This window comes from Benincasa hispida, chromosome 12 (assembly GCF_027475165.1).
Source record: "Benincasa hispida cultivar pf3 chromosome 12, pf3_genome.v1.1, whole genome shotgun sequence".
Classification (NCBI taxonomy): Eukaryota; Viridiplantae; Streptophyta; class Magnoliopsida; order Cucurbitales; family Cucurbitaceae; genus Benincasa; species Benincasa hispida.
The window spans coordinates 35,803,118-35,943,512 of record NC_143489.1 but is presented as its reverse complement, the minus strand read 5'-3'; the positions used below and the strand labels follow the sequence as shown (position 1 = coordinate 35,943,512).

Sequence of the window (140,395 nt, the reverse complement as noted above, 5' to 3'; positions counted from 1 at the left end):
GGGAGGGAGATACAATTTCAAATTTTAGGTAAATATTATATATAAATGTATTTAACAATTTTCTTTTTTAGTTTAATTTTACATTATTTTATGGGGAAAATGTTAATGAATACAATTTTTTTCCTAATAGCCCTCCATTTTGAAACTTGTGGAAAAACTACATTCGATAAAAACATACATTTCCGGCAAATTCAATATATCTTCTGCAAATAAGAAAATAGAGAGAGTTCATGTTAGTTCTTTTTCAAAATCCTAGTGGTGATTCAATTACTATATTCAATTAATAAAGATACATTCGTGAACTCTGATTATATTTTTAAAAATTAATGAAATAGAATATTCATAAAATTTATTTCTTGGTGTTATCTGTGTATTGTTTTAAAAAAAATTATCATGTAAGTTATGAGTTTTATTTTGAGTTAACTATGATAAATTGTTAAAATAGGTTGTTTGTCCAAATTTGTTAAGTCATAATTGTAAAGGGTAGAGTCTTCTTTAAGATAAATGGTTAAAATGGGTTGTTTGTCAAATTTGTTCATTCATTTAGTTAATTATTGTGCATGTCTTTTTTTAAAAAGGTTTTCAACCAAAATTTTTCAGAAGTATTAAGTATAGTGAAAACATAATTTTATGAAATAAAAAATGTATCATTAAAAAAAATTAAGACAAGCTTCGGTGTAATTATGGAAGGATTTTAATCACGTTATAATATGAAAATTACATTTAAAAGTCTTAAATTAAACATTAAATTAATTTGAGTTTAAAGTTCAAGACAAATGTATTATTATCATATATATCCCTAATGTTTTATTTTGATCTATTCTCAAATTTACTCTAATAATAAGAGTTGTGCTATTTTTGTACGAGAAAAATAAATCCTACTAACAAAACCGATAATCATCAAAATTTAGGTTTCAAGTATTCCAAATTTCCTAAAAAAACGTGCAAATCATTTTATATTGTTGTAAATTAACCTAAAATAAGATATATGTAGTTTGGACCATTAATTATTTTATTATTTCTAATTCATTATTTAAACTTAATCTATATTCATTTATTATTAAAAATTCACCAAAAGAGGTGATGTTCTAAAGATTGTTAGCCATGTTTCATGGTTAGTATATATTAGGAGCATGTTCGATAGTGATTTTGAAATTGTTAAACTTACTTTTGTCAAGTTCAAAATTACTTTGAAACGCATTTTTAACAATTCAAAATTCATTTATATTTAATATTACACTATTAAATGTAATTTTCATATCATAAAAATTAGTTTTGAACAAGTAAAAGTAAATTTAGGATTTATTTTGAAATTCTCTTACAAAAAGAGTTATTTTGAAATTTTCAAATGTGATTCTAGCCATTTCAGAATCATTGAAATTTTCAAAATCATGTATTGAATCAAGACGAATATTATGATCTCAAACTACATAATTTCCCTTTGTATATATTTTTTAAGGTAGAGACAGTTTTAGAGCATGTTTGGATTTATCAAAAAAAATAATTTTTATTTAAATTCTTTGGATAAATGTGGTCTATAATAAACTTTAAAAGTGTTCTAAAAGTTATTTTGAGTAGTTGTCAAACACTTCAACTTTTTTCAAAATGAAACACTTCAATTTTTTTCAAAATCACTTGTTTTCTAAATTAAATACTTGAAAAGTTAAATCAAACACACTTTTAATCTTTAGTTCAACCACTAAAGTATCATTACAAATTAACCTCCATGCTCTTTCTTTAAGATCTCTTATACCATTCCTACATGAAACCACAAAAAATTGTCTGAAAAGAAAAGTTTGAGATAGAAAAAATAGGTAATAAATGCTTTTTTTTTTCCATGACTACCTATTCAAATTATTTTTATCATATTTAAAATCGTATGAAAGATTTATATCTATTATATATATTCTATATATACTAACTAATAGGGGTCATAGAGGAAATTTTAAATTTTCCCTTTCGCCCTTTTAATAGATAACTATAAGGATATCTTAGGTAATTTTATATTTAAAATCATTAAATAAACTTTTTTTCCCTCTATTTTTGAGCCTCACATATAAATGGGAAAAAATAAAAACCTATGAAACACAGACACAGATACGGCTACACGATACGGATACGATTGGATACAGCGATTCATCAATTTCTAAAAAATAAAGATACAGATACGTTTAAGGTTGCGTCATTTTTTTATATATTTTTTTAAATATATATATATATATATTTCTAAAAAATAAGGATACTGAAACGTTGAAGATACATTTTTTTTTTCTTTTAAAAAATATAGGATATAGATAAATTTAGCATACAAGTTAATAACAATAGCACAAAATGAATACAAACACTGAAATACAATACAAAAAAAGCAACATCCAAGATGTTGAAGTACAATAGTTAATAAAATACAATAGAAAAGTGACTTATATTGCAAAGAAGAAGAAGAAGATTAGAGGGAAAAGTATGAAGATAAATGAAGAACTTATTGTTGAAAATATCCAAATGGTTTATATTTTGGTGGACTTCATAGGGACTCAAATGTGAAGATGAAGATTAGATGATTATAGTCTAGGGTTTGGTCCGTTATTTTTATTTTTATTTTTTTAGTTTTGGACTCGAGTAGCGAGCTTGTCAAATAGGTTGCCTAATTTTAGATTGGAAAAGATTAGATGAGTTACTTGTCTTTTTTCTTTAAAAAAAAGTATACATAGAAATAAATACGTCAAATCGCGTGTCAGATACGTATCTAGAAAGTATCCGAAAGTACAGATACGTCAAATCACGTGTCAGATACGTATCTGGGAAGTATAGTATCGGTATCTGATATTGATTCTTTACCTCACATGAAATATATGTGCTTCATAGATAAAAACAATCATTCTTCCCCATATATTTGAAGTGTTACACATAAAAAGAAAATATATATATATATATATATTAAAAAAAAAAAAAAAAAAAAAAAAACCTCACAATTTGCCCTATTTTTGGCATTCATACATTAAAAGAAAAAAATATAATTCAAATGTTAAGAAATCAAATTTTATTTCTAACTAAAAGAAAACTCATTTTATCTCTAATTAATCTCGACCTTACCGTGGATTTTCAAAACGGAAGGGAGAAAAAAGAAATAAATACATGTATAATTTTATCTAATCATTTCGATTTCAAAATTTTTGTTTTATCTAATTTACATTAAATTTTTAAATAATCTCATTATATTATATTCAAGTCAAATGAGAAATGTTTTTTTTAAAAGAAAAAACATCATTCACATTCAAATGAAATATATCTAAATTATTTGTGTAAATTCGAATTAGAATGTTAAATCTAAATTTTCTCTATAAATAATTGAGTTAAACATTTAGTCTCCATCAAATATCTCTCTTTTTCTTTTTCATTTTGATTTTAATTTTGTTAATCAGCTCTTCTTTTTTTTTCTTTTTTCTTTTTTTTTTTTTTGAGCATTCAAATATTTTAAAAAAAGAATATAGCATTGTGCTTTTTTCCTTATTATTTAACATTCTAACTGCTTATCAACCCTAGGCATCACCTACAATTTTTCTACTTCAACTATCTCTTCTTTTTTCAACATTTTTTCATGAACTAAGTATCACACCTCCAATTTTTATTTGTTTAAGTTATGTTATCTTTTTCAATTTCTTTTTCTTATCATTTAACGTGAATTGTGATTTTTTTAAAACTTTGAATAGTCTCTTTTTTTAATTAAGAGATATTTCTCTTTTCTAAAGAAAGTTAAACAAAAACTATAACTATATTAAAAAAAAGGTTTTCATTTCTAATAAAAGTGATTAGGTTTTATTTTAAAGTTTTCTTATTATAAATCAAAGTATTAATAGTTGGTTTGTTCTCTTTGCTGAATGAGAAATTTTGGACTAATCACAAATTGTCACGTCGTTTACCAAATTAATTACAAAATTATAAATCATCAAATTTGAGACTATTAAAGGTTGACTTGACATGTGTCCTAAATTGAGGTCAAGACATAAGTTGGCAAATCCTGATGACGCCACATGTTTTCATCATGACTGTTGGATTGAATAAAGTAATTTGGTTAAATTTGATATCATTATTTGGGCCCAATTGAGTAAAAAAAAAAAAATAAGCTTAATTTGACCCAAATGTCAAATAAGACCCAAGTCCAATTAGTTGGGCCCAAGGGCCAGGTCCATGGACCATCCAAGCCTAAGCCCATAAAGCCCACCTGAGAACTCTATAAATAAAGGAGTTCTCTTCATTTGTGGGGAGTCAGTAATTCTCCACTCTAGAGAGCCTAAAGAAAATTCTCTACAATCAGAAGACTCTTTGACTCCTGAAGACTGAATACAAAGATTCTTCCAGGACTTCAAACTTCAAGAACACTACACGCTCCGCTTCCTCAAGTTAAGCATATGCATTCAACTAAAAGAGATTCAGAGGATCAAGTACTAGAGATTGAACCACATCGCATTAAATCAACACAAAAATAAATTCAACTCCACGAAATAAATTTCTCAAGATATCTCGTGTGAATAAATTGGCACGTCCGGCGAGACCTCTCTACCTCTTATCTCTCTCTCAATGTTCAAACAAATCAATGATACCAAAGAAAGTTGCATCCAAGATAATTGATACAAGCAACTCCTACACGGGACCTATCACCCACATTCGTTCAAAGGAGGTTATGCAGAAGCAGGAGCAAGAGCAAGGTTTCGTCGTCGCATATAACATCTTGAAACAGATGACAGAATCCCCTAACGGCGAGATTGTCTCAAGGAAAATCCTTTGTTTGACAACTCTACTTCTGTCTCAAGCAAGACAAAGAGGGAATCACACCCAGATGTAATGTCTGTCATGATGGCAGATGTAACAGTCGAGGCAGCCATGGCAGGGATGGAAAGAAAGATAAATTTCCTGATGAAAGATGTAGAGAAGCGAGATCACAAAATCATTGCCTTAAAAGAATAGATGCAAGTTCGTGAAACCGTCGAGTCAAGCCAAACTCCTGTTGTCAAAGCCAATGACAAAGGAAAGACCGTGTTGTAGGAAAATATGTCGCAGTAATCAACTTCTATTACCTCATTATCGGTCCACAACTATAGGATATGATCACAAACTCCATCACAGCTCAGTATGGAGGCCCTTCTTAGACTTCTTTTATGTGCTCCAAGTCGTACACTAAGAGAATTGACAACTTGAGGATGTCTGGTGGGTACCAACCCCCAAACTTCAAATAATTCGATGGAAAGGACAACCTGAACAAACACATTGCCCACTTTATTAAAATATGTGAGAACTCGGGAACTAGAAGAGATCTTCTAGTCAAATAGTTTGTCCGAACTCTAAAGGAATTCGCTTTTAACTAGTACACTAATCTAGAGCTCAAAGTGATCGACAGTTAGGAGCATCTTAAAAGAGAGTTCCTGAATTGCTTTTACAGCATTAGGCGTACTGTTAGCATGATGAAGTTGACGAACACCAAGAAGTGAAAGGGAGAGCTAGTCATCGACTATATCAACTAATAAAAAGCACTAAGTCTTTACTGCAAAGACAGACTCACTGAATTGTCCGTTGTGGAGATATGCACCTAAGACATACACTTGAGACTCATCTACATTCTACAGGGGATAAAACCCAGAACATTTGAAGAGTTGGCGACTCGCACTCACGATATGGAGTTGAGCATCACCAGGACAATAACTAAGGATTTCCTAGTTCCTAAAGTGAAGAAAGATAAGAAGGAAGTAAAAGGCACCGAAAAGTTTGTGAAGAGTGTCACAAAGGAATCAATGGTCGTTAATACGACCTTTTTGAAATTTTCCTCCAAAGGAAAGGAGAACAAATTTGAGAAGAGGGATGACAGAGGTGAAAGGCGTCGCTTAACTTTGAAAGAAAGGAAGGAGAAGTTTTATCTATTTCCTAATTTTGATGTTGCAGATATGCTTGAGCAGCTGTTGGAAAGGAAACTTATTTAGCTGGCGGAATGCAAACGACCGGAATAAGCAGGAAAAGTTGACTGGAATCCAGTCAAAAGTTGCTTTATATTAAAGGGGTTGATTCTAAGGTTAGCTCGTGAGAAGAAGATTGAGCTAGATCTGGATGAAGTAACCTAAGCAAATCAAGCTAAGGTCATAGTGACTCCAAGTATTCCAACATCAAGTACGCTTTATGATGAAAGAGAAAGCTTGGTTCAGTTTGGGACCCTCGAACCTATAGTTATTCGATTTCAGCAAGCAATCCCAATGATAGATTCTAACAACAAAGATGATAATGTTGATGATGATGACAACGAGAGATGGATCCTTATAACTCGCCGAAAGAAAAGGAAGTCGAGTTCTACCTAGAAAGAGTCGTGCCCCTATCGAAGGTATAGAAAAGAGAAAAAAAACTCAGAGAAAGAAGAGGGAAACGAAGGCTTAGAAGCCTAAGCTTGTTGAGGAGAAAGATGAGGACTTTTCTCGACCTAGACGACAAGTGATAGCAGATTTCTTTCCAGAGAACTTCTATAACGACTATTCAAAGAAAGCACTAGAAGTCGTAGTGTGTCATGTTGTCAGTACGGTAGAAATTAAGAATACTCCTCTGAGTTCTTGGAGATGGTAGAAGAACTAAAAGATTTACCATCTTTCAATGTAAATGACTTGTTGTCACTTCCTCCAGTAACTAAGATGGTTCTCATCGACGCATTGATAGGTTAAAATGCATCTAGTGCCCTGACCTCTATGATGCGCACATGCGCCTCTTACTGTAAGTCTTTAAGCTTCTCAGAAGAAGATCTGCTATTAGGATCAAAACTTCATAATAGGCATTTATGTCTTAGGATATGTTCGAGAACAAAGGGTTGGTCGAATTCTCATCAATAATGGATCAACCATCAATATAATGTCTAAGTCAACTATGATGCAATTAGGCATCTTGATGGAAGAATTATCAAACAACAAGCTAGTAATTTAATGCTTCAATCAAGGCAACTAAAGGGCAGTAGGCATGATATGCTTAAAACTTATCATTAGAAACGTAAAGGCTCATACATTATGCCATGTCATAGATTCGAAGACCACATATAAGTTATTGTTGGGTCGTTCCTGGATTCACAGAAATGGAGTGATATCTTCAACACTGCACCAACGTTTCAACTTTTACCAAGATGTCATTAAGAAAGTTGAAGTAGACTCCAATCCATTCTCAGAAGTTGAATCTCATTTTGCAGACGCGAAGTTTTACTTCAAGAATGATGGCATCAACAAAGCAATGCCTATGGAGACCCCTTTGATAGCAGATGGAGATGAACCCAAGCTAGGATCACAAGCAAATGAAAGGAAACAAACAAGCAACAGGGAAACTATCTCTAACTCTATAGAGTGTGGCATCCACTAGCACAAAAAATATTACAATATTAAAATATGAAGATGAAAAATTTTCGAGCCCTAAAATCTCGCGTTATGTTCATTTTCGAGCCCTAAAATCTCGCGTTATGTTCCTTTGTCGAGACGTCGATAAAGGGAGTCGTCGTTTGTGGAAGGCTCGAAGAGGCTGAGGTCGGTAATATCGAAATCTTAAAAGAAAATTTTGTTGCACCACTCACAAAGATAATGCAACAAAAGATCCACAAACCAAAGGTAGATTTGACAAAAGTAAACCTATCTGAAAAATGGAGGAAAGATGGGTTCGAATCTAAGGCTTACAAGCTGCTAGTAAAAGCAGGTTATGATTTTGCAACTCATACTAAGCTCAAGAGCTTGAAGATCTATGAGCAGCCTGAGCTTTCTCCGGCCCAGAAGAGGCCTTTCCAGGAAGGGCATACTATACCTGAAGGAACTCGTTTACAAGGAGATCCACAAGCAGAAGCGGATCGTCCAAATTCCATTTAGATTCAAAACAAACATTTACAGTAAACATAGAGATTATGCATCTTAATAAAGATTACAGCATGCTTTTGAACAAGAAAAAGGGTTCAAGTGATTATACCTTTGAAGAACACTCCTTGTACAATCTCTCAAATTATCACGAACTCCTCGAACAATCACGAACCCTTCGAACAGCAACAAAACTCAAACCAAAAGGGGAAGACACTACCACTCGGTATCCTCGGTATTCTCAGGGTGAGAACTCAGAAGTGGTGGGCTCTTACTATTTTGGTTAGGAGGGAGTTTTTGAGTTTGGAGGAGGAATACGATTGAGGAAGCTCTCTATTGTATAGCTAGATCTTCAATCGTGTAGTGTAAAGAGTCCTATCATATAGGTTCTGCAAATCGTATAATGTTGTTATGGAAAAAAAATAATATCTTATTTATTCCATTTGCCATAAAAAACCAACTAACCTCCCACTAAGGTGGTTAGAGAGAAAAAGGGATTAATTATCCAAATAATTAATAATATAAATGAAGGATTGAAATATCATGCAACGGAAGACTACATAATCAATAAGCACTTAAACTACATTTAATTTGAGTTTTAAGCATGTTGTTCATATGATATTCATAAGAGGGTTTGTAACATATATTACCTTTGAAGATTTTTCCACGAATTTAGCTGAAAAATATCAAGATAAAGCTTGAATCACCGAGAGGACTACCACTGAGATCTTCTTTATTATGCTCAAGCCAGAATGTGTGGCGGAATCACTTGAACAAGTTGAATTGATGAAGAACAAGAGTAGGGTTTTCAGGTTAGCAATTCATAAAATTTATTTCAGCAATCTAGCTGATCTTCATGCATGGAGCTTCAATATATAGGTAAAAATCATGCAAATGTATAGGGTTGCATGTTGGGCAGCTCCAGCTTGAAGACTAGAAATATATGTTTGGTAATTCTCCATCAAACATGTTAGTGGGTTTTTCCTAAAATTGGAAAAACCCATTAACCTAAAAGAATGTAAAAAAAATCATTGTATTTAAGTTAATTCAAAATAATTAATTTATATAAAACTAATTTTTAAATTAATTTTTAATTAAACTTTTTAATGAAAATAATATTAATTTAATATCTAAATATTAAATTAGTAAAATATCAATATCACCAATAAATAAATTTTATATTTAAATATTAATTAATTTTCTAATTTTATTTAATTTCAACTAAATTAAACATTTTTAATTGTATTACATACAATCAATCGAAAACCCTAAAACTAAATTTGGACATTTCAAATTCTTAACCCGAATTTCATACATCAATACTCAATTTTTTATTCCAATTTAATGAGCTAGAAGAGGGACCTAATGGACCTATAGATCATGAGCTCCAACGATCTGTAATTAATTCGTTAATACTCTTTAATCGAATTAATTACTATTCGTTAACCATCAAGATACACTACTATAGCTCGATAGTTGCACTCTTCTCACTGTAGATATATTTATGTCCATATAAACCATAATCAATAAATCGATCCTTCACAGGTTGTTCGTAATTACAGCTAGGTCAAAATTATCGTTTTACCCCTGTAAATACATCTTGTTCCTTAAGTTCCCACTAACCCTCTAATGAATAATTCGATTCATAATACTACTTGTGAATCATGTCCTTTCTCTATCATGAGAAGATGGGACCCTGATTGTCCAAGACCTAGAATCAGTACTTAAGTGAACAACCTTTCTACTAACCCTAAAATGGGTAGGAGTGAATTTCATCTTACAAGACTATGTCTTCAGCTATTCATCCGGTCTTATCCCTAAAATTGAAGGCTTATTGAGTAGTGTTGTTGAACTACTCTCACCCATGCAGATCAAAGGATAATCATGAATAAAGAGGAGTTCATAGCTAACTCAGGATTAAGATCGAGTTATCCTAGGTTACTTAAGTATGAAATAGTCAGTTTTAACAATAAACGGTCGTTATAAAGAAAAATGACTATTTCGTGGTCCAACCTATTGCAAACTCATTGCATAGGATGCCTCCACTCACATGTCTCTACATGAATGATCTGTGGATCACATCATTTGTATTACCTATACAAAATGGACCGCATCCAATAGTATTACCAGGATGAGATACCCAATTTCATCCATATACTTATAGACCATTTAAGCTATATACTATTAACTTGATCCTGTTTATATCACCACATAAAGTTAAAGTATTCATACTATATGTGTATTAGATTTTCATAATAGGATGCAAAATCAACAATTTTATTGATAAATAGAAGGTTAACACGAACTGCGAGTTCTAGGACATTCCCAACAATAAATAAATATGATAACCAACTTATCATATTATATTTATAATCTATAGTTTTAATATTGCATCATATACAATATAAACTATAATTCTTTTTCTCTATTTTATGGCACTTAATATAAATCATATTGTAACAACCCAAATTTGTACGCATACACTACAGGAAGTTAAATGTCAAATGTTAAGCAGGACGAAATTTTATTTAAGGGGTGGTAAATGTAATACCCTAACCCTAATTTAGAAAGCAGGAAAACAAATAAAATATATAATTAAGAATGAAAAATATATAAATTTAATAGGAAAATCGAGTGGAAATTTAGAATTGGAAAAAATAAGAAATTTATTAATTATCCAAAAATAATGAATAAGGGGGCAGAATCAGGGAGGATTAATTAGAAGTTGGATGCTAGCTAATTCAGGAGACAAAGGGCAGTAGATAACTTTTTGTTTGGGCACTACTCATTGGAAGAATTGGAGGTGAATTAATTTCCCATATACTCTTAAAATTTGATAGAGTTAAAAAGGAGAAGTGGAATCCACAAGCAGTGAAGGCAACCCACGCGTGAAAACTAGCGAGATTGGAGAGAAAATTCGAGAGAGAGAGAGTGAAGAGAGCGAGAGTGGAGACAACGAGCTTGGAGAGAAAATTGGAGAGAGCGAGAGTGGAGAGAACGAGAGCCACGAGAGCAAACCAGCGAGAGCGAGAGTCACGAGAGCTAAACCAGCAAGAAAGCTGGAGAGAGCGAGATTCTGAGAACAGAAAGAGCGAGATTTGGACAGAAGCGTGGATTATGCGTTGAATTTGGCCACGATCTTATAGATTATATATGGAGAACCCTAAAATGGAATACAAACAAAGGTTGATGACGTAAGGGCAAACGTTAGACAAAATTAGGTGTCTTATTAAGAGAAATTCTTAAACCTAAGTAATTTTAAAGAAGCCATTTGTAGGATGAGTTGTCACACAAAGAAGAGCTGGAAACGACTATAAATAGGAGGCTTTAGGCTGGAAGTTAAATGGATTCTCAAACAAAACTCAGTAGTAAAAATCGTGTGAGAAGGGTGAAGTAATTCTGTTAGTTAGAAGGAGAAAACGCGATGGAAGTGCTGCCCAAATTTCCTTCTGATTTAAGAGGGAAAGCTCTACAGATTAAACCATAAGGAATGATAAGGAATAACTAGGATCGCAGTCAAGGTAAGTAGTTTATCTTACCCTCTCTTTAAGTGTTTCATGGTAGTGTACCTTTAATCTGTTGCATAATTATGTTATTGTTATGTTGCATTACATGTTTAAAATACCTTTATCGACAAGGGACTCCATGCATTATGTTTGTTCATAAGATTAAATTTTAATTAGATAAAGGTTATGCTTCTAGGGCTAGTAGGGCATGTATGGTTGCACCCCTCTAGTCCAATCTTACGTTTATGTTAATGGTTAATGTTGGAAGCGACTCTGGCCCTACTAACTGCATCTCCCGCTAATCATCAGATGGGTTAGTTTCCGCCTAAGTCCTCATCTTCCTATCAGGGCAGAGAAATTTACGTTAGAGACATAACCGACCACCACATGTTATTATATGTTTAAGGTCCCAATCATATGTTTTCAGGACATGTTGCACGTGATTGTGCATTTGGTCGCTACCCTATGTGAGAACTACTTACTGGGTATACTATATATTCATCCTATTTTTACAGACTTTGTAGGTAAGGACACAGCGTAGGTGGCAGAACTAGACGTCGCTCAAATGGCCAACCATCAAACTCACTATTATAGGCATATGTATTTTTGTATCACTATGCTAATGTTTTATGGATCCTGGTGTTTTGTAAAATAAACTTTTTATATAGTTTTCTACCTAATTAATAAAATCTTAGATATGTTCTTTTGAGATTTTTGCCAAAACTCATCTCATGATAGAAAAGTCTAAGTATGCATGTCGTAGCGGTCGGACCATAATATGTAAGGATCCGGGCGTTACACATATTTATATTAAATTTAACAACTATGAATCTCATTCATAGAAATTATATTTGAATCATATTTAAATATTTATTCCTCCAATTATCAACAATGTATCAAATATATTATGTCAATTATATCATACATAATTGAATCAATTTAATTATATCATATATAATTAAATTCTCTCTTATTAATTTGAACAATTCAAATTACCCAAAAATTGATTCCCAACTAAATCCTTTTGAGCTACCAAAGGGACCTTATGGACTTGTAGCTTGAAGCTCCAATGGTACGTGAATAATTAATTAGACTCTTTAATTACATTATCCACCATCTGTTAACTGTCAAGCACTCAACTAAATACCGACAGCTGCACTCTTCGCACTACAAATATATTTCTGTGTCCATTGGATATAACAAATCAACAGTACGATGACCCTTCACAAATCGCTCATAAGTATAGTTGGGCCAAATTACCGTTTTGCCTCTATAGTTACATCTAACTCCTTAAGTACAACTAATCCCTCTAATGAACAATAGATCATAGTCCCACTATAACTAAACCTCTCCCAGGCTAGGAGAGGGTGCAACGCCACATTGTTCAAAACCCGAAATCAACTCTTAAGGAAGCAATTCATCTAATTACCCCTGCATCGAGGAAGAAGTGAATTCCATCTTGTGTAGTTGAGTTCCCAGCTCCCCAATCAGACGAATCTCCAAAATGGTAGGCTTATTGAGTCGGCGATCTGGCCACTCTCACCCATACAAATCAAATGATCGCCCTCATAGGCATAAGTTCACAACTCACTCAGGATTAAGGTCATGTTACCTATGGTCATCCTACTGAAATGAAAGTCTCTATTATGAACAGCGTTATATAATGAAACTAAGCATTTCGTTGTCTGGTCTTATAATAACTCCTTTGCATAATATCCCCGCTCGCATGTTTAATACATGAATGATCAGGATCAGATCATTTGTAGCACTTTACAACATTTTTAACATCTACAAAGTGGGTCATACTCATAGTGTCACAAGACTAAGGTACCCAGCCTTATCCATATACTATAGACCATTTAGGTTATCACTTAAACATGATCCGCCTGTATGTCTCCACATACATGTTTAAGTTACAACGATAACCTTGGATGTTAGTTTATTGGTTTGTGGTTAATGCAACTAAAATATCACATATTTCATTGACAAAGTGAATAAAATATCAAATATTATTAGTCACTTACAAGTTTTTTGATACAAGGTTTATAAACTATAGAACCCTATGAGATTTAGGGCATCAACCACAACAATACCTACATCAAAAAAAGGACTTGGATATAAGTCATCATAGCCAATTCGTATAACCAGAAGGTTAAGGGGAAAGGCAGTCGAAAGCAATCATATAACTGCAAAGAAGCTCGATGATGTAAAAGAAAAGGAAAATGATAATCTAAGAACCTCAGCCTTCGATCGCATTAGACCACCTATCGCACGTGCTTTGGTCTTTGAAAGATTAAGTATGATGGCAGAAAAGAAAGGAAGTCAGCGTCTGATGCCTAGCCTTAATCGACGTTCGGCCTTTCAAAGGTTGACCATCCCTTCAGAAATAGAAGAGGTCAGTCTTCAAACGCCATGGGGAATACAGCCATCATCCTTCGAAAGATTAAGCACGGCTACAAAGAAAAATGGGAGGATGCCTCGGGTGTCAATTTTCAATTGTCTCAAACATGAAGTTACTCTGGCAAGAAATGGTCTAAAGGGACAAAAGGAAAAGGAGAAATTCACAGCAATGTTCCTAATGTAACTATAAAGAAGAAGGAACTGATATCTCGCGCATTAATTTGGTGCCTCCTTAAGCATAAAGACAACGAAAGTCAATCAAATGAGAAGTCATCTACTGAAACAAAGGGCGACAGGGAAATTCATAGTGTTGTGCCTTCGACAATGAAAAGAAAGACCTTCCTTCCTCTCAACAAGAGCGAAGGTTCATTAAAGGTAAAAAGTTGTGACGTCATCTTCACTAATTCTAAAAATGAAACCCTAGAATATGAGGAAGGTGAAACTTCATGTCACTACATTTTGGCCATCGAAGACTCGGAAAATGAAATGTCTGAAGGAGATGTGGAGGATGCCCCACAGACACTTGAGGATGGTGGTCAATCCACTATGGATGAACTTAAAGAAGTGAACCTTAATACAGTATAGGAAGAGCGCCCAATTTTCGTTAATGCATATCTCTCTAAGAAGGAGAAGGGTGAATACATGAGTTTACTCACTGAGTACAGGACATATTTGTTTGGTTATACAAAGAGATCTTGGGGCTTGATCCAAAAGTAGCAGTCCATCATCTCGCGATCAAACAAGGGTATCGACTAGTTAAACGAGCTCAACGATGCTTTTGACCTGAGCTTATTCCCCAAATTGAAGTCAAAGTCAATAAGTTGATTGAAGCAAGATTTATCCGCGAGGTCAAATACCCAACATGTATAGCCAACATTGTCCCTGTTAGAAAGAAGAATGGACAACTTCACGACTGCATAGACTTTCATGATCTAAATAACACATGCCCAGAAGATGATTTTCCATTGCCCATCACATAAATCATTGTTGATGTGACTATAGGGCATAAGTCCTTATCCCTTATGGATGGATCGTCTGGATATAACCAAATATGAATGGCTCTCACAGATGAGGAAATGATGGCTTTCCAGACTCTGAAAGGAATATATTGTTACAAGGTGATGCCCTTTGGGTTAAAGAATGTTTGTGCTACATACTAACGTGTCATGCAAAAAATGTTTGATGATATGCTGCACAAACATGTCGAATGCTATGTTGACGATCTCTTGGTCAAGTCCAAGAAAAGACAAGATCACCTAAGGGATTTAAGAGTTTTGTTTGATTGCCTGCAAAAATATCAGCTAAAGATGAACCCTCTCAAGTGCACATTAGGCGTGACCTCAGGAAGGTTTCTCGGTTTTGTTGTGAAACATTGAGGGATCGAGATAGACCAATCCAATATCGATGCTATTCAGAAGAGGCCAAGGCCAAAGAATTTACATGAGTTAAGAAGTCTTCAGGGTTGTCTAGCTTATATTCGAAGGCTTATTTCCAACTTGGCTGATCGATGTCAACCTTTTCAAAGTCAAAGACTAATGAGAAAAGGAGAAAAATTACAGTGGGACAAGGCCTGTCATAATGCTTTTGACAGTATAAAGAAATATCTACTTAATCTATCTTAGGCGCTTCTATAGCAAGCAAGCCATTGGTTTTGTACATCGTTGCACGAGAAAGATCATTAGGGCCATTATTGGCACAGGAAAGGGAGAAAGGAAAGAAACATGCTCTCTATTATCTAAGTATGACGTTTGTCACACCCCGCCCCGAACCCGAACTCCTGAGCCCGAGGAGAGGCATGAGGGACCGCAGATATCACCCTTTTGTGATACCTACTGCCCATCTGAACCTTTTTAATATACTGAGTAAACTTTAAGTCAAGAAGATAACAACAATTGATTTAGTAGGCCAACTTTAAGTCAAGAAGATAACAACAATTGATTTAGTAGGCCCATTTTATTACAACCATGTAATGTTTATACAACTCCAAGACTTAACTACAAAGTTTACAACCACTACTCTTAAAACCCTTCGGAAGTGTAACTGTGGCTTGTGGAAAACATTGAACTTAGTAGCACCCTGGAACTCCTCATCTTTTGCTACCTTGGTAAGGTAGGAATCTTCTTCTTTAGAAGTTTCTTGATCTTCTCGGACTCCTCTTTTGAACCCTAAATTCCAGATTCAACTTAAAACTCAGATTACTCATAGTTCGAATCTTTATCTCGAGATACTTCCTTCTACAAACATGCTCTAAAATGTCTCAGAAAACTTACCTCAAAATATTAACTGAGAACTCTTCGTGGTTTGGCTGGAATCTTCAAAACATCAAGACTGGCCCAGCTTACCCGACAGCTCAACCCTTCTGGGGTTTTCTCATTCTTCAGCCCGATTCCTTTGAGCTTCTTCTCCTGTAGCCCTACCATCAAAACTAGACTCTCATAGCCAGGTGACTTTTGAATCACCTCAATCGCACGAGTATTCTAGGAGATATCCTCGTCCCAAGTTGATGCTATTTCCAGACTTCACTGTCCAACTACGTCTCCTCTTGAAGCTTTATGACCGACGCATGGTTTTGCTACCAACACATGCATTATTTCATCAACGCATAGTTTCCTCACAATCAGCCTTCATACACTCTTCTTATTATCCTTTGAGTTATGATTTGAAGAGAAGTCCTTGGCCCTATTTATAGGCGTCCAAAATCTCTCTAAGGCTGCATCTTCTACTTGGCTGCATGTCCAAGTGTCTTTTCCCCACACTATCAACGCAACTTTCATGCCATCGCAATCTAAGGTGTCTTCCTCTTCCTTAGCCAACACATAATGCTTAAGTTAGCTTGTTTTCTTGTGCATCCACCTCATTTGCTTAAGGCCTAAGATTTCTTCCCAACAAGCCACATGTCCGGATGACGACCTTGAATGCGTCCATCCAATCTCATATGCACCCATCCTACCTCAATGCGTCCATCCAATCTTACCTTGTGCATCCAATTGACGCAACTTGGTCACATATGCTAGATGCTCGTAAGGCTCATCTTTGGCCGCATATCCTTCTCTTTCACATGGCTTACCTTTGCCCTATGCGTTCAACAAGGATAATGACCAACAATCTTCCAATGCATACTATTAGCCTTGTCCTATGTGCCCACATGCCCTTGGATGTCCAACGCATATAGCACATCACCAATGCATAACAACCTTATGTATCGCAAGCCTTAGCAATGCAAGACGTTTCACCATGTGTCCACGATGGCTTGTCTCATCGCCTAGCTCCTCGTCTAGTACTGCTGCCACATAGCTCCATCGCATAGCGTTGCTGCGTAGCACCATCGCATAGTGTTGCCGCATAGCACTAGTCTACTGCACAGCTCTTGCTCATCGTGTAGCGCTAATGCCCATCGTCTAGCGAAGCACAGCTATCGTCTAGCGCACACGCCCATCGGATAGCATTATCGTTTAGTATGACTCTCCGCATCGTCTAGTGTCGCACGATCACATACCGCATCGCTTAGCTCCCCGCATTGCTACACGATCGTCCAGCGCCCGCTAACACGATCGCCTACCTCATCGTGTAGCGCTGCTTACTTACTATACGATCGTCTACCTCATCGTGTAGTGCCATTCCTTTGCTACACGATCGTTCAGCGCCCATGCCCGTGCAAACTTGAGACTGCCGCATGCTTTCTCAAGATATTGGCTACCGCATTCATTTCTCTTGGCCACACTTTGGCTTCCTTCAATGTCTAAAATGAGCAAGGCCAACGCATGGAACAACACTTAGCCAATTTTCTAGCTTCCAACGCATGGCTTATACTTAGCCAATTTTTCCAATTAAGACTTAACTCAAAACTACTCAAGGAAAATCTATTCAACACTTAGAATTTCCTTCTCTCCAACATAGGATTTAACTCATACTTAGTTAACTCCTTTTATCACCTGCTTAAGTAAGAAAAATGGAAATTCGGGTTTCACAACGTTAATTGGAGCTGAAATCAATTACTCTTCTATCAAGAAAACGTGTCTCGCACTCTTCTTCGTTGTCAATAAGCTGAGACACATGCAAGCCTTCACAATTCGCCTAATTGCAAAAGTCAACCCTATCAAGTACATTCTATCTAGGTCGATCATCTCTGAACGCTAGCTAAATGCGCGATCATGCTCCAACAATATGACATTATGTATGTATCACAGAAGGTGGTCAAAGGACAATCATTGGCAAACTTCTTAGTAGATCACCCAGTTCCATTAGATTGGAAGTGATGCGAGGACTTACTTGATGATGAAGTTTTCTTCGTGGAGATCACAGAGCCCTAGACCATGTACTTTGATGGTGCAACACAAAGGAGCGATACGGGGGCAGACATTGTCCTCGTCTCACTTGAGAAACATATGCTACCCTATAGTTTTAGGTAGGGTGAATTATGCTCGAACAATGTCGTTGAATATTAGGCCTTGATAATTGGCCTTCAAATGGCATTAGAAATTCGAGTATCATACATAGAGATTTATGGCGGTTCAAAGTTAGTAATCAACCAGTTCTTAGTCCAGTATAACGTGAAGCATAAAGATTTGAAGCCTTACTTCACTTATGCTAGATAGTTGATGGTTCGACACTATGATGATGGAACTTTAGGGATCAAAGCCCTAGTGCAGCGGAAAATATCAAGACATTTTCTCGAAAATTAATTTAGAAAACTTGAAATACCAGAACACTGGGAAAAGCCAGAAAAACACGAAGATTTAACAAAATTAAACCTATTGTAAAATTCTAAGTTAAGCATGCATTTAAAAATAGGAAATCAATCCTACAGAGAAAATGAAACAAACTTACTTTTGTAGATCACTCAAATGAAAATCGCCAATTCTCCTTGGGATTTCTTGAACACCACCAATATAGAAACTCTTATATTCTCTGAGAATTGAATGGGAAAGGATGGAAGAATTTTGAGAGAGTTTCTTTTATGTATAGAACAATTCTGTGAAGATTCACGCTTTCTTGCAGGTTTTGTACAGAACAATTCTGTATAAGACCAACATATGTTTTGCAGGTTTTGTCAACCAAATTAGGGAAAGAGTGTGGGAAAGTGAGAGAGCCTAGTTTCGGATAACTCTCCTACGTGGGACTTATTTGATTTAATTAATTAAATTAAATTAAATTAATCTAATTTAATTAATGATTTCATTTAAATCATATTTAAATGAAACATCTCTCACATAACCTATAGTTTTCATTCAATTAAATTAAATTAAACTAAATTTATTTAATTCTCCAATTAAATAATTTCGAAATTAAATATCAAATATTTAATTTGGCCTACAATTGAATCATATTCAATTGTATTTCTCTCATAACCTATAGTTTTAATGTGCATCTAATACGCATTAATTTTAACCTATAGTTTTAATATGGATAAAATCAATATTCAATTAATATTTGAACTCCTTCAAATATTTAATTCTCCCATAAATTAATTTTGAATCATATCCAAAATTATATTTATAATATAAAATTTAATTAAAATATAATCTTTATATTATAATGTATCATTATACATTATACTATTTTCCTAAGTGAATCTGAACATTTCTAACTCAATTCAAGACATAATTACCTCAATTCCCTTTACGAGCTAGGAAGGGAACAACACGGACCTACAGATTAAAAGCTCCAATGATATGAGATTAATTGGCTAAACTCATTAACCACATTAATAAAATATTTGTTAACTATGGATACACTTCACTAAAGTTCCACAGCTGCACTCTTCTCACTGCAGATATATTTTTTTGTCTATGGATATAGATCAATAACAGTAAGTTAGTCCTTCATGAGTGTTCGTAACACCAACTAGGTCAGATTACCATTTCACCCCTAGGTTACCTTTGTATCCTTAAGTATCAATGTTCTTTTAGTGAACAACCTATTTATGTCCAACCATTAAATAGAAACCCCTTTCGGGCCAGTGAAAAGGTAGAACCCTTTATTCAAGTCTCAGAGACACCACTTAAGGGAATAATCATCTACTTACCCTAAAGTTGGGAACACTGCAAGAAAATTCATTTTCAGCAACACCTTTTTTTAGTGACAGCAAGAGATGTGCTATTGACAAGAGAATTCTTATAGAATTAAGCATAGCAACAGGAGAAAAAGTTTCCTCATAGTCAACCCCTACTCTCTGGGTATAACCCTTTGCTACGAGCCTAGCTTTGAAGATTTGTACCTTTCTAGCTATATCTCTCTTTCTTTTATAGATCCATTTACACCCTATGGGTTTAACCCCTTCAGGTAGATCTGCAAGTTCTCATATCGAATTGAATTACGTAGACTTTATTTCAAGATCCATGACTTTGACCCATTATGTAATAATCCACCTTGTTTTCCTTGAATAAAACAAAGTAAATAAATTAAGGTAAATTGAAAGAAAAAGAATTAAAGAGGGGAAAATTGAATTAAGGGAAAAGTGAACTTTTTTTAAGGGTAAAATCATCATTTCTGTTACTGGGGTATAGTGTATGCCTTAGTTTATTGTGATTTTGTACTTTATTTGTATTGTACATTAGGCCCCCTAAGCTTTAGGACAAGTGGGAGATTGTTGGGATTGGTGTCTTAAATCTATTATAATCTCGTAGTTTGTAAACTTTGTATAAACATATTGTTGTTAATAAAATAAGTGTTATTTTATAAGCATATATTCAATCCAATAAACTAAGATCCTAGATTATTTTATGTAATTTAAACAAGTAAGTAGAGACATACAAGTGGATCTTGTTTAAATAATAACCTAAACGGTCTATAATAGATGGATAAGGCTGGGTACCTTATTTTGGTGACACTACGGATACGACCCAGTTTGTAGGTGTTACAAGTGTTATATAGTGCTACAAATGATCTGATCCTGATCATTCATGTGGAGACATGTGAGTGGAGGTATCCTATACAAAGAGTTTGTATAAGACCGGACCATGAAATCTTATTATATAATGTCGTTAATAATAGAGACTTACATTTCACTAGGATGACCATAGGTGATATGACCAGAATTCTGAGTGAGTTGTGAACTCTTGCTCATGAAGGCAGTCCTTTTTATATGGGTGAGAGTGGCCAGATTGCCAACTCAATAAAGCCTACCGTTTTGAGATTCGTCTGACTGAGGAGCTAGGAACGCAGCTACACAAGATGAAATTCACTCCTTCCCCGATATTAGGGCAAGTAGATAAATTGCTCCCTTAAGGGCTGATTCTGAGGCATGAAAATAGTGGCCACACCCTCTCCTAACCCGAGAGGGACTTAGTCATAGTTGGACTATGACTTATTGTTCATTAGAAGAATCAGTGGTACTTAAAGAGTTATATGTAACTACATGGGCAAAATGGTAATTTTGGCCCAGCTGTACTTACGAGCAATTTGTGAAAGGTCAACGCACTATTGACTGGTTATATCCAGTGGACACATAAATTTATCTGTAGCGCGAAGAATGCAACTATTAGTCTTTAATGGAATGGTCAGCAGTTAATGGATATTGTGTAATTTAATTAAAGAGTTTAGTTAATTATCCAAATACCCTTGGAACTTCAATCTATAGGTCCATTAGGTCTCCTCTGTAGCTCAACATGGATTTAATTGAGAATTAATTTTGGATTAATCTGAAGTGTTCAAATTAATTAAGGGAATTAATTATATATGATATAATTAATTAAATTATTTATATATGTGATATAATTAATATAAAGTATTTCATACATTATAATATAAGGTAATATGAGAGAAATTTGAATATGCTTCAAATCGAATTATATGAATGAGATTCATGTAATTAAATTTAATATAAGTATGATTTATATTAAATACCATAAATAAATTTAGAGGAATTAAATATTTGATATGATTCAAATATCAATTATATGAATCAATTATATGAATGAGATTCATATAAGTGAATTTAATATAAATGTGATTTATATTGAATATCATGTATTATTGAGAGAAAATAAAACTATAGATTATGTTGTATTTGATACAATATAAAACTATAGACTATATGTTATATTTGATATAACATCAAAATATATTTTATGAATAAATAATATTTTATTAAACAATACATTTTTAATAAATAATTAAAGTCATTTAATGACAATTAATAAGTATCATGAATTTGTGACATGGAAAATTTGTCACAAAAAATTTGCTATTCGGAAAATAGCGTTTTTTTCCCATATAAATGTTATTTTTTTTTATTTTTATAACAGTTTTTTCTCTCTCTTACCTTGATTTTTCATACATATGGAAATCCAAAATTGTTGGAGTGAAAAATGTTCTTTATTGTATAAATGATTGGTAAAAAAGTCAATGTTTCATCATGGTATAAATGGTGAAATTTACCAGTCGTATGGTTGCCACTAGCACGACAACAATGGTTGCATTTTGTGAGACTTCTCCCATCGCCAATTAATAATATCATAAAAGCTTCTCTTCAGTTTCCTTTTTTATTCATCTATCATGCTTTACCTAATACAAAAACTTGATTTTATTACAACGTAAGCTTGATTGTAGATTTCTATGAGTAATAGACTTGTTGTCAAGTACAAGTTCGCAGGACTTGTGGTTGACAGAAGAGTGAAATGAAAAAAAAATTAAAAAAAGTTAAAAGTATGGGAAAATTTTCACACTATCAGCATCTATCAGTGATAGATTTCAATCAATGTCCATCTTTGATAGACTTCTATCAACATCAAAAAGATTAAAATTTTGTTATTTTATGTAAAGATTTTACTATATTTTTCTATTTTTGAAAATCGCCCTTTAGTTTTTGGTTTTTTGTTTATGAAAATTAAACCTTCCTTTGTTATCCACTTTTTACCAATAGTTTAAGAAAACAAGCGAGATTTTGAAAACTAAAAAAATGTAGCTTTTAAAAATTTATTTTTGTTTTTAAAATTTGGCTAAGAATTCAACTATTTACTAAAAAAAAGATGTACATCATTGTAAGAAATAGATAATAAGTAAACTTAATTTTCAAAAACTAAAAATAAAAAATGAAATAGTTACCAAACGGGATCTAAATTAATATGTTGTATGATTGCTTGTCTGATATGTTTTTATGCTTGGTCCAAGAGAGTCTTTGGGCCTGTTATTATTCTTCTTGTACAGTTTATGGGCCGCTTCAATTGGGCTTCGATGTTGCTTGAGTCCATGGAAGGATTTTGGATCACCTCCTTCCTGAAGCCCATATAATCCAGGTCTGCTGAGCTGGAACAATATTGAACAAATTGCATGCATAGCAACATAATAAAATTAAAAAGGTTTTAATTAACTTAGGGTGTATTTTGTTTAATTTTGAAAATAAATTATTTAAGAAAATGAACTATATGGCAATCTCTCAAAATAACTTTTGAAACATTTTAAAGTACATTTAAACAAATTTTATCAAAAGAATTTAAATAAATATGATTTTTTTAAAAAAACACTTTGTTTCTCAATCATTCCAAACAAATCCTTAGGAAGACGTTTGGGGTAAAGAATTGATTATTATAGTCATAGATTATTATAGATGGGTTATAATAGTTTGTGTTTGGGATGTATAGTTTAGGTTACAATAGTATGTGTTTAAAGTGCAAACTATTTTAGGTTAAGAATGAAATAGTAAACACTATAGCAAATAATAAAAAAAATGATTAATATAAAATAATAAAAACTGTAGCAAATGAGAGTTTTGAAATAATGTTCAGTGTAGCTAATTGGGGACTACAAAATAGTATTTACTATAGTAGGATGTGGTTATTATAATCTTATAATAGTCTTTGCCCTAAACGTCTCCTTAGTTACAATCTTAAAAGAAAATTTAAGTTTTCTTCTTTATCATGTAATAGTGTATCTCACAATATTACTTCCCAATTATTTGTATAAATACCATGAGAACATATTGGTTTATAACCTGAACTCATAATTCAGTTTCACCTCAGTCCCCTTCATTTTATTGATAGTCTTTTTTATTATTATTGTTATGGGTGATTTTGAACTGAATGGTCTAATTTATATTTAGAAACGACAAAGTCAAGAAGAAGTGTGAAAAGGGTCGAAAATGGCAACTAAAGCCTAAAATGGGCCTAGGAAAAGAGGGTTGGCCCAAGCCAACAGCCTCAGCCTCGATCAAGGTTGAGGTCGACACTTGCCAAATACCTAACGGGACAAGTTTTATGCATACTCTGGTCCAAAGTAACATTTTAAGTCCAAGATGTACCCTAAGGAAGACGCTCGGCCTCGGCCTAGCCAAACACAAAATTGAACACACCTCTTTGGCTCGAATGGTTATTTAATTATCCTAAGGCGATTCGAAAACCCTAGAAAATACCTCTAGGTAAACTTTCTCTATAAATACATCATTATAACTTCATATGAGGGAAGCTGAGCCCTATTCTCAAACTCTCAAGCTTCCACACTCTTTCACTATCTGACTTAAGCATCGGAGTGTGTGTGGCAAGCACCACACCAGTGTGTAGGTTTTTCTTTTGCAAGCCACGTTATTCTCTCTTTCTGAAAAATTCACTATTGGTGTCACGTGAAGCTCAAATGCGTTTTTTTCTCTCCAAAATTTAGCATCAACAGTTGCCGTCATTTTTAGGGAAGAAAGTGTTCTACTAATAATCTGCATACCTTAACAAAGCATGAGTAAAAGGGACGAGAACAAAACTTGACCCAAGATAACTCAGACCGAGGTCGAGGCGACCAATGCCAAGGTCGAGGAGACCAAATAGAAGCAAATAGCAAAAGTCGAGGCAACCAATGTTGACACCAAGGGGACCGAGTAGAAACGAAGAGCTAAAGCTAGGGCGACCAATGTTGAGGCCAAAAAGACCAAGTTGGAGCGAATAGTAGAAGTAGAGGCTATCGAGTTAAAGGCTTAGGCTCAAAATTGTTAATGGAACGTAAATTTGCGATCAAAATTTCATAGAGGTTAGCCTAGACCGCGCATCAAGATAAAATATTTTTACCATCCATATGAATCCAAACACACCATGCACACCGTGGAAAGTAGACAAGGCCAAGTCTGAGGCTCAGTCTTATTGATGGAAAGCTAAGTTGCTCATTCAAATGCAAACACAAGTTTTAACTACATATTCACATCAAAGTGCTCATGAAGCTAAAAGAAAATGAAGCTCAATCATTTAAAAGTGATTCAAAGTTAAGATAGTCCAAGGTTGAGGTTGAGGTCGAGTCCGATGAGTACCACCAGAGACCAAAAATCAATTAGAACCTCAAAAAATGAGGAGACAACTGAAGACAAACATGTGAAGCTTGATCGAAGGAAAGCCACCAGCTAAGATTGACTAACTCGGTCGAGGTCAAGGCTGACCTTCCAAGGTCGAGGTCGAGTCAACCAACCCTTCCTATAGTACTTTTCTTTTTGTGGTGATTTTTTTTTTTTTTTTTTTTTTTTTTTTTGTAGAATGATTGTTCTTAATTTAGAACATATTGTTTCCATTTAGGAGCAAATTCGTTTTCTTCACAATATCGAACTTCATACCCAATTAAACAGTTTCTTTAAGTAAAATGTTCCTTGAGTAGGAGAATACATAGGGGATATGCTTCTCTATTAAACAAAAAGTAAATTTACTGGGGATATGCTTCCCTATGAAACAAAAAACAGGTGTTACAAGAGATATGTTAGCCTATCAAATAAAAACCAATAGTTACAGGGAATGTACTTCCTTATTGAACAAGATCTTTAAGGAAAGCATCAAATTATTTTCATCAGACACTTCAAATCTGACAAAAAGTTTGAGGCTTCCAAGGCAAATAAGTTAAAATTAACATTACCAAAGAATGATAAATAGAAGTTGAAAGAGTAGGTAAATACTAGCAGCGGAAATGTCGATTTCTCAATTTTGGTTTTACAAAACATCTAACTAAACAATGGACGAAAACTAGGATTCACAAATCTAAATAAACATGCAATTCTTAGAAATTTATAGAGGAAGAAGGGATTATGAGTACTTACCCTTGAAGATCAAAATTTATGTTCCTCTCCACGTCACGAACAAATTGAACTCTTCGAATTTCCCTTCGAACTGATGAACACAACAACACAAAAACTAAAATTCGGACACTACCACGGGGAGTCCTCGATACTCTCAAGGTTGAGAATCGATTGAGAGTTTTGTGGACTTCAGTAATTAATTTTTGGAATGGAGAAGGATAGTTATTCTTGAGAATAATAATTTTTGGACTGAGAATTCTCTGTGTTTTTTTTCAGAGAAATTGCAGGAAGAATAAGATAAATAATCCTCTGCCTCAACCCACGCTAAACGAGAGAGGGGGGGAGTTATCCCATATCTCCCTCCTGATAATTGTATTAATTAAATTAAAAAATAATTTTAATTTTATATATATATATATATATATATATATCATATATTATACCATATATTATATCTAATATAACACATGACCTATAGTTTATATTATATCACATATAATATAACCTATAGTATTTAATATGACTTACATTCATATTAATTTTAAACTATAATTTTAAATATGAATCACATTCATACAATCGACATTTGAATCATATTCAAATATTTATTTCTTTCAAATAAAACTTTATATTAAAATGCATCACATACATTATATTAATTATATAACATATAATTAAGTTTGTATTATAATGTATCATATACATTATATTAATTATATCTTATTTAATTAATTCCCTTAACAATTCAAATTAATCCAAAATTAGTCAAATTCTCATAAACCCCAAATGAGCTAATAAGAAGACTTTATGGACCTATAGATTAAAGCTCCAATGGTACTTGATTAATCAATTAAACTTTTTAATTAAAATAATCAACTTCCATTAACTGTCGGTCACTCTACTAAAGACCGATAGCTACACTCTTTGCACTACAGATATATTTCTGTGTCCATTGGATATAACTAACAATAGTGCTTGACCCTTCACAAATTGCTCATAAGTACAGTTGGATCAAAATTACCATTTTACCCCTGTAGTTATATCTAACTCCTTAAGTACCACTGATCCCTCTAATGAACAATTAGTTATAGTCCAATTTTTTGGAGTTGATGTCTTAAATCTCGTATAGTCCTATAGTTTGTAAACATATGTATGAACAAATACTTGGTACTTTATAATATGAGATATTTTATTCACTTCAGTCTATGAAATATGAGATATTTTAGTTGCATTAACCACAAACCAATAAACTAAGATCCATGGTTATCGTTGTAACTTAAGCATGTATGTGGAGACATACAAGTAGATCATGCTTTAAATGATACCCTAAATGGTATGTAGTATATAGATAAATGAGGGATACCTTATCCTAGTGACACTACGAGTGTGGCCCACTTTATAGGTATTACAAATGTTGTAAAGTGCTATAAATGATCTAATCCCGATCATTCGTGTATTAAACATGCGAGCAGAGATACTCTATACAAAGGAGTTTGTATAAGACTGAACCATGAAATGTTTAGTCTCGTTATATAACGTTGTTCATAATTGAGACTTTCATTTCACTATGATGACCATAGGTAACATGACCTTAATCCTGAGTGAGTTGTGAACTCCTACCTATAAGGGTGGTCCTTTGATTTTCATGGGTGAAAGTGGCTAGATCGCCGACTGAAACCTACTACTTCGAGGATTCGTCTGATTGGGGAGTTAAGAACTCAGCTACACAAGATGGTATTCACTTCTTTCCCGAGGTAGGGGTTGTTGGGGTTGATGCCCTAAAGCCTCGTGTCCTGTAGTTTGTAAACAGTATATACAAACACCTCTGATTGTTAATTATATGATATTTACTTCACATCTTGTTGTTTTGCTCGGTTATTTACCATAAACCAATAAACATAAAATCCCTGGTTATCTGTATGTGACTCAAGCATGTATGTGGTGACATACAAGTGGATCATGTCTTGAGTGATAACCAAAATGGTCTGTAGTATATGGATATAGGAGGGAAACCTCCTGGTAATGCTATGGACATGGCTCGCTTTATGGAATGGTCACAAGTGTTGTGACTTGCCACAGATGGTCTGATCCTGATCATTCGTATTGGAGACATGCAAGTGGGGGCGTCCTATACAAAGAGTTTGTATAATACCTGACCACGAAGTGTTAACGTCTCGTTATATAACATCGTTCATGATAGAGACTTCACTTCACTAGGATGACCATAGGTAACATGACCTTAATCCTGAGTGAGTTGGGAACTCCTGCCATTGAAGGTGGTCCTCTGATTTGTATGGGTGCGAGTGGCCAGGTCGCCGATTCAAACCTACCATTTTTGGGATTCGTCTGATTTGAGAGCTGAGAACTCAGCTACACAAGATGGAATTCACTCATTCCTCGAGGTAGGGGTAAGTAGATAGATGGTTCCCTTAAGGGCTGATTCTAAGGCTTGAACGAGTGTCACCACACACCTTCTCTTGGCCCGAGAGGTGTTAACACATAGTTGGACTATGTTATATTGTTCATTAGAGGAATCAGTGGTATTTAAGGAGTGAGATGTAACTACAGGAGCAAAACGGTAAATTGGCCCAACTGTACTTACGAGCATCTGTAAAGGCCCATCGTACACATGATGGGTTATATCCGATAGACACAAAAATATATTTGTGGTAAGAAGAATTCAGTTGTTGGTCTTTAGTGGAATCACTGACAGTTAACGGATGGTGGATCTCGTGGCTAAAGAGTTTAGTCAACTATTCACATACCGTTGAAGCTTCGAGCCACAAGTCTATTAGGTCACTTGGGTAGCTTGGATAAAGTCGAGAACTAGTGTTTGGGTTAATTGTAAATGTTTAAATTGACAAGAGGAAGTTCAATTTTATATGATATAATTGGACTGGTTAATTATATATTATATAATTGGCTAAATGTATGAGATACATTATTTTGGAGGAAATTAGATATAAATATGATTTATATCAAGTAGAGGAGAAAATAATATAATAGATATATGAGATCAAACTATAGGATATAAATATAATATGATTATATTTATTAATTAAATTAATTGATTAATTATTTGATAATTAACAGATTTATCCACATTCGGACATGGGAAGTGGGGCTGCGATAGTTATGGTAACCAGCGGATTAAAATAATGAAAATCGTTTTCATTTTGATCATTCGTGCATTCGTATTATCGCCCCCCCAAAAGAATCCATGAAAGTGATCGTGAGAGCCTATACGATAGAAACTCGTCCGCTAAACGATCGTCTGCCTCACGTTTTCTCTAAACGATCGTATACGTTTTTCCTAAACGATCGTTCAGTCTTTCATACACGACCGTGTAGCTTTACTATATGATAAGCATGTTCGCTATACGATAGCAGAGTTTCATCTCCCACTTGTTTATCGTCTACACGACACATTCTCCTCTGTCCTCTACCAAACTCACCAAAGCCCACTCTTTGGGTTTTTTACGCCGAGGATACCAAGGTTTCTCTTGTAGTGGTGTCATCCCCACTACAGTGTTTGTGTGCATTCTGATCGTGCTGTTGCAGTTGACATACTCGTCGAGTGCTGGTAGATCCGTTGGAGGTTTCCACTGCTTAGGGTTCAGACGTTCGAAGAGTGTCTTCATCTGATATGAACCTTTTCTATGATTTTTATTGTATTCTGAGCATGTCGATAATTAGATTATATGCATAACTGTATGTGTTGAATGTATGTCGTTTGTGTTTCGGTCACTGTGAAATCGGAGCGATCTAAACCTACTCATGGAACTCTCGATATGAGATTTTTTTAGGAGTAAGTTGATAAATTGCTCCCTTAAGGGTTGATTCCAGGGCTTGGACAATGTGCTGCCACACCTTCTCTTGGCCCGAAAAGGGTTTAGTCATAGTGGGACTATGATCTATTGTTTATTAGATGAATCAATAGTACTTAAGAAGTTAGATGTAACTACAGGGACAAAACGGCTAATTAGCTCATATGTACTTACGAGCGATTTGTGAAGGGTATTTAGAGTCAAACTAAAACCATATTGTTAGTATAAATTTGATTTTTTTTTTTTTTTTTTTTTTTTGGATTCCTTTCTATTTCACTTGTAATTTAAATATATTTATTTCTTCAGTATAAATATTGCATTTTGATTTTTTTTTTTTTTTTAACTTTGGTTTTGATTCTTTTGTATTTTCTTATAATTATTGTTGTTTTTTTTAGTAATGTGAGTTTCTAATTAACAAACTACCCATTTAAATATTTTCACTTTCCAATTTAAATATTTTATAATTATAAAATGCAAAAATAAATAAAACAAAATAAGCATAATTAATACTTTTTCATTTTGAATAACCATAATTAATACATAATTAAATTAAATTTCTATATAAAAATAACTAGCGATATAATATTTTCTATTACCATAGTACCTTTATGCATCCTCGTCTTTTTTAGAAGACAGTGATGCTCCAATTTTTTTTTAACAGATATAATCATCTTTAGGAGTATCTGTGGGTTGGGTTGGGTTCAGTTGAGTATTTTTAGACCCAACTCAATTATTAGGTTGTAAATTTCTTCAATCCAAACAATCCTTATTAAAAAATGAACTCGACCATGAAATATTTTGGTTGTATTGGTTCGGGTTAGTCGTATCATTTGTTTAAAATTTTGTTCTAAAAATAAGTAATATGTAAATATGTAAAAATCTAATTTAATTTTTTTCATATATTGAATTAAGATTAACAACTCAATTTTAATTTATATAATGAAAATTTTCTTTTCAAAGTACTAAGAAACTATTTTTAAGAGTTATTAGAGAATAAATTATTCAAAAAATAATGGAATTAAATAAAACTAAAATCAATATATGTATAAATAATTGTATTATAAGTAACAAAAAAATATATATTTTAGAGATAATAATAAATTCTGGTTGGTTTGGGTTAGTTTAGATTATGTTAGATGAATCCATGAACCAACTCAATCCATACAATTTTCATTTATTTGAACCTAAATCCAACTCAAATAAGTTGATAAGTCAACCAAAACCACACAGGTTGGGTTGGGTTGATTGATTTTTTCATAATTTTTTAAATACTCCTAATCATCTTCGTGTTTAAATTGCTCCGGGTCTTTTTAAAAATGATGGTTAAAACTAAAATATTTCTTATAATAAGTTTCTAAAGAAAACTAGAGAAAAATACATTTTTTGTCCCTGGACTTTAGGCATAGTTTCTATTTGGTCTCTAAGTTTTCAAATTTTACACATTTGGTCCTTAATTTTTTAGTTTTGTTTCAAGTTAGACCCTAAGTTTTAAAATGTTATAGTTTTATCCTTGAGATTTGAGTTTTGTTTCAATTTGGTCATACTTCTTTCAATCATTGGCGTCAATTTATATAATTAATTAAAAATAATTATGAAGTGAAATTATAATTTAACTTTAAAAGTGATAAAACATAATGAAACTTAATTAATTATAATTCATTTAATGATTTTTAATTTATTAACATAAATGAATACTAAAGATGTAAAATGAGTATCTAAGGAATAACTAAGGTTAAAAATGTGAATCCTGTAACATAGGGACCAAATTGAAGCAAGAGTCAAATTTCAAAGGGAAAATTGTAACATTTTGAAACTTAAAAACTAAATATGTAATATTTTAAACCTATGGACTAAATAGAATCTAGACCCAAAACCTAGGGATTGAAAATGTATTTTTCCCAAAAAAAAAACTATATAGTTTTAATACGTTTAGAAAAAAATATTAACAAAATAATTCCAATATTTGCATCTATATTTAGATAATTTGTATATTTATTTTTTATTTTTTATATTTATATAACATTTTAGTGTGTAATATGTTTGTTGAATGAGAAACTTCGACTAATCTCAAGTTGCCACATCATCAAATGAAAGCTCATGTCCATTGTGAAAATTATAAATTGGATCGGGTCGAGTAATAAAAATTGCTCGGGCCCAACCCAATTCAAGCCCATGTTAAAATTTTGGGCCAGATTAAAGACTATACTCAAGTCCAATATTTGGGCCCAACAAACAACTGGACCCAAGCCCATATAAAGTCAATAGGAAACTTCTATGGGGTCGTTTGGATCGTAGATATTATTTCATGGCTGTGGATATCAAATGTTTAAGTTTTAAATGTCTGGAATAGTTAATGTATGTGTTTAGATATGCAGGATAATTAATGTCGGAAAGTTAAATGAATGTGTTTGATTTACCAATTTTGTATATAGAAACCAAAATTAAATAATTATTTGATCAAATGTAAAAAAAAGAATAATAGAGTCATAATTAAATTTAACTATTTGATATATCGTTATATTGATTAATTATTTAATCAATTAAAATATCTTGAAAGGAATATTTTAAAACAATATATAAATTATTTTTATTTAAATTAGTATAAATAATTAAATAAATAGAATTAATAATTAATTATAAAATTTTATAAATTGTTAAGATAACATAAAATATCAATGGTAAATGTATTAGTTGAAATTTATTAAGTTTAAATAACATATTTATATTTTTATAATTAATTAAAATTAATAGTAATAGTTAATTGATATTAATTTATTAATTAATCATGTTATATCCATCTCTTAGATATAAAAATCCGAAAAGTATGGAGGGTATTAAAATATTCATGTCAGATGGGTTTTAAAGTTTCCGGATAATAATATCCTAGATTTTAAAAAGTAAAATCTTGTGAAACAAACACAAATATTAAATGTCAGTCTGAAATCTCATAACAATATTTATGAAACAAACATACTCTATAAGTAGAAGTCTTCCCCCTAATTTTGATAGAGGTTGCAAGAACTGAAGACCAAAACTCTCTGAAGTTCCGAAGATTGAAGCCCTGAATATCTGAAGAATATAGTTTCTCTCAAGCTCTGAAGACTAAAGCACTAAAGCTTTCAAATTCTAAAGATTAAAGCTCTAAAATTTAGAAGATCTTAAGAATATAACTCCTTGCAAACTTTAAAAGATCTAAAGAATACAACTCTTCTCAAACTTTTAAGATCTAAAGGATACAACTCCTGCAAGCTCTGAAGACCTGAAGAATACAATTCCTCTCAGACTTTAAAGATATAAAGAATACAACTTTCCTAAAGCTCCAAAGGTCGATCTAAGCAGATCAACAAGCCAGACACCTGCCCAAACTGATCAACAAGTCCAAAGATCGATCCTCCAAGAAGATCAACAACCCCAAAGGCCGATCATCTAAGAAGATCATCCAGCCCAAAGGCCGACTCTCTAAGAAGATCATCAAGTCCAAAGATCAATCAGGTTAACAAGTTCAAAGATCGATCCTCCAAGAAGATCAAGTCTAAAGGCCAATCATCCAAGAAGATCAACAAGCTAAAAGATTAAAGTTTATTTTTTCGAGAGAAAGAAACAAATAATTATGTATTAGAGATTATACTCACTATACTATACATAAAGTAATACAAATACAAAATTAATATTCTACGAATTAAATTTCTTCGTAAATCTCGTCGGACAATGTTAATAATTTAGTTTTGTCAATTTTGTTTATAATAATTTTAAATATTATTTTGTAAAAGAATTTATTTTATATTGCTTTGATATTTTTATAAATTATTTGGTATTGAATGTATTGGTTTCATTTTTAACTTGAAATATTTGGATTTATTTTAGAAAAGTTATTTTAAAAGATAAACTACTAAAAATATTTACAAGAATAATAAAATATCACAATTTATATGCGATAGACTACGATAAACTACTATCTGTGTATATCATGATACAACTAGACATAGATAGTAGTCTATCGCAATCTATCGCAGATAAATAGTTGAAAATTGCTATATTTGTAAATATTTTTTTGTTCATTTTTCTATATTTGAAAACAAACATTTATTTTAAAATAATAAATATTTTAGTGGACGGCATTTTTTAGTGGATAATATCTTTATAGATCATCAAAAATGGTATTTTAAAAAATTCAATAAAAATGGATTTTTTTTTTTTTTTTTTTAGAGAATGTCAAATGACCCAACAACCCGAACAATCCAGACTACCCAAACCAAATTGTAAGGAGTAATTGGGTTAATTTTAATTTTGTGTTGTGTTGGGCTGAATTTTTTATGTTTTTTCGGGTTGGGTTGGGTTCTGCACTTTTTAAAATTTGGGTTGACCAACCCAACCCGAATTTCCAATATTATTAAAAATATATATTGTTGGGTTGTATGTCCTGTTAAACATGTTCTATTATCAATAAAGATGTTATTGACGTTTATTCAATAAAACTGTTATTGAATATGTGAATTACACTTGTAAAATCTAAACCCAATAAACTAAAGATCCATGACTATTATTTGAATACATGAACTTCATGTGCAAACATAAGAGTGGATCAAGTTCAGTAAATAGCCAAAACGGTCTATAGTATATGAATAAGGTTGGGTATCTTATTCTGGTAACACTATCGGATGTGACCCACTCTGTAATTGTTACAATTTGTTGTAAAGTGCTACAAACGAAGTGATCTTGATTCGTTCATGTATTGACATGAGGAGCGGGTACGTCCTATGCAATGAGTTTGCATAAGATCGGTCTAAGAATTAAGTCACTCTTACTTTATAATGTTGTTTACTGTTTGAAACTGACTATTTCAAAGCGATGGCTTAGGTAACTTGACTTTAATCCTGAGCTAACTATGAACTCCTATTTATTTGGGATTATCATTAGATTTGCATGGGTGAGGGTTGGCTCAAAGATGCCGGCTCAATAAACCTGTCATTTCAAGGGTAAGACCGGGTAGATAGTTGGAGACATAGAGTGCAAGAGGGAATTCACTCCTACCCACTTTTAGGGATAATAAAGAGGTTGTTCTCTTAAGTGCTAACTCTGAATCTTGAACAAGGGGCCTCACTCTCTCATTAGCCCTAGAGGGACTCGATTTAGTGATTGGATCACAACCCAATTGTTCATTATAGGATCAATGGGACATAAGGAGCTAGATGTAATCTTGGGGGTAAAACAGCCTTTGACCCAGCGGTTATTACGAACAATCTATGAAGAGTTGACTTACTAATCATTGTTATATCGAGTGGACATAATATATTTACAGTGAAAGGAGTGCAACTATTGGGTTTTAGTGGAGTGGCCTGATAGTTAACAAATGATGGTTAATTAGGTTAAAGAGTTTAGCCGGTTAATCACACATCGTTAGAGCTCATGATCTGTATGTCCATGAGGTCCCCCTAATGGCTTGTATCGGACTAAACATTAGAACAGTGTGAAGAATGAATTTGAAGTGTTCAAATTCGATTTTTGGAGCAAAGGGTTATATTTAACCTAATGTTTAGTTGTGAATTAAATCTAAAGAGAGAGAAAATAGGAGATATTTGAATAAGATTTAAATATCAAGATTATGAATAGTGATTCATATTGATTGGGATTAGTGTTGGATTTAATATTAAATTAAATTAATTACATTGTTTAATTAATTATTTAATACTAATTTAATTTTAAAAATTGATTATTAGAATTAATTTTGAAATTAAATCGAATTGGTTAAAATTGCATTAAAAGTCAAATTGTTGACTAGGTAAAAAATGCAATGAAAGTCAAATTGATGATTTTTGACTTTGAAGTAAAAAAGTCAAATTTGTTGACTTTAGACTTTGAGTCAAACTTTGACCAAGGATGGAAAAATCCAACATTTGTGAGTGAAAAATGCCAACTTTTGTATGGCTAAGTGTTGTCTTCGTTTGAAGACACTTGTCCCACTAAATCCCACTTTGAGTTAGTTGGTTTTTTAGTGTCAAATTATCATCAAACTCAAAGTTTCGTATTTTGCATGTAATGAACTTTCAAAGAAAGAGTTTCTTGAATTTTAAACCTCTTGGCCATAGTGGATTTTGATGAGATTATGTTATCATCTTCTTTCAAAGACTTAACCTTTTCCTCGTCAAATTAGTCACTCACCTGATTCCACCATCCCGTTCTAAGATTGGAGAATAGTCGGAAAGACTCTCGTGATGGTCTACGAACTGTTCATGAGGAGATTGGAGCTAATTTGAAGACAAAAGTTGTATTCTTTTTCCCCTTTTATTTGTTTCGATTGAATACTTATCCTTTGTGATTAACCTAATTAGAGTACTTTATATTTGTTTTTCTTCTGCTGCGTATGTGTTCACTCCATCATATATATTATAACTTATAAATATTATAACTCATATATATTTTTATGATGTTTGTGTGAAGTTTTTAATAGATATCTTGAATTTTGATATTTAACATTTGAGTTTTATGGAATTTTAATTATTAGTATGTATTGTACATAAATTTAAGTATTTTAAATTAATAAAAAAGATGTAATAACGAAGAAAAGAAAAAGAATAAATAACCCAACAACCCAAACCAACTCAACCTGAATTTCAAGGATTGGGTTGGAGACGTTATTCGGGTCATTTAGGTTGCTAACCCGACCAATATGAATTTTTGAGTTGGTCTAAAAAATTCTCCCAACCCAATCCATATACACCTCTAAGAATGATATTGATTTGTTAAAAATGGTCCATATATATACACAAATTTATTTGTATATATACGTATATGTATATATATATATATATATATATATATATATATTTTAAAGTCTAGGTAAAGGGAATTATATATATATTGAAGCCTAGATAACGAGAATCTTCAATTCTCTGGAATTATAGATACCAAGTAATTGCTTTAAAGAGTTAGTGTTAGTGTGTTTGAAAATGTCCACTCATATAAATAGGTCAATTGTTCAAGACAACACATTAGTGCTATTGTAGATACCATTATATTGCATATATCTTTATAATGAGAATGTTTTATTATTTATACATACCTTAATGTGTACGCACACACATATATACATATATGTACAATGACAATCCCAAAAGTTTGTGAGATAGGGTAAAAGTTGTTTGTTCACGAATACCCTACCTCACAACTTTTTTAACTCAATTTTTAGGCTGGCCATTTGTACTTGCCCTACTCATTGGCAGATTGTATGTGTAAATATATAGAAGCTTCAAAATCTATTTTCAACATCTAACTAAGACTATGTTTGTGCACCCGTAATGAAAATTTGGTTCAATCGTAATGAAAATCAACCGTAATTGAATCAATTTGAAGGGAACGAAATTCCTGTAATCGTGTTTACTACAAACAGATTGTAATTATAATAAGAATTTCATTGGTATATTGTTTACTTTCAATTGGGAACGTAATAAAATACTGATGATTACTATACTGCCCTCTTGTATTTCTAATTGATTAAAATGTGGTAACTAAAGGAAAGTTTGGATTAACTTTCCAAGTGTTTATTAAAAAAAAAAAACATTTACAAACACTTATTTAAACACTTAGAAAGTCAATCAAACACACCCTAAGTTAATATGTTATAAGAATTGAAATACTCATATTATCATTTTTATTTACATATTCAAATTTTATAATTTTGAAACTAATACTTAAATTAATTAAAAGTATACAATTTTAAAAATTAAAATAGTAATTATCTTTTAGGGGTGTTTAAAGCATTGATTTTGGTTGAATTTAGTTGTGTTTTAAAAAAAACTCAATATTTAATCCATCAACTTCACAAGTCAGTGTTAAATATCTCTCCTCCACCAACTTAATCAATGTTTACTACTGAAGTTTGCACATTTATCAGGGAACTCAATTTCACCCTATTTCGCTCTCCCTCCCTCCAGTGTTTCCACAATGACTCCACTTGCCAACCATTTCTGATGATCAAATCTGGTGACAAATCATTTATCGACAACCTACCGTCAGCGACTTCCATTATCTCACTCCGAGAACATTCTTTGACGATCATCTTTGATGGCCAAACTTCAACGGCAATTACCCTCTTCAACTACCTCTGACAATGAACTTCATCGACCACCTCTGACGTCTAACTCCACATAACTACCACTTCTGATGGCCAACTTTGACGATCAAATCAACTACATGATGTATAAATTTGAACATAATTTAATTCATTAAGATACATGTCATTGGTTAAAATATTAGAAGTTCAAATATCACAAATAAAGTGATAGAATTTTTTACGACAAAAAGCACAAAGGTACCCTAAGAATTATAAGCAATAAATATATAATACAATAATTGTTTTTTGTATTTGATCTAATTCAACTTATACGGCTCTGTATTTAAAATTTAAAGTCACAAATCATTAAGGTCGCCCATATTTGCAAAAAGATTGATTTATGCCTTTATAACACTATTTGTTTTATCCTTGTCCTTGTCCATAGTTGACCTTTACATAGATTAACTTATATATATATATATATATATATAAAGAGCCCTCATTGATTAGTTTTTTAAATATATTTTCTTTTAGATTGGACCAAAGCAATGTATATATGACTCATGATAATCTATTTAGAGAATATAAATATACAAATAATCTAAAACTAAGAAAGATATATATTATTTAGGGAGTAATAGATTAAAAAAAGATTACAATATTATGGAATAGTAAAAAAAGGAAAGAGCAAAATATCTTTTTCTACTCCAGCAACAATTGAACAAAAGAAAAAAAAATAATAAATTACATGAACTTAATTAGATTAATCAAATATTGATATTTCTATGCAAGGATTCAGATTAATGAATTTGTTCATTTAGATTGATTATCTCCACGTGGAATAATTCTAAAAAACATAGTTTTGGATATATATATATATTAGATTTTTTTCTCCTTTCTAATTTGCAAATAATACATAACAATATTTTATCTATTAATTCAGACATTTTGAAGAAGATGATTGTAACCTGATTTGTCAGGGTAGAATGGGTCATAAAATAACAACTTCTTAAATATATATACCTCTCTTTTTCATTCACGTGACTTTAAAGTTTAAACCCACTTATCATATTTTAAGGAAAAATAATCAACTCTTCATGTATATATATATATATATATATATATATTGACAAATAGATTATCGAATCAAAGGGTAAAGATTTTCTTCAAAAATGTATATAAATAAAAGAACATAAGAATATTCAAACGTTTTTTAACAAATCAAGATCCATGTGGGGAACATGAATAATGGTGTGGAAGGAGGCAATTGACAAGCAACTTCAATGCTATGTCTTCTTTTTATGAAGATTTGATATGATATTATATACTTTGATTGGGCCCCTTTAAACACCACAATCATGGTGGGGGTGGGGATGAGAGATTTTCATGTTAGGAAGACATGGTTGCAAACTCAACTGTGGCTTTGTTGGAATTTTAAATATATATTAAATAATTAGATTCTTCAAACTAGCCCTTAAAGTCCCTCAAAGGTCCTATTACTATGATTATTTCTCTTTTTTTTAAAAAAAAATATTATATTGATATATATTTATACTATTTAAGAAGATTTTGACTAGCTAAAATATGTTATCATCTACATCATCACCTTCTTTGCACTTCAAAAAAAATCAAATCAAATAGAATAATTATGTTCTATGTGTTTTCAAATATTTGATAAGGTTTGACATAGAAATGGAAAGTCCTTAATGATTGAGGAATTTGAGTGTCATTTGGTTAGTAATTATCTGAAGTCTAAATATATTTTGGTTAAAATTTATTGAATTTTGTATCAAAGACTTGTTCTACTTTTATATTTTTTAATTTAGCCCACATAATATTAAAAAATAAATAGATAGATTTATTATTGTTAACTTTTTCCAAAAAAAAAAAAAAAAAAAAAAAAAAAAAAAAAAAAATGATCTCTCTTATACAAAAATTGAAAATATAATCACGATATCATTTTATTATTTAACCTATCAAAATTAACTTCAAATGTCTAATTTTAAAATTTGAAATTATAAATATTAAATTTGAGTATGAAAATATCATGACTAAAACATAATAAAACTCAGTATATAAACTAAACATGATTTTTTACCTACTTTTTTTTACATATAAAGTTAAATTAATTTTAAAGAAGAGAAAAACTCAATTTTTACTCATCAACTTGGTAAACAAAGTGAGTAATTTTTAATTTTAAACTTTTAGATTTTTCTTATGATGGTAGCAATTTTTGTTATATAATTATTGAGTTTCAAGGATGACTGAAAAATATATGCTCTCACGTATTCTATGGATAGTAAACAAAGGTAAAAAATAATTAGGAATACATGTTTATCTATACATTAGTATGTATGCAATATATATATTATTATAAGTATATTGGTAGATATATACTAATATATTCATAGTATATATTAATTATTGTGTATGATTTAATTATTTTTTTAGCACAATAGAATTAGGGAGATTCGAACTACAAAATTTGTGATCAATAACACTCTCGTATGTCAGTTGAATTATGCTCGCTTTGACGTGTATGGTTTAGTTTAAATATAAATTGCAACAACTTATATCAAAGAATGAACTATATATATATATATATATATATATATATATATATATTTAAAGGCATAAAAATATTGATACAAAAAATATAAATAATATGAAACATTATGTAAAATGGCGGGAGATGGAATATTTGATTGGAGAAAAAAAAATGGAGAAAGTGGTGAAGAAGTTGGGATGGAAAAGATGTTGCTAAAATCATGGATGGGCTAATATTTAAAATTTAAAATAATAGTCTCGATGATAATAAATTTCTAAAATCATGAAGGGAATAAAATTAGAAATGAAATGGAAATAAAATTTTAAATTGCTGCTTTGATCCTGAATATTTATTTTAGTTACCATATAAGAATAACGTTTCATTTGGAAAATAAAAATAAAATGCATCTGTAATCAATTGAAGAGAGATAAACAACACATATAGGTAAAATAGTAAGAAACTACACAAAATAAATGCAACAAATCTACTTTTCAAAAAAAAAACACAATTTATTCGAAAGTGAAAATATTTTTTATCATATCAAAGTTGATGGTACAAAATTATGACAATTTGTTTAAGTACAATAATTGTAAGTAGGGGAGATCAAACCTTCTACGAAGAGAAAAAAAAGTCATGTCAATTACCACTAAGCTCAACTCATTTTGACACAAATTTATGATCATTGAACTATTATCATGTTGAAAATTTGTGAGTTGTGGGGGTTTTATTCCCTTAGTCGGACTTGTAAATTAATTTATTGGACTTCATTTGTGAAAAACCTTAGATTTAATACCCATGCAAATTAAGATTTGTGGTTTTAATACATACTCATTTGAGCATATCATTATACATTATTTAAGACATTTTATCCCATATTAAACAATTGATGAGGATACAACAATGAGAGTTACACTGAAGAGTTCAATAACTAAAATAAATAATTTTTAACTACAATATTAATCTATGAAGTTGATGGATTACATTACGAGTTTGATCTTAAACTTAGTTATATTTAATAAGACGTTGAACTTTAAAACATGTACATGTTGTATCTAAATGATTTTTCAAATTTTTTATGTCCATAAACTTTTAATTTTTGGATCTAATAGATGTGTTATTAATCCGAGTTTTTTTAAAATAATTATACTTTAGTTCAACATAAAATTTAAAAAAATTCAAGAACTATCAAACGTTATTGACTAATAGATGTGTATATATATAGTAAATGAGATGTAGTAAGAGTTTAATGGCAAGATACAAATTGAAAGCTACGACAAATTGTAGTTCGATCATAAATGTTTAAAAAGTAAGTAAGATTGGAGACATCCAAACCTCTAATCTCTCTATGGAAAGTATATATTTTGTTATAGATGAATTTAGACTAAACGAAATAAGTCAAAATTTAAGAAAAGATCATAAAGGAAGATAACTACGAAAAAGTGGACTTGATTTCAAATAAGTCCGTGTGCTAACTAATCATTGATCAAATCAAATTTAATCCTAACTTATTTAGAATTAGGAAAAATTATATCTTAATCCCGAAAGGATTAAGATGAACCATAGGTCAATTCTCTTATAAATACACATATATGAAGTAATTTAATTTTTTTATTTCTTCTTCATTCTATAGTTCTCTATCTATAACTTTGATATTTGAACTTTTTTTAATTTATTTTTCGGGTCCTTTCTCTCAAAATATAGATTCATCGTCGTTGTCACATGAGGTCAGACACGTTTTTTTTTGTCCAAATTTTGACATCTTCGTAGAGACGAAAGTGTTTATCGACTTTTGCAATATAAGGATTTTGCAAAATTCAGAAAATCAAGACTACAATGACATGGTTTATCCCATTAAGGAAGATTTCTGATGACGAAAAAGAAAATATGACATTTTTCTCTCTTTCTCTCTCTTCTTTCACAATGAAGATAGCATACCTCACTGTCTCTCGAACTAGACCCCATGTCACTCACGATTATTCCCTCTCTTTCATGCGATCTCTCTTTCTGTCAGTTGACTGCAATCGCGCTGCCAAACGTTGTTTCCATCCATCGCTTGCCACATACCATCGTGTGTTGCAGCAGTCCAACGAAGATATCAGATCGGACTCTCTCTCTCTCATCATTCTCAACTTTAGCACTTATCTGACGCCTCCAGCAACAGTCCAACAAAGATTCGGTGACCTCTAGAGCAAACAAAGCATCCCATCTCGAAACCTCTCTAATAAATGCACGAAACCCATGTCAAATACCACCGACAAAAGAGTCACCCCTGCGCGAAGATTCCGATGACGATTCCGCTCCAGAAAGTACAATGTGCAGTCATCTTCTCCGACGTCTGTGGCATAAAGAATCCACATAAACCTTCCTCTGACAGGGTGATCGTGACCCACCAATAGCAGTGTTCAACAATTTTGCAATGGTGAGCATAGTATTTTCTTCTCCAACGAAACTTGGTGCAAACATTAGCATGACCCCCTGTCATTCTACAACATCGTATGACGCACAACACCGATGATTGCTCACCCATGAGTTCCACGACAAGGGCAATAAGAAGATGAAACCAATAAGGTAAGGTTCGACGACCGAGTACTTTGATCCCAGTTTCGCATCAATAGAAGCTTGACAACTGAGATCATGTTGATGACATTTGTTCAACCATTGTCACCATGATTCTCTTTATTGTGGATGTGATACCCAACACACTAGCGATGTGACGGCTATGCAACAATTGTCCAACCCAACGTCGAAAACACAAGATTGAAAAAGTCTTCACCAGTGTTACTCAAGCTGTAGTGGGCTGAAAGAATCATCACCGACGAACAATTCAAAAATCCATCATCCTCGAAGTTTAATTTTATTCACGGAATTAACTTATGCTTCCATTACAATTTGAATTGATTGTGCAAGAAACTTAGATGAAGCAATGAAGCAAGATAATTTGAACTTGGGTTATAGCTCAGATGGAGCACCAACCAACTATGATGTAAAGATAAAAAATTTGTCGTCAAGTGAAAGATTTTAAGAGAAAACAAACTATGATCTTGAAAGTTGTAACATGAAAAATCAAAGATTTGAACAATCAAATTGGGAGACCTCACTTATAAACAAGACAATGATCAAAACGTTGTTTGAAGACGATGAAGATTTAAAAAAAATAAAATAAAATAAGCTATAAACTGTCAAATAAACACAATTGGAGAAAATTTTGAAGCCTCAACTTCAAAGATCTCTACCAAAATCGCAAAAGGCAAGATTAGTTTCTCTCACGCCACTTTATATATATATATATATATATATATCTTAAGTTAATGATTAACTTAAGTGTCGTGAAATATTTGCAGAAAAATTGGTTATACCTTGGACAATATGAAACTATTTATATAGTAAATTACTTAGATGTAAGAGATTATATAAAATCTTTTTCAACTCTGGAGATTTAATTATTCACAATAGAGAAAATTGTTATGAAAATCCCAATTAGGACTCAAAACAATTTTTTGAATGAAAATATTTGGTAAAAATTTGTAGGCTAGTGACCCTACAACCAACTAACCAAATTCAAATACCAAAATATGGAGACCACCTCGAGTTGAATTAATGACACATGTCCCAATCCGTTGCAAAATATTGGCAAGTTAACCCCGTTTAAGTGTAAGGGAAGAAAACTAATGAACTAACTAAATACAATGACAATTTGGTCAATATTCCTCATTTGAGCTCTTGGTAAGGGGTTAAACCCAAACCATAAAAAAGCTAAGTTCGTATGTTTATAACGTCACAAAAAAAACAAAAAAATGTAGACATAAATTATGTGTGGCTAGAACCTACTTGAACTTGATAGAGGGTTTGGTTAAACACTCCCAACACAATGTATGATTAGATGACCACCTTAAATCATATAGGGGCTAAGTTCAATTGCTTATACTCGTAGTTAAGGGTGAGTACGACGTAAACCAAACACGTACAAAAGTACAACAGATGCTGTAACACGAATATAGTACTCCCAAATTGGACTCCAACATCCGGTTTAATAACAAACCAAAAGCTTAACCATGAACAACTTTGGAGTAGGGATTAATGTGTAAGGGTGAATTTGGATTCGATGGAATAAGTAGGTAGAATATATATATAGTGTGTATATATATATATATATATATGTGTGTGTATATATATATATATATATATATGTGTGTGTATATATATATATATATATGTATATGTATATATATATATATATATATATATATATGTATATATATATATATAAAAGGGAAAATAATTACAAAATAAAGTCAACCTGGTTTCAAATAAGTCCAAGTGTCAACACATTGATCAAATTAAGTTTAATCTTAACTTGTCTGGGAATAGGAAAAACTATATCCTAATCCCGAAAGGATTAAAATTCCCTTATAAATACATACATCATTATAACTCCATATGAAGTAACTTAAACTTCTAACTTCTTCTCCATTCTATTATTCTCCATTTTCTTTATTTTGCATGTCCCCTCTTCCCCGAATTATAAATTTATTGGTTGTTGTGAATGTTGGGTTGATGCCCTAAATCTCGTAGGGTCTTGCAGTTTGTAATTGTATTGTACAAATATTTTATTTATTTAATAAAAATATGAGATGTTTTATTTGACATTTAGTAGCATTAAACCCACAAACCAATAAGCAAACATCCGAGGTTATCATCTGTAGCTTAAACATGTATGTAGAGACATACAGATGAATCATGTTTAAGTGATAACCTAAATGGTATGTAATAGATGGATAAAGTTGCATACTTTATCCTTGTGACACTACGAATATGGTCCATTTTATAAATGTTACAATTGTTGTAAAGTGCTACACATGATCTGATCCCGTCATTTATGTGGAAACATATGAGTGGGGATATTCTATACAAAGGAGTTTGTTTAAGACCAGACCATGAAATGACTAGTCTCATTATATAACATCGTTTATAATAGAGACTTACATTTCACCAGGATGACCACATGTGACATGACCCAAATCCTAAGTGAGTTGTGAACTCCTGCCTATGAATGCGGTTCTTTGATTTGTATGGGTGAAAATGCCAAATTGTGACTCGATAAGTTTACCATTTTGGGGATTCGTCTTATAGGGAGCTGGGAACACAGCTACGCAAGACGGAATTCACTCATTCCCCGACGTCAAGGTAAGTAGTTAAACTGCTCCCTTAAGGGATGATTTTAGGGCTTGAACAATGTGGCATCACACCCTTCCTGGGCCGAGAGGGGTTTGGTCATGATTAGACTATGATTTATTGTTCATTAGAGGGATCGGTTGCACTAGATGTAACTATATGGGCAAAACAATAGTTTTGGCCTAGCTGTACTTACGAGTAATTTGTGAAAAATCATCCCACTGTTGACTGGTTATATCTAATGGATATAGAAATATATCTATAGTGCAAAGAGTGCAGTTGTCAGTCTTTAGTGGAGTGTCCGACAGTTAATGGATATGGAATAATTTAATTAAATAAGTTTAATTAATTATTCAAATACCATTCGAGCTTTGAGCTATAGGTTCATAAGGTCTCCTCCGTAGCTGGGATTAAATGAGAATCAAAATTGGATTAATTTGAATTGTTGTAATTAATCAAGAGAATTAATTATATGTGATATGATTAATATAATTTAATTATATATGATATAATTAATATAATGTATTTGATACATTATAATGTAAAGTTTATTTGAGAGGAAATAAATATTTGAATATGATTCAAATATTAATTATATTAATTGGATTTATATGATTAGATTTAGTATAAATGAAATTTATATTAAATATCATGCATTAATGAGAGAATTAAAACTATAAAGTATATTGTATTTGTACCGTATAAAAACTATAAGTTAAATTAAATTTATTTTTTATTTTATTTTGTTTTAAATTCAATTAGAGAAATAACTTCCCTCCCTTTAATTCTCTTTAAGAGAACCTGAAGAGTGGGCTTGCAGTTTGTTCACGTTTTTTCTTCAACACAAAATGTCTGTGTATGTGTGGTTGGTTGAAAAAAAAAATCTCCCAAAATTTTTTCTTTGCTCTCATTCTCTTCCTCTCAATCCTTTCCCTCTACCAAAATTCACAAAGTCCATCACTCTTGTCATCCTCATTCCTAAAGAGAATACAGTAGGTTATATGTGATGACCATCGAAGATTGTTCGTGATTTATTCGTGGCCATTTTGCATAGGAGGAATTACATGAGGAAATTGGTTCTTCAAAGGTAAGAGTTTCTAAACTCTAATTTCCTTTTCTATCTTTCTTATTAATGCATGCTATAAATTTTGTATTATGCATAAGTATTCTATAAAATTTGTGTGATTATGTGAAAATAAAATTGGGAGGATCTCCACGTTTTCGCTCAGGATCTTCGTAGGTTCCTTTAGTGACATGAGGTCAGGTGCATTTTTTTCCGTTCAAATTTTGGCATCAACATATCTAAATTAGTTGAACTACATCCTCTTGCTAAAAGTAAACAAAAATATTTTTAAAAAGATAAATACATTCATTGCGCTTAGGTTTTGAGCCTATTTTTCATTTAGTTTCTAGGTTTTAAAATGTCACAGTTTTAGTTCTTAAGTTTTGAATTTAATTTCAATTTAGTCTTTAAATTTTAAAATGTTATAATTTTACCTCCTGAAGTTTGAGTTTTGTTTCAATTTAATTCCTAAGTTCCAAAATATACACTTCTAACCTCAATTTTTAATTAAATACCCATTTTTAGTTTTTAGTGTTTATGTCTATTAATTAATTTAAAAGAATGTAAGAAATATAATTAATTTAATTCCTAAGCTCCAAAATATACACTTCTAACCTCAATTTTTAATTAAATACCCATTTTTAGTTTTTAGTGTTTATGTCTATTAATTAATTTAAAAGAATGTAAGAAATATAATTAATTAAGTTTCATATCCTTTTTCCATCACTTTTAAATTTTCACTTCACAATTATTTTGAATTAAGGTTTAAATACTATTTTGGTCCATGTGGTTTTTGCTTTGATTCATTTTGGTTTTTATATTTTCATATGTTCATTTTGGTTTTTTAAAAAGTGGCATTTTCAAAAGTTCAAGAACCAAAATGAATCAAAGTTGAAAATACATGAACCAAAATGGACATTTTAAAAGTATAAGTATTAAAATGAATAAAAAGCAAAATTATAGAGACCAAATTAATATTTAAACCTTAAATTAATTAACAAACATTAACGTCAAATATTGAAATGAGTATTTATTGAAAATTTTTTTGAAATTTTAGGGATTAAATTGAAATAAAATTCAAAATTTTGGAATTCAAAAACTAAAATTATAAGTATACATTTTAAAAATTATAAACTAAATAGAAATTTATCTTTTTCCCTAAAAAAATAAAAATTGAGATGTCAAAATAGAATGATTAAAAAAAAGGTATTGTATACCACACACAAGAGTCAACCAACAACAACCACCACCCACTACACAGCCTTTAGCCTTTACGAAAAGGTCACAATCACAAACAACAGGGCGCGCCTGCGCCCACGGCTGCTCGAAAATCAACGAACATTTTCAATTCCCAAATCAATTAAAAGTATTGGCCAAGACTCTCTCCCCATCTAAACCAAATCAACCTTCAAGATCCTCTCGATTCCGAATCAAATCTGTCGGATCTCACTTTCCAACTGTTGCATTTCAAGATCTTCCCCCTTTATGGATTCAATCCATAGATATATAACTCCCTCAATCCCTTTTCCTTCTTCAAATTCAAATTCAATCTCCTTCTTCTTTCTTCTCTTCCTCTCCGTTTCGTAGCTATGGTTGTTGCTGTTGAAACCACCCGTTTCCATGTTCTTGCTGTTGATGATAGCTTCATCGATCGAAAATTGATCGAACGCCTCCTCAAGACCTCTTCCTATCACGGTATTTCACCATTTCTTTTCTTTTACTTTCATTATTCGGCTTTCTTCTTCGATTTAGGGCTAATCGACTTTCTTTGATTTCCTGTTTTTAGTTACTGCTGTTGATTCCGGTACTAAGGCCTTGGAATTTCTCGGTCTTGCTGAAGATCATAATCATGATGAAGAAACAAACTCCTCCAAAATCGCTCCCTCAAATCAACATCATCAAGTACGAGCCCTAATTCTCTCTCTGTTTACTCTATTTCTCAGGATTCACTCTTCTTTCTTTCCTTCTCTAACTTGTATCTACTCGATTATATAGGACGTGGATGTAAATTTGATCATCACGGATTACAGTATGCCTGGAATGAGTGGCTACGAACTCCTTAGAAAGATCAAGGTTTGCCCTAATTTCCAATCTCCTCTTTCTCCATTCCGAATCCACTGACAATCAACCACTCATTAATTTGATTCCGTGTAATTTTGCAGGAATCGAAATCATTTAAAGACATACCAGTTGTGATTATGTCATCTGAGAATGTTCCTTCAAGAATCAACAGATGCTTGGAAGAAGGAGCGGAAGAATTCTTCCTCAAACCAGTTCAATTATCTGATGTGAGGAAGTTGAGACCACATTTGATTAAAGAAAAATCCACAAGGAATTGATGATGATGATGATGAAGATGAAGAAATTCTTCAACGACTAATTTTTATTTTTTATTTTAGAAATTCTGTGAAGAATTAGATCCCAAACTGACTTCTATATTTCAATTTCATAACTAAACATAGATTTTTCTTGGGAAACTAACAGAAATGTATAGATCTATTACTGTTCAATTTTGCCTGCTAATTTTAATGGAGTCTTTTTTTATATATATAATTTGATTTTCTATTTTTCACCTTGATGTACTCTTTATTTTAATTTTTGTTGAAGATGAAACCAAAAATTATTAAGAATCATTGTGAGGACAGGGAGAAATAATAAAAAATTTGTTCAAATTAATTCATATAAATCAGTGCATTGATTACATATTGAAAATTTGAAAATAAGTAATCAAAATAAATGGTGATTTTTCTTTGAAATGGGTGATTAATTTTTTAGAAATTTTCACAAATACCAATAAATTTCTATAGCCTCTATCAACCTCCATTAAAGATTAAGTTGTGTTATTTTGTATAAATGTTTTTTCTTATTTTTCTATTTTTGCAAATTCACTTAATTTTTGTTAAGTACAAGCTAATTAATTATTTTAACAATATAAATGGAAGGTAGAATTAAACATATATTTAAGTTAATTCAAATAATTTTGAAAATAAAATTCCTGATTGGTGACCTGTTTCTGAGAATATTTACAAATTTTGTTGTACCCTGAGATTTAAAAAAAATAATAATAATACATAATACTTTTGTTTTTTTTTTTTTTTTTTTTCCTTATTCTTCCATCACATGGAAATAGAATAAATTGTCAATGATGAGTTGTTTTTTTCAAATTCATATGCAATTATTTTATAAAAAGATAATGCATATATTCTTCTCTCTCACTTTTTTCCCCATATTTTCCTTATTTGGTTGGAGAGGTGATTTGATTTTATTAAAAAAATAAGAATCAAATTTGAATGGAGATTTGGAAAGCAGATATGATTCCAAATTTTGTTAAATAATCATAATTTGAATAAAATTCTTGTTTTTGAAAACACAAATTAAAGAAAATTACATTAGATGCCCATTTGAGAAGCTAATTGATAAAGTCCTCTCTCTTTCTTTTTTTTTTTTTTTTTGGACTTGATACTTTATGTCCATTTCTTACATTAAGTTAGAAAATATGTCTACAGTCAACAAATAATTATTACTCACCCTTTTTTTTCTTTTGGGTACAAATTATTGCTCACACTCATGTATATTTACTTATTTACCCTTTCTAGAAAGTTAAGAATATAAAAACAAGTTTAGATGAGAAACGCGAATGCGATTTGTGAATATAAATGTGGGATGAGATGAATTTAGAGGTCTTGTTTTGTTTTAGATTTTTCCTTTTTAGTATGACGAATACGATAAAAGAAGTTTGAATTGTGAAGTATATCGTGTCAGTCATTTACATGCAAGACAACTGTAAACTAAATATCAAACTTCTCAAATAAACTAATAGTTATTAACTCGAAAGAATTCAATGATATAGGATCCATACCTCTAACCTTGATTTATTGTCTAAAAGTGAGGGAGCAATATGAGAGAAAAATAAAAGTTTAGAACTTTATATGAGAGTATCTATAATTTTTGGCCAACAAAAAAAAATCTACCACTAATCTCATCGTGCTAATAATTTATATGAATACACTTGGAAAACAAGAGAAGTGTTTGTTTAGTTTAATAACATTTAGGAGTATAGATTCGAATCTCAAGCTTTTAATCAAATATATTTTACCCGTTGAATTATGCTCAAGTTAGTGAGAGAAACAAAAAATAGACTCAATAAGTGAAAGTAAATAATAAAGAAATTTCATGTTTGTTTGGTAAATCATATCAACTCGCTTTTATTTTCAATAAAATGAAACTCAAAAGATTTGATAAGTGTTATAATTTTCGAAACGCTTTTACTCTCAAATGTAATTTCTACTGAAAACATGCAACCAAGTATTTCTTTATACACGTGTTTAATGAGTTCTTAGACACGTGTCTAGAATAAATTGATGGGACCTCGAAGGAAAATGTTATATAAATTTTTTTTAATCTAATTTTGTGATTTTTTGAGACATGTTTAACAGTTCCAATGGTCAACGAGCATGCATTGAAGTCGAGTTCTTTCTGAAACTTCATTTTCTTTTTTCTTTTTTCTTTTTTTTTTTTTGTTTCTAAATGAGTTTGGACAGATTTAAACTTGCTTTTTGTTAAAATTAGATGATGAGTTTAGTATAAATTTAATCTCAAATTTAAAAAAGCTATATTGGATGATAAATTTGACTAAGCAAATGATACCATGCGTATCTTTAGAGTCATATAACAATCGGATTCAAGGTCAAACAAGCCCAAAGCCCATTTAGTGGTAATTGGGTTCAAAGCCCAATTAGTCTAAAGTCCAAATTAGCCTCGAGCTCATGCCACAAACCCACTAAAGAGGTTGGGCCCAAAGCAAAAATTAGCCCAAGTCAATAATTATAGAGGATGGAAGAGGGGAGATAGGGAATAACAGAATATGAGGTTTCATTTCGGAAAATATAAAAGAAAAAATTAGAAGAATGACAAAATAATTTTTAGGGTTATTAATTAATAAATATTAAATGACCAAAATGCCTATGGACACAAATAACTGATTAATCTGAAAAATAAAGGCTTAAAATCGTAACAAACAAGATTTACTTAGTATTCAAATGGGTTGATATGCCTTATTTTTTAACTTTTCGAATAAAGCCAACCTTTTATTTTTGGTTTTTTGAAAAAAAAAAATGAAAATTTCTTAAAATTTGAAAATACAAACAAAAATATGATTCGAATAACAAAACTTTCTTGCCCCAAAAAAGTCCTAAAGAAAAATGACCAATGAGATTACTAGATAGAAATACTTAGTGTAGAAATTTGGTTGATCTAACAAAGTAGCAACACGACATAACGTAAAAATTGTAGCATAAATTAAGAAAAAGGAAAGGATAATTGACCACAACCAACCTAAAGAAGAGCTTTGGGAGAGTAAGGTATGATCGTATACAAATGTTCATACATAGTAGTAAATATAATATATTGGTATAGAAAAACTGGTTGGATTTAAGGAAGTAGAATGTGACAAAGATGAAGTTGCAAGTAAATAGGATAGGGAAGAAATCGTAAATAATGAGGAGACGGAAGAATAAATACAAGAGGTAGAAGAATAAATTTATAAGGGTAGAGCGATGAAAAAAATTAGAATAATGATTAGACTACAAAATTGAGAAACAAAATGCAAATGGACTAGTCTCACTTCAGCTTGAAGAAGAAAACTTGGATATATTGAAAATAATAAAAACAAAACAAACCAAAACTGTTGGGATTGGTGTCCTAATTCTCCCGGGGTCTTGTAGTTTGTAAACTGTACACATTGTTATGAATAAAATAAGAGTTATTTTATTTAGCATTTACTCGTATACAATAAACAAAGCTCTATGGTTATTGTATGAAATCTCAAGCAGGTATATGAGATATACAAGTGGATCATGCCTTAAGTGATAACCTAAAAAGGTTTGTAGTATATGGATTATAAAGGGATACCTGGTCCTGATGACACTACGGATATGGTTCTTTTTGTAGAGGTTTGCAAGTGTTGCGAACTATTATAGATGGTAGATTCTGACCATTCATGTGGAGACATGTGAGCAGGGATGTCCTGTACAAAGAGTTTGTATGAGACCGGACCACGAGATGACTAGTCTCTTTATATAACACCGTTGATACTTGAGACTTACATCTCACCTAAACGACCATAGGTAACATCTCCTCAATCCTTAGTATTTTAGGAACTTCTGCCTTTGAGGAGCGTCCTCTGATGATTAGTATGGGTGAGAGTGGCCAGATTGTCAACTCAACATGCCTACCTTTTGGGGGTTTTGTCTGATTTTGGAGCTAGAAACTCAGTTACACAAGATGAAATTCACTCATTCCCAAAATAGGGGTAAGTAGATAGATTGCTCCCTAAAGGGCTGATTCCAGGTCTTGAACATAGCGGCCACAACTTCTCTTTGGAAGAGAGAGGACTCGGTCATAGTAGGACTATGACTTATGTTCGTTAGAGAGATCAGTGGTACTTAGGAGTTAGATGTAACTACAGGGACATAATGGTTATTGGTCCAGTTGTATTTACGAGCGATATATGAAGGGTTATCATATTGTTGAATGGTTGATATGGACACAAAATATATTTGTAGTAAGAAGAGTGCAGTTGTCGATCTTTAGTGGAGCGTCTGGCAATTAAAAGATGGTGGATCCCGTGATTAAAGAGTTTAGTCAGTTATTCACGTACCGGTAGAGCTTCAAGCTACAGATCCATAAGGTCCCTTGGTAACTCAATGGATTCAAGTTGAGAATCAGTTATTGATGTTGATTTGAAATGTTCAAATTGACAAGAGAAAATACGATTATATATGATATGATCGGTGTGATGTATGAGATACATCAAATGGAAGATTAATGTAAATGAAATTTACATTAAGTACCATGAAATAAAAAAAGAACTATAGTTTATATGTTTTATGAGATGAAATATTAAAGCTGTAGATTATAAATATAGTATGGTAAGTTGATTATCATATATATTTATAATAATATTGATTATTTGATAATTATATATATTTTTTCTAATAATCAATTGAGTGAGACGTTATTGGCGGTTTCATGGTAACCTTGAGATAAAAGAAAAAATGTTTTCCTAAATTTAGAAGTAGTTGTAAGAGTTGTCATTCTCGGAAATCACTCACGGAAAGGCTATCAAGTGAATATGATTCACTAAACGATAGCTGAAAAGAGACTAGACGATCGTGGAGTGATACTACACAATAGTTCACTCAGTTGGTCATCTTCTAAATGATCGCGGAGCTTTTTCTATACGATAGCTTGCTTTATTATAAACGATTGGGCATTCGTTTATACGATAGATTATTGTCATCTCCCACTTGCTCAATCGTTTACACGATTGTTATTCCTCCGATCTCTTCCTCTAACCAAGTCCACACTTATGGATTTATCACACTGAGAATACCAAGGTAGCCATTGTGGTGTTGTCTAACTTAACTCGACTGAGTCGAGGTTTTGGAGGTCGTTCATTGGGTTCGTGATCTTGGAGATCAGTGTGTTTGACTTTACCGGTTAATCGTGTTGTATTGAGTCGTTGTGTTCGAGCGTTCGTGATTGCTATCTTGGAGACTAGACGAGCATTTGTGATCGAAGGTGTTTGAAGATGAGTCTTCAAAGGTATGATATTCTTTCCCTTGATCTCATTGTAAATCATGCTGTAATTTCATATATTGCATGACCAATTAGTTTCCGTTTGTTGACTGTAATTGTTAGTGTTCAATTTCAAATGGAATTTGAAACGATCATTCCGCTGCTCATGGAATCCTCGTGTTTGATTTCCTTCAAACCATTAAGAAAAAGGATTTAGAATGTCTAAGATAGTATTTGCATAATATATTTAAAATTAAAAGAAAACAAAACAAAAATACGATCTACATATAATTAAATTTAAAGAAACATATTAAAAACAAACAATATCAACAGGGTGTTTGGTACACCAACATGGATTGAGTTGAGTTGGTAAAAATTACCAACTCAGTATTTACCCCCACCAAATTTAAATATTGGTGGAGTTGAGTTCTTTTTGTTTTGTTTTGTTTTTTACCAATACACTTAAACTTAACCCAACTCTCCCATCAACTCACCCAAACTCTCTCATTCCCCTCTAATGTGTTCAATGGTTCTACCCATTAGCCACTGTCGACGACTACTACTATCACACTCTGATGACACCTTCGTCAACCAACTTCGAGCTCTGGCAACCACTTTTGATGAGAACTCTATCGACCAACTCCGATGACCATCTTCACACAAACAACTCCGACGACATACTGATCCAACAACCACCTTTGCTTGCAGATTTCCGATTACCAACTCCGGACTCTGGCAACCACCTTCGACGACAACTTCAACAAATAGCATCTTTGATTATCGGTCCTGATGAACATTACCTTTGTCAACCAACAATAACATTCACCTCAGACAACCAACTTCAACGAAGACCACCTCTAACAAGATCCTTAATGACAACCCTATTTAATCTTGGTGTTTTGATATAATTCATTTCTAATCATTGAAGGTATAATATAGTATGTTTGATTTTAATTTTATTTGCATTTAGCTTTATTCTAATATAATTATAGTTTGTTATCATATTCGTAGAACCTAAATTATTTGCACAATTATTTCAATAATTAGCTCGAGGTTCATTAGTTTTACATTTAGAGTCTACTTTTTATAGTATAAATTTCGTTTAAAAGTTGGGAATAATTTGTGATGTATCGAGTGCTATTTATTTTTATGCGTTTTTCTACATAACATAGACATTTTTGTGGATACTATTATTTCACTTGTAACCGGCAAATTAGGCTTAACCATAAAAACTAACTATAAAAAATGTTTGCAAAAAACGAGCTTGCACAAAAAAAAAAAAAATCATTTCATTGTATTAGTGTAAAATATAAAGAATCAAACATTTACACACACAAAAAAAAAAAAAAAAAAAAAAAAAAACAACAACAACAAAAAAAAAAAACAAAACAAAACAAAACAATTAACCATCAAAATTGAAATTCATATTTCAAAATAGGCAAGAAACAAGATAAAAATTTGTTTTGCTTTGTTTTAATTAACATTATGGTTGAATTAAAATTAATTGAGGGTTAAAAAGTAAGGGTTAAGGATTAGATAAAATGTTCATTTTATTAGGTATAATATAGTATGTTTGATTTTAATTTTATTTGCATTTAGCTTTATTCTAATATAATTGAGTGTTAAGTTATGTGGTGAAAGTATGTTACATTTTTCAATAAGAAAAAACAATTTTCAAGTTTCTTCAATGTTCACGATTGAGTGCTAAGTAGTTGTGAAAAGTTTGCATTTATTTTGAATATGTTTAGTATTTAGGAATGGAAACAAATATATATTTTATGTAATTGAGTGTTCAAAAATTGAAATCATATTTTATGTTTAGTATGTATTTACTTTGTATGTATTCGTTATATATTAAGAGAGAGAAAATAATTAAACATTTTTAGTGTTAAGAGTTTAGGAAAATATGTGTAGTTGGAAATTAAAAAAAAAAAATTGGGAAAAATTCCAAGACAAAATAAATTTTGTTTAAAAAACTGCACCACATACCCAAACTCAACTCAACACACTTTCTGATTCTACTCAACTTAACTCAACACCCCAAATACAGACGTTTCAACTTTACTTAACCCAAAAACTCCAAGCACGAACAATCTAATTCCACATATAATCTAACTTGCTAAACACTCCCTATATGTTTTAAAAAGTAAATAGGAATAAAAATGAAGATACGAAAATTTGAAAATTATATAGTTCTAAAAGGTAAATATGAATGAAATAAAGATATGAAATTTTGAAAAAAAAAATCCGAATATAAAAGATAATAGATTAACAAAGATATGAAATTTTGAAGTTTTTAAACAAGCGGATAGAAAAGATAATAGATTAATAGATTTGTGAAAATTTGAAAATTTTAAACAAACGAATAGAAAATATAATATATTAATAGAGATGTGAAGTTTTGAAAATTTTAAATAAACGATAGAAAAGATGATAGATTAATGAAAATGTGAAATTTTGAAAAGATTGAACAAATGGTAAAAAAGACGATAGATTTATATCTAAAACTAAAAAAAAGTAGGCATATAGTTACAGAATATATGAGATTTACTCTTCAGAGCATTTTTGGATTACCAAAATTTGGCAGCACATGGAAAGGAGGCTCTTTGTCATAAATTTGTAATAAGAAAAATATTACCTAAGAAGAGCTTGGGGATAATGAGATATGAATATATACAAAATGTTAATACATATTAGCAAATACAATGTATTTGCATAAAAATATAGTTTGATCTAATGAAGTAGCAACATGACGAGATGAAGCCACAAGTAAAGAAGATGGGGAGGATGTTATAAATAACGAGGCGAGTAATGAATAGGTCACAAATAAAACTTTGAAGAAAAATAGTCATTGCAAAAGTCGAAGAACAAAACACAAATTGACCGATATTTGATACTTATTTCAACGTGTTTGTTTAAAAATCAACAACAATTGATGAAGAAAAAACAAATTTGTTAATGTTTGATACTTATTTTAGCGCGAAGAAGTTAGATATATTGAAATCATAGTTAGATATATTGAAATCATGACTTTTGAATTAATAGAATCTATTCATTCTTTCTTAGTTATGAGCTAAATTTCTAAGAGATTTGGTCGTGTGATCCTAAGATTTTATGGCTTGCAAATGCTAACTCTTCTTGTTATTGACTCCTACATCTTCTTTGTTGAGTTTAACTTTAATTTATTAAGTTATACCGGTCACTTAATTTAACATACTAGTGGAGTCTTGAGGTTGAGAAGGTTGAGATAAAAACTGATTTAACAAATGAATATGGGACCAAGAGCCTGAAGATAGGAGTAATTAAGGTCTTATTTGGTAACTATTTTGTTTTTTGTTTTTGTTTTTATTTTTTAAAATTAAACATATGGATATTACTCTCACCTTCAAATTTCTTCATTTGTTATCTACTTTTCACCAAAAGTTTAAAAAACCAAGTCAAATTTTGATAACTTAAAAAAGTAGCTTCCAAAAAGTAGTTTTTAGTTTTTAAATTTGGCTAATTCAACTATTATATTCAATAAAGATGCAAATAATCGTAAGAAATGTAAATGAAATAGGCTAAATTTTCAAAAACAAAAATAAAAAACCAAATAGTTACCAAACGAGACCTAAAAAATTGCATGAAAATATTCTAAGGTTTAGCTAACCATAGAGATATAGGATTAGCTAGTTAGGCTCCTAAAGGAACTTGGTATAAGTGTTAGCTTTATGAGCTTCAACCATATCATATGCTTTGATGATAACAAATGTTTATTCACTGCGTTTTAAAGTGTCCATAATAGAACTCGGAGAGATGATTCAAAGTACTTTGAATCACTTGAATTGGACATCAAACGAAGAAGTTGTGATTAAAAGAAGATTTGAAAGAAAAATTCGATGGGGATGATGACGTGGTGGTATGTGTCAAGCGTGAATTAACTCTAAGATGATATGTGGCAAATTACCGAAGAGAGATGAAAAGAAACAAGGAAAAAGAATAAGGTGAGATCATTCACAGCCAAATGAGATTGCAACATGTAACAAAAAGAAAACATGGGAAAGAGATTATTTTCTTCCAAAATCTCATTCTCATATTTTTGCCTTCCTAAATATATTATTATTTATTATCTTTCTCCATTTAATCTCAACCATCCATTTCTTTTCCCTAGATCTAAGGGTCGAAGCTAAATCCTTCAAAATTTACAATCAATCATCATTCATCCTCTTAGCTACCTTCTTGAAAAAAAGAAAGAAAGAAAAAACTAAAAGAAAAATTTCAGCAAACTAATCATCCTTTTTTCATCCCCGAGTACTCAAAAAGCTCATATTTCTCTCATTCTCTTCAATTTTTTACCAGAGTAATTGAAAGAAGATTGTTGGAGTATCATAGAGATAAACTTGTATATTTTAACTATATAGAGATAATCTTTTTTATTTTAGTAGTCTTTTTTACTTTAATTTTTAATTGGGTTTTGTATTAAGATGTGGGTGTAAATTTAGTTGCGAGAAAAAAAAATTGGTTAGATCTTGAAGTAATGAAAAGTATTAAGGTTTCTCTTTAGTCTAAGAGAAAAAATAAGGTGTAGGTTATCTTCTCACCTACAAGTTAACTTTTCTTACTAAAATAATCCAGGAGTCTTGGAGAGTGAATGTAGTGATGTTGCTAAACCAATATAAATCTCGATGTCTTCATTTTCCCAATCTCCTTTTATTTTATGTACTTAACTATTATTTTATGAGAAACTATATGCTTAATAATTTGATATGATTCATTAAATATTGGCTGCATATTGTTTATTTTGGATGGAATTAATTTATTTTCAATTTACAGAGAAAGTTCTAATTTTTTAAGCAACCATATTTACCCTTCTAGTGTTATTATACGATCCCAACGAGACTAAATAGGAGGAGCTTTCTATGCATGTTGAGTCGTCGTCGACCTAGTGCACTAATATAGTCCAAGACATAATTACCTTTTGGTTGAAACTAGACTGTATCCCTCTTTGTCGACTATTGTTTATTGTTCCTATTCAACACTAAAATCAATCATCATTTATTTAACTAGTTAACGTTAGTTTTATTGTTTGCATTGTTTTAACACATCTAAATTAAATCTAGTCTGGTGGGCAACGATACTTAAAATACTCCTGAATTAGTAATTATTAATGATATATGCTTGCAATTAGACCACATCAAAATTGCATATTTATCATTCTCATGAATGTAGTCGATCAGACACATGACAAGATAAAAAAAAAAATACAAAATACAAAAACAAAAATAACAAAAAAAATTAACTAGTGATGGATCCTAGATTTTTGTTTGCAAAGCTTATTGAGGGGATGAAGCATTCTACTTTTGTGCTGTATAGCGACTTTCATAACTAAAATGACTTCGTTTTATACTAATATAAACAATGCATTGACATTATGGGATCCTTAGCTTCCGGACTCATGGAACCATCCAAATTAAATTTAAATAATAATTTTTGCATTTTTTTTTTGGTTCAAAGGAAGTATCAACGAAATTGAAAGTTGATGTTTTTTTTTTTTTTTTTTAAGTTAAAGCTATTTTTTTTTTCCCAATTCGTCTTTATTTTGTTTTTTCAATATTCTCAAGTTGAACTAAAATAAATCGTGGGCTCCCCTAAATGTATTAAAAGGTAACACAAAGACTAAAAAAGAAAAGAGTAAGTATATTGATTTTTTTTCTTTAAAAAAAACCAAAGTGGGACAATGGGGGGTTTATAAATGCAATAGAAAGTGAACGTTATTTTATAATCCATACATATTTGAGGTTTCATAGTGTTGAGCTTCCTAAATTTTGTGATCGAACTATTCAACGATGTAGTGATTGTTATTCTTTTAAACAACAATGTAGATACAATATACCTACAGATGAGTACAAATTGTATCTATACCAAAATACAGTTGTTTTATTATGGAATTCTAAATATTGAGCCACACAAGCACTTTTACTCGATAGATATAGATAGTGTCCAACCCCAAAAAGATTGATGGAGTAAGGGAGCTTCAATGACAAAATGAAGGGAAAAAAGAAAACCCCTAGGGCCTATTTAGATACCATATATTATTTCACGTGTATGAACATCAAATATATAAGATTAAAATGTCTAAGTTTTAAATATTTGAGATGATTAATATTATTTAGATAGACAACACAATCAACATGTACTTTGATGCTACCTGATGCATAAAATTAAATGTACAAAACCAACACATCCATCAACAAACTTCGAGTTGTCCATCAACATACTTCTTCTAAATTGATGTTCAAGTAGAATATGTCGATATCTCAAAATAAATAGCTAAGATAAAAATTGAATGACAATTTTTGGTTAAGAAATTCAGCCGTGTTTTTTTAAACCTAGTTGCAAGATATTGAATACATTTGGGATAAAATTGAGACATCTATGAACAAAATTAGAAAGACCTAGAATGTTAAATGAGATTATTAAATATATTTATTATCATTTAAAATATCAAAGTAGAGATGTTATTGAGGATTGAGATATTTTAAGAAATTTCGAACTTGATTATTTGATTTGATTTATCTATCTTACAATATTTATTAGTGTTGAACTCACTTGCAAGCACCTAATAAGTAGGTAATTATTATGGATTGAATCTATTATCTCTAAACCGACGACAGATATACTTCAACTTTTTTTCTTTTTAAAAAATATGGGATGGAAGAAATAAACATATAACTTTGAATTTAATAGTATAAAATTTATACTAAATGAATTATGCTTATTTTGACATCACATCAAACCCTAGGGGTGAAAATTTTCAAATATTTCACATATCATCTATTACTGCAAAAACACAAATATGGAAACCTACCGCAAAAGAGAACCGTCTACGTTTAAAAATTAATTGGAGCTGAAGTATAAAAGTGACAAAAAGTAAAAAAATAAAATAGAAATAAAAATAAAAAAGGCAATTAATTTCATAGTGGGCTATGGCGGAACGAATTGTTAAAAGAGAGAGCAAATAGGAAATGTGAGAAGAGCCCCCATCACTGTGCTGGGGAGAGAAGAGAAGAGAAGAGACTGAAATAGAAAGGAGCAAGCGAGCAAAGCTAGGTACTGGGTGTTCTCAAACGCCATTGTAGTCCTCGTAAAGGTACACAGCTCTCACTAAAAGCCATAGCTTTCTGTAGCTCCTTCTGTAACTGCTACAAGGTTTTCATTTCGCACCTGGGGGTTTACTTGTAGGGTTTTGAACTCCTTCGAGTTCTTCCATTCAGGTACATTTTCCCTTCTTCGTTTCATTTTCGTTTCTGGGTGTTTGATTTTTGTGGGTGTCAGCGAATTTGGAGCGGAGGAGGGAGAAAAACATGGGGCGATTAAGTTTTCTGTTGGGTCTGTTTTCGTAAACTGGACGAGTCAACTCTTGTTGTATGTGATTATTTGAATTGTTTGTCCCGAGGGGTTTCAGGGTTCATAATGTTGGACAACTCGTTTGCTTTCTTCGTTTTTGTTTTTCTCATTTTTGCTTGGAATTCGAGCTGGGTTTTTGTTTTTCTTACCAAAAAGTAGTTTAAAGATACAATTCTCACATCTTCGAGGGGTTTTGGGTTTATGATTGTTGCTCTTAGTATACTTACCCTGCGCCTTTGCATGTTTATTTCGTTGGTTTTTTGTTGCTTCGAAAGTAGAAGAACAGGAATTGGACTTGACCTTTGGCAAGAGGAAAAGAAAAGGGATAAAATGATTGAAGAAAGAGAGAAAATGGACTTTGTCTCTGTCTGTCTCATTCTTTGTTGGCTTCGTTTGTCTTTTGTATGTAACAATTATAATGCTCAAAGTGTTAGGTTCTTATTCTGCTCATGATTGCTACATTCTTTCAAATGCATGCATGTGTGCAACCACGCATGAAATGAGAGAGACAAACTCTACCAAAGGTTTCTAGTACATTAACAGACAGTATCATTTTAATTTTTGAAATGTCTTTGATTATGAACTCAGCTATAAGTGTCTTAAAGCTTCTTTCATTGGGCTCTTGTTAGTCATTGTGTTTCAATTCACCCTGCACTTCCTGCAGATGCTAAAAACTATGTATCATGACAATGACCGTTCTAACTTTTATTAAAAATTCTCGTTCACAGTACTAATATATGGCATTTTTGTTTCATCGATGTTTTTTTTTTTTCCAGGAAAAAGAAAACAGAAAAGAAAAATAAAAAAACGAAGAAGAAGAAGAAGAAGAAGAAGACCATCTCAGCTTGTATCTATACTGAAAACAAATATGTAGTAACCTTCATTTCTTGTATACATGACTTCCGTTGCTTTTTCTTTAATCTGGTTGCTTTCTTCATTTCTTCTTTCGTTTTACTAGTGTGGATGGACAAATTCTTGCAATTTTTATTCTTTTGATTTCCATTAGGCTGCAACCATTCGGATCTAACATTGTATTTTTTTCCGTTTTGTTTTACTTCGCAGCATTATAAAAAGTTACCGTTAGAGGGATGGAGGAGGCACCCTCTTGCTCATCTATTTTAGATGGGGAAATAGTGGGAATAAGATTTTCATTGGCCAATGGTCAAGAAATTGTAAGTAGAAGCTTAATCTTCATTGACCTTCAAATTGATGCTTAATATTAGTAACATCACTGATATTAAAGGCCGTTTCACTTTAAAAAGAAAAAAAAAAAAATTACCTTCATTGACCTTCAACATGCTTAATATTACAATTTCTTTGCTCCCCCCACCATAATTGCAACATTCTCAGTCTTTGTAGTTGAAAAAACTACAATTGTTGAATAGGTACCACTTGTTCTTCTTCTATCCTTCTGCTAAACCTTTGCATTGAAGATTGCTTCTTTGCTTATAATAATTTAGCTATTCAATTCATCCCCCAAACCTATAGCCTAACTTTGCATTACCATCCAATTAAGTAGCACTTCTTCAGTTTGTTTAGTCCTTGGTGAGGTTCCATATTTCGCTTTGAGCTTCGTTTTTCTGTATGCCCTTGTATTCTTTAATTATTTCTCAATACAGGCAGTTGTTTCGATAAAAAAAAAAAAAAAAATTAAGTAGCACCTCTTCAGTTTGACAACTGACTCTGCACTTTACATTTCCATATCCAATGAAGTAGAACTTTCAGTTCTAGTTAATACATGAAGTAGCACTTTACATTTCTCTTCATGTTTTATTTGCTCGACTTGTATTTAGTTGTGTTTTTAGGTGGTATTTCTATTCTTTAAAGATTTATTGGCTGAAATTTTGTTTGTTCTGACCGTTGGGTAGTTAGCCTATAAATAGGCTTGTATTATGTTATTTTGGTAGAACTTCAATAAAACTTCGGCTTCAAGATTTCTCCAAGAATTGGTCTTCACCCATACCCAGATGCCGAAGCATGTTCTACTTCCCCAAGAACCTTTAGTTGTCGGCGGCTTTCAGTAGAGACTTACCTGGGTGAATTAAACGTAAGTGTTGCGGGAATCCATGAGCAGATGGCTGGAATTCAAACCATGATGGCTAGTATGCAGCGAACAATGGAACTTCTAACAAGGGAGATCCTAAGGCTGCCCAATCCCCAAAATATGTTGTGTTATGAGCAGCAAAAAAGACCCATCCCTCATAATATGTTGGGTTATGGCTCAGATCTTCAAGCGAAGATGATTTCCCACAATTTCATCAAAATTATTTTTAAGATATCCACCTAATCCATTATACCAAGATAATCTCTGCCCATCCAAGAACTACACCAAGAACATAGATATTATGGACAAAATGGTTATGACATCTATCAAGATTGGAATTATGGACAATAATATGAAGGAGGATTTGGAGACAAGATTTAGACTATAAGATGAAAATTGACATACATACAATGGCTGTATGAATATCGAGACATTTCTGGATTGGGTGAAAAATGTAGAAAGTTTTTTCAATTACGTGGGAACACTTGAGGATTGCAAGGTAAAATTAGTTTCTTTTAAACTAAGAAGTGGAGTTTTGACGTGGTAGGATCAACTTCAATCAAATTGAAGATTATATGGGAGGAGACCTATATAGAGTTGGCCAAAAGTGTTGAGGCGAATAAAAAGATGTTTCTTGCCTATTAACCATGAACGCTCCTTTATAATCAATTTCAACATTTTAACCACGATTGAAGATGATGAGGCACATAAACAAAAAAGACTGGACTGGCGAGTTCTTGGGGGAGATTTGGTCCATAGCTAGGTCCCAATGCCTCCCTTTGGATGTAGTTACTGAAGAGTTTTGTAATTTTTCTTTGTTTCTTATTCTTGATAGATGGAGCCCTTTCTTGTAGTTATTTTGTTCGACTTCTTTTGTGATGGGCTGCTCTCTCTCTCCCTCGTCCTTTTTGCATTAATAGATGAGTTTACAAAATTTATCTGCGTCACTTGTCATAGAATAGGTATATTAAGTTTCTCAAAAGAAAATTCCTTATGTAGTGCTTTCCCCCCTTCCCTTTTTCATTAGTATCTGCTGTGTCCATTTATTTATTTATTTTTATTTTTGGTAGTGTATTGCAGCTATCAGTGATTGCCCTATTACCCATGCTAGTCAGCTCTCAAATCCATTTCTTGGTCTGCCAATTGAATTTGGAAAATGTGAATCATGTGGTACTTCTGAACCTGGGAAGTGTGAAGGTATTTTTTATTATCTCTACTTATTGATAAGAGATGGTGCTATTCATGAAGACAACTTGACAGATTTTATTTATCTTCCACTTTTCAGGCCATTTTGGATATATTGAATTACCAATTCCCATTTATCATCCCAATCACATAACTGAATTGAAGAAAATGTTAAGTTTGCTGTGTTTGAAGTGCTTAAAAATGAAAAAAACCAAGGTATGTAGAACTTTCTAACATGGATCTGTACATTCGTTTAATTGAAGATTAGTGCGTACATGTCTAAGTTTTGACTTCGTCTTTGTGCAAACTGATGAGCAGACCAGCTAATGTATTTATATGGCATATGAATATAGTTTAGATCATTTGTTTAATTGGTATGGTAAAAACACAAGCAGTTCGAACCTTATATATACCTGTAGTAAAGAATAAAAGTTCTAAAACTGGACATAAAAGCAACAAGTATTCTAATTAGACTAACATACCTCTTGGTATGAAGTTGAAGAGTTCAACAACTATTGTGGGGTTTATGTTGTTCTATGTAACTATTGTTGTTCGTCGCTGTAGAGATCCATTTATTATGGAGCTTAATAAGGGTTCAAATAGCAAACTGCCTCCAAACCCATGGGATACCCTCTTTAAAACCATTTTTTTTTTGAAATTACAAAAATTTGGAAGTGCCTACTGCTTTTATTTCAATTATGGGCCCATCACTTCTCTCTCCATTTTGCTCAATTGGCATTATAATGTGTCGAAGTCTGTGGTTCAAAAATCTCCCCAACCCCTATGGTACTGAAAAAGAATTATGTTGGGTACTTGGCTCCTACCATTTTTCTCTCCATCTCTTATTTTTTTTATCACGTTTCTTAATGATTTTTTTTTATTACAATTATATAATTTTTTTAATTAAAATGTAGAGTTACTTTATCTTTATGAAAGAAATATTCTTTTCATTTATTTTTTTTTTGAAAAGGATCATTTATTTATGGGCTGTTTTCAAATATAGGAAAATGAACCAAAATATTTTCAAATATATCAAAATTTCATTGTCTATGCGACAAACTGCTATCTATATCTATTTGTGTCATGTTAGACACAGATAGTAGTCTATCACGGTATTTGTGATATTTTGCTATTATTTGTAAGTATTTTCAGTAGTTTTGTCATTTAAAATAATTTTCCTTTATATTTAATTCAATTTAGATTAGTTCAAAATATGTATAGTTTTCTTATTTAGCACCAGAAAAGTATATTTATGACACATTACTCATATTAATATTTTTAAAAGATAACATTGAATTTTAAGTCAAGATATTCAAACGTCAAAATATATTTTATTTTCAAATTAACAATATTCAATGTTTCAAAAATAAATTGCATTTTATTTTGATTCTATTAAAATAAAATGAATAATATTCGATGTAAATTAGATATATTAAAAAGGGTATTTAATTTTCAAAAAAAAAAAAAAAAAAAAAATAATATATATATATATATATATATATATATTTATTGCAAAAAAGAAAAAAAAAAAGAAGAAATATGAGTACTGCATACATGTTCTCGGGAGAGCACTGTGAGTTGACACCTTCCATTGAAAAATCTAGGCTTTGCTCACGTTCATCTACTTTTATTGTGAATCTATTTTGTCTAAACGACTACAGTTTTCTTTGTAATATTTGTTTAAGACCGTGCTTTGTCAGTTATGTTCCTACTTAATCTCTGATATCATGCTTGTACAATGCATTTTATTTGTAATGTTTTTTTTTGAAAAGGAAACAAGTCTCTTATCTATGAATTTTATTTGTAATGAGATTATAGTTTTAGATTTTTAATCTTAAAATATGATCTTCATTTTGATCTGTAAAATTGAATCTTATCTATGAATCTCTAGAGTTAAAGAGTTGAAGAGTTTATAAATTTATTTGAAAAATAAGTAATGATAAAAAGAAATTAATTAAAAGTAAGTTTAAAAAAAGATTGTCAGTATGAATTTTATTATAATTATAATGATATAAAAAGAAATCAAACATAAACAAACTTATAATTCCAATTTGAATATGGTTGGTACAGTTGTTTCATACAGAATTGGACAAAATATAAACTATCAGATTAAAAAAATGGGAACCCTTTTTTTTTTTTTTTTTTTTTTTCATGTTGAAAAATCAGACTAGCCAAACTCAGCCAAACCCATCCATGCACATATGCATCAGAAATTTAACCAACCAAACCTTGCACTCCAAACATAGACTTCAACGTTCCCATGTTTCTGATTGTAGACAACAAAGCCCATGGTAAATCAGATTTCTAGAATTTCTGATTTGGAAGTAGTGCCCAAACAACCCTCGAGTGTTTAGAGGTTGTGATAACCTACAATTTTATCCTAGTGCGAATATCCTTGTTGCTTTCCCACCGTTCAGTTTGACTTCACTGTACTTCATTAACTGGGTTCCCTTATTTCCTGTTCAACTATGGTGGTATGTTCAAGAATGATCATATATATATATATATATATATATTATTTTGGAAAAGGAAACAGTCTCTTCATTAAGATAAAGCTCAAAATACAAGAGGAATGAACAATCAACTAAACTCAAGGATTAGGAAGAGTGATCATATATTTTTACTGCCAATGAACCACTATTTGATGGGTTTTCTCCTCTGAGTTGTCTGTTCTTTAATAATTTTTGCAGTCTCCTTCCAGAAATAATAATTTTGTCATGCCATGCTTTTATTCTTGAATTTTATGCCTGGACTTTTATTGGATATTTGTTTTCTCTCTTCAGTTTCCTTCGAAGAATATTGGTTTTGCAGAAAGATTGTTATCCGCATGTTGTGAGGTAAAGGCACTATTCTCAATTTTATTTCTCTTATTTTCGAAACAAGAAACAATACCATTCATTAATGTAATGAAAAGAAACAGGAAATGCCGTTCTCAAGATATCTTTATCAGCTTTTGACGTCTTTTCTTGTTTTGGTTCTGTTATATGTGTCACTCTAGTATGGGTACTCGCAAGTTTGTTTCATTGTAGCATACTGCCCCTTCCTTTTTGGGTTCTATAGTGATGACTAGTATTTTAGATTTATCAGTACTCGAGGCATGGGAGGAAAGTTTGTTTGCGGCAAGCTTTTTAGTAAGAAACCGAACTTTCATTTGCAAAAAATGAAGGAATGTACTTGAGCATACAAAAAAAAGCTACTAAAAAGAGAAGGCAATTCTCTTTGCTCCTTTTTGGAGGTTGTAACTCTGGAGCATTAGTACATTAATGAGAAGATTTGTTTTTTTTTTTTGTGGTGGTGGTGGGGGGGGGGGGGGGGGGGGGTGTGGTTGTGTTGAAAGAAGAGAGGCGGCAGACTATTGTTGCAGGAAGTTTCTGTAACCAAGAACTTGAACGATGAGAAGGTGGAAAACTATTGTTATCTCGAACAAGTACATTTAATTGAAGGCTTCTCACTAAGTTGAAGAGAGGTCAATTGGATAAGGGCATTTGAATACTTGTGTGGCTGGATTCTGGGTCAAATCCTTGTTTAAAGAGTTGGTTGGTGGTTTTTCATTATTATTATTATTATTTTTTATTTTATCAAGGATTTATATATTTATGTAAATTATTTAAAACATCATAGGTCACAACCTAGAAAGAGTGCCGACATTTGCAAAATGTTTTGCAACTTGTTTATTTTGGAATTTCCTATGTAATGTATCCCCTGTGCTTCGCATTCCTATGGATCGAGTGTTTGATCTTTATCTACGAGTATTTGTAGGCTATCTTGCTCTCATAAGGGAACATCCCCTGATGAAGGGCTAAGGGGTCATAGATTCAATCCATGGTGACCAATTACCTAGAATTTGATATCCTACAAGTTTCCTTGATACTCAAATGTTGTAGGGTCAGGTTGGTTGTCACGTGAGACTATTTGAGATGCATGTAAGTTGGCCCGGACTCTCAGATATATAAAAAGACTATCTTCCTCTCATCTTCAACATATAGGATTCACTTTCACCTGGAATTTTGTTTTATTAACAGGAGCTTTCACCCATAGTCATGATAAGTTCTTTGTATTTGAACTCTGTGAACCGTCTGTGTGACTTCTAGATCAATATCTACGTCACAGATTGCTTACGGTTGGTACGACCTTACTTGAAGAGGATTTGTTCTATATGTTGTACAATTGTGTCCTTTAGTTCTCAAGATTGCTTACTGTTCATATCTCTTGCGATTAATTCTATTTGAAGTAGTCTTTTGTAACCTCGAGTTGTGGGGTTGTCATATGTATCTTTACCCCACACACACACCCCCCAAAAAGAAAGGGCAAGGAAGTTTACCAGTAGGAATTATTTAATGAAAATATATCATTTGTTATGGTTTGTGGTATCTTTATATTTCTCTCTTCATATTTTCTTTTTAATTTTTTTGGAGTCTGTATATCTTTAAGCATTAGTCTGTTTTTCATCTTTTCAATGAAAATTTCTGTCCCTTGTTAAAAAAGAAATGAAATGTCCAACCAGGTCTAGAATTTCTCAGACTGTTCTTGTACTCTAGCCTACGTTATAATTTGATATGTTTATCTGATAATAGCAATTGATTTTAACTGGCTGTTTAAAATTTTAGTTTGATTTCTCTTCATTTCAGCTACTAATCATTTTCATTTTCTTCTTGGCAGGATGCTTCACAAGTTTCTATTCGAGAGGCAAAAAAAGCAGACGGTGCTAGTTACTTGCAACTAAAAGTACCATCTAGGACTTCACTACGAGAAGGATTTTGGGATTTTTTAGAAAGATATGGTTTCCGTTATGGTGATAATCTCACTCGAACCTTGCTCCCTTGCGAGGTTTAATGCTCACTGCCCTCCAATCCTTTTAAGTTCTCTTTCATCTCTTTGTTTGGTAGAGAGTTATTTACCAGTTCTGTTATACGAACCCAGTTTGATTTCCTACAATTCGGAGTTGTGGTTATGTATGGTAGTGTGAACTGATTTTCTTCCGTGTCCATTTAAGTAATTCTTCCTAGGTTGTTGAGTATGTATACACTCGTGTGATTTGTATTTTGTGCTTTCAGTTTCCTCCCAAATGTTGTTGTTGTTGTTGTTGTTTTTTTTTTTTTTTTTTTTTTTTTTTTTTTTTGTTTTTTTGTTTTGTTTTTTTCCCCATATTCTTAAGACTCCCCGACACACACACATGCACACCAAAAAATAGAAAAAAGGAGAAAAGAAATTAACACAGAGTATTCACTTCTCACAGAACTGAGGGTTACAGAAAGTTAGATAAGATACTTACATAAGTATTCTAATTTTAGAAAAACTTTTGACAAGTGGACTTTCTAGACCCCAAGAAATAAGGGAAGTCCCAAATCTTCCTCTGGCTCTAGCCTTGTCAAGAAACCAAGAACAAGATAATTTACTGTAAACTAAAGAACAAGAAACCAAGAATTTACAGAAATTTAAAGGAAAATATAGGATTTTCCAAAGAAACTTAAAAGAAAGAGTAAGAAACATGAGAATAATGCTACATCAATTCCCTCCCTCTTAAAAAATACTCGTCCTTGAGTCAGAAGATATGAGGAAGCACACAAACTTCTGAAGTTGAAATTGGCTTCTTCCTATGGTTTTGGAATACCCCAACTGAAACTGTCTTCTTGAATGTATTAAAACACCTGTAAAGCATACCAATTTGTCTTCCCACATCCTGATGTTCCAAATCCAATAATTGCAAATTAAGCATAGTACTATCATGTAAAAAGTCAGAATTATGTTCTTGAGAGAATTTTCTTGGAGAACCTCCAGATGTTCCAAATTCAACCTTATTGGCTTCAATTGAGTCTTCACCCTTTAGTTTGAGTTCCACAAGCTGTACTTTCTTTCTCCCAAGCATGCTTACATACCTAGCAAAACTTTCGACATTTTTGATCTAATCCAAGAAGGTTAGAATATTCATTTTATCACTGAAATTGGGTATGTGAAGTTTCTTTATGTACTTATTATAAGTTATTCTTTTTTCTTTGTCAAGATTGCTTGCTTTTTCTTCGTTACTCGATGTGAGAGCCCTAGTTAGAGATTAATAGGATTATTAGTAGAATATTAGTATGGTTATTAGCAAGGGGTGTATAAGTAAATAGCTAGTAAGTTTGTTAGGGCTTTTCGTTATAAAGAGAGGGAGTGCGATTGGGAGAAAAGTGTGAATTATTTGAGTAGCAATTTCTAGTGGGGAATTAGGGAGAGAGTAGCCCTCTCGAAAGGTTACAATATATCGTAGTTTCTTCATTGATATTGCAATATAAATCTATCTTCTATAGGGTGTTTGGGCTAAAGAGTTGAGAAATAGGGAGTTGGGAACTAAGGAGTTGTGAACTTCACTTCTTGATTGCCCATGGAGTTTGTGGGTTCCACTACTAAAAAAAATCACTGTTATACCTTCTTAACTCCCGACATTGTGAGCCCCAAGAGTTTACAAGAGTTTACAACTCCTCAGATTTCATAACTCCATGGAGTTCACAACTTCACCCCTTGCCCCAAATGCTCCCTTTGCGTTCTTTGTATTCTTGTTAGGAGCAATCCATCTCACAGTTGGGCTGCCTTGGATATAGTTCTTCTCTCTATTGTTCTTTTGAACAATTGGAGGCCAACTTGAACGTTTATTGGGGTGGCTGTTCGCGTCCTTTCTTGAATTCTTAGAGCATTGTTAGCTCTTTATTGATGTCGTGGGCCTTCTCTATTTTCCCTATTTCACGCTTGATCTTGGTTGATCATCAGTTGTACTATTTGTCGAGTCATTGAGACCATCATTTGATGTATCTCGCCAACAATTTTAGTTTCTGTAAACTATCACAATGCTCTTCAATCGTCTGCAAGCAACTGACCATTGGCTCTTATCTCTAAATGGGGATGGCGCTTCATTCAAGAACCAAATTCCTTTTGGGGACAAATCATTGCTAGTATTGATGGCCGTCGGCCCGTCGAGAGTTTAATTAGCATACACTTTGAAGAAATAATTTGAGCCTTAGAAGTCCTTGGGTGAATATTTCTAAAACTTGGAGGAAAATGCAGGCTTTGGTAGTCTGGGGAATGATGAAAGAATTCATATTTGGACTGATCCTTGGATCAATCATTCTTCTCTCAAGGTGTGCTTTCCTCGTTTATTTGCTCTTTCACTAAATCAAGAAGCTTCGGTTTCCTCTTTCTGGGATTTTTTTGACTTGATCATGGGGTTTCATTTTGGCTTTTATTACGTTCTTGGTTTTTTGGTTTGAAAGGCCTTGGTCTTGATATTCTAGAAGCCTTCTCATGGTTTTATGTGGTTTGCTTGTCTGAATCGGTGCGCCTCAAAGTCTCATCACATTGCCCCCTTTTCCATCATTCTGGCTACTTTGTTCACCTCCTTGTACTTTTGGGATGCTTTTTTTCTTTTATTAGAGTTCTCCTGGTGTTCTTTTTCTTTTCTTCCTTCAGGATTTTTTAAAAGGAAACAAATGACACTTTTCATTGATGAAATAAAAAGGAACTAACGCTCGAAAGTACGAGGACCCCATAGGGGATACAATAATGAAAAATATCGTTTCATTTGTAAACATTAGTCTCTTTTCATTTCATTCTTTTAATTTTTTTTTCATTTTTTTTAAAAGATGAAGAAATAGTGGATTTCTAGAATTTATTAATGATCATCCTGCTTACAAAGTTTCTTTAAATGATGATTCTTGTAAATGGTCCCTTGAACCTTTGGGTTTTCTTTTTCTTTTTTTTTCCCTCTCTTTTCTTTTCTTTCTTTCTTTCTTTTTTCAATCTAGTCTTTGACAGGTTATTTGAAATCTTCTTCTCCTTCGGATAGCTTCCTATTTGTAGCTCTGGGGAAGTCAAGGTGTCCTAAGAGGACTAATATTTGATTTGGATTATGCTTAATGGTAATCTAAATTTAGCAGAAATTTTAACGGCAAAAGTGTCCTAAGCAATGTCTTTGCCCCTCAGTTTGCTTCTTTTATTATAAGGCGGGTGAATCTCTCAATCAAATTTTTTTAATGCCTCTATGCGTTGTCATGTTGGATCAAGCTTCGCAGAATTTTCAGCTTCCAATGGGTGCCAAACACTTTGAAAGCTAATGTTTTACAACTTACGTTGGGTTCTCAATTGGCTCCAAGGTAGAACCTGCTTAGGATTAATGCTATTAAAGCCCTTCTCAGAAACTTTGGTTGGAAAGAAAGAAAGAATATTTCAGAATTCTTCTCTTTCTCAATTTCATTGTTTTGATTCAGCACTTCTCAAAGCTTCTTATTGGTTGTTATCAAAGTTCTTTGGTGGTTTTTCCGTTCAAGATATCTCTCGAAGTTGGGATGGTCTCATTTTTCCCCTTTTTAACAAGTCTTATTTGTCTTGGTTTTCTTTTACCTTACTAGTTTTGTCTGGAGGATTTTATTTTGTTTTTATTTTTATTATTGTGGTGTATTTTGAGTATTAGTTTCTTTTCATTTGTTTAATGAAAAGTGTTGGTCATTTTCAAAAAAGAAAAAAAAACTGGCGATAGATGGTGGAGAGAGGGCAGTGGAATGGTCTGCTTCGTTTCTGCTGCTGGTGGTGTTTTATCCACCAGCCGGAGTGTTTGCTTTTTGGCAGCCATGAGGGTACTTGGACTCTGATACCAATTAATGTAGTAAAAACTACTGTTTGAATCAAACCTCTACATTCTGTAGTTCAATCCTAAATTACAACCTAAGCCCTAGTATTTATAAGGCCATCAATTGGCCAACTAACAGACTACTCTTGAAGATTACCCAACTTTGTCAAAGGGTAAGTGAATGATAACCTATAATATGTAAGATATCGAAAACTTAAAGAAACTTAAAGAAGATGCAAGATCTTTCAAAGAAACTTAAAAGAAAGAGCCAAAAACATGAGAATCATGCTACGTCATATAGGGAAAATGGTTTCCAGATAGAGAGGGCAACTCAAGGACCTTTTTTTGGTGAAGATCCTTGGTGATGTTAGGTGCAAAGATGCAACCTATGCCATCGTGTTCTATAACTAGTGAGGTACTTTGTGGAACAATAATTGCTTGTTAACAGATATCGGATAATCATAAGTTTTATTTTTTATTTTTTTTATTTTTATTAATAAATGGTATACATATGGGCTCTTGGTAGTAGAGTTCAAATCACAAAGACTTCTTTTGTAATTATAGTGTTTCCATGAGTATTAGAAACTGGAAAGCATTACTAACTTTTCTTTGGGAGGGAAGACCCTCGGCTCCCTGACCTGTAGGGTATTCTTTTTGTTTTTTAAGGTTAAAATACCATCATCTCTGAAATTTGGGTTTTGTTCAATTATAGTCCCTGAACTTTCAAATGTGGTTGTGTTTGCTTTCTATTGTCACTGATATGTTAGTAATTGCGGGCTTTGGCACAAATTGACAGGTGAAGGAAATGCTGAAAAAAATTCCCAATGAGACCAGAAAAAAGCTTGCTGGCAGAGGTTATTGTCCTCAGGACGGATATATCTTGCAATATTTACCAGTCCCTCCCAACTGCTTGTCGGTACCAGAAATTTCTGATGGTGTTACTGTCATGTCTTCGGTAAGACCTCAGGCTCACATACGGGGGCAGATTGGCTACAGGAGGATTTCCTTTTCAATTTTTCAAACATGTTGTTGATAGTTCTATTACTAGATCTTTTTAATAATTTACTTTGTGTTGTTACCTAGGATCCAGCTGTTTCAATGCTGAAGAAAATTCTTAAGCAAGTGGAAATCATTAGAGGTTCTAGGTCTGGTGCTCCAAATTTTGAATCCCATGAAGTAGAAGCTAATGACTTGCAATTGGCCGTTGATCAATATCTCCAAGTTAGAGGAACTGTTAAGGCATCTCGTGGCATAGATGCACGATATGGTGTTAATAAAGAGTTAAATGATCCTTCCACTAAAGCATGGCTTGAGAAAATGAGAACTTTGTTTATTCGAAAGGGCTCTGGTTTCTCTTCTCGCAGTGTGATTACTGGAGATGCTTACAAACTAGTTAATGAAATTGGCGTACCTTTTGAAGTAGCACAAAGGATCACATTCGAGGAGAGGGTTAGTGTGCATAACATAAAGTATTTACAGGAACTGGTGGACAAGAAGTTATGTTTAACCTACAGAGATGGTTCTTCTGCCTATTCACTTCGTGAAGGTTCAATGGGCCATACTTATCTGAAACCTGGTCAAATAGTTCATCGGCGGATCATGGATGGAGACATTGTTTTCATCAATCGACCTCCAACTACTCATAAACATTCTTTGCAAGCTCTGAGGGTGTATCTGCACGATGACCACACAGTCAAGATCAACCCTCTAATATGTGGACCCTTGAGTGCAGATTTTGATGGTGATTGTATTCATCTATTTTATCCCCAGTCCATTGCAGCAAAAGCTGAGGTGTTGGGACTTTTCTCTGTGGAAAAACAGCTGCTTAGCTCTCACAGTGGGAATCTGAATTTGCAGTTGGCTAATGATTCATTGTTGTCTCTCAAGATGATGTTCAGGAAATATTTCTTGGACAAAGCTGCTGCACAGCAACTGGCCATGTTTGTTTCTTCGTATCTGCCACCTCCTGCCTTATTGGGAGTTCGTTCTGGAAGTCTTCATTGGACTGCTTTGCAGATACTACAAACTGTGTTGCCTGCATGTTTTGACTGCCATGGGGATAGTTACTTGATAAAGAATAGCGATTTTCTTAAATTTGACTTTGACAGAGATGCTATGCCATCATTAATTAATGAAATTTTGACGTCAATTTTTTTTCAGAAGGGTCCTGAAGAGGTTCTGAGATTTTTTGATTCTTTACAGCCGTTATTGATGGAACATATATTTTCAGAAGGTTTCAGTGTTGGCTTGGATGATTATTCCATGCCCATGGCATTTTTACAAGCTCTTCAAAAGAATATTCAAGTTATATCACCTTTGCTGTATCAGTTAAGGTCAACATTCAACGAGCTGGTGGAGTTGCAGTTAGAGAATCACATTCGAGCAGTTAAAGTTCCATTTACAAACTTTATCTTAAAATTATCTTCATTAGGGAAATTATTTGACTCCAAAAGTGATTCAGCTGTTAACAAGGTGGTTCAACAAATTGGGTTTCTTGGATTGCAGCTTTCTGACAAGGGAAAATTTTATTCCAAGACATTGATCGAGGATGTGGCCTCTCTGTTTCACAATAGATATTCTTCTGATAAAATTGACTATCCTTCTGCTGAATTTGGATTGGTCAAAGGATGTTTTTTCCATGGTTTGGATCCATATGAGGAAATGGTCCATTCAATTTCCACAAGAGAGGTAATGGTTCGTTCATCGAGAGGGCTTACTGAACCTGGAACTCTTTTCAAAAACTTGATGGCCATCCTTCGAGATGTTGTTATTTGTTATGATGGTACTGTGAGGAATGTTTGTAGCAATTCCATCATTCAACTTGAATATGGAATGAAGGCTGGAATGATGAAGCCTTATAGTTTATTTCCTCCTGGTGAACCGGTTGGTGTTCTAGCAGCTACCGCCATGTCGAATCCTGCTTATAAGGCAGTTCTTGATTCTACTCCTAGCAGCAATTCATCATGGGACATGATGAAGGTGATTATCATTTTCTATACGGTCGATTATTATTTTTTTTTGCTCCATTTAAATAAAAATTGAGTTATTTTTGGAGATATATTTTTGTTATTTCAGAAAATGATCCAATGAGTAAATATTATACAAGAGAAAAAAACCAACGAAGGAAACTGATTATAAAAGGAAAGAATAACAAAATGCAATGAAGAGATAAATGACTAAAATTTTAATCAAAATGCAACTATACTATTCTACAGTGTGTTATCTTTTACTGCCCCAAATTTTCATACTATTTGTGTGGTCTCATGAATCAAGTACTTACTGTAGCACTTTTGAATCCTTTACATGCTGTATGGTCGGTGAATTTTTCCATTTCTTGTGGCAGGAGATTCTTCTTTGCAAGGTCAGTTTTAAGAATGAGCCTATTGATCGTCGGGTGATATTATATCTGAATAATTGTGCTTGTGGTAGAAAATATTGCAATGAAAATGCAGCGTATGTGGTTAAGAGTCACCTGAAGAAAGTCACCCTTAAAGATGCGGCAGTGGATTTCATGATCGAGTATGTTCCCCTCTTACACCTTGTTATTCCCATTTTTCCTTAATATATGATTGCATGTTTTCTTTGTTATATTCAGAGCAATTGTATTATATTTCAAAGTAATTGTTTAGCATACCTCAAGGATTAAATATATCTGTCAATACGTTGATATCTACATGGATGTATCCATAGTTGGAGGGTCCGTCATTGATATTAATGGCTAAGTGAAATCTGATATCACTTAAGGGGTTAAGTGATATTCAGGGTTGATCCTTCTCCCTTAAGGATGTCAAATCTTTATGGTTCTTTCTTCTTTTGAGGATTAGGATACTTAGGAAGGTTAGGTTCTTTACTTGGCAGATTCTCCACGGTCTTGCTAACACGTTGGATAGGCTCGTGAGGAAATTCCTTCGCTGGTTGGGACTTTTTGTTGTATTCTTTTTTGGAAGGCGGAGGAATATCTGGACCATTTTTTTGGGGTTGTGATTATGCGAGTTGTGTTTTTCTATGAAGCATAGACATTGACACGTGATATGACATGACACGATATTGACTCGGCGACGTGCCAATTTTAAAAAAAAAAGTAGGACATGACACGTCGGACTTACATTATATTTTCTTTTACAAAAATAAATATATGCTGTGCATATAAAATGTTGTGAAATATTACCTTTAGAAATATCAAAATAACAACCATACAATTCATGAAAAAGACAATAGATAAGATGACCAACGGTCTAATGTCCTAAGTCATAACAATATTCGAGTTCTAATACGTTATTAATTAGTTTAGCACAACAAAACTACAAATTAGAGTCAAACAAGCCTTCTACATATTTCAAATAAAAAGCCTTCGAAAAAAGCTTCAAATTTTTAATTAAAGAAATGTAAAGAAAAAAAAGAAAGATTAGAGAAAATTCAAAAAACAGGAGAGAAAAAAATAAAAACAGAAATAGATTTAGGAAAAGGAAAAAGATCGATTCCTGCGTGGAGGTCTTCAAGTGGCTTTGTTTGAGGAAGGAGGAAAAATTGATGTGGGTGTGAGAGTTCAGTAGTCATACGAAAATTAGGCTAGTCAACCAAAAAAAAGAAAACCCTAACATAGGTTTGAATAATGATGGGTTAGGCTTGAGCTTAAAATTCCCGATTTTAGTTTTTATTTTTTATTTTTTTTTCAGCTTGCTATGTCCTGGAGGTGTCTCCAGTTGTGTCCAACCGTGTTGGAAATAAAAAAAAATATAATAAAAAATTATGACATGTCAGTGTTAGTCATGTGTTTGACACTGACACTTGGTCATTTTAGGAGTGTCCGTGCTTTAGGTGTTTGGGATTCTTTTTTCCAGACGTTTGGGTTGATGCATGCTTGTCACTGGGATGTTAGTGATATGATTGACTTTTGGGAGAAAGGTCGTTTTCTATGGTGTGTTGGGGTGTGTGTGATCTTATAGGTTTTGTGGGGTGAGCGTAATGATAGTGTTTTGGGGAGTTGATAGGGATCCTTCGGAAGTCTGGTCCCTCATTCGTTATCATGTTTCTCGACAGGCTTCAATTTTTAAGACTTTTTGTGACTAATAGCCACTATTTTGCATAGTTGGAGTCCCTTGTAAAAGGAGCACTCTTTTCTATGGGTTATTATTATTATTATTATTTTTTAAATTTTTTAAATTTTTATATTTTAAAAATTTATTATTATTATTTTTTTTATGCCTATGTATTCTTTCATTTTTCTTAATGAGAGTTGTCATCTTCAAGTGATATATCCATATCTTTTATTAATACCATAGAACTTAGAAAATTGTAGTTCATTAATCCCAAGATAAATACTGATGAAAATAATTTTTATAATTTTTTTTAAATTTACAAAAATATCCGTTAGTATTGATATTTTATTGACACATCTATCAATATATTCGTGAAAGTGAAATGTTGATACCAATATTGAAATTGTTGCATGCATGAGTTTTCAACTTCCTACCAGATATTGTTTGTTCAAATTATATTAACACTTAAAGGACTTAAAATGGAAGAAAGTTATTATTCTTGGAAGGAAATTCAGTATGCTTTGGAAGATTATTTCCAATTTCAAAATTCCATTAATCCGTTTATGGATGACAAGGCCTTGATAAAGATTGATGGAGATTTTGCGAACTTCTAATTTAATGGAAAATAGCAGCTCTATGTGACTACAGGTCTACAACAAATTGTATTAATTTTAGGAAAGGTCTGAAAAGCCTGCTTGTGGAATAAGTTGAATTTCTGGGTGTTCGATGAAATTAAAATTTGGTAATGGATCATTTCCGTCTGTGGTATTCTATGTTTTGTAAGTTTCTAGGTGGAGGGTAAGATCTTTTTTTGACTTTTTTTCTGAACTCAACAACTTTAATAACATTGGGTGGAGGAAATTTGGCAATACACTTCTGTTATGTTTTTATCTATCTCTGTCTCTTGCCCCATGTAAAAATTATGAGAGAGAGAGAATGTAGGTCAAGTTTAGCATTATTCATTTGGATGGGAGCCCGAGTCCCTTTATGTAACTGAGCGGGAGGGCTGTTCCTTTTGGGCCTATTTATTTTTATGCCTTTGTATATCCTTTCATCCATCTCAAGAAAGCTTGGTTTCTTATTAGAAAAAAAATGAAGATAATTCAATCATCTATAATGCCTCAAGTAAACATTCCTGCCTGCATGCTCCTGATTTGCAGATATAACAGACAACCGACTCCCTCAGGGCTTGGTCCTGGGCTTGTTGGTCATGTGCATCTTAACAAGGTTCGAGTTTATATTTTCTTTACCACTGTTTTCTCATTGCCGAGTTTTTATTTTTATTTTGTACCTGTTGCTTGGTTAATAGAGTTTTCTTTAATAGATGCTCCTTAAAGAATTGAAGATAGACATGACTGAAGTTTTACGAAGATGCCAAGAGACTATCAGTTCTTTCAGGAAGAAGAAGAAGAAAATTGCTCATGCTTTACGATTCTCTATCAGGTTTGGTTATGTACATATTTAATGTGTATGCCACGTTTAAATTGAAAATTCATTTGATTCAACTTCGGATCCCATGACTCAGTTGAACTGAAGTTCCCAATTTTGTCAAACCAGGCTTTTAAGTGTTCTTGAACAAATTCTTAAACGAATTGCCAACATTTTTTAAAATGATTTATATTTTTATGATGGAGATAGCTTTAAAACCCTGTCCTTTTGGTTTCCCAACTGGAAGACTCCTTTTGCATAGTTCTTTGGGCGTGGGCTGGGAAGCATGGATGGTTACATTTGGACATGCTCCTGTGCCCCCTTTTCTTAAATAACAATTTCGGACACATGATGGTCACACCTCAAAGATATATAAAAAACCCAAACCTTTCAAATCCACAATGACGTTGCAGAGTGGCAATCGGTGGCGACATTGATTAGAATGGTGACAGTGAAGAAAGGGAAATCGAACAATCGTGGGGTGGCTGTTGTGGAGAGAGGAGAGCAAAATCACGGGGTGCGGTGAAAGGAGTAACAGCTTTTAGGGTTAGAGTTTTTTTCCTTCTAAAATGGGCTGGTGTGCCTTCTTTTAATGGGCTGGGCTTTCGTCTAGTGGGCAATAACTTATTGAACTTTATGCAACATTTACAATTTAAACTAAATTCAATTTTAATTAAATTTTCATTCCTTTTTTTTTTTAATTTAAAATTAGTAGTTAATAAAAAAAAACTAAAGTTGGATTTGATATTTTAGTATTATCTATTTTTTTCTTAAATAACGTGTCCCCTTTGTGTCATTGTCCTACATTTTTAGAAATTGGTGTGCTGTTGTGTTTGTGTTCATGTCCCTCTACCCCTGGCCCCGCCTCTAGGCTATTCCCTTACTTCATTCCTGGAGATGTCATGGGCCAAATTTCTCCTTCAGTTGGCTATGGATTTTCTTCTAGACGAAAATTTTATAACATCATGACTTCAAATTCTAGCTTGGGTTTCCTTTCTGGATGTGGTTTGTTAGGTTTTTCAATAATTGTTTGCCTTTTTATGTCTTCTCATCTTTGTATCTCAACAGTTTCTCTTCATATTCTTTTGTTTTTCTCTATTTATCTATTCTCTAGAAGGTTGATGTATTTTTGAGCATTAGTCTCTCTGTTTTTTTTGAGAGGGGTTCGCCAGCCGATGCAGTAGTGCAACGCAAAGGAGACGCCGAAGGCCCCAATAGCAAGTTACTGTGGTGGGCCTTCCCCCTTAAAAAATTAATTTAATATCATGTGGGCCGATGGCCCACGTACCGATGGCCCATGTATTTTTGAACATTAGTCTCTTTAAAATGAACGAGAAGTTGTATTTCCTTTTAAAAACAAAAATTAGTTTTGCAATCCGTTGGATATTTCATGTGCAAAAGAAATAAGGCAGATGAAATTGGATTCTCGTTTGCAACAAAATTTGCTAAGCAGTTGGTGGGTGAGAATTGGATTCTCATTGAACCCTAGAGAGTTGTAGAAGATGGTAAGGGGTGTGCAAGAAATTGCAAAAACTGAGAAACTGAATCAAGCCAGTTTGGATCAGTCTGTAAATCCTTCAGCTTCTCTGTTTATTCAAATAAAACAACTGATTTTTTCACTTTGGTCCGGTCAGTGTTTTAGAAAGCCTTCCTGGGTGCATGCCTAGGCTTCAGATGCAGGTCTGACGTGCTTAGGTGAGGCTCACAAAAAAGGTGCGCCTAGAAAGCGTTCCTAGGTGCGTGCCTAGGTGAGGCTCACAAAAAAGGCGGACCTTTTGTGAAGCCCCAAGGTTTTGGGGTTTTTCATTATTTTTAAAAATAATAATAATTAGGGCTTTTCCTTCTTTAACCAAAAAAATCAAATTTACTAGACCGAAATACAAAACTTCTTGTGTTTAAGGTTATTATTATTATTATTTTTTTATATTTCCACTTCAAATATGCTCTCTTTTCGTTATATAGTACTTTAATATTTAGTGCACCTCATAAAATGAAGCCCGCACTTTTGCTTTGCATCTTACGCTTAAAGCCTAGGAGACTTTGGGTGCGTTTTATTGGACCTTGAGCTTTGGAAAACACTAGGTCCAGCTAAGATGAATTGACCTAAATTGAACCGAAGTGCGCCTCCCTCTACCCAACCACTTGAATATCCTATCCCAGTTTTTCCCTCTGAGGTCCACCAGTCCAAGCCTTTCGCTTTTTTAATTTTACACAAAAGAGAGAAAACAAGAAAGTAAACAGTGAACAAACGATGCCTGATCGCCCTGTCCCTCACTCAAATCTCTCTCACTGGCTTGCTAGTCTCAACCCTCATATCAATCTGATGAATGTGGAAGAAGATGAAGTTTACATCTGAGGTATTCTGTATCGGGCCATGAGAGCAGTACTTGAATTATTTTCAACTTGGGCTGAATGATATATGATAGCTTTTCCCATGGATTTGAGTGAATCCAGTTGCTAGTAAGCATAGTTTGTTTGATCCAAGTAATCTATTATTTTTTGGTGCCTTGTTCGCTTACATCTGAGGTATTCTGTATCGGGCCATGAGAGCAGTACTTGAATTATTTTCAACTTGGGCTGAATGATATATGATAGCTTTTCCCATGGATTTGAGTGAATCCAGTTGCTAGTAAGCATAGTTTGTTTGATCCAAGTAATCTATTATTTTTTGGTGCCTTGTTCGCTTACATCTGAGGTATTCTGTATCGGGCCATGAGAGCAGTACTTGAATTATTTTCAACTTGGGCTGAATGATATATGATAGCTTTTCCCATGGATTTGAGTGAATCCAGTTGCTAGTAAGCATAGTTTGTTTGATCCAAGTAATCTATTATTTTTTGGTGCTTGTTCGCTTCCATGTTTCTTATGGACTTTGATTTCGAAGACCTTTTGTAACTATTCTATAGACATTATTTTACATAGATGAAGTCCTTTTTTGTATAGGGAGCTACTCTTTTTATAGGCTTGTTGTATGTCCTTGTATTCGTTCATTTTTTCTTAAGGAAAGTTGTTTCCATTTTAGTAATCCATTATTCTTTAAATTTCATAGCAAGACCGATTGCAACCTACCATCTCCGTATCATGTGTGAGATTTATGGCTGTTTTAAATATCAATTTTAGTCCAGACTGCAGAGTTATTATTATTATTTTTAAATTTTTTATTTTATGTTTTTTTTTTTTTGCATATTTTCTGTGTACTTTTTAGTAATGATCTTGGTAGACGTTGTCTGTTGGGTTTTAGTGTTCATGTTTCACATACACTCAAAATGATGTGTAGCATATCTAAAAATTAAAGAAGTTAGAAGTATATCTTATTTGTGATGCATTTTGGCAGTGAACAATGCTCTTTCCATCAATGGAATGGAGAAGAGAGCACTGATATGCCATGTCTAATATTCTGGCACGAGACAAGAGATGTTCATTTGGAGAGAACTGCACACATCCTTGCTGACGTAGTCTTTCCCCTGCTTTCAGAAACAATCATCAAAGGTCTATCACTTTCTTTATCCATTATATATTTGTCTATTTGACTGAGGTGCATGTAAATTTTATAATCCTGTATTATATTTTAAAATATGGGTAATTCTAATTCCGCTAGTACACATGGTGAAGCCTAAGAGGATTTTTTTTCAAGAGCCAATGAAAATCAAATCTTTTTTATGAATGGGAAGTCATGGAAGTAAAGGAAGGAATCATCCATGTTGAGAATTAAGAATAAACCAAGTTAGACTAGTATTAAAAAGACGACATATTTCTTAAAGGAAGAAAACTCAAAATATTATCTAATCTATCCCTCAATTCTATCCCTTCCAAAAAAAAACTCGTCCTCAAGTTTATCAAAAAAATGAAGAAATAAGGTCATTTTTTTATGATTTGAAAAGTTGCCCACAGAAAATGTTCCCTTCTTCATCGTCGGAACATTACCGTTAACAAAGTAACCCACAAACCCATCAGAACCTGCGGAATTCCCAATTGAAAAATCCATGTTGCAAATATGGGCTTGGATGTGGCAATGTTATTAAACATGTATGATGTGATGTGTATTATACGAGTAAAAATTGCTCGTATGTCCCACGATTTAACACATGCACATGAATTGGGATTAACCAGTATTGTCAATCTCCAAATGTGTGTATTGTAAGGGACATAATGAAATAGAGCAATCCGTATTAAAATTTTCATAGAGAAAATAAGATTCAAACAAATATTTCACTTTGTTTTCAAGGCACACTCATGTTTGAACAATAAGAAAAATAAGATGAGTATGAAGGGAAGAGAGAAGAACGAGAAAAAAAATGAGTTAGAAGGGAAGAGCAGAATAATAAAAGATGAAGGAAAAAAAAAAGAAAGAAAGAGAAACAAAAAGACAAAGAAAAATATCTTACATGCTCTAGTTGAGCACAGACTAGAAGCCTGGAAGGTGAGTTGGCATGGAATAGATAGAAGAAGAGGAAGTGTTGGATGTAAAGAAGAATAGATGGGATGCCATTTGCTATTTCTAGTAGCATTAAATGATTGCGTGGCACCAAACTACTCTTCCTTCAATGTTATTGCTAATAGAATAACATTGAAAATAGAATTGTTTAATACTTTAATAAGGCTCTTAGTTTTAACATATAGTCAGTTCAACAATGTTTAGTCATTTGTTGGACATCGTCACCCAACGAGAAACAGTGAATCTAATGCCTGATAGTAAGCTTGGTGAGTACTTGAAGAAGCTTTCACCTCCATTGTTTATGATCCAAATTTGAAAAATTCCTTGCTTTTGCACTGTGACGCTTTGGAACCTCGTAGTAACTTCCCCATTCAATGCTATACTAGTCAAAACAGTTTGGGAAATACACATATTTAAGGCCGGTTTAATAACGTTCCCGTTTGCTGTTTCTGTTTCTCATTTTTTAAGAAACTGACTTGTGAAATTGTTTCTTATAAAAAAAAAGAAACTGACTTGTCTGATAACCATTCACATTTTTTATTTCTACAATTTAAGAAATGTTTCTAAAAATTGTGCCAAATTTGAGAAACTACAAACAGTAGTTTCTCATTGTTCCGTTTCTTTTTTATACATAACTGTTTCACAATAGAAATAAAAAACTAGCTCTGGCCTATTGGTAGACAAGTGCACTAGGCACTCTTACTTCAAGATTGTCGGTTCAATTTTCTAGTTAATTTCGGTTTGTTTTTTAATATTTCATTTATATTTATTTCTTTTCTATATTAATTGTGTTGATTATTTCCATTTTTGTGAAATTCTCCATTGTATTTATTATATTATATTTGCTATATTTTATTCTTTCCTTAATTGTAATTGGGTGTTCGGATGTATATTTGTGGACAAGGGAGGATTGGTTACATCACGGGAGAAAAAACAGCCCCTAGCCCAGATGACCTTTAATTCGTCGGGTGGGACACTGAAAACCCCATGGTTATGACTTGGCTCGTAAATTTCATGGTTGAAGACGTCAACTGTAACTCTACTACCAAAGAATTATGGGATACTGTAACTCAGATGTATTCTGATTTGGGCAATCAATCACAAGTGTTTGATTTAAATCTTAAATTGGGTGATATACGACAAGGAGTTAACTTAATTACACAATACTCTCACTCCCTAAAAAGGTGGCAAGACCTTGACCTCTTTGATATGTATGAGTGGAGGTCTACAAAGGACTAAGAGTACTTTAGGAAAACTGTTGAAGATGGTCGTATTTACAAATTCCTTGCTGGCCTCAATGTTGAATTTGGTGAAGTTAGAGGTAGAATACTTGGAAAAACTACTCTTCTAACTATTAATGATGTTTTTTTTTTAAAGTTCACATGGAAGAAAGCCGAAAGAATGTTATGATTGGCAAAAAAACTATTGATTCAATTGAATGCTCTGCGTTGGTGATTGAAAATACTGCAATGAATGCTTTTGATCAATCCAACAAATCACATAATCCTTGTGTCTGGTGTGACTATTGCAATAAACCTCGATATACGCATGAAATTTGTTGGGAACTTCATGGAAAACCTGCAAATTAGAAAAGTTCTAAGTAAGGTGAGAGAAATTCCCATTAGCATACCTCTAATGCTAATGTTGTTGACTCCAACCCGTTTACCAAAGAGCAAATTGATCAAATTCTAAAGTTGCTAAAGACCAATTTATCATCTGGTAATCCTCGTGTATCCTTGGCACAATGAGGTACTTGTCCTCAAGCTCTCTCTTGCCTCAATTCATCTTCGTGGATTATAGATTTTGGAGCCTCTAATCATATGACTAGTTCCTCTTGTTTTTTGAATCATACTCTCTTGTGTATTGCAATGAAAAAATTCGCATTGTCGATGGTAGCTTCACCTCTATTGCAGAAAAAGGAACTATTCTTTGACTACAAAACTTATATTACTTTCTGTCCTTCATGTTCCAAAATTAGCTTGCAATTTGTTATCCAGTAAAATCTCTAAGGGTGCTAACTGTCTTGTTATTTTTATGAAACTCGTTGTATCTTTTAGGATTAGGACTTGGGGGGACGATTGGACGTGCTAGGATGATTGATGGTCTCTATTACTTTGATGAAGTTTCAGCTAGTCATAAAGAAGTCCAGGGCTTAAGTAGTGTCTATTCTCCTTCTGTTAAAGAAACTATAATGCTTTGGCATCGTAGATTAAGACATCCAAATTTCTTCTACTTAAAGTATCCATTTCCCAATTTATTTAAAGGATTTGTTTGTTCAGTTTTTCAATGTGAAAGTTGCTTTCTTGCTAAACATCATCGATCCACTTATTTGCCTAAACCTTACAAGGCTTCATCACCTTTTTCCTTACTTCATACTAATGTTTGGGGTCCACCAGAAGTTTTGACTTATAGTGGTAAGCATTGGTTTGTTACCTTCGTAGATGTTCCCACTCGTTTAACTTGGCTTTATTTGTTAACACAAAAGTCAGAGGTAAAAGAGATCTTTGTTCGATTTTACAATATGATTGGGACTCAATTTCAAACTGAAATTCACATTCTTTACTTTGATAATGACACTGAATATTTTAATGAACAATTAACCAAGTTTTTGCAAGATAAGGCTATTTTTCATCAATTACGTGTTGTGACACGCCTCAGCAGAATGACATTGCTGAGCTAAAAAATCGACACTTGAAGTTGCTCGTGCCCTTATGTTTTCTATGAATGTTCCAAAATATTTTGGGGTGATGCAATCTTTTCAGTTGTTTATCTGATCGATCGAATGTCGTCTTTTGAATTTTAAAACTCATCTGAGTCACTTCAAAGAGTTTTTTTTCCTAATAACCGATTGTTCTCTGATTTACCAATTAAATTATTTGGGTTTACTGCTTATGTTCATACTCCTATCCTTTCTCGAACTAAACTTGATCCTCGAGCCATTAAATGCATTTTGGTAGGCTCTGTCTCTCATAAGAAGTCTTACAAATGTTTTGGTCTTTTGACCCACAAGTATTTTGAGAGTATGGATGTGTCTTTTTTGGAAAATCAACCATTTTTTAGCCTAAATTCTCTTCCAAGGGAGACATCTAACCTTGAAGATAATTTTTGGGACACTTTACCTCTCCTGAACATCAGTGGTCACGAAATTATGAGTTCTAGTTCTTCGATGCCAAGTGTAGAGAGTTTTTCTTTAGGAAGAGACACTAGAAACTGACTCAACTAGTAAAAATCCTGAACTTCAGGTTAAACTTGACTCAAAGAGATCGAGGTCAGACAGTTGACTTATCACAGGACCAATCTAATGCTTTGATGAATGATCCTGAAGATCCAAATATTAGACACTCTACTCCTATTTCTCCTAGTTCTTCATCTTCTCACAATCCTTTAATGTCTTTGATCTTGATATTCCAATTGCCCATAGGAAAGGTACTCGTAAATGTACCAAATATACCATTGCAAACTATCTTTCTTTAAATAGATTGTCTGACTATCATAAAGCCTTCACATTTAAACTAACCTATTTGTTCCAAGGAATATATAGGAGGCCCAAAATGATTTGAATTGGAAATCATGTTAGACCTCCTATCAAGCATGTGTACAAGAGGAATGGCAAAAGAGGAATTACATCAGCTGACTGTTAGGGGAGGACCATGGGTTCTTTTTGGCTGAAAGGGTTGTGGTATTTTGGGGAGGGGTATAAAATCTTTTTGTTGGGATTAGGGTTAGTTATCTTGTCTATTCTTTGAATAGTGTATTTGGAAGAAGAGTTTTCCTCTCTTGGTCGGTATTCTTGCCGGAGGACTACTATTTTGGTTGTTTGTAGCTCACTGAGAGCTTGTTTTCTGTGTTAATATATAAGATGTTAAGGTGTGAACCTTACAAGTGGTATTAGAGCCACCGAAAAACCTGGGGAAGTGGAAGAAAATGATGCAGAAGCAGATGGAGGAACGCTTGAAGGCGACAGAGAACGACATTGGGCTTATCAAGCAGGAACTACAGCCTGCCGCCGGTCTTGGAGAAATCGGTGGAAAAAATCCAAGTTATGTTAACAGAGATGTATGCGAAGCACCAATCCGCCCAGGAAGCGTCGGAGGTGACCGGTACGTCCATGGGAAAAAGGAAAATGAGGCCAGAAGAAGAATAGGAGGGGGTTAGAGAAGATGGAGAAGGGGAATCGGCTCAGAGGAAAGAAAACAGTGAGGGGCCGGAGCAGATTAAGTTAAAAAAACTGGAAATGCCGGTTTTCAATAGAGAAGACCTTGATGGATAGTTCTTTAGGGCAGAGCACTATTTTCAGTTGCATTTGCTGACTGAGAAAGAGAAGCTGAAAATAGCCGTCGTATGGAAGGCAAGGCATTGAACTGGTACTGGTGGGCAGGGAATCGGAGGAAATTTAAATTGTGGAAGGAGCTTAAGGAGGGGATTTTCATACGTTTATGGTCAAGGGAGCGAGGGACACCGTGCACCCGGTTTTTGGCCATCAAACAAGAGGATCGGTTGTGGAGTACCTCCAACGCTTCGAAGAGCTGTCTGCTCCATTGTCATATTTGCCAGAGGAGGTGCTGATCAACATGTTCACAAATGGATTGGATCCATGATCCGTACGGAGGTTTTTGCAATGAGATCTGTGGGCCTGGAGGAGATGATGGATGCGACCCAACTTGTGGAGGATAGGATTGATGTGGCTGGACGACCCAACTTTTGGGGAGCGGTATAAAATCTTTTTTGTTGGGATTAGGGTTAGTTATTGTTAAAAAATAAAGAATAGGTAAGAGAAGAACAACAAGATTACGTGGAAACCCTAGTATAGGGAGAAAAACCACGATAGACACTAATTTTTATTATTTGATTCTAATACACAAAGTACAAGAGAATAGGCCAAATAAATAGACTAGTGGGAAGCCCTAGGGTACACACAATTACTAAAATGGCCCTAGGGTTACAAGCTGCTTTTTCGACACTCCCCCTCAAGTTGGGGTGTAAATATCAATAAGACCCAACTTGCTGACACAGTAATCAAAACTTTGTCTCAGTAATCCTTTTGTGAGCACATCTGCAATTTGCTGATTTGAGGGAACATAAGGAATGCATATACTTCCGTTGTCAAGTCTTTCCTTGATGAAGTGCCGGTTGATCTCAATGTGTTTTGTTCTATCATGCTGAACAGGATTATTTGCAATACTTATTGCTGCCTTATTGTCACAAAACAGTTTCATTAGGAGCTCATTGTCTTGATGAAGATCTGACAACACTTTTATCAACCATATCTCTTCACATATCCCTAAACTCATGGCTTGATACTCAGCTTCTGCACTACTTCTGGCCACAACTCCCTGTTTCTTGCTCCTCTAGGTCACAAGATTACCCCAAACAAATGTGCAATACCCTGATGTTGATTTTCTATCAACAACAGACCCTGCTCAATTAGAATCAGTGTAGGCTTCAATGAAGCGTTTATCAGACTTTTTGAACATTAACCCCTTACCTGGTGTACCTTTCAGATATCAAAGGATGCTTTCAACTGCTATCATGTGTTCTTCACAAGGAGCCTGCATAAACTGACTGACGACACTCACTGCATATGAAATATCAGGTCTTGTATGAGATAAGTATATCAATTTCCCAACTAACCGCTGATACCTTTCTTTATTGACCGGAACATTGTTACTAGTATTTCTGAGCTTTGAATTATATTCAACTGGGGTATCAGCAGGTTTGCACCTAGTCATTTCTGTTTCCATTAGAAGATCAATCGTGTATTTCCGTTGGGACACTGAGATTCCGTCCCTAGACCGGGCTACTTCCATTTCGAGAAAGTATCTTAACTTCCCAAGGTCTTTAATTTTAGACTCTTTAGCCATCTTTGCTTTGAGTTTCACAATTTCAACATCATCATCACCAGAGAGCACAATATCGTCAACGTACACAATGAGAACTGCTACCTTCCCTAAAGTTGACTTCTTTGTAAAAAGTGTATGATCTGAGTGCTCTTGGGTATACTCTTGTTCTTTGACAAAGGTGGCAAATCTGTCAAACCAGGCTCTTGGAGACTGTTTCAACCCATATAGCGACTTTCTCAGTCGGCAGACTCGCTGTTTGAACTGATCTTCAAATCCAGGAGGAGGATTCATGTAGACTTCCTCCTCAAGTTCTCCATTAAGAAAGGCATTCTTTACATCCAGTTGATGCAAAGGCCAATCTTTGTTAACTGCAACTGATAGCAATACTCGGATAGTATTGAGTTTAGCTACGGGAGAGAATGTCTCGGAGTAATCTCCCCCAAAGGTTTGAGTAAACCCTTTGGCAACTAACCTGACTTTGTACCGATCAACAATCCCATCTGACTTGTACTTTATAGTGAAAACCCATTTGCACCCAACTGTCTTGTGTCCTTTAGGTAGGATAACCTAATCCCACGTTCCATTTTTCTCCAGAGCTTTCATCTACTCCATAACAGCAGCCTTCCAAACTTCAGTTCCCATTGCTTCCTGTATGTTACTCGGTATCACCCCTGCATCTAAACTAGTGGTAAAGGCCCTGAATTCAGATGACAGGTTACTGTATGTCATGTAACTATGCATGGGGTACCTTGTACATGACCGAATACCTTTCTTCAGGGCTATTGGAAGATCAAGAGAAGCATCATATTCCTTCAAACTATCAGAATATCCATTGTGATCATTAGTCTCCTCTTCTTGTTTCTCATCTTTAGAAATCATACATTTTTCACTATTATCTTTAGTATCACTCACATTTTCTAGAGCTGTGTATGAATCGTCATTCACTGTTGTCTTCCCATCTGCTATAGTGGTGCTGTCGGCACCTTTCCCTCCTTTTTCCTCTCTGCACTCGTTAGTACAAGTATCAATCTCATTAATTTCAGGAATATATGTACCTGATGTCGGGTTTGACTCATGGATCGGAGCCGGAGATGCAACAGGTGACGCTGCTTCCTTCCTGAGATTCTTCCTATAGTATGTTATCCATGAGACTTGATTGGTAGGAAGGACAGGACCAACATGTTCGGGAATAGGGGCAGACTCCCAAGGGAATTGTATATGTGGACCAGTTAGTCTCTTCACTAGAGGTCTCCCCCTGAAGATGGCTAACAGGGAAGAAGGGTTGATCCTCAAGGAAGGTGATATCCATGGAAACAAAATATTTGCTAGAGGATGGGTGGTAACATTTATACCCGCGTTGATGGAGTGGATACCCAACAAAGACGCACTTTTGAGCACGAGGGATAAATTTTGTGCGGTTTGGACCATAGGAGTGAACAAAGGCAACACAGCCAAAAACTCGAAGTGGTACATCGGAGACTAAATGAGTCGTAGGGTAGGACTCTTTTAAACAGTCTAAGGGGTTTTGAAAATTGAGGACCCGGGAAGGCATTCGGTTGATTAAGTGAGCAGCAGTAAGGATGACATCACCCTATAGGTAAGACGGGAGTGATGTGGATAGCATTAAGGACCTAGCAACTTCCACCAAATGACGATTTTCCCTCTCTGCTACCCCATTTTGTTGGGGAGTGTAGGCACACGAACTCTGATGGATAATCCCTTTGGAAGCAAGAAACTCTTGGAAGGAAGTGTTAAAGAATTCCCGCCTATTGTCACTTCTCAAAATACCAATCCTGGCATTAAATTGTGTTTCCACAGTGGCATAAAATTGCTGGAATACAGATAACACCTTGGACTTATCAGTGAGAAGAAAGACCCAAGTAAGCCGAGTGTGGTCGTCTATAAAAGTGACAAACCAGCGTTTCCCTGTGGAGGTTGTGGTTGGTGAGGGACTCCAAGCATCACTGTGGACTAAGGTGAAGGGTTTGGATGGTTTATAGGGCTAGGAGTGGAAGGAGACACGACTCTGTTTGGCACAAATACACACTTCACACTTTAAAAGAGACACATTAATATTGCGAAATCAATGCGGAAATAAGTGTTTCATGTACTGAATGTTCGGATGCCCTAAGCGGTAATGCCATAACAGAAAATCATTCTCAGAGGTAGAAAAATTTAAGGAGACAAGGCTAGTCCTATAATCATTCCTAGAGGAAACATCATCAGTTAGGAAGTAGAGTCCCCCATCGTTCCGGGCAGTGCCAATTGTCGTCCCCGAGCTTAGATCCTGAAATAAAACAGAGTCGGGTGAAAAAACTGCCTGACAATTCAAATCTCTTGTAATCTTACTGATGGATAATAAATTATATGAAATTTTAGGAACATGCAAAACGTCCCGCAGAACCAAACCCTCAAACGGAGATAAATCCCCTTTTCCTACAACAGGTGCGAACGACCCATCTGTAATCCTAATTCGTTCGTTACTAGCACTTGGATAATATGAGAGAAATTGATCAGAGGTACTAGTAAGATGATTCGTCGCCCCTGAGTCAACAATCCAAGGTTTTTTACCGTTCACACTAACAAGACCAAAAAACTGTATATTTCCTAACTGGACGATAGTACTGATTCCAACTGTACTCAGGCTGGTCGTACTGTCAACTGAAGAAAAACCATGCAGGATATTTGTAGTGGGTAAAATAGGGAAAGAATTTACCGGGTTTTCATCTGGGTATTGAGTCGAGCTACTATGATTGGGCGCGACTGGAAAAAAAGTTCCTACGGACGGCTGGACAGAGGCAGAAGCAGACGTGAAAGCTGGACTCAATCCGCCAGCTGGGTAACTCACAGACGGAGGCTGCTCTGCTGCTCGACTCGGCGCATGGAAAACAGCTTGAACGGTTGACCAGCGCACGGAATCGGCTCGGTAACTCACAGACAGAAGCGGCTCGACGCATGGAATCTGCTGGGTAGGAGATTGAACGATCGGCACGAGCGGCGCGACCGGCGTGGACGAAGGGCTCGACAGCAATCCACCGGCGCGGCTCAGCCCGATCGAGCGTCTCTGATCGACGTTGTTTCTGTCTGGAACGATGTGGACGGTGCGATCGAGAGTTTCTGATCATCGAAGGTAGCTTCAATCTGGAACAAACCAGTCGATCCTCCTTCGTGCAGCGGCTGGAACATCTCTGCAGGGTTAAATCTCTCCTTTACCGGCGGCGACTGGACGTGGGTGGTGGCTGAGATCAGTTGTGGTAGGGCGGCTTGGAGATACTCCTTCATATCCGCCTGAATGGCTGCCTATATGTCAATGCTCGGAGTTCCATCGATGACGGCTAGGGTTTCGTAACTTGGCTCTGATACTATGTTAAAAAATAAAGAGTAGGGAAGAGAAGAACAAGATTACATGGAAACCCTAGTACAGGGAGAAAAACCACGATAGACACTAATTTTTATTATTTGATTGTAATACACAAAGTACAAGAGAATAGGCCAAATAAATAGACTAGTGGGAAGCCCTAGGGTACACACAATTACTAAAATGCCCCTAGGGTTACAAGCTACTTTTTCGATAGTTATCTTGTCTTTTCTTTGAACAGTGTATTTGGAAGAGGAGTTTTCCTCTCTTGGCCAGTATTCTTGTCGGAGGACTGCTATTTTGGTTGTTTGTGGCTCACTGAGAGCTTGTTTTCTGTGTTAGTATATAAGAAGTTAAGGTGTGAACCTTACAAATTAGCAGCAATGGAAGAGATTAATGCATCGAAACAAAATTGCACTGGGACATAGTTGAACTACCAAAAGATAAGAAAACAATGGGATGCAAATGAGTGTTCATTGTAAAATGTAAAGCTGATGGTAATATTGAAAGGTACAAGGCCAGATTGGTTGCCAAGGGGTTCACTCAGACCTATAGAATTGATTATCAAGAAACATTTACTCCAGTTGCTAAAATTAATTCTATCAGAATTCTGTTATCTGTTGCAGTTAATTTTGGTTAACCTCTTTATCAACTTGATGTTAAGAATGCCTTTCTTAATGGGGACCTTGAAGAAGAGGTATTTATGGACTTGCCACCTGGTTTTGAGGTGAATCTTAGGGTTAACAAAGTATACAAGTTAAAGAAATCATTATACGGCCTTAAACAATCTCCTAGAGCATGGTTTGAATGTTTTGGAAAGGCAATCATGAGCTATGAATTCAGTCAAAGCCAAGCTGATCATACTATGTTCTATAGCAAGATGGTTGTTTTGATAGTGTTTGTTGATACTATCATACTTATAGGTAATGATGAGACAGGATTGAATATCTTGAAGAAAAAACTTGCTAGTGATTTCCTAATCAAGGACTTGGGAACCTTAAAATATTTCCTAGGCATGGAGTTCGCCAAGTTTAAAAGTGGTATTCTTGTCAACCAAAGGAAGTATATTCTTGACCTACTGAATGAGCCAGGTTTACTTGGTTGCAAGATAGTAGAAACTCTCATTGAGCAGAATTTAAAATTAGTAGTTGCAACTGAAAAAGAGGTAAAAGAAAAAGAAAAGTATCAGAAACTTGTGGAGAGACTCATATACTTCTCTCACACACGTCTTTACATTGCTTTTGCAGTTAGTATGGTAAGTCAGTTCATGCATGCTCCCAGATTAGTTCAATTTGAAGCCGTTTATAGAATCTTGAGATATTTGAAAGGTACTTCAGGAAAAAGGTATATTATTTAAGAAGCATAACCACCTACATGTTGAGGTTTACATTGATGCTGATTAGGTAGATAGTACGACTGATAGAAGATCCACTTCGGGTTATTGCTCTTTTGTTGGGGGAAATCTAGTTAAATCTAGTACGATTGATAAAAAACAAAGTGTGGTTACTAGAATTAGTGGTAAAGCATAATGTAGGGCGTTAGTCCATGGCATTTGTGAGGTTATATGGATAAAAAGACTATTGGAAGAATTGAAATTCTCTTAGACAATGTCCATACGCATTTATTATGATAACAACTTAGCAATGTCTACTGCCTACAAACCAATCCTTCATGATAGGACGAAACATATTTAAGTTGATAAACACTTCATAAAAGAGAAGATTGATGCAGGAATAATATGCATTTCCTTCCTTCCGACAACAGAGCAAATTGTAGATGTGTTAATTAAAGGTCTTCTAGTGCGGCAATTCAACAAGTTGATTGACAAGCCGACCATGAATGATATTTTCAAACCAGCTTGAGGGGGAGTGTTGAATATTTTTTTTTTTGTGAAATTCTCCATTGTATTATATTTGCTGTAATTTATTCTTTCCTTATTTGTAATTTGGTGTTTCTTCTATTTAAAAAACCCTTTCCTTCCGAGAGAAATAAGAAAAAAAATATTTTGCTATATTTCTTTCCTTATTTTGCATTTATTTATTTTTTCTATTTATATGTTAGTTAAATTTATATTTTAAAATTTTTCAATATGACTCATATTATTTTGATTTTCAAATTTAAAATTTTCAATATGTATATTTAAATATTATTTTGAATTTTAAAATTTTCAATATGCATGTTTATTTATTATTTTATATTTATAGTACATTTGAATCCGGTTAGAATTTACAAAAATTGTGTTCACTAAGGCATTCATTTAGCTTCAAGTTAATAATTTACAACCACGACATTTACATAATATTATAATTGAGTTGGATTTGAGTCGACGTCATTTAAGACAAATGACCGAAGTAAAAAATAATATTCCATTTCAAATTTGAGCAATATTGAAAAAGATAGAAACAATAATCGTATCATTGTTGTTAGTTTTGTATTAATTTTGTGTTAGAAATTATTAGTATTCAATAATATAATTTTTTATAATATTTTAATGCTTGTTATATATATTTTTTATTTTACATAATTAAATTATATTTAAACTATAAGGTAAAGAAAAAAAAGTAAGAAAAAATAATACAAGAAACAAGAAATAGTTAATAAGTTATGAAATAAGATTCTATTCAAGAAACAAGAAACAAAAATAGTTATCAAACATATTCCCATTTCTAGTTTTTAGAAAACAGGAAATGAGAAAATGGGAATATTATCAAACGGCCCTTATAGGCTGAACAGGAACATTTACAAAGAAATAACAAGCCAAATGGTTGAATCCCAAGATCTAAACTTCAGCTCGCATGTTTGTTTGGGCTTCTTTATTTATTATTATTATTATTTTTTTGGTAGGTTTGTGTATTCTTTCTTTTTCTTTCTTGACTAGAGTCCATTTTTTTCATCAACTTTTTTTTCACACGTGAAAAGTAATCTATTTCTCTCCCCTAAATAATTTAACTTCATAGCTTTGCAAGTATTTTTTACGCTCAATTTTGTACTTCGTAAATATTTTTATGCTTTAAAAATTTGAGTCTTTACGTAATTTGTAATGGCTACAAATAATGTTTATTATGTGTAATGAGTTTTGGTTTTTTTTCCTTAATTCCTATTGTCTTTTGGCATATATATATATACGGAAACACAAACCTTTGATACAATCTTCTTCTTTGCACGTTATTGATATCGCCAAGGGTTCTGAAACACAACCTACAATCATTTCATGTTTTTGTACTTTCAATCCTGGTTTAAAGGAATTGTACGCATCTTCATCGTGAGGGTTTTGCAACCCTTTGTCTGGGACTTCTTTCATGTCGTCATAGTTCCCATTGACACTCATATATTCCCCTTTGATTGGATCTTTTTACAAGATATTATCCTCAATTGGAATGCCTTTATATATCCTTTGTAATTTATTTTGAGTGGTTGATCGTTAAATTTTCTTGCTTTCTTTTGTCACTTTCACTTTTTCTCGTTAAATTTTCTTGCTTTCTTTTGTCACTTTCACTTTTTCACTCCCTGTGGAGTTTTTATTTGAGCATTGGTCTCTTTTCATTTTTTAAATGTGAAGTTCGATATCTTGTTTAAAAAAAGGACAATTTATTTGATAATTCCAAGAGAGTGGGGCAATAGTTGAGAAATCTATCCGTCAAGATGGTTCTTATTATGATTTGGGATGTTGAGAATGAAGAAAAAAAAACGCAAAGAAAAGAACTTCTTGCCGTTTTCAAAAAAGAAAAAAAAAAACCTCTAGCCTCTTGGTGACAGATTGAAAATTGATAAACCTTTATTTATTTGTTATTTTGAGCTTGAAATGAGATCTGGAATTAAAGGTAAATGGATGGAATTTTATCAGTCAACAGAAGGGAATTTGATTCCAAATTGTAAAAGAAGTGCTTCTTCTCTAAGCTGGTGGAGTAGCCCTGATTCGTTCTTTTGTGAGCGGTATCCTAATTTATTATTTCTCCCTTTATAGAGCCCATGCTTGGTTTGCAAGAATATCGAGAAGTTTATGGGTAATTTCCTCTGGGAAGGGGTGGACGAGGAAAAAGGGGTGCATTTAGTTAGGTGGGAGGTCCTTGGGAACCCTATGAACGTGGGGGGATAGAAAAGGACAACTTCGGTGGCTAAATGGCGTTGGTGTTTTCCTCTTCAGTCTAGAGCTCTTTGGCACAAGTATGATCCTCATCCTTTTGAGTGACTGTGGAGTGGGTTTAAATGCACTTATCAGAACTTGTCGAAGGAAATTTCTTATGAGCTCGCTTCTTTCTCCCACATGGTCCATTGTGTGCTGGGAGAGGGGAATAATACATATTTTTGGGAAGATCGGTGGTGGAGGATAGACCCCTTTACTCTACAGTTTCCTGTCTAAATCATTTATCTTCCCTTAAGAAGTTGTTTTGTAACTGATTTTCAAGTTTAGTTAGGGAGCTTGATGTTTGGAGTTCCAACCCTTTGGAGGAATACTCCTGTAAGTCATTCTTTCGTTTCTTATTGGACCCTTCCCTTGATAGTGAATTTGTTTTTTCTCCTCTCTAGAGAATTAGGAAGATCCCTAAGAAGCTTAAGTTCTTTGTCTGCCGATTTGAACAAGTTAACACTATGGATTTGCTTTTGAGGAAGTTGCCATCGCTAGTTTCCTCTTTTTATTTTTTTCATTCTCTATTGGAAGACAGAAGAAGACTTGAATCACATTATTTGGAGACATAAGTTTGCGAGATCTATTTGGAATCACATTATTTGGAGACGTAAGTTTGCGAGATCTATTTGGAATTAATTCTTTCAGACGTTCGGCTTCTTGCTAGCCCGTCATAGGGACACTGATATGATCAGATAGTTCTTTTTCCATCCACCTTTTAATTGTTGGGTGAAGGTCTTTTTCGTAGCTTCAACTTTTGTTTGCAAATTCCTCAAGTGTTAGACAAAGATATTAAAAGGTTCTTATGTTCATGGTTAAATTTCTATATGGGTGTATTTGTTGTTTCGTACTTTTTCTTTTTCACCCACTTTTGGATTTTGGAGTTTTTATTTCTTGAACATTTATTCTTTTTCTGAGAACAAGAGCATGAAAACGATTGGACATGGACACTGTGATACATTAATCTCTAAAACGTATGACACAAACACGTTGGGATACTATATATATGTGTGTGCGTGTGTATATATACACATACTTACATATATTTATGTGTATATATACATATATATTAGTACTTCTCGATAGATAAAACACGTTTAAAATCTTAAAAGATATTGAAAGATTTAGTTGGTTATGACTGGAGAAAGAATATACCATCTTAATGCTTTACAATTAATCAATATATAAGGATTTAGTCTATAAGAAAATCTCTATTTTCTCCCCATGATTTTTAGGGCATTGGCCTTGTTTTGGCTACGCATATGGGTTGTAGAGAGGTGATTGATGAGTTACTTCTCCACCCCTCTTTCATGAGACAGGGTGTTTTTTGTGGGAGCTGGGTTGTGTTGTTTTGTGGGGTGTTTGGGGTGATGAAGTTTAATGCTTCGTCATGGACCTCAGTGGCGAAGCTTTTTTGTAATTATTATTTAGGTCAAGGCATTGTGTGTGTTCTTTCTGTGGGTGTTTTTTGTTGTTCGCACTTGTATTCTTTATTTTTTCTCAATGAAGACCTAACTACTACTACTAATAATAATAATAGAGAAACGATTTAATTTAATATCTCAGTGTATATAACTATGAGATCCATGACAAAAAAAAAAGACCAAATTCATAGTTTCACCTATGAAAGTTATCCTTGAGTTACTACTTTACTTGAATAGGATCTATTCTGTATCCTTGAGTCTGAAGTCTAAAAATATTGTTGAGTTCCACAAGACATGTGAGAACAACCAAAGCACCCAGTGATTCAATATTCTAAGTAGGTCCATCTCTTAACTTCTCGACTCCACGAACAAGTGCCAATGCTGCTTCCATTTCGGAACTCAGATTATTGAGAAATGCTCGGTACCTCCTAATTGAATTAACTTCAATCACTAAGGAGATGGAGCTTAACCTCTAAATTTTAAACGTTGAACCAGAAAAGAACAAAATTAATATTCTCGTTACATTAATTCAATGAAGAGGCTTCTTTTCTTTTTTAAGAAAAGAAAAATTAATCTGCATCAAAATATAGAGAGAGTGCATTAAATAGTTTAAATGAGTAAAGTTTATTCATATCTGAATATTTGTAAGTTTGCTTGAAAACCATCCTTTTTTCCGACAACCTTTTTCATCAATTCAATAGGTGACCCTCGGATCAGTTCTGCAAATGTGATCTGGATTAGTCCAGATTCAACCAGCTGGCAAAAAAATCCTTCCAGGTGGCAGGATGGTGAACTAGCGTTGGATGTCTGTCTGGAAAAATCGGCAGTGAAACAAAATGGTGATGCTTGGAGGAATGTGCTGGACTGTTGCCTACCTGTTATTCACTTGATTGATACCAGAAGATCAGTTCCTTATGCCATCAAACAAGTTCAGGATCTGCTTGGCATTTCATGTGCTTTTGATCAAATGATCCAGGTATGATGAATACATGCTCCTTTTTGTCCCAATAAAGTAATTCAATTGAAACCTTTTTCTGTAGTGTAATTTTTGGATCAGCCCAATGAAACTTTCTCAAGGGAGAACGCATTTCTTTGTTCTACTCTAGTACACTCAAGAGAGTATGCCCAAACATAAGAAATTTCTATACCCAAACAATCAATCCCTTTTATGTTATCTCGAGTAGGAAACTGACCAATTTGAAACAACTCATATAGTGATATAGATACTCTCATTATTCCCTTCCATCTACCGAATTATTACCCCAATTTTCTCAGCAACCAAAATAATACCCATAACTTACGTTAAAGTATAATCACTCACAAAATCCCCCAAAGCCCAAAATCAAGATCTCCCATAAAATCTGTGCAAAATGATAAATTACCAAATACAAAAGAGGTGACAAGGGAATATAATCTTTAGGAACCTTCTGCATTGACCCCAACAAATAGGCTACTTTGAAGTGTTGAAGGATCAACAAAATCTGTCTCTATAAATTTTAGTAATGCTTATGTTTTTATTTTTTTATTTCTTTTCCTCCCACTAGTTGTGCTTAAAATTCTAACCCAAATTCTCAAAGGGTCTCCCTTTATGTGTATTAAAGGGGGACACTTTTTTTTATAGAAGTTTTTACTTGAACCTTTGGTCATAAAGGGTGACACATTTTTTTCTATAGGACTTTTTACTTGAACCATTATAACATGACCAAATCAGTTATTGGAAACAAGAGTTTTCAGATACTAGATTGAGTGGTATTTTTTGTTTTTTCTTTCTTTCTTTTTTTTTTTTTTTTTTTTTTTTTTTTTTTTTAGAGAAACAACTTTTAGTTAGAAAAAAATGAAAGCGTATACGGGCATTCAAAAAACGAAGCCCACAAAAAGAGACATTCCTTTACAAGAAGGGACTCTAGCTATGCAAAACAATGCTTATAAAATAGTTACAAAAGGTCATCAAAATCGAAGCCCACAAAGAAACATGATAGCAAACAAGAGACCAAACCTCACGAAGGTCCTTTTCCCACCCTCTAAAAGTCTTATTTTTCTTTGTTTCTTTGTTAATTCAGGGATGATATTGAACCATTTACTTAGGTTGACTATTTTTCTTTCTTTCTCTCTAGATATCATTAAGGAAATGGCATTTGGAAGTTAGACGGGATAGATCTTCCAATTGAAAGATATATACTAAGGTTGTAGGCTTTACATGTATTTTCCAGTGGAAGTCAGCTTTTTTTAATTGTGTATAACTATGGTGCTTGTTTCGTTCTAGCTAAAACTTCCAAAAAATGGTAAATACCTGCATTGTAGGTGACTTGATAATAAATAGGTAAATGACAAATGTCGAAGAAAATGATATATAAGATGGTTTATATGCACAGCGGCTTTCAAAGTCAGTGTCAATGGTTTCAAAAGGTGTTCTTGGAGATCATCTCATTCTGCTGGCAAACAGTATGACATGCACAGGAAATATGATTGGCTTCAATTCAGGTGGATATAAAGCATTATCTCGTGCACTGAACATCCAAGTACCATTTACAGAAGCAACTTTGTTTGTAAGTCCTCTCTCTCTCTTACTCTCTCTGTCTGTATCTCAATACGAGATTGAGCTTTATTTTCCTTTTTTTTATTAATTGTTGATACACTGCCGGTCATATAATCTTGCTCTATGGATTTACAGACACCAAGAAAATGTTTCGAGAGAGCTGCTGAGAAATGTCATAAGGATTCTTTATCAAGCATAGTGGCCTCCTGTTCTTGGGGTAAACATGTTGCTGTTGGTACAGGATCAAGGTTTGACATCCTTTGGGACCAAAAAGAGGTACTGATCAATTATTATTATTATAATTATTGTTTTTGTTCCTTCAAAGATCTTTTTTATGGTTCAACTCATTCACGCACCTTTTCTTCCCTGTTCCAGTTAGGATGCAAACAAGATGATGTTGTGGATGTTTATAACTTTTTACACATGGTGAGAAGTAGTAAATCAGAAGAGCCAACGTCTGCATGCCTAGGTGAAGAGATTGAGGATATAATGGTAGAAGATGAATATGGTGAGTTGACTCTGTCCCCAGAGCCTTTGACTTCTGAGAAGCCAGTTTTTGAAGACAGTGCTGAATTTGAACACTGTTTGGATAATTATCCTGGAGAATCAAAGTGGGAAAAAGCTCCATCTCTTGGGGCTGTTTCCACTGGTGGTGGGCAGTGGGAAAATAATGAAAATGGGAAGGCTACTAACTCGTCCGATGACAATGACTGGTCTGGATGGGGGAGAAAAGCTGAACCTGATGTGGCCAATACAAATGCCCAAGAGAATACTTCAAACTCTGCTTGGGATACTACGCCAAGTTGGGGAAATAAAGCTACTAATACTTCAAACGACAATGACTGGTCAAATTCTGGTACAAAAGAAGTTGAACGGGATTCCTTTACTTCCATGGAGAAAACTCCAAAATCTGGAGGTTGGGATACTGCATCTACTTGGGGGACAAAAACAAAAGATGTAGATGGCTTTAAAGGTGACACAGCGCCAGAAAAATCAAATCTGTGGTCTGGTTTGCAGAACGAGAAAGCTGAAACACAAGATGCCTTCCATAAAAAGGTTGAGATGACCTCTAAATCTAGGGGATGGGAAGATAAGGCTTGGTCAAGAGGAAGTTCTAAAACAGAAGATAATTGGTCTAGTCAGGTGAAGGATAAAGCTGAATCATTCCAGGTTCAGGTGCAAGAAGTTTCTTCCAAAACCAATGGCTGGGGTTCTGCAGGCAGTTGGAGAAAGAATTCTGGAGATGATCATCAATCTGAAGCAGGCTGGAACGATGGCCAGGCATCAATGGACCTAGATAAGGTGTCTGATAGATGGGATAGCAGGGCCACCGACAGGATGGAGAGCCAGCGGACATCTAGTTGGGGTTCTCAAACTGTTTGTGACTCGAAGGATAGCTTTCCATCCAAAGCCGTGGAGCATAGTGATGCAGTTCTCAATCATTCTTGGGATCAACATAAATCACCAGAGGCTTCCCAGGGATTTGGCAATGATGTCTGGGGGCAACAGAAATCACGGGAAGTTATAAAACCTTCACATGTTAACAATGAATCAAATCAACGTGGCTGGGGCTCCCAAATTGAGTCAAACGAAGGATCAGGTCATGGGTTTGATCAAGTTACCAGTGAGCATAAATCTTCTGACACAGGAGGTTGGGACTCTCAGGAGAAGATGGATAAGCCATGGGACAAACAGAAATCTACAGAGGCTTCACAAAGTTGGGGATCTCAGGAGAAGATGGATAAGCCATGGGACACACAGAAATCTACGGAGGCTTCACAAAGTTGGGGATCCCAAAATGACTCACTGGGTTCGTGGGGACAACCCCAGAGGGCAGCTGAAGAATTTAGTCGGGGATCTCAGGATGATTCAAATACACAATTTAGTCAACTGAAACCTCCAGAAACTTCATTAGGTTGGGAACAAAAATCACCGGAAGTTTCTCATGGTTGGGGTTCTCATAAAGAGTCTAGTGAACAGACAAGTTCACATGGATGGGATAAGAAGAATCAAGGGTCAAAAGGTTGGGGTGGAAATGCTGGGGAGTGGAAAAATAGGAAGAACCGTCCTCCGAAATCTCCTGGAGTTTTGAACGATGATTCTAATTTACGCGCAATATTTACTGCATCAGGACAACGGTTGGATATGTTTACAACTGAAGAACAAGATATTCTTGCAGATATTGAACCCATAATGCAATCTATCAGAAAAGTTATGCATCAATCTGGGTACATATTCTCTCTGAATGCTTTTCACTAAGGCACATTGGTTGCATTTAGTAATTTTGTTTTATTATAAATAGTAGATGTAAAGGATGGATCTGCTTATGAATGAACACATTCTTAGTTTGGTTGTAGTGGCCAGAGAAAATGATAGGGCTGAGGCAAAACCTTAGTATTTAATTGGAAATAAGATAAGGGGATTTTCTGATGAACAGTTTTTGTTTGTCCACTTGCTCATAAAGTCTACCAATGTTTTTGTCTCGTGAATAAAACAACTTTGGTGTTTCTTATGTTTTTTTCCTTAACATTGACACTGTGGTCCACCAATATGTAATTGACACTATTTCTTGAACATTTTCATTCTATTTAAATTTTCATTCATGAATATTTTGTGCGAAGGTACAATGATGGGGATCCATTGTCTGCTGAAGATCAGTCCTTCGTACTTCAAAGTGTATTCAACTTCCATCCTGACAAAGCTGCAAAAATGGGCGCTGGAATTGACCACTTCATGGTATATTTCTCAAACTGTTATTATTTTTTGAAGTTTATTATATATATATTTGTCCTCATGTGAAAAAAAAAATCTGAGCTGTAATACTATTGACAGTTGTTACCTTTATGCTGTTCCTTTTGTTTATTCAATCTTTGTCGTATCTCTCTATTTTGTCAATTGTTTGAAGCTTTTTGAATGCAAGGTGAAAGGATATTCTTGGTACTTAACATTTCTAAGCATCTTTTAGGCCAACTTCGTTTATGCAGAGTTTTTTATTTGGATTTCACCATCGTAGTCATTATAGAAGATATTTCTATGATGTTTGGTTCTATTCCACTCACATTCGCCTTTTTGAGATAATGGACGAACCTTTTGGCAAAAATGTTTCTTTCCTATTCTTTGAAGCATTTGATCGGAAATGATTTATAAAATTTTTAGAGGGATTGAGAGGTCTTGGGAGGTTGGTGTGGTCTCTTACTGAAGTTTGCCTCAACTCGAATGATTTGTGTAACTATTCTCTTGGTCTTATAATTTTGAGTCGGAGCTCTTTTTTTATATTGTTAGCACATTAGGTTTTGTTCTGGGCCCTTTTTGTATTCATTCACTTTCTCTTAAAAGCTAAGTTTGTATGCAATCATCATCATCATGTAACTTTTAGATGATGCTTAAACCCTTTCGACCTTGCCATGTGAAGAGTCAAGCAGTACTTCTGTATTTTTAATTTGGCAACTGGATGCTGGCACTGTGGTGGATTTATTTGGAAGTTGATTGCACCTTAATCTTCATTCGTTATGGACCTTCCTACCATTTTCTGCAACGTAATGGACATTTGAGGATATCTTACGTTGTTTAGTGCTTGAACTTGGCAGGTTAGTCGGCACAGCAGTTTTCAGGAAAGCAGGTGTTTTTACGTTGTGACAACCGACGGCCATAAAGAGGACTTTTCATATCGTAAATGCCTTGATAATTTCATCAAAGGCAAGTATCCTGACCTGGCCGAAATGTTTGTGGCCAAGTACTTTAGGAAACCTCGTCCAAATAGAAACCGAGACCGGAACTCTGCATCTGAGGAAAATGAGAATAAAAACATTGGTGGAGAGCTGACTCCAATTCCAGAAGAATCTCAAAATGGCAGTCAATAATAGTGATGGTGTCTTGGCATTTGAATAGCTCAGGAACCAGCCCCTCTTCTATAATAGAGGTAAAAAATGATCACATTGTCTGGTATTTTGCCTTGTACATAGGAGGCATATGATTTTGTATTTTGTGGGGTCAACAAGAGGAAGAAATTTCCAGCTTTGTAGCAAGCCTCAGCTCCTTTTCCCCATATATATAAAAAGCAGTTCTCAGTTCATTGGTGTTTAACTTGTCCTGTTGCATTAGAAGTTGGTTAGGCTGTCTTCTTTTTATTAACTTGCTCTTCCAAAAATCAGTTCATTACTAATTTTCTTAGGCTCCCTCAATCCCAACTTCTCCTAAAGCCTTAAGAATTTGACTAGCAATTGAAAATGGCTCAACTGTTGTACTTGCTATACTGCTGTCTTGTTGCAATCCTTGCCTCCTATGGAAAAGCTTGTTTGTGTATGTTGAAGATTCAATGATTCTGACTCTGCAAAACAGTTGCCATCTGTATTGATAGTGGAAGTCCCACAAGATTTGTACATAGCCTGAAAACAAGATTTTTCTGATCAATTTCAATAGTAGACTAATTTTGAATTGAGCGCACCGATAAATATCTATATTGTTTGGTTTCATTTGTTATTGTCGTTTTAATGGCTGAATGCCAAAAGAAGGTTAAATCACCATCCGTGCTTAGTTTTGATATGAACTTTATAATTCTAAAATTTTCAGTCTGATCTACAATTTCGTTAAACTTTCTGGGCTAAATGTAAAATAGTTATACATCTTAAAGTGAGTTTGGCTTAGTGGTAATTGTCATGACGTGTTACCGTAGAGGTTGGTGATTTGATCCCTCATCCCACGCTCTTACTAAAATAAGATGTAAAATAGTTTTTCGTAGTAGCTAAGAGTTCTTGGATGTTATAGAGGAGTTGGTGTTCACTGTTCAAGAAAATTGTTAGCAGAAGAAAATTAGAAGATTTAGCTATAGGAAATGACATTTGGGGAGATTTTGGACAAATCATAACCGAAACTATAAATCCTAGAGGAAGATCAGAATGAGAACGAAAGTGATTGAGATTCTGAACCTTTTTTTTCTTTTTTTCTTTTTCTTTTTTAAAGTATTATTTGGGTCTATATACTTTCATATTTATTCTATTTTAATTTTGGTACTTTGAAAAGTCCTACTTTGGAAGCGAGAAATATCAAGATATAACATCACGTATCAAGCTTAAGTAGAGAATATTGACTCTTTTAGGGGATGTTTGACAACCAAGGAGAGTTGGGTTGAGATGGTATATGTTTGACGACCAACTTTAAATGTTGGTGGGTTGAGTTGGTTATTTTACCAACTCACACCAACTCTCTCCATTTCTCTCTCCCTCCAATGTTTTTAATGGTTCCACCCATCGGTCTCCTTTGGTGATTACCGCTACCACACTTCGGCGACATACTCTGATGACTACTTTCGGATGACCAACTCCAATGACTAACATTGAGCTCCGACAACTAATTTTGACAACCACCTTGGTATAAAAAAAACTCCGACTTCCACATTCGCACGACCAACTTCGATGAAGAACTCCGGATCCCACCAACCACCTTTGACGATAACTCTAGCGACTAACTCCAATGACTACCTTTGCACAAGCAACTTCGGCAATATATTCTGCCTACCACCTTTATGTGCCCAACTTTGACGACCGTTGATAAAAATAAAACGGTGGGTTTAATTACCCATCATTTTATCACTCTCATTTTCACCCGTTTTCCAATGCGTTTTCATCCCTCTTTCAACTTCCTCAATTACTTTGCCTCTCTTCACATTTACTTCCTTCTCTTATCTTTTGCCGCTTGGTTTGTCTTTCTCATTTTCTCTCCTTTTTCTATCTGGCTCGTATGAGTTTTATTTTTCCTTTTCTTTCTCAATTCCTTCTTTTTTTTAAAAAAAATTTTCTTTCTATAGTTATTCTTTCAGATCTAATTATTCTTCTTCTATTTCATTTTTTTCGTAGATCTAAAAAATATTACATACGATGTCTTATTATTGTTTCACTAAACAAAAGTTCAACAATATGTTTTAAACAACCTTTCCCTTGATATTTTCAAATATTACATAATTCTAATGAAACAGTGGAATAGTGGAATTTAAAATTATGGCTCAAGTTTTCTTTTTTCTTTTAATTTTTTAATTTTTTTTAATTTAAAAAAAATAGTTTGTATATTGATGCAAAATAATAATAAGAAAAATAGACATCATTATTTCTAAAATCATTTCACCGATTTTAGAAAAAGTTAAATCCATAACAAATTGGTCAAAAAAGACTATCTAATAGTTGATTTTATGATTTAAATCGTAAGATTTTGGTTTTTTTTTTAATATTAACATTTAAGTGTTATCCCTTCTATCTAAAACAACGTGAATAGTTTCATTTGATGACATTAATCATTTCAATTTTATATTTTATATTTTTAAATTTTTACAGTAATTAATGATTAAGTTGGGTTTTTGAATAGAATAATCGATTCCATTTGAGTGTTTAAAAAATTGAATTCAAAATTTTGTATTTTGTATATGAATACTTTGCAGAGAATTTGTTATGTTTTGATAATGGAGAATAATTGGAAGTTTTTTTGTTTTTATCTTATAAAAGTTAGAAAAATATGTGTATAGTTGAAAATTAAAATAAAAAATAGCTAAAAAAAAAAAAAGACAAAATCAATTTCATTTACAAAAACAGCATCAGATACTCCAACTCAACTCAACTATATATCCAAACAGAGACAATAATTACCAAAACAACTCAACTTTGCACACCAAACACAGACAATGTAACTCTTAAGATAATTTAACTGTCCAGATAATAATTATCAACTCAACTCAATTCTGCTTTTATCGTGCGTCAAATGACCCCTTAGACACATCCCAACTCCAAAGCAACATAACAGTCAAGAAGAAACTCAAGCAACAACATCATCATTAGGAGAGTGAAAAGCATAAGAATCCAAAATTCAAAGTCAGTGTTAGAAAGAAGAGATTCAACTCTCTTAAGTTTAGCTTGAAGAGTTGGTATGTTGGGCTTTGGAAGATTGAAAATCTACTTGAGAGTCCGAATGAAGATGGTCGAGGCGAGTAAATATTAGATTGAGTCGAGGTTAATTCTTCATGAGGTACGTGGGATTCCATCAAATAGTTGATATGGTTAGCCATGCTCATGGTTGAAGATGGAAAAAGGATGGAGGAAGGAAAGACAAAGTAGACCGTTCAAAGTTAACAAACTAAAATGGTTGACCATGCCTTAGCAAAAGTCGAGGACGATCGAAAAAAATAAAAAAAAATAAATAAAGGGGGTTGAGATTGAGGCCGAGGGAAGAACTTAAAAGATAGAAGATGACGAAATTATGAGGGAAAGCGAGTCCAAGAGAAACTAGTATGTGTTGTTGAGCTAGAGTAGGACCGAAGCAACGAGATTTGTCAAGGCGAAAAACAGAGTCCAGAAAAGAAACTACGTTGGAAGATCTTCTATAGGTACGAGGTACTGCACAAAAAATAGTAAGATTAGAGAATGAGAAATCAAGTTAGGTTGCCAAAGGGAATGATAACAACTTACTGTATTCCCTAAACCCTGTTAGAGCTGCATAATGGGAGCCTTCTGGGCCAAAAGAGAGCCAGTTCCCATGGACCTAAAACTATTTTTTTCTCTAGTTCTTCATAGAGGAGATACCATTTACAACAACTCGAAATGATTTGTGTTGGGAGTAAGTTAAACCAATGCCAGGAAACCCTGGAGGAAAAGTCTGATTGATTTCCATCATAATAATCATCAAAATCGTCAAAGGTACTTAAACAATAGTCATCATCACTAGCCATGGAAAAAGAATTTCAGATAGCAAGATACATAAAAGAAGAAAGTGCAAAGGAAAGAAGACCCACCTTAAGAAAGCAGAACTCGAGAGAAATGAAGAGATAAGAAATGTATGAATGGGGGCTTGGGTGGTAATATAGACAGTTGAAGAAGTGAGGGGTCAACCTTAGGACCGACGCCAAGGATGAGAGTGAAGACGACTTTGTCTCAAGAAAAGGAAATAAGAAGAAAATGTGAGAAAGGAAAGATTAAAGCCGTGAAAAGTGAAGGGATCGAATCCCGCAGTGGAAACGTCTTTTGTGTGAGACCGCCTTGCATTCCATAATTCGATTTTTTCAATAAAAAAAAATCATTATACTAAATGGAATGAATAAACACATAAACTAACATGCTACTAGGGAAAGTGTTAGAAGAGTTCTTACCTTTATAGATTCCCCAAGTGCCACAAACAATCCTCTCTAAGGTTCCAAACGGTCTTGATCACGAACAATTTCTTGAGCGATCTCGAATACTACCACGAGAGTTACCTCGTTATTCTTTTGGATTCCAATAGAAGGATATATGGTATCCAACTATTGGGAGAGGAAGAAGAGAATAAAGTTTTGGAGAGTGGAGCGAATTTATGGCTTAGAAAAAATTCTGCACAATAACACTAAGGAGTTATGTATTGTCAGAGTTTCTCTACAATGGAAATTGTGTATTCAGTGTCCTAAAGGGCCATGGGGAGGTAGGACGAAACATATTTCCCAATATATATTCTTTTTCTATAATTTATTAAATAACATTTACTTAACTAATTAACTTATTTAATTAAATAACACTTATTCAATTAATTAGCCCAATTAAATAACACTTATTTAATTTGCACAATTAAATAACACTGATTTAATTTTGATTTGCACAATAATTAAATAACTACTTATACATTAAATGCAATTTAATATATATATTTAATATCATATACATCCCATGTGTGTGTAAAACCTCTCTATTAATTAATTCTTTGTAAATTTAATTCACTTGAATTAATTAATTTAAATTTTATTTAAATATTACTTTCCAATTTGATTATAGATCATATCCATAACTAATTATATGTTAATCACATTAATAAATAGTTTCCTCAAATTAATTTGAACAATTCAAATTATCCCTTTTAAGTATCCTTTAGTGAGCTAACGAGGGGACCTATATATAAGAAGCTCCAATGATATGAGATTAATTGGTTAAACTCATTAACCAAATTAATCAATATTTGTTAACTGTGGGTAAACTTCACTAAAGACTCGCAGCTGCACTCTTCTCATTACAGATATATTTCTATGTCCATAGATATAGACCAATACCAGCAAGTTAGTCCTTCACGAGTGTTCGTAACTCCAATTGGGTCAAATTATCGTTTTACCCTTGAGTTACTTATGGCTCCTCAAGTATCAGTGCTCATCTAATGAACAACCTGTTAATGGTCTAATCAATAAACAGAAATCCCTCTCGGGCCAATGAGAGGGTAGAACCCTTTGTTGAAGTCTCGGAGACACCACCTAAGGGAACACTCATTTACTTACCCTCAAGGAAGGAAGAAGTAAATTCCATATTGTATTATTATGTTTCCAGCTCCCCACTCAGTCTTGTCCCCAAAATGGTAGGCATATTGGGTCGGCAATCTGGCCACCCTCACCCATGCAAATCAAAAGATGATTCCTCATGAACAGGAGTTCATAATATATTCAAGATTGAGACTAAATCGCCTAGGTCATCCTATTGAAATAGGAACCAAACTAGTCAACGGTGTTACATCTAGTGGTTACTATTTTGCGGTCCAATCTTATGCAAACTCATTGCATAGGATACCTCCACTTGTGTCACATATACGAACACGTTGGATCATTACATTTGTATCAAATACAAAGTGGACCTTATCCATAGTGTTACCGATATAAGGTACCCAGCCTTTCCCTATATTATAAACCTTTTAGGCTGTATCTTGAACATTAATGCCTATATGTCTCCATATACAGTTCAAGACTCATAAGACAGTCTTGGATGTTAGTTTATTAGATTTAGGGTTATTAAGACAAAATAGACAATAATACAAACAATCACATTTATTGAATTAACATCTATAACTCTTTATTGATGATGGTCAATTAATAACATATACTATCTACGAGTTTTAGGACATAAAACCCAACAAAAAATGGGAGAGAAAGTCTATGATATGCTCCCTAGAGCCAAGCAAGATAACACAAGAGTCTAATTTCTAAAGTGATGTGATACGACAATGCTCGAGCATGGAAGGTAAGAGAAGACATGACAAACAGTTCAAGAACATCATGTGGGACAATGCAATAGGTAAAGAGAGGATAGTTCAATTCTAAAGATGCAAATTTGGAGACAACCAAGTTTGGTCGGCCTCGATTCATAGATGATCAGGGAGAGGGTGACATATGGCGCTACAAGAATTAAAAATGAATTTTGTGAATAGTAATAGAAGTGGAAGCAACTTAGTCGACAACGGCAAAATAGTTGTAGCCAGAATGGTAAAGCAACAAGGAATATCGATACAGAGAATGAAAAAAGAAAGAGGGGGAATTGCTTAAAAAAAGGAAAAAGAAAAGAAGAAAAACAAAATGTATGAGAAAAGTTTGTCTTTAATAAATAAAAAAAGTCTAAGAAAATAGTGATGTATGGTTGACCTCAACCCATGGCTGACCAAAGAAGGCCTAGGAATCAATATTAAAAAAGGGCGCTTCAAAGCAGCTAATTCACATAACGGATCGAGACAAGAAGCGACAACATGACGGAAAAAGCGACAGGAAAGAAATGACAGTTAGCAAGCTACAACTAGAAAGAAAAGATTGCTAGGAAGCCAAGATTTAAATGGGTAATATTCTAGGCCAACTCCTGATCCAGGAACAACTCAGGATCAATTGAGCAATAACCTGTTGTCGGGGCCTATTCTGTAGGTGGGCTTGACACGATTTGGCGCATAACTTTTTCATGAGATGGAGAAGCACGTTGGAAAATCGGTTGGACCTCAAAAGGATTTGACTTGATAGGCCCAACAACCACTAACAAGTCCAAATTAAGTTTCACAATAATTGGTGTGGGGTTTGAAGGGGAGATTTTACACCCAAATAGGTTTGGAGAATTAAAATCTGCAACAAAAAGCCTGATAAACCACGAATCCTAACTTGGGAGTGGGGGCTAATATTGTGGGTGGTTTATGGAATCAAGGGTAAAATGACCAATGAACAGTAAATGAAGAAAAGAGCAAGCCCAAAAGAAAGATGGGCCGTGTCGGCCTTGGTTAGCCCATCAATAAGGGCCTAGGGTTGATCAGTCTAACATAACCTTAGCCAAAAAGGGATGGAACCGTAAAAGCGCTAGGTAAGAATGTTGGACTGGTCGACCTCGACCCAAAGAGAATTCAGGAACAGTCGTCCTAGAAACCCTAATTAGATAAGGAATAGAAGAAGGATCGAAGCCTATAAATACATCATTATAACTCGATATGAGGTTACTGAAACTTCCAAGTTCTTCTCAATTTCATAATTCTCTTATTGACTTAGGCATCAGAACCATTTTTCTTTGTTTTGCAAGTCTTTTCTTCCCCAAATTACAAATTTACCATTGATGTCACGTGAAGGTTAGATGCGCTTTTCCTTTTCCAAAATTTGGCATCAACACTTATGATTGTTTTTTGTAGTCATGGAAATCTATTTTTGTAGCAGTGAAGCCTGTAGCACCATTTCATGTGCGTCCAATTTCAACGATCGTAGTTTTCTCCATTTTTCTTGCTAATTATTTTTGCTTTTATTTTCTTGTATACATCGAGGAAAATGTTTAGTTTTAAGATATGGATGATTATTGTATGTTGGTAATTGAGTTATTGAGCACCTACAATTTAGACCTTACTTTTAGGAAGCCATTCATATTCTATCCTAAACTTACAAATTGTATCAATTTTAATCTAAAATTTTTAATTTCATCAATGTAAATCTCAAACTTGGGAGATTGTATCAATTTTAACTATCAACTTTTAATTTCATCAATTTAAACCTCAAACACGAATAACTTATCAATTTACACAATAAAATTCTCTCCCCTCTCTCCACCAAGAGCAAGCCTGAGCCACCATCTAAAGCATGCCCAATATTGTTTAATTTGGAATTCAGACCTTTAGCACTAATTACACTTTCATTTGGAAAAGTAGCAAAACACGAAATTATTTTGAATTATAGTTAAATGTATGAGACGCACGTGTATCCATATTTACTTAATCCGAAAATACCTTTACAACTCATTTAATTGCACTGTAATTAATCCAATAATTTTTTTAATTACACAATTTTGATTCTTTCAGTTTGCTTTTGATGCATTTTCTCTTTCCATACAAATATTTTGGCATTAATTTTGATTTTAGTTTTCAAACCCTCTAAATTCATATCTAAAGAATTTTCTATATTCAAATTTTGAAATCTCATATTATATTACTCTTCATAAATCTTTCTTCTGTTAATGCTAACTAAATCATCAGATTTTTTTTTTTATATCAATATCTTTACTATAATTTTCTTTTAAACAATTTATAAATTGTTTTTATCATTTTGAAGAATGATAGATCTATTTGTTTCTAACCAATTTTTCTTATTTTTAAATTTGGCTTTATCATTATATTTATTATAATTTAGTTTTAAACATGAAATATAATATTTAGTTCATAATTTGTTGTATTTATCAATGAGATCAGCCACATATTTCATTAAAATTTGATTACAAAATGATAGTCAACTCTCAATTAAGTGTCAATGAACTATTTCATTGTTCTTAATCTCTCCTATTGCTATGACTAATCAACGATTGAGGATTTTATTCAATGGTATCTGGGGATGAAAAGAACAACTATCATGACTTCCGAACTATTGAAATTCTTGTCGCTGCAGATTTTTTCAATTTAACCATGTATCGTGATGGTTGCAACAATTCTAACGTTATTAGGATCGTAGAGGACAAATATTCAATTCTAACCATCATCAATTTTCATTCAAATATTCAACATGAATTAACTTCCTGTTTTGATCGATGCAAATGTGTAGGCATAAATCTCAGTTCTTCAAGTTTAGGTTTTTTTTTAGTACAACAATTGTACTAAATGAGATAAGCTCACTTAAGAGTGATTGAACCTCCGACCTCTTGGATCGATGTGCATGCCAATACTATTGAGATAAGCTCACTTAAGAGTTGATGTGTGTGCGCGTGTTATGTTTATGTAAGTTGAAAAAAAAGAGAAAAAAATTGTTATTTTAGTCTAAAAGTGTCCATCCTTCATACATGACAGATATGTGTCCATTATGTGATTTGAAGTATCTTATTATTTTTATTTTTTTTTATATGCGTACCTCGTTCCAGGGATATGGTGAGTCTTTTTTTTTCTCCAAATTTAAGCTCAACTACTTAAAAAAATCAAACCCACAACCTATTTTATTTAAAATTCCACTTAAATTGAGCAATCCAAAACAAAGTAGATTAAAAATTAAATAATAAATACAGAAAAAGGTAACATAAAAAAACCTTAATGGTAATTAAATTATCCTCGTTCTTCTCTTCTCTTTCACTATCTAAATCATGTTTTTTCACACCCCCTTCCCCTTCATCCTTAACTTCATTCTTCAATCTTCATCTCCTACTTCTTCTCTATCGCCTGCTCTAGTCGCTCAACCACTACTCTACGTTACTGGATTTTTTTTCTTACTCTTTTCATGAATCTACTTTAATCTAACTTAAATGAGTATTATAACAATTAATTAAGCATTATCATTAAAAAAAAAAACAATGTATCTTCAATATATCTATATCTTAGTTTTTTAGAAATTGACGTTTCGCCGTATCCTATCGCATTTGTATCATATATTTGTATCCGTGTTTGCTTCTTAAGTTCTAATTAAAGTGTAATTAATAATTCTTCTAAATGAAGGTTTGTAATATCTCATTTGTATGATTAAGGTATTTTGGACTTTTATAATTTTGAATTTATTATTATTGTAATTTTTACGGAAGAAAAATTAGGTTGCTATTTTTTCGAATGAAATATTAAAATTTGTTATTTCTCTTGTTAGTCCTTTTAAATTTGACTTAGTTCAATTGAAAACACATTTTGTATAACGACATCATTTGTGCAATTTTTTGGGCCTTCATTTCTTGGCCTCGGAGTCGGAATTAGTGTGGTCTCTTTGGACTTTTGATAAATATTGTCATAAGTGGGGCTCTTGTCTTAAGGTTATCATTCAAAAGTGAAATAAATTGGGACAATAATGCAACTTTTATAAAATCTACTATAGTTGGTACTTATTAATTAGAAGAAGAAGTAGAAAAATTCATACTTTTTGTTCCATCTTCAAAAGGAAGGCACAATCCCATAGCCAGCATCCGATATCAAGGGGTTGGAGTATTTCCGGTCCAGTTGGACCTCAACATCGGTTCCTTAACGAACCGGCCCTTGATTCCGAGCCAGGTCTCAGCATAGGTCTAAGTTTGGTGCATCCCGGATATTATTTATCTTTATACATCCCATTAAGTTGTCCAATCATAATTTGCTATGTGACGAATTCTTTTTATTTCTTTTTTGAAATACTTTTTTAGTTGTGAGTGATGAGAGGGAAAAATAGAGATGAGTACATCTTAGGATGCACTCAAGTATTACTCGTATCGAATAGTCTTCTCGAACGGACTTCTCTGTCCATTGGACTCAGTTGAGTTGCCGGAATTTGAATCACCGCCGCTGCCGTGTCGGAAAAGAGATCGATTGTCCCTTTTTGTGGCCTCATGTTGGAGATTGATATGTCGCTCATGGTTGTTGTTGTTGAATCTGGCACCACCCCGACCTCCTTTGATGACACTGATATCTGAGATTATAATAACAAAAATAAAGAACATCAACGTTTTATATAAAATTCATAATTCAATTTAATTATTTACCTTAAACTTTTTAATTCTCTTTTAATATGCTATTAGTTGGGGGAAAAAACAAAGAAAAGTTAATTTAAGAAAGAGCACGTATTTCGTATGATCCTTAATAATGAACTTTCTTCTCAATTTGTCCCTAATCCTTATGGCATTGGCTTGAATTATGAAAATATTTGAAAAAAGAAAAGTAAATAAAGAAACAAAGAGACTCATCATAGGGTATGGTGGAACTTGTTTATTAAACTCAGTTTTCAAAAGTCAAAAATCAAAATTATTCCAAAGACTCCTCTTGCATAACTATTTAACTTTCTATTTTTTGTTTTTGAAAATTAAGTCCATAGACATTTTTTTTTATCTCTAAATTTATATATTTGTTATCAACTTTTTACTAATATTTTAAAAAAATTAAGTCAAATTTTGAAAATTTGAAAATTTGCTATTGTATTAAATCATTTGGGATGAACGACTCATTTTCTTAATATAGATATGATTTCTACAATATTCCATCCATTCATGTTTTTGTTTTCGTTTATCATAAGCAACTAAATCTTTAATGGATTGATCAGTCAAACTGGCATGTTCTTTAAATTTTGCATAAGTTAAAGTTCATCTTGTTTAATGTATGTCCATTATATTACTTGAATCTGATTGAGAGATTGAGAGATTTATTTAAATAAGAAATAATAATATGCTTGAGAAAGTAAGTGATTATAGATCTCATTAAACAAGGAAAGAAGTAGCTTTCGAAATAAAGTTAATCCTTGGTCTTAAATTAACTCAAGCATGCATCCTAGAGATAGAGTATTGTGGCTTAAACACACTGTGTCACACCCTTTCCTAAATACCCTCTTAACCTAGAAGGAGATGTGAAGATGGTCAATGTCAACCATCTTATGATACTCGCCATTCACCTGTTCCCTACTTAACCTGTTTAACTTGATAGACAATAATGTATTCTCATATCCTTATCACATTCACATTGCTTTAATGACATTCAAAGACTACTTACAACCCAAACACAATATTTACAAACCAACTTCCAAACTCTACAAGACAAACTCATAAATACAACCATGCTATATATGTACATACTAGACCAAAACCTATAAACATACAAAATCTATATGATGGGGTTTGCCGATAACTTGGAGCAGTGGCAGACAAGTCTTGTATAGACTAGGCCTTGAGAACTCTTTTACTATCGAGGAAAAAACATTTGAAAAGAGTAAGCTGGGATGCGCAGTGAGTGAAAAGTTTTAAAACATTAGTCATGCTTGTAAATATCGACAAATAATAACTTGGAACTAGAAATATATTTCTTTTAAACTAAGAGTTTGCAAACATGCTTAGGAATCATCAAACTTGGCAAAACATGATATCATAATAAAACAAATGAATGCCATCAAATCAATCATTCCCATACTGTTTTGTACCCACAACCTTAGTTGAGGTAGAACAAGCTCAATACACTCAATGTCGATATCCTTAATTAACGTAGAGTAAGCTCGATACAATCAGTGTCGATAACTCTCTTACATGCACGTAGAAATTCCCTATAATGCTAGCACCTTTGCACATGGTCCAAAGTCTATATGTGTACCAAGGTGGTCCCAAAGACTTATAACATACTCATATATTAGACTTTTCAGACAACTTCATCTTCTTGAGCATCGGGAGTCTTAAAAATGGGGTACACAACATAAAGATATTAAAACTATTCTTCTTAAACCTTATGTTGCTATAAACATGAACCATAAAGCATATTTTCCTTCCTTGTAAACATAACATTTTGGCAATGGCTTATCAAAGCTTGACAAGGAAACATGTTTAAGGCAAATAAAACATGCTTTCGTGGATAAATCATACTTTACCTTAAGCATTGGTAAAGCGAACTCACAAAACTCATGATATAGAAATCATACCTTACACGTCTTTGGATAATGAGCTCGCATCATAGAAAAACATGCTGGCTTATTCCTCCAGGCTTATATGCTTCACCTATTTCTGTTTGACATGAAAATAAGATTAATAACCCATGATTACTTCCCAGATAACTATACAACCCAAATAACTTATAACAATCCTTGGCTTCAACCGTAATCCTCTCGGACTTTAATTAACCCCAAAATTCTTTTAGCTTAGGTGAGTGCACTTTTATACCTAAATTACTCAATTATGCCTTAGAATTAGCTAAGACCCAAATTAACCCTTACAAAATCCTTAAACATAATTATGAACAATTTGGGCTTCATTTATTCACATTTGTTAATTAGAGTTTAAACTCATTGTTCCTTAAACTATTTGAAAATATCATAAAATTAGCTTAAAATCTCAAATTCATGCATTTTAGAACTAAAATATATATAAAAAAATATATCAATTGGACCCTAAAGATAATTCATAGACTTGAAATGACTCAAACGAGTACCATTGAGCACCTAAAACACCCATAGGCACAAAGCTGGCAGCACACAAACAACACCAACATGGCTGATGGACTCTACACAACCCACACAAGGCAGCAGGGCAGCAAGTGCTTGGGCATCTAGCTGGGCGTGAGAAGTCCCTCCGCTGATACTCTGTGTTTTCACAGATTTTACACATATATTTCAGCTCCAAATTCATCCATTTCCAACCAAACCCTTCCAAATTTCTTGCATAAAACTCATAAACAACCTCTTAACTAACTAACCTAGGGATTTTAAGCTTTTAAATTTCATAAATAATTCCAAATCAACTCAACAACATGTGGTTCCCCTGTTTCAACGAATTTCTGCACTGCATTCGAATTTCCTTCCAAAAATCAAATCTCCCGATCAAATCTTCGTCTGGCAGCCCTAAGTTTTCTTCTTCACTCAATTTCCTGTGGGTTTATCAAATAAAATCAGAAATGGTAATTTAGGTGAGATGTAAGTCTCTAGTATCAATGACGTTATAGACTCGTCATCTCGTAGTCCGATCTTATACAAATTCTTTGTATAGGACACCCCCACTCACATGGTTAGGATTTACCATTTGTAGTAGTTTACAACACTTGCAAACCTCTACAAAGCGGGTCATATTCGTAGTGTCATCAGGATTAGGTATCCTGTAAAACCTGATATTTCAAGTAAGAGTAAGTAATGTGATGTCTTCTAATGAGCTAAATAAAGTCATGTCTTAGGAAGGGTAGAAGATGTAAGCAAGAAGAAATAGGCTCTTGGGTAGCTAAGTGTAAAAGTAGGACAAAACTCGGCTAGGCTAAGGAAGGTCATGTTTGATGATGGAATGCATAATAAGCATATGAATGAGACCATGCCACCTAATGAGGTATGGTGCTGAAGTAATATTGTGAGTAAAGTTAGCAAAAGGAAATTTGCTAAATCCTAGCCCTTCATCAACAATAGTGGGCCAGGTGGCACAAGGAGAGTTCATGCTGGATTTTTGGCGGTAATATAAGTAAGAGGGTTGAGTTCATTGGGTCGGTTTGGACAAACTACTTAGGTTATTTGTGTAATTCCAGTGGCATTGTGTGTCTATTTTCTGTGGCTGGGCTGTTGGAAGGAAAACTCATCGGAATAAGGCCGGAGGGGCAAAATAAAGACGAAGGGTTCGTTTCTCGGGTGAATCTAGGCCATCATTGAAGAATTGAAGCTCAAGGATGAATTACGAAGCGTTTTGAGCTAAAAATTTGAGAAAATATTTTAATTTAGTTGTAAACAACCTTGTAGAATGAAACTTTTTAAGATGAGGCCTGAAAATCGAGTTATATAATTTTGAAGTTTGAACTGGAAATTGTTGAACGAGCAGACAGCTGCTTGAATTGGGGCCAATGATAAAGTTTTGAATCTCCAGATTAAACGATGAGAAATTTTGAGCTGAAATTTTAAGATAATGTTGCTAACTCAATTCTAAATATGTTTGTAGAAGGAAGTTTTTTCAAAAGAGGGATGGATTTTGAGTTATGAATTTTTAAAATTGTAATAGAGAAGCTGTGCATAAGCAGACAGTTGCTTGGGAAGAACAAGCAAACAACTCATATGGAGAAAGAGGATCTCGCTAATGAAGGAAATCTCGCTAATTTTGTGATGAGGATCTCGCTTTAGAAGGGAATCTCGCTAGAAATTGGGCTAAATCTCGCTGGTAAGGTTAGTATCGCTAGGACGACAATTTGCTACGAAAAGTTTGATCTCGCTCATGAGGGTCTCATTGATCTCGCTTATAAGGAGGATCTCACTCATGAGGATCTCGCTCATGAGGAGGATCTCGCTAGTAAAGCTATCTTTGTTGATTTAGTTCCTTTAGTAAATGAACTATTTGAGGTATTTTGCTAAGAATTCTGAGTAGTTTAACCGGAAATTATGTCCTTTCAGGCCAAAAAGAGCTAGAAGAGGCGTACAACCCATTAGGAGGCCAATGAACTGTGAGTGACTATGTGATGACTTACTGTTTTAATGATTTAGAAACTAGGATTTCTTTAAGATATTTCCCAGGCTAAGTGTTTAAATGGATTGCCAAGCAACATATTTGTGAAACTGTTTCTCATGTTAAGTAAAGCATGTTTTCCATGGAATTGACATGATTTAGATATGTTATCTTGTCCAAATACTATCAGTATGTTTAAGTAACTCCATTTTTATGATGAACCAGTATGATGGATGAACTAGTATGATGATTTGAGCACTAAGCTTTAGTGTTCAACTAAATATTTATGACGTATACTGAAGGACAATGAGAAGGTATCCTTTCAACTAAATATTTATGACTAGTTATATGACGGATACTGAAGGACAATGAGAAGGTATCCTTTCAACTAAATGGTTATGACTAGTTATATGATGGATACTGAAGGACAATGAGAAGGTATCTTAAGGATACTGAAGGACAATGAGAAGGTATTCTAAGGATACTGAAGGGCAATGAGAAGGTATCCTAGTCAAGTACCTAAGGTATGACGGTACTCAGTTATAACCATGTGTACGTAGGTAATACGACGTCGAGGGATTGAGTAAAAGGGTTCTCCCCGACCAAGGTTGACATTGAGGGTTAGATCTAATAGTTCACTCTCAACTAAGGATAAGGGCAGTCATATCTTCTCCTAGGCTAGAAGGATAGTTTAGAATTGCTAATGCTTATGAATGTTTATCAACGCATGATGTTACTAATGTATGCGTTTTCCAAGTATGTTTTCCATATCTAACGCATGTTAATAGTTTTTGCAAGCTAGTTCAACATGATTTAAGTCAACTTATTTTACAAAGTATGAAGCATGTATTAGGGTTAAAGCTAAGGTTGAATGAAGCTTGATGTACTATGTTTTAAATACCTAAGATTGTCAAAGTACATGTGTTGGTATTCCTAAACATAATGAAAAGGGATACTAAAGGTAGGGAAGGTATCCTAAAGAGTTTTCTATGCTATATTCGAGAACTTGATAGTTTAAGTGAGTCGGATATTGAAGGTAAGGAAGGTATTTGAATAAATGTATCTAAGGTGTTGATGGTACATAGAAAACTCCATGTGTTGTAGGTAGTTCTGAATGAGAGGTCGAAGTATGGGTCTCCTAGGCTATATACCAGCAAAGGGAGGTTGAAGTATGGGTCTCTTGGCTGGTAACAGAGTTGGGAGCTAGAGCGATGTATGCTCGTTCTCAACTAAGGAATAATGATGTTTAATGGTGGTTTAAAGATTTTATGTACACGTTTGCTTGGTATACTTTAGTTTCAATATTATGGTTTCAAGCTTTCGATTTTGAGCATGAGATTTATATTTTTATTAAGTCACTCACTAGGCTTCTAGCTCACGTTTTCAAACGTTTTCTTTCAGGTAGCAGTCAGTTCCCAAAAGACTATTCTGCTGCTGCTCTGCCACTCAAAGAAACAGGTTGAAGGAAGTGTAATTAAAGATCTATGTTAGTTAGTACACATGTGTCTGTCTAGTGACTAGTATACTAGATGGGGCTCACTAAGTTGTAATATTCATGTATGAACAATGTTGCGAAACCCTGTAATGTAAATGTGTTAAGTTCTGAGATTATATGTTGGTATATTGTTGATATGTATGTATTCAGGGTTTGAGTAAAGGATAACATAATAGTTAGGCGGTAAGTGCCAGCAAAAGGGTTGGTAACTACTGCAGTCACCGTTCTATCCAGGTTTAGAGGGTACTCTGGGGTGGGATTTGACATATCCCACCTTAATCTCTAGACTACAGATCTATTTAGGTTATCAAGGCATGATCCACTTGTATATCACATATACATACTTAAGTTTACATAAGATAACTATGAAGCTTTGTTTATTGGATATGAGTAAATGCCAGAATGAAATAACAATTATTTTATTCATCAAACAATGTGTATCATTACAAACAGCGAGACTTCAGAAGAATTAGGACACCAATCCCAACAATCTCCCACTTGTCCTAATGACTCGGGAGACAAATGTACAATACAATATAAAACATGTAGAATATACAATAAACCAGAACATACCCCAGTATCATCTCCCATTTGCCCTAGACAAGATGTCACATGTCCCACAGACCCAAGCTCTCCAAGTGACCCTCGAACACTTTAGCCGTGAGGACCTTTGTAAAGGGATCAACAACGTTGTGCTCCGACGCGATCTTTGTGACTATCACATCACCACGATTTACAATCTCCTTGATCAGGTGGTATTTTTATTCTATGTGCTTACCCCAATGATGACTCCGAGGTTCCTTCGAATTTATCGCAGCCCTGCTGTTATCACAATACAGAGTGATATGCAAATCCATATTTGGAACAACTTCCAAATTTGAAAGGAATTTCCTAAGTCAAACAATCTTCTTAGCTGCTTCACAAGCGGCTATGTATTCGGCTTCCATAGTGGAGTCCGTGATACATTCTTGCTTGATGTTTCGCTAGACTATATTCCCTCCATTCAGAGTGAAAACTGACCCTGATGTTGATTTGCAAGAATCTCTATCAGTCTGAAAGTCAGAGTCCGTGAATTCTGTAAGGATCAGGTCCTTATCTCCATACACGAGCATATAGTCCCTCGTTATCCGATACTACTACAAAATCTACATTACTTGACACTTGTAGTTTTTAATTACTTGATGTTTCTTTGGAAAAAAAGATCAAGTAATGACCTTTTAGAAAAGAAAATGTCAAGTAAAAGGGTTAAAAAAGCGGAGATTGACAGAATTTTTTGGATATTTTCACGCGAACCATTGCTTGACACATTTTTTATGTCAAATATAAAAAGCTCTTACTTGACATCTTTTTCGTGTCAAGTAAAATATAAAAAATAATATTTTTTTTAATCTTTACTTTTTGTTTCCCTCCCTCTCCATTTTCTTTTTCCTCTCAAATTTAGTTTCACTCCTACCAAAATTATCAAATAAAATATTAAAAAAAAATTAACTTATTATTTTAAACAAGTAAAAAAAACTTTCCCCCTTCCTCATTTTTTCTCTTGCAAACCCCTCTCCCCTCCAAAACCCTCTCTTTGCAGCAACGACTTTTCCTCTCCCTCTGCCCGCCGCCGACAGCCGTAAGCCAACCTCTGTCGACTCTCCCTCTCCCTTAGCCCACCGAATCTCCCTCTTTCTCTCTCTATATCTCCCTCATTCACGTTGTAGTTTAAGGTACCCACACCCTACCGCCTGCCATTCTCAGTATGTTGCTGCTCGCAACTCACCTCCGCATTTTCGGCCAGTACTGTCGACTTTCATTTTGTGCACTAGTAAGTGGTTTTGGCCTTTTTTGAGTTTTTTTTTAAAGATGTTGAATGGCCATTGAATTTTGGACTAAGTTTGATATATTGTCAATGTATTGATGTTAGATTTGGGTTTTGGAGATCATTAACTCACTGTCCAGCAGATTATAGGTTGTTTGAAAAAGATTTTGGTGAGTATCAAGACCTTGGAAGTCTCTTTGGTAATATTAGTGGTTGCTAGAATTTGGAATTCTGATTCTTAATTTTGTGGTAGGCTTAGATTCGAGCCTTTATTGGAAGATCGAAGGTAATCTTGAAGCAAGGGAGAGTTGGGTAAGTATTTTAAAGACTTTTTGGAATGAGATTATGTTTGGAATTATGTTCTAGAGGTTTAATTTGAATTTGATTATGGTTTGTATTAGGAGATTGGTTTAAGATTTCATTTGAGACAGGAAGGAGATTAAATTATTTGGGCTAAATTTTGATGTAAGTAGCTTTACTATCAGAATGCCCTCGAACCAGGCGAATTGATTGATAATGTTTATGTTATATATGTTTTATATGTGTGATTTTCTTTATATGATTGATTATATAGATTTTAATTGATAAACAATATTTTGTTTGAGTATCAATACATATGTTGGAAGTGTTGGAATATTTTACTTAAATAACTTTCCATTTGTGCTTAGGTATACTCTAAATTTTCTTTATCAAATATCATTCTAAGGCTCCTTTAAAGTAGGATTCCTCTCCTACTTATCAAAAATATTTTAATTAAATATTTGATTTAAATAACCATATGAAAAAGGATTGTTGGAAGCAAAGTTGTGTAGCCATGAAGAATTGTAACATCTTCTGTAATGATTGTTTTTGAAGTGTTGGAAAGAGTTGAGTTGTCGTCAAATAGGTTTGAGACTGATCTTGGCAAGGTTTTGATAAGTTTGGAGGTTAGTATTAATAATTCTTTGATATCCATTGAAGTATTGGTCTAATAATTGAGTTATTTTCAATTGTTGATGTTCAATTCAAAGATTTCAACGGATTGGAGCCACTGTCCAACAAAGTTAACGATTTTGGACATTTTGATAGGTTTTAAGGTTTTGAAACTCTTTTGAAATTATTATATAGTTGCTGAAATTTGCGTTTTATAACCATTATTATTGAACTTTTCGTAGGTTGGATTACTTTGTTGTAGTTTTGAAGTGACATTCGAATCAAGCTACTTTGGGTAATTTATTTGGAGTTCTTTGGTTTTTTTGATGAATGAAATTTTGAAGAAATTTTTTATTGATTGTAAATAAGATTGGACTTCCAATATTCTCTATTTTTTGTGAAAGTTGTGAAAGTAGGTGGAAAGGTATCTGCATTCTTCTATTTTAAATTTTAGTATATGCTTGATTTGTTGATAATCTTCTTCCTCTTTATTATATTTTCTCAAATCTCTCCCATCTTCCTTTGCTTTACAGTGAAGGGTAATTGTTCCTCTTGAGGCTGTATATAATCAAAAGAGAATGAATGAAATCCTAGTAAGTTCATAACTTTTTAAGTTGTAGATATTTTTTAAGTTTCGAGTATGATATTTTTCCATTGCATAAAGTAAGCCAATCATGTACATTTTTCTTATTTGTGACTTTTTATCATTGTTGTATCTTAACACTTATTTATATATTTTTAAATTTGATGTTATCTCCCTTTATTCTATTTTGCAGGTTGACTTGCTTAAACATGGCTTGCCTGACCCTTAGTTCTCGATCTTTAGACTTCAAAACTCAATGTATAGATTAAATAATGTACTTTGTTGAGAGTTTACTCATAAAACAATTTGTCACTTTTGTGTTTGTTGAAAGTTGAGTTTTGTATACAAAATCAATAGTTGAGATTTTATTTTTTGCATGTACATGTGAAAGAGAAATATTGTTGTAATTTGTGAGGAGTGTTCATATGAAAGGTCATAGTTGAATATATAGATTTTTAGTGAATATATTGAGTTGATAGATCTTAAATGTATAATATTTATTTAGTTGATGTAATTGTATTGTTGGAATACAAGGCAAAAAATGAGAATATCGATTGGAGAATTTTATTTGAAAAAAAAAAGACATATACTTACATATAAAAAACGTCAAAGTGTTATCATATATGATACGTAATCAATGTCAAGAATCAATAAACTTGACATACCATTAATGTCAAGTGTATTATCTTTCTTGACATGAAAATTGTATCCAGAAACATCTATCTTAACGTTTTTTCGAAGTCAAGGTATCACACTATACTTGATCCTCGAATACTCGATGCTTTTATAAGTGACAAGTATAACTTTTACTTGACACTGGAAAAACGTCAAGTAATCCAATTTTTGCAGTAGTGCGAAGATACTTGAGGATTGTCTTGACCGCCGTCTAGTGATCAAATCCTGGATTGGACTGATACCGACTAACAATCCCTACTGCATAGCAAATGTCGGGTCTGGTACACAACATTGCATACATTAAGCTTCCTACAGTAGAAGCATAAGGAATCCGTCTTATTTCCTCAACCTCTTGAGGTGTCTTAGGACATTGATCCTTAAACAAAATGATTCTATGCTTGAAGGGTAACACACCCCTCTTGGAATCCTGCATCTTGTATCTGATCAACATTTGATCAATGTATGATGCCTGAGATAGGACTAACCATTTTTTCTTACGATTTCAAAGGATCTGGATCTCTAGAACATACTGTGCCTCACCCAAATATTTCATTTGAAATTGGGCAGCTAGCCATTTCTTAATGTCAGTCAGATATCCTACATCACTTCTAATGAGTAGGATATCATCCACATACAGTACCAGAAAAGTTACTGACCTGTTGATGATTTTCTTGTAGACACAAGGCTCATCAACGTTTTGATCAAAACCAAACGACTTGACAGTAGTGTCAAATCTGATGTTCCATGATCTAGATGCTTGTTTTAGCCCATAGATGGACCTATTAAGCTAGCAAACTTTTTGCTCTTGATTTGGAACTATGAACCCCTCTGATTGAGTCATATAGATGGTCTTCTCAAGATTACAATTAAGAAAGGAAATCTTGACGTCCATTTGTCATATTTCATAATCATAAAATATGGCTATGGACAGGAGAATTCTGATAGACTTAAGCATGACAACAGGTGAGAAAATTTCCTCATAGTTAATAGGTTTTACCTTAAAGGTTTGTACCTTTACATCTACACCTCTCTTTCGCTTATAGATCCACTTACACCCAATAGGTTTTACCCTATCAGGTGGATCAACAAGCTCCTAGATGTTATTGAAGTACATAGACTCCATTTCCTGGTTCATGGCCGTAACACATTCATCTTTGTCAACATCCTCCATTGCTTTCTTAAAAGAAAATGGATCCTCGACCCCATCATTTGAAATGATGTTTTGGGCTTCAGTCAAACCCATGTAGCGATCTGGTGGGTTCACAACCCTTCCACTACGTCGAGGCAGTCTCAACTCTTGAGCTGGTTGACTAGATGTTCCGACCTCAACAACTCTTGTTGATCTGTTGGCTTGTTCAACAACTCTTATTGAACCCTTAGTAGTTTCAGTCTCACTAGCGATCTCATGCAAAATGAGCTTACTTCATGGCTGATGATCCCGTATGTGGTTTCTTCCAAGAAGATAGCATTTATAGAAACAAGCACTTTGTTCTCACTCGGATCATAGAAGTATCCGCTTCTCGTTTCCTTAGGGTAGCCTACAAAGAGGCAAATCTTCGAACGCGATTCCAACTTCTTTGAGTTAGTCATGAGCACATGTGTCGGACAGCCTCAAACCCTGAAATGGCATAAACTACCTTTACGACCTCTCCATAACTCAAAAGGTGTTTTAGAAACACTTTTTGAGGGAATGTTGTTCAGGATATAACATGTAGTCTGCACTGTAAAACCCTAAAACGAGTCTGAAAGATGAGCATAACTCATCATAAACCGAACCATGTCCAATAAGATTCTGTTTCTTCTTTTTAATACACCATTCTGCTGAGGTGTACCAGGGGCCGAGAGTAGGGACGCAATCCCATGTTCTATCATATAGTTATGGAATTGAAGGTCCATATACTCTCCACCACGATCAGATCGTAGTATTTTTATCTTCTTACCTAACAAGTTTTCAACTTCAGCCTTATACTCCTTGAACTTGTCAAGGGCTTCGGACTTATGTTGCATTAGGCAAAGATACCCAAACCTTGAATAATCATCTATGAAAGAGATGAAATATTCATACCCACCTCAAGCTCTATCATTCATCGGACCGCTGAGGTTTGAATGTACAAGCTCCAAGAATTCCTTGGCTCTGTAACCTTTTCCAGTAAAAGGTCGTTTGGTCATCTTGCCTTTGAGGCATGATTCACATATCGGTAAGGAGTTTTATTCTAAACTCTTTAGAAGTCCACTTTTCACCAACTTCTCAATTCTATTGAGGTTGATGTGACCTAATTGCAGATGCCAAAGATGGGTGTTTTCCTTAGGAGAAACCTTTGGTCATTTAGCTGTTGTTGCCATATTGAACATTTCAGTGTTAAACAAGACTTTTATGACTAACGACCTTAGTACATATTGTTGGGTTGATGACCTAAAGTCTTGTATCCTGTAGTTTGTAAACAGTTTGTATGAACGCTTGTGTCGTATAATAAATGATATTTTACTTCACTTCATGATTTTGCTCAGTTGTTTGTATTTTTTTGCTTTACCACAAACCAATAAATATAAAATCCCTGGTTATCTATATATAACTTAAGTATGTATGTGGTGACATACAAGTGGATCATGTCTTAAGTGATAACCAAAATGGTTTATAGTATATAGATATAGGAGGAAAACCTTATCTTGGTAATGCTATGGACACGGCCTGCTTTGTAGAATGGTCACAAGTATTGTTATTTGTCATGGTCTGATCCTGATCATTCGTGTAGGGGACATGCGAGCGGGGATGTCCTATACAAAGATTTTGTATAAGACCTGACCATGAAGTGTTAACGTCTTGTTATATAACACCGTTCATGATAAAGAATTCACTTCACTAGGATGACCATAGGTAACATGACCTCAATCCTGAGTGAGTTGGGAACTCCTGCCATTGAGGGCGGTCTTTTGATTTGTATGGGTGCGAGTGGTCAGGTCGCCAACTCAAACTTACCATTTTGGGGATTCGTCTGATTTGGGAGCTGGGAACTCAGCTACACAAGATGAAATTCACTCCTTCCTCGAGGCTGGGGCAAGTAGATAGATAGCTCTCTTAAAGACTGATTCCAAGGCTTGAACGATGTGGTGCCACACACCTTCTCTTGGCCCGAGAGGTGTTCACACATAGTTGGACTTTGTTGTATTATTCATTAGAGGAATCAGTGGTACTTAAGGAGTGAGATGTAACTACAGGGGCAAAATGGTAAATTGGTCCAACTGTACTTACGAGCATCTGCAAAAAGTCATCGTACTCATGATTGGTTATATCCGATGAATATAGAAATATATCTGTGATAAGAAGAGTTCAACTATTGGCCTTTAGTGGAATGCCTGGCAGTTAACGGATGGTGGATCTCGTGGCTAAAGAATGGATTGGATAAAGTCAAGAATCAGTTTTTGGGTCAGTTATTCATGTACTGTTGAAGCTTCGAGTCACATGTTCATAAGGTCCCTTGGTAGCTTAGATAAAGTCGAGAATCAATTTTTTGGTCAGTATGAAATGTTCAAATTGACAAGAGGGAGTTCGATTATATATGACATAATTGACTAAACGTATGAGATACATTATTTTGGAGGAAATTAGATATAAATATGATTTATATCAAGTAGAGGAAAAATTACTATAGTAGATATATGATATCAAACTATAAGGTAAGAATATAATATATACATTTATTAATTAATTGGTTAATTATGTGATAATTGGCTGAAAAATTCTCCTCAATCGTGCGTTAGTAAGAAAACCAGTATTCGGTATTGTAACTGAAGAATAAAATGAAAATTGGTTTAATTTTGCAAAGTGTTCGTAAAAATCGCAAAAGGTGTGAAAACGTATTGATGGCTTAGCTGAGAGCCTATACGATAGAGTCTTATCGCTTAAACGATTGCACACCTCGCGTCTAAACGATCGCACACATTCTCTGAACGATCGCTTAGCATGCCGAGTTTTCTAAACAATCGCTTACTAAATACTAGACGATCGCTTAGTAAAACTACATGATCGTGTAACTTTCTCTAAACGATAAGCATTCGCTATATGATAGCCTTCTCCCACTTGCTTATCGTTCTTCACGATCAGCCATTTCCTCCTTCCTCTACCAAATTCAACAAAGACCACTCTTTGGATTTTCACTCCGAGAATACCAAGGGCTCTAAGTGGTGGTGTCATCCCAGCTTCTGCTTGTTCGTGCACTGCCATTCATGTAGACGATCGTGCAGCTGGTAGCTGACTGTTTGCTGGGCGATAAAGAATGTAGAGGTTTGCTTCCACTGGGTTGAGTTCGAAGTTACTCACTGGGTTGAGTTCGAAGTTACTCAATCTCTTGTATTTTATTTATCAAAACATGTCGTTAATTAGTGTAAAATTGCATACCTGTTTATTAGAATGTATGTGTAGTAATTTGGTCACAATGAAATAGAAAAGATTCAAACGCCCTCATGGATACTCTTTGTATGAAAAGGAGACGGTATACCATTGTTCAATGAGACAAGAAACCGAGATTAAGTTCCTCTTAATATGATGAACTACGAAAACATTATCCAGTAACAAATAATATTTCTTGTCAACAAATGAGAATCCAAATTGTGGACTCTGTGTGGACTTGGTTTGAGGCAGAAGACGGAGGAAACAACATTCGTGTAAATGATTGAGCAAGTGAGAGAAGGCTGAACCTATTATATAGGTCGATGCCCAATCGTTTAGGAAAAACTATGTGATCATCTAGCAAAAGCTAAGTGATCGTTTAGCTCATCGCTTAGCTAAGTGTCTGTCGCCTACAAACACTACACGATCATTTACCTTATCCAACTCGTCATTTAGTAAATCCTATTTACTTGGCAACTTCCGTGAGAATACTTTTCTTAAAAAACTTCAACATTTATTTTTCTTACTAAAATTAGGAAAATATTTTTCCTTTTATCTCACGGTTACCATGAAACCACCAATAACCTCCCACTCAATTGGTTATAGAGAAAAATAATTAATTATCCAATTATTAATATTATATAAATATAAATGATAACTAACTTATCATACTATATTTATAACCTATAGTTTTAATATTTCATCTCATGAAACATGTAAACCATAGCTCTTTTTCTATTTCATGACACTTAATGTAAATCTTATTTACATTAATCCTCCACTTGATGTATCTCATATATCATACCGATCATATCATATATAATCAAATTACCTCTTGTCAATTTGAACATTTCAAATCAACACCAAGAACTGATTCTCAACTGAATCCATTGAGCTACCAAAGGGACCCTATGGACCTATAGCTCAAAGCTCCAATGGTACGTGAATAAGTGACTAAACTCTTTAGTCACGGGATCTACCATCTGTTAACTGCTAGGCACTCCACTAAAGACCGACAGCTGAACTCTCCTTACCATAGATATATTATGTGTTCATCTTAACCAATAAGCAGTGCGACAATCCTTCACAGATTACTCGTAAGTACAGCTTGGCCAACCATTATGCCCCTATAGTTACATCTAATTCCTTAAGTATCATTGATCCCTCTAATGAACATAAGTCATAGTTCTACTATGACTGAGTCCTCTCTTCCAAAGAGAAGTTGTGGCCAATGTGTTCAAGCCCCGGAATCAGCCCTTAAGGAAGCAATCTCTTTACTTATCCCTGCTTCGGGAAAGAAGTGAATTCTATTTTATGGATTGAGTTCTCATCTTCCAGATCAGACAAGTCCCCAAAAAGGTAGGCATGTTGAGTTGACAATCTGGCTACTCTCACTCATACTAATGAAAGGACCGCCCTCAAAGGCAGGAGTTCACATAACACTTAGGATTGAGATCGTGTCACCTATGGTCATTTAAGTGAGACGTAAGTCTCTAGTATCAACGATGTTATATACAGAGTCTAGTCATCTTGTGGTCCGATCTTATACAAACTCTTTATATAGGCACCCCCGCTCGTATGTCTCTACATGAATGGTTAGGATCTACCATCTGTAGTAGTTTACAACACTTGCAAACCTCTACAAAGTGAACCGTATCCGTAGTGTCACCAGGATCAGGTATCCCACCTTAATCCTTATACTACAAACCTATTTAGATTATCACTTAAGGCATGATCCACTTGTATATCACATATCTATGCTTAATTTTACATAATACAACCGTGGAGCTTTGTTTATTGGATATGAGTAAATGCCACAATGAAATAACAATTATTTTATTCATCAAACAATGAGACTCGGGGAGAATTAGAACACCAATCCCAAAAATATCTTCATAATGCCTCTCTCAATTTTCAAAAAGCTCGGGATTGGTGAAGCAACGCCTACATGATAACGGTACAACTTGCTGACAGATTCATCCCATACCTTAAAGGGAAAATTGAAGATATACTAGTAAAAGTTGACAAGTTTATCTTTCCGATAGACTTTATTATTCTGGACTATGAAGCTGACAAAGGCGTTCTAATCATTTTTGGACACCTATTTTTAGCTACTGACAAATTCTTGATTGATGTACATAAAGGGAACTGACAATGCGTGTGGATAATCAGGAAGTAAAATGTGCTAAACGCATTGAAGTTCCCAGATGATGCGGAATCTTGTCAATTAATTGAATCAACTCAACTATGTGAGGAAGAGAACCAAGAAGTGTACCAAGGATGTGAGGCCCATGCATTGAGTGAGAGCACAAGGAGATTTGATTCATTATGTCTGAATGAGCGGCAGTCATAACCAATACTACCATCTCTAGAGAAGCCATCAATTCTTGAAATTAAACCTCTTTTAGATCATTTTAAATATGTTTTTCTTAGCAACAACAAAACTCTATCTGTTATAACTTCAGCTAAATTTTCTCTTACTAACGAACATCTTTTATTGTAGATACCTAAGAAGCTTACACGTGCAATAGGGTGGATGCTGGTTGACATTAGAGGATTAACCCATCTTACTGTATCCATAAAATCATATTGGAAGAAGGGAAAACAGAATCAATTGAGCCCAATGCAGGCTCAGTTCTATTATGAAGAAGTAGTGAAGAAAGAAATCATCAAATGGCTCGACGTAGGGGTTATCTCCCCTATTTTTTATAGTAGCTGGGTAAGTTCAGTGCAATGTGTGCAAAAGAAAGGCGGCACGACTGTGGTGATTAATAACAACAACAAATTAATTCCATTCAAAACTATTATTGTATGGTGCATCTGTATGGACTACAGAAAATTGAATGCATCGATTAAAAAAGACCATTTTACACTCTCTTTAATTGATCAAATGCTCGACCGATTGGTTAGAAAGGAGTTTTACTACTTTTTGGATGAATACTCTAGCTATAACTAAATCCCCATCGCCTCAGAAGACTAGGATAAGACAATATTTACTTGTCCCTTTGGAACGTTCGCGTTCCAATGCATGCCCTTTGGGTTGTGTAATGCACCAGAGACGTTCCAAAGATGTATGATGGCTATCTTTTTCTATTTTTTGGAACAATCTATTGAGGTATTTATGGACGATTTCTCACCTTTGAAGACTCTTATCTGACATGCCTTAACAACCTTGAAATCATTCTTGCTAGATGCGAGGAAACTAACTTGGTGCTTAATTAGGAAAAATGTTACTTTATGGTAACAGAAGGTATTGTGCTTGGCCACAAGGTTTCTAAGGCAGGGTTGGAAGTTGATGAAGCAAAGATAAATGTGATTGCAAAGTTGCATGCACCTGTAAATGTCAAGGCCCTCAAAAGCTTTTTAGGCCATGCAGGTTTGTACCGAAGGTTTATCGAAGGTTTTTCCCAAAATCGTGTGTCCATTGAACGCGTTGTTAGAGTTAAATAGACCCTATGTATTTGATGAAAACTGCCAACATGTGTTTGAAAGTTTAAGGTATGTATTAACAATAACACTTATACTGGTAGCTCTTGATTGGACACAACTTTTCATCCTGATGTGTGACACCAACAATGTAGAAATACAAGTTATTATTCTCTCAAAGTTGGAATATTAGGATTATAAATGATGTAAATGCATTCATGATAAAGGAAAACACATGAAATTATATATATGTAATAAACTCATGCAAAAGTATCTTCTTAAGTGAAAAACTGCATCACTAACACACTTTAATACAAGAATAAAAAAAATTACTAAGTGTTGAATACAAAGGCAATGCAAGGGCATGTGTTTAGCTTACCTGATGCTGAAAGGTATATTTCGCCGTGCAATCAACGTCAAATCATAACTTGTAAGCATGAGCATCTGACTGGCGGCGTCTGATCAAGGTAGAATGGTAGGCGGCTGTCTTAGGGTATGGAATTTAATGCAATCATTGTTGGAAGGTACCAATGTGCAGCGGAAGAAAACTAGGATCCATAAGCACTCTAATTCATTAATTTTGGCAGAAAAGAAAACATGCTTCGACAGAAATTAAATGGGTTTCATGACATACCTTTGAAAAACTTCCTCTAAGCTTTGATTCAGCTGCAAATTTCCACAGAATCTTGTGGTCAACCACCCCAAGATCTTCCCTACTATCCTCTTGGAGCTCAAGATTAAGTAGTGGGACTCAAAATAGGCCGGAATTAAGGGAATTTGGAGAAGCTCACAAAAACAACCGAGTATAAGAACTACGTTCTTCTCTTAAATTTCTCTAAAAAAATTGGTTCGATTGCTATCACTTTAAAACACTCCAATTTCTTCAATATATTGCAGACATTCATGCAAAGAAATTTGCTACATGAGATGTAGCTCATGCTTGGAGTTAATGAAGAGTTAATGTGGGTTGTTGATGAGCTGGTAGAAGAAGATAAGAGAAAATCTATTTTTCAATTTTTTGTATTTTTGTTTTCTTTTTCAATTTTATCTAAATTGATTTCATAAATCAATTTTAATTAATAAAACTGAAAATATTATTAATTTTACAAAATTAATTTCATAAATTATTTTTCTTAATAAAATTAATAAATAATTATTTAAACAATTTAAATAATTCTAATTAATTTAATATCAAATATTAAATTAATTTTTAACACAATTCCATCTTCAAATATTTAAATCATATTAAATATTATTACTCCAAATTCATTTAATTCTAATTTGAACACTTCAAATTAACTTATCACGCTATTCTAGATCTTACCATTTATGAGCTAGTAGGAGACCTCGCGAACCTACAGATCATGGGGTCCAATGATCCGAGATTAATCAGCTAAACTCATTAGACTAATCTAACCCCATTCGTTAACTAATGGGTGATTCCACTAAAGCCCATAGCTGAACTCCCATCACTGTAGATATATTATGTCCACTCGATATAACCATGATTAGTAAGTTAACCCTTCACAGGTTGTTTGTAATAACGACTGGGTCGAATCTTTGTTTTACCCCCGAGATTACCTCTTGTTCCTTAAGTTCCACTGATCCCCTAATGAATAATTGATTTGTGATCCAATCAATAAATTTAATCCCTTTCAGGCCAATGAGAGGGTGAGGCCTCTTGTTCAAGATCCAGAATCAACACTTAAAGGGAACAACCTCTCTACTAACCCTAATCGGGTAGGAGTGAATTCCCTCTTGCACCCTATGTTCCCAGCTATTCATCCGATCTTATCCCCAAAATGGTAAGCTTATTGAGTAGAGGCAATTGGTCTACTCTCACCGTTTACAGATCAAAGGATAATCCCGAACAAACAGGAGTTCAAAGTTAGCTCAGGATTAAGGTCAAGTTACCTAGGTCATCACTTTGAAATAGTTAGTCTTAAATAGTAAACAACATTATAAAGTAAGAGTGACTAGTTTCGTGGTCCGATCTTGCACAAAACTCATTTGCATAGGACACCTCCACTCCTCATGTCCCAACATGAATGAATTAGGATCACTTCGTTTGTAGCACTTTACAACTCTTTGTAAAAACTACAGAGTAGACCGCATCCAATAGTGTTACCAGAATAAGGTACCCAATCTTATTCATATACTATAGATCATTTTGACTATTTACTCGAACCTGATCTACTTGTATGTCTCCACATAAAGTTAAAGTACTCATATAACAGTCAAGGGACTTAAGTTTATTGGATTTCTAAAAAAAAAAACAATATATTCAATAACAACTTTATTGAATTCTCAGAATAAGTTCTAATGTTTACAAACCACGAGTTTTAGGACATAAAACCCAACAATCACATCATCAAGTGACTGTTCTAATTGCCTACATAAAGAGATGTTGCCTGCAATGAGGAGTTAGTTAGAGAGTTAGCCATTTTGTTTTTCACCTCCGCCGACTGCAAGCAAGAAATATGAGGGACGATAGCCATTCTCCATCGTAGGCAACGAGGTGCTATAAAAAAGAATCTCAAGAGAGACATCTCCTTTAACCCTTCCATCGAGTTGGCAATAGCAAGCATAAAAAAAGCCAAAGAGGACAAAAGATTGAACCCCGTGGCTTGACTTCTTTCTTTTACTTTGCATTCTCATTCACTATCCTACTTGATTGAACTAAGATTATATGTATCAAGACTGATTCCTTTAATTCAATCTCAATCTAAACCATTCTTCACGTTTCCATCTGTTAATTTTCTAAGTTGGTTGTGTATGTGAATCTTTTGGCTTGATAAGTGCATAAAATTTGTTGCTTAAATCCACCTAATTAGTTGATTGAAGTGAAAAAGCAATTAGTTATTCAAGAGAGTAGTTACTTGTTGAACGCATCAAGCTAGGCCGTGAGTAATTCTAAAGATAAAATTATTCATGTTATTTGCTTGTTCATTTTAACTAACACATGCAACCCAGAGATAAGATAAGTGTGGCATCCGCATCGAGAGATGTTGAGCATAAATTAAAGAATAGACTTCCAACTTATCACATGTACACTTAGATTTTAGCAGGTGTATGTACCATTTCAATTTCATTGTCATTGTGCTTACATAGGTTTGTTGTTCCCACTAGGAAATCAACACATATCATCGACGCTTGATCCAATCATCCGTGCCAGTAGTTTAGTGTACATAACCAACGCATATCAACCAATTAGGAAACTTTTACAATAGATCCAGAGACCAAACCTGCGTTATTGTACTCTAGAATCCCCGCATTCAACCTTAGGCTTTCCAGGAGACTTAAGTTAGATTTATACTTGTGTCTAGCTTAAGGGAAGTTATATGCAACTAGCAAGCTGTGCACAAACATAAATCTATCCTCTGTCTAACGCATAACATCATCTTCGTACCAAGAGATAGATTAAACATATTCATCATAATCATTCATTCTCATCATCATTCACCTTCAAAAGCACAAATACGATTAAAACACAACAAAGATGAAGAGATTTGAACCTCGAAACTCAAGCTATACAACATCCTGTGGAAGACTATAGCCAAGGTAGATTTTTTGTATTACTCTTTGCTAATTGGGGAAGCCCAAAGAAAATGGTATCCATGGTGGTTTAACTATTTAAAATTGTTTTGTTAGGTAAACTACTTTAAACTCCTCTTTCTCTTTCTTTCTTTTTTTTTTTTTTTTTTTTTTTTTTTTTTTTTTTTTTTTTTTTTTTTTTTTTTTTTTACTCTTTGAATGTTATATTGTAGCTTCTGACATTTTGAACTATTTTGTTTGTAGCCTTGGGTTGATATAAAACTCATTCAACCAAGACCCAAGTTCTTTGTTTTTGGTGAATTTTAGGTGTTAAAAGCTTGATTTAGATTCTTTTCAGCATTTCCTAATGACATGTTTGAAAGTGATTCTAAAATGATCAAAATCACTTTTGTTATTTTCAAAAAAGAAAAAATTACATGCTACTTGTGACGCATCTATCTTTATGCAGCCCAGACAGTTGTCGAATAAAAAATTGTCAAGTGTCAATTTTTTTTTTAAAAAAAATGATTTTTCTAAAACGTGTGTAAAGGAAAGAGGAACATGGGATTAGGTGCAGTTAGGTTTCATCTAATCATTGCTCTTTTCAAAATCACTCAGAAAAATGCTTTTATTTATTTAAAATCAATTTTAATATTATGAAAAAATATGTTTAAACGTGTAAAATTAAACATTAAATTGAGTTTAAGTGATGAATTATGTGTTTTTAGGTCATTTTTAAACATGACAAAAATAATTTTAACTATTTCAAAACCACTCCTAAATGTGCACTAAATGTTATAAACTAGTTTATAACCCTCGAAAACCTTTTGTCTATAATTGGGATTGATTCTGAGTGTTTTGAACTCTTTATAAGTGTTTGTTGGGGTTGTGATAAAACTTGTTACAGTGTACTTGTTGTACATAGTTTCTTTATAAAAGCTTAACTAACTTTGGTTATTAGTCTCTTTATGTTCAATTCCTTTGTAAAAAAATTATCAACTTTAACATCATGATTTTTGGTTGATAGCAATAAATTCACATGTGGTTCTGAAAGGATCGAATCCCGCAGCGAAAACGTCTCGTGTGAGAATAACTTGTATCCTACGATTCCATTTTTACAATAAACAAAATCGTTGTACTAGACGGAATAGATAAACATGTAAACTAGCATGCTATTGACACTACTACAAAATCGGACTTTAATGTTGGTTTAAAACTGACATTATAGAGGTACAATGTCGGTTGAAAATCGACATCAAAGATCGTGTTATAAAAGGTCTTTAATGTCGGTTTTAAAGCGACACTTAGTTGACCGAAATTTCAATGTCAATATTATTCAACAACCGACATTGTAACCATCTTCAATGTCAGTAGAAAATCGACATTGTACATCATCTTCTATGTCGGTTTTTTACTAATTTTTTTTTAATAATTGTCCATTATTTTTTTTAATGCCTCATTTTTTTTAAATGTCCAATCCATTTTTAATGTTGATTAAAGAGTTAAAAACCGACATTAACAAAAAAATACATATATATTTTTTGCTTAAGCATGTGCAAATCAATAATATTTTTTTAACCAATTATATTTCTCTTACCTGTACATATAAAAAAAATAAAATCTTAATTGCTTTTATATCTTACAATTTCAACAAACACAAAAATTAACTAACTTATTGGAAGAAGGAAATAAAACTAGATAAAGGAAATAAAACACATCCAAAGATTGTTGTATCAATTCAACTAAACAATCATACCAACCACTAACAATGTTGAGTTCAATACATTTGTCATAAAGGAACGTAATAAAAAATTGGAAAATGCATCATAATTATGCTTCATAGTTGATCCATTTCTCATGCACTTTCAAATCCAATAATCCTAAAAATACTTGCAACAAGAATATAAAGATAATATGTGAAGTATCTTAATAGTAAACACTTCTATGCATGAAATTAAAAGGATTGGTTGTAGGTCTAAGGTACAAAGCTCAGTGTGTTCCGACTAACAAAACATGAATTGAGGAAAGAAGAAAACAAATCAATGTATAAATCGAGCAAAAACTTACTCGAGTTTTGCAAATGTTCGCTCGTAAAGCATCTGAGAGATATCCCATAGGCTAACTAATGAATCAACACTTCAAACGCAAAATACGTATGATTGCAACAAGGAAGACGTTTATCTTTTCCTGTATCTAATTGCAAAAGTTTTCACAATAATTGATGTAAGCAATTGAAAGTAAAACTACTCTTTTTTAATAGAAAAAATATTGACAGCATATTTCATGCGAGAGTTGTATATAATGAAGAAGATTCACTCAAATTAAGAAGTCAACTATAAAACTCATCCTCCAACTGGATCAATTACATCGAAATCTAGAAGCAAGAACAGAAAGAACTTAGGGAACATTACCATATTTTAACTGTTATTAACTTTACTAACTCTTATGCTTTAGAAAAATTTCGACAACATGACATCATTATACAATAAAACCAATTTTTTTTTACTTAACACCTATTCAAAGAAATGCATTTCCAACACAACATTCAAACAACACTCTTAACAGAACTACCAAAATTTTCCAAACAAATTTTACTACAACCAAACAAAACTATTGTGTACCAATTTCACGTGCAATTCCATTACAGGTAGTAAAGTATGATTTTGCAACATGATGGAACTTTGGAACCTCCACCTAAATCCAAAAGTATTTGCATAATTGCATATCCTAAAAAGAAATTGGCAAACATAATCAAAACATCAAAGTAGATCCCTAGCAATCGCAAAGCAACCAGAAGTTGAGTTTCATCACTCATTTTGATAAAGTTACAAGATAAGAAAGAAGCAGTAGAGAGATGAAGCTATTTGTAGAACCAATATTTTTCTACTAGAAAAATCAGCAATCCAAGTATACACAACAAACATCAAAACTATTTAATTCTCTAGTATTTTCAAAAGTGTCGAGGACAAACTAATCTACCATAAGATGATGTTGTTTAGGAAGTACAAGAGAACTCGCCTGTAAAATGAATCATATGCAGAAATATTTTCGAGAGTTGTGATCATCTTGGTCCGGAGAGCTTCACGGCCGAAAGAATGTGATATACTTCTTTGTAAAAAGTAAGAGCCTACCTAAAACCAA

The 140,395-nt window shown here is 33.6% G+C and overlaps 2 protein-coding genes and 1 pseudogene across 4 annotated transcripts; 2 read left to right on the top strand and 1 right to left on the bottom strand.

The window, feature by feature from the left end:
* Positions 1 to 47,664: 47,664 nt before the first annotated feature.
* On the top strand, positions 47,665 to 48,962 carry LOC120067804 (two-component response regulator ORR4-like). Its single transcript, XM_039019395.2, has 4 exons — positions 47,665 to 48,085; positions 48,177 to 48,292; positions 48,386 to 48,463; positions 48,553 to 48,962. The coding sequence occupies exons 1-4, from the start codon at positions 47,980 to 47,982 to the stop codon at positions 48,727 to 48,729; spliced, it is 477 nt and encodes a 158-aa protein (XP_038875323.1). The 5' UTR covers positions 47,665 to 47,979; the 3' UTR covers positions 48,730 to 48,962.
* Positions 48,963 to 60,894: 11,932 nt separating this feature from the next.
* On the top strand, positions 60,895 to 105,808 carry NRPD1B (nuclear RNA polymerase D1B). 3 transcript variants are annotated; one of them, XM_090308195.1, is made up of 20 exons: positions 60,918 to 61,097; positions 61,190 to 61,221; positions 62,131 to 62,224; positions 62,417 to 62,526; positions 64,469 to 64,595; positions 64,684 to 64,799; positions 67,367 to 67,420; positions 69,243 to 69,410; positions 73,976 to 74,134; positions 74,263 to 76,158; positions 76,523 to 76,698; positions 79,379 to 79,445; positions 79,543 to 79,661; positions 82,981 to 83,135; positions 99,531 to 99,805; positions 101,202 to 101,375; positions 101,501 to 101,641; positions 101,741 to 103,593; positions 103,987 to 104,101; positions 104,953 to 105,808. In XM_090308195.1, exons 4-20 carry the CDS (start codon positions 62,443 to 62,445, stop codon positions 105,223 to 105,225), a joined length of 5,952 nt encoding a protein of 1,983 aa, XP_090164321.1. In that variant the 5' UTR covers positions 60,918 to 61,097; positions 61,190 to 61,221; positions 62,131 to 62,224; positions 62,417 to 62,442; the 3' UTR covers positions 105,226 to 105,808. The 3 variants fall into 3 exon arrangements, with proteins under 3 accessions (XP_090164322.1, XP_090164321.1, XP_090164323.1); XM_090308197.1 differs by having other exon boundaries at positions 62,131 to 62,243; XM_090308196.1 differs by lacking the exon at positions 61,190 to 61,221 and having other exon boundaries at positions 60,895 to 61,097.
* LOC120068691 (U2 spliceosomal RNA) lies at positions 80,805 to 80,988 on the bottom strand (annotated as a pseudogene).
* Positions 105,809 to 140,395: the final 34,587 nt, after the last annotated feature.

Coding starts and splice junctions, on each gene's coding strand:
- NRPD1B (XM_090308196.1), top strand. CDS start 62,443: ATGGAGGAGGCACCCTCTTGCTCATCTATTTTAGATGGGGAAATAGTG. Junction 67,421..69,242: donor TGTTATCCGCATGTTGTGAG/GTAAAGGCACTA, acceptor TCTTCTTGGCAG/GATGCTTCACAAGTTTCTAT. Junction 83,136..99,530: donor TTCAGAAACAATCATCAAAG/GTCTATCACTTT, acceptor TCAATTCAATAG/GTGACCCTCGGATCAGTTCT.
- LOC120067804 (XM_039019395.2), top strand. CDS start 47,980: ATGGTTGTTGCTGTTGAAACCACCCGTTTCCATGTTCTTGCTGTTGAT. Junction 48,086..48,176: donor CAAGACCTCTTCCTATCACG/GTATTTCACCAT, acceptor TCCTGTTTTTAG/TTACTGCTGTTGATTCCGGT. Junction 48,464..48,552: donor AACTCCTTAGAAAGATCAAG/GTTTGCCCTAAT, acceptor GTAATTTTGCAG/GAATCGAAATCATTTAAAGA.